The sequence below is a fragment of the Ammospiza caudacuta genome, chromosome 20 (assembly GCF_027887145.1).
Source record: "Ammospiza caudacuta isolate bAmmCau1 chromosome 20, bAmmCau1.pri, whole genome shotgun sequence".
NCBI lineage: Eukaryota > Metazoa > Chordata > Aves > Passeriformes > Passerellidae > Ammospiza > Ammospiza caudacuta.
Window position 1 is genome coordinate 6,432,384 of NC_080612.1, and position 113,447 is coordinate 6,545,830.

Genomic DNA, 113,447 nt, shown 5'->3' on the forward strand with positions numbered 1-113,447 from the left:
CTCAAGGAATGACCCCTTGGAATCGGTGCTGGGCTGCCCGAGCACCCTGGGGTGCTGCCATAGCACCCTGGGGCTGGCTGCAGGTTAACGTGGCTCTGCCCTCTCCCCAGGTATGCTGACCACCTGCACGAGTTCCACAGGAACGGGGACGTGGCTGGCATGTGGCAGTGACAGCTGGACACGGCGCCGGAGCTGTCCCCACTGCTGTGCTGTGCTTTGCTCTCTGCTTTGTAGGATGAAGGCAGTGATCCCCCCACTCCCACCCATGAAATTAAAAACCTCAGCCATAAGAGAGAATCATTTTCCAGCCCTGAGAGCTGCAGCAGTTCCCGTGCTTTCCTCAGAGAGCTCAGTCCTTAGCAGAACACGTGGAAAATGCAAGAGCAGAGGTTCCCCTCCTGCCAGACCCACATCTCTCTCCCTCCTGTCTGAAGCCCAGTGCAGCACTGGGTGGGCTAAATCCAGCCAGAAATGGGGAGGAGAGGCAGCCTCCTGAGCTTGCATTGTCAGGTGTTGTTGTGCTGTTTGAGAATTCCTGCTTTTCTCCAGCCCTGGGCATCTGCTGCCCATCCTGCTGGGCACTCACAGATGCCCTTCTTGACCTGGAGCCCTCAGTTTGGGAATAATTAGGAATATCTAGGACTCAAAGGGCATGAAGGGAGGTGCTGCTGGTCAGGCCTGACCTCACAGGGATGCTCCAGACTCTCCTTGCTGAGAGGTTTCTGCCTCTTAGGAAACCACAAGTCAAATCAAGCAATTGCTGGTGATGGGGTTTGCTGGGTGATGAGCACTGGGCTGCTAATTTGGGTTGATTTGGGGAGACAGAGGTGATAGGAGAAGCTCCAATTAAAAAGAGCAGGTCCCAGCAATCTCTCCTTCCTGCTGCGACCACATGGTGAGGGAAGGTATTGGCTTGTTAACGTGGCCCTCAATTAAAATTCCCCTCTGTAGACAGGAGAGCAGCATTGCTCCCAATTAATATTTCATTGCAGGTTCCCATCCATCCCCGTTCCAGTAGCTGGGAGCCAGGGCCTCTAACAGAGCACGCAGCAGGGAAAGGCCTCACATCTGCCACAGGCAGCCAGGGTTTATTTATAGGAGCTGTGGCCAATGGCAAAATGTAAAATACTCCTAAATTGAAGGGAGGGCTAAACCCTGAGGGACCAACCTGCACCTGTCCTGCTCAGCACAGGGAAAACTGAGCCCAAGTGGAAGGGAAGCAGTGAGGGGGTGATGCTGCCATGGCTGGGGCTCTCTGCACAAACCAATCCACTTCACTGGGGGAGATGAGCTTTAGCTGCCTGAAATCAGTAGATGGGAAACATGATCTCGGGAAGGGTGGGCTGCTTTTTGAGGCTTTGTTGGGAAGGTTAAAATTTGCTTTTTTTAGCAGCTGTATGTGGTGTCTTGGAATTGCAAAACTTCTGCAGCTATTCACACTTGTACTCCTCATAAATGACTTAAAATAGATGTCGAGTTCTGTTGGACAAGTGATAAAATAAACTTAGCCTTGCATTGACTGGGCTGGCTTTTGTGCTCTGTTTCCTTTTTTTTTTTTTTTTTTTTTTTTTTGGACTTTTGATATTAAACAACTGAGAAATGTCCTGCTCCAGTCCAAGGGCAGAGTGTGCAGCTAATTTTAGAAACCCATTACAGCAGCTAAAGGCAGTGATGTCTCGCAGCGCCGCGGAGGGCAGGACCAGGACCTCTGTCCCCATGTGCTGCACCACGTCCCAGCTGCCACCAACACCAGCATCCCTGGGGCCTGAGGAAGCCCCTGGGGATGGAGGCACCACGGGAATTGGGCCCAGGCAGCTCCAAACCCTGAGATATTCTGGATGTCCCCACGTGGCTGCTGGCACAGCCGCCCCAGCTGGACGGTGTCAGCTTGCCTGGCTAATTTTGGTGAGCTGCTCATGATCCCCCTCTTCCTCAGCCTCCTTTCTCCTGGCTTTTCCAGCCCTGGGAGACCCCAGGCTGGCAGAGCTGGGCTGCTTTGGGCTTTAGGCACAGCTTCCTTTGTGCAAGGGGAGAGCCAGGAGCTGTTCCCCCACCACGAGGTTTCTTTACCTGGGTCTTGCCAGTCCCCTGGAGCTGCTGAATCTTGTCCCTCAGGTGCAGCTGTCACCTCCTTCCATCCAAAATAACAATGACAAGCTCACTGATTTGTCCCAAAATCCCTCCTGGGGAGGGCAGGAGGTGGATGTGTGTTGTTGTTTCCTCTCCTGATCTCTCAGTTTTGCAGCTTTCATCAGCTCCCACTGCCATGGCATGGCCCTGCTCCCCTCAGTGGGCTCACCCAGCCCTGGTGACCTTGCAGCAGCCCAGGGATGTCCCCAGAGCCACTCACAGAGCCCAGCTCTGCCAAACCCTGTGTCCTGAGCTGGGCAGGGCTCTCAGGTCACTGCTCAGAGCCCCAGCCAAGTGTTCAGAGCTGCTTCCCAGAGCTGTGCTGGGCTCCAGGGGATGCTGGTGATGCCAGGCAGATGTGCCAGGACAGTGGGATGTTCCTGCTCAGGACAAAACAAAACCCTGCAGTTTTGGTGCCTGGAGAGATGCTCTGCATGTGAGGGGTGTCCTGGGGTGTCCAGGCTCAAGGGGATGGCTCCTCCAGCCCCCAAAACCTCCTGGCGTCTCCAGCCAAGCTTGGCAGTGCTGTATCCAAGCCCCTTTCCTCCATAAAAATGGCATTGTGCATCAATTAAAGCAAGCAGGAGCTCCAGTTTCAGGTAAGAGCCCCAAAGCAGCTCAGCCTGAGCAGGGTTTGCCTGGAGGGAGGGGAGCAGCACTGTCCTTGCTGTCCTGGCACGGGTGGGATTTGGGCACAGCCAGTTCCTCATTCCCTGCCTGATCCAGCCCTGGGGTGTCACTGGGTTTGGGGGACACCCTGAATTCTCCTTACAGCCACCTACAGAACCCCAACACCTCCTCAAACCCCATTTCCAGCCAGGCTCAGGGCAGCCCCAAAGCACCCCACAATCTGTCCCTCTCTTGGAGCCAGGGGGAGAAAATGGGAATTGGTTTTTTTTTACTAATTTGATTTGAAAACCCCTTTTATCCCTGAGTGATTCAAAAGAAAAGGATTTCAGCGACCCCTTGCTCTCCCTTGCTGTTTTAAATTTAATTATGGGAAACAATTTTAATTAGTATCGACAGATATTCAGGAAAATAATTATGGGCAAACCTGTGCTTCTTATACCTCTTTAACCTGCGAATCTCAGCCCATCTCAGGTACCCAGCCTGAATTTCGGGGGTTTATCTGCTGATAAAAGGCTGCTGGGGAAGCTGGGCTGGATAACGAGATAACAGGCTGCTCACATCTGGGTCACAAGTTCAGTTTTTGCCGTGGGCAAAGGAGACGAGAGAGAGAGAGAAATCGGTGCCAGGATGTGGCCAGTGTGTGGTGATGTGGGGCTGGGGGGCTGATCCAGGATGGGTTTCGGGATGCTGAATGCAGAGAGCAGCTCTGTGCGCAGAGCAGGCTGCAGCAGCGATCATTGCAGCGCTATAAAATAGCAATAATGCCATTTCCGAAAGGTTTCCTGGCTGTGGCAGGGCTGGCACCGGGCGGGGGTGGGAGGGAGGGAGGTCGATGGCTCCGAGCGGGGCTGGATGCAGAGAGATCCGGCAGGAAAGGAGGAGAGTCAGACACAAACACGGCAGAGCCAGCCCGGGGAATTCCAGCTCAGGGGGGACCCAGGGAGCCTGGTGGGTAAACAGAGCCTGGTGGGGCAGGGCATGGACACAGCCCGTGCAGGGTGGGATGGAAGGGGTTTGGGTGTCCCATAAAGGCACAGACACAGCTCACACAGCATGGGATAGAGGGGGTTTGGGTATCCCCATAAAGGCATGGACACAGCTCATGCAGGATGGGATAGAGGGGGTTTGGGTATCCCCATAAAGGCTCAGACACAGCCCATGCAGGATGGAATAGAAGGGGTTTGGGTATTTTCATAAAGGCATGGACACAGCTCCTGTGGGATGAGATAGAAGCTGTTTGGGTATCTCCATACAGGCACAGACACAGCTCATGCAGAACGGGATAGAAGCTGTTTGGGTAACTCCATAAAGGCATGGAATAGCCCATGCAGGATGAGATAGAAGCACTTTGGGTATCTCCATAAAGGCACAGACACAGCCCATGCAGGATGAGATAGAAGGGGTTTTAGTATCTCCATAAAGACATGGACACAGCTCACATAGGATGGGATAGAAGGGGTTTGGGTATCTCCATAAAGGCACAGACACAGCCCATGCAGGATGGGATAGAAGGGGTTTGTAGGATGAAGGCAACGATCTTCCCCACTCCTATCCTGAAATTAAAAGCTTGGCACTTTGGGTATCTCCATAAAGGCACAGACACAGCCCATGCAAGATGAGATAGAATAAGTTTGGTTATCTCCATAACGGCATGGACACAGCCCATACAGGATGGGATAGAAGCACAGACACAGCTCACACAGGATGGGATGGAAGGGGTTTGGGTATCTCCATAAAGGTACAGACACAGCCCGCGCAGGATGAGATAGAATAAGTTTGGGTGTCTCCATACAGGCATGGACACAACTCCTGTGGGATTAGACAGAAGCTGTTTGGGTATCCCCTAAAGGCACAGACACAGCCCATGCAGGGTGGGATAGAAACAGTTTGGGTGTCTCCATAAAGGCACAGACTCAGCTCCTGTGGGATTAGATAGAAGCTGGAACACCCAGTCCCGTGGGAGAGGGGACAGCAGCCAGCAGAGGGATGGGGGCAATGTGGGAATCACAGTGGGGTTATCCCAGTGAGGGGCTGGCACCATCCCCTGCTGCAGCAGAGCTGGGCACCCCTGCCACGAGCTCTGATAACACCTGAGCCTCCTAACCCTGTTAATAACCACCCCTAAGTGGGATCCTGGGCAAACCCCACTCTCCAGCAGGGGAAAGAGGCTCCCCCGTGCTGGTAATTTGTGTTTTATTGCTTCCTGTTGTGTGAGACATCTGAGGGCAGGCCGGGGCCGAGAGCTGGTGCAGCAGATGGAGCCCCCCTGCTCCCTCCCCTGCTCCTTGTTTACAGAGTCTCCCTGGAGATGCTCAGGCTTTTCCAGCTCCCAGGGGAAGGGAAGGGAAGGGAGGGATCTTCCCCTCCTGCCCCAAAAGCCTTGTTCCCTTTGAGGCAGGGATTGGGTTTGGGATTGGGGTGGGAGCAGGAAAGGCTTTGCCATTCCCTGCAGAGAAAAAGCCCCTCAGGGATCTCACTGATGGAGGGGACTCCATCACCCCCCGCAGGAGCAGATCCTGAGTGCCTGGGGTGGGATGGCTCCTGTCCTGTCCCCTGGTGTCCCCTCCTCTGGGGTGGCACAATCTGCACCTCCCACTGCCCTGGCACTGAACTGGGATTTTCCAGGGCTTTTTCCCAGTTCCCCTCCACACAGCAGCCCCTGCAGGTTCACAGGGTTATGGAATTTCCCTGGCTGCTGCTTTGGGCCGTGTGGCTTCATTTTGGGAACTTCTTTAGGGGCACTTTGCCTCTCACACCTTGCACAGCTCTCCACAGGCTGCTGCAAAGATGGAAGCTTTCAAAGCCAAGGGAAGGTTGGGATTTTGGAGCTGCTAACATTTTTAAGAGCTGCTCCGAGTCCACACAACGTTGGTTTTTCCTTTAATATTTAATGCTTTTTTTTTTTTTTTTCTCCTTTTTTTATTGAACACACGTGCAAGGGAGCATTCAGAGCTGCTGCAGGGAGCTGGGCACTGCAGGAACACCATGGCCAGCCTGACCCAGCAGCGTGGGGCTGCCTCAAAGCCAAGGTTGCCAGAAGGGCATTTTCCAGCCTGTAGGAAAAGCAAAATCCTGGAAAACTGCAGTGAAAAAGCCACTTGGACCAGCAGAGCAAGAAATGCTGGGGAGAGGACCCTGCAGGAGCAGCACAGCTCTCCCCAAGGATTCCAGGTGCAAGTAGCTGCTGTTGCTGGAATGTTTGCACGTGGGAGAGGTGAAAACCCTTTCTCTGTGCCTGAAATCTCCAGGGGTTTGGCTCCTGCTGGCTGGAGGCTGCAGAGGGACCTCTGGCACAATGAGATCCTGGAGCAGCAGCAGCATCGAGCGAGGGCACAGCTCTGTGACACCCAGAAAGCGCAAAAGGGAAGGATCTGACCTGGCACACAGACCTAGGGCTGTGGTCCTGAGGTGCCCAGCTCCCCCATGCTGGGTCAGGACAGGAGTGCCAGGCTGTCCCCAGGCAGGGGGACACACAGCAGCAGCTGCAGGAGGTGGGTGATGCTCCTGGAACCCCCCTGGCCAGGGCAGCACAGCCACGGAGGGTGTGGGGAGGATTTTGAAGCCTTTCCCTCTGTGCAGGCAGAACAAAGCCTGTGACAGCACTGCCCAGGCACAGCCCCAGCAGAGCAGAGCAGAGCAGCACAAAGAAGAGGGACATTTAAGAGACAACCCACGAGCAGCTGATAACCTGTGACCTCTGCCTGCAGGAACAGGAGGTGGCTGGGAAGAGAAGGTGCACAAGGAGCCTGTTCCTTCCTCTGGGACAGACCCAGCCCTGGTGACCCAGCAGGGCCAGCACGGCCCTGGGGTGAGACAGCAGCAAACACGCTGTGGTTTGGGGCGGTTTTTTTGCTAAAGTTTCAGTTCTGCAGCCGCGGCTCACATCCCCCAGCACAGGGAATGGTGTGGGAGTGCCTGCCCCGACACGGGGCTGTGCTCGCAGCGCTGCGCGCTCGGCAGCTCCGCACCTGAGATCCGCCAGCAGGTGCCGGGAGGGGGCTGGAGCTCAGCCACAGCATCGCCTGGCATTTGCAGCAGGAGGAGGAGGAGGAAAAGCAGCAGCAGCACAGCCAGACCCCGGTGGCTTCCCCCGAGGGAGGGAAGGAGGTGTTCTCAGAGGTGGTGCTGTTTGCACAATCCTCTCTCAGGTACAGGGATGGTACACAGGACTCTTGGGGATGGTCCTGTGCAAGGGTAGGAGTTGGACTAGACAATCCTTGTGGATCCCGCCCAACTCAGCTTTTTCTGGGATTTTTGTAGCAGGAAAAAAGCATAAATAAAATAGAATTACAGGATAACACAGGGTCAGTTGAGAAAGTTGGGATGCACCCATCTGCCTTCAGATGTGCTCACAGGAGACACAGAGAGAGCACAAACAGATCCTGCTGGCGCATTCCGAGGGGCCCAGAGAGCTCCATCCCAGCAGCAGGAGAGACTTGTCCTTCTTGGAGGCACCAGGATCAGGCAGAACAAAGCTCTGTAAGATGGGAAATGCTGAATTGTGTCTGCTGATACAGAGCTGAACACCCCTCTGTGCTCCTGATTCTTCTCCCAGCACCATCAGGGATGCAGAAGGATCAAGCCCTGAACCCTTTTCCACCTGGCAGTGAGACTGCACTCCCTCCCCACTCATCAACCCCAAATATTTCTCCCTCCCCTCTGAGTCAGACACTGAGAGGTCGCTGAGCACAACCCTGGACAGATGTTTGAAGTACAGAATAGCCATCATGTGGTGAGGGACAGGCTGTGTGCACACAGAAGGGATGGGGGCTGAACTGATGCTGGGAGCTGGCTGACCACCTCCTGCCTCAGCTGGTGCTGTCCATCTCCATCCAAACTCCACTGGTTATCCCACAGAAAGATGAGGATGGGTTTTGGTGCTGGTTTTGCAACCCTTTCAGTTTTTACATCTCCCCCAGGGAATTTCAGGCTTTGTTCTGGTCTGTGGTTGGGCTTGTCCATCCCTGAGGTCATCCTGGGAGAGCACCACTCATCCAGGGCTGCACAAACACTCTGGGGAAGAAAAAGCTCAGGTCACAGAGGAAATATTAAACACAGATTTTGTGTCGAAAGGAAAGGGCTTTGCTCCCTCTCGAAGGTAAATCCTGAGTTGCAGGGTGAGGAGGAGCAGGGAATTTGCACATCAAGGTCTTCCCATCAGTGAAGGCTCCTCCAGCCCCGTGGCTGCGCTGTCACTGCCTGTTTGCCTTCTCCAGCACACCAAAGGACATTTTAAAATAATTTCTCCTCCGCAAATAAACACAAACCCAAACCGCTATTTCTCCAGGTTTCCTCTCTTTCCCCCCTTTCATCCCTGTGACATCTCCCTCCAACAAATCCTCCCCTTACATCCCATTAGGGACTGCTCCTGGACAATTTGCAGCTGTGACAGCCCGGGAGGTGCCTGGGGGCTGTCTGCCTGCCTGACAGCTCGCACACACACCCGGCTTTGCCGTGCCCGGCATGGCTTCACGGCCGGGCTGGCACTGCCCTCCAGGCTTTTCCCGGGATGCTCACAAGCCTCCCCTCTCCACCGGGGTGCTGTGGCCTCGCAGCACGAGGGTTTGGTGGATAACCAGGCACAGCACGGCGGTGCCAGCTCCCCGGATTCCCCCCCAGCCCCCCGGGACGTGGTGAGGATGGATGCGGAGCTCCGGGCTGGCTCCACTCGGATGCCGGATGCCTCCGGGCACAGGATTTCAGGATTTCAAGGGCACGCCACGCTCCAGCCGGGATGCTGCCCTGCCAGCAGCCCTCCCCAGCGCTGGCTCAGCCACTCGCTCGATTCCTTCCAGCAATTTTTTTTTTTTTTTTTTTTTTAAGGCAGCTAATCGCTCCGAGGGAGTCCCGGAGTAATGAGAATTGGCAGGAGCAGGCAGATATTCGGTTTATTCGCCACCAGTTTTAAATCATTTAGTATGGCAGAAAGGCTGTGGTTCTACAAGGTTTGCTCCTCTCATGGCTCCTGTTAAAATGGTTTAGGGGTGGGAACAGGGGTGGCCTGGTGGCTCTGCTCTGTGTCTGAGGGGGTGAGCACGGCCAAAAAATGGGGACAAGGATTTGAGCCAAAGCTCATCCCCATCCACAGGAGCTCCCACCAGCTCCAGACCGGGACTCGTGAAGGATTTTTGTCCTGTTGAAGGCAGCCTGTGGGTTTGGCTTTAAAAAAAAAGCCTTAAAAAGGCAATTTGGGGAGCTGGCCTAGGGATGCTCCTTGCACAGCAGAACGCAGTTCCTTGGGGATTGCTGAGAAAAGTCGTGGGAGAAGTTAAACTTTCACCCTGGCAATTATTGTAAATGTCTCTGGTCAAGGCCCAGACCTAAAATTAGCCCACAGAGCCCTTTTAGAGGTTGGGATTTTTCACTTGATTTTCCAAGTGACTGACCGGCAGCGGAACAAAGCGTGCCCTTCCACACTCAGAGCTCTGGGTGTTCTTTACTTGCAGCCCCCGTGTTTGATGGAAGCAAGGCGAAGCATTCCAGCCTGGTTTTACACATCCTGGAAGAAGCAGCATCCCATGGAGGGGAGGCAGGAGAGAGCCTGTTGTGCACCAAAGCCTTTGTTTTGGCTCATGAAAGAAACCCCAGCATCCCAGCCCTTCCCTGGGCTCCTGGTTTTGCTCTGAGTGATGGTAAAATCCAGTAAAATCTGGGATGCTGGGCTTTCTGCTGCCTGCATGGGAGCAGCCAGACCCTCTCTGCACTGCCCTTTCCCTTTAGGATGGTTTGGGAGGTCCCAGAGCAGGCAGGGCTCAGCATCAGCTCCGTGCAGCTCCCGGCCCTGCTGCCAATCGATAGCGAGTGCAATGAAAACCTTAATGAAATTCCAGCCTGAGAGACTATTGATTGTGTGTTTTCTTTAAAAATGGATATGAATGGGAGAGAGGCTTTCCAGAGGAGGCAGCAGGGGAAGGGAGGGGAGTGGAAACGCGTTGTCAGCTGCTGTGGGAGGTGGGTGAAGGTGGGTGGCCCAGGGTCACCTGCACTCAGCAGAGGGATCCAGCCCCTCTGTGAGCATCCATTCACCCCCAGAATGCCCCTGGGAAGGGAATCACAGAATGCCAGAAACGTTTAATGGTTTGGGTTGGGAGGAAACGTAAAGCTCATCTCATTCCAGCCCCTGCCATGGGCAGGGAGCCTTCTGCCAGACCTGGTTGCTCAAGCCCTGGCTTTGAAAATGTGACCAGCCAGAAGCAGGAGGGAGAGAATCCACCCAAAATCATCACAAATGAGCCGTAATGGAGAAGATCAACCATCCCTGTCCCAGCTGTGCTTTTTCACTGTCCACTTTGGCCTCTGCTGCTTTGGGGGAAGAAAAAGCAAATGGTGCATCACTCTGCACCAGCCCTACAACAAATCTCCTTCTTCTCCCCCTAACCAGCCTCTCCCCAAATCTCCCCAGAATATCCCTGTCAGGGTGATGGGACGGTGAGGAAGCATAATAAATAAATATTAATAATAACACTAATGCTGAAATCCACCCTTCTCCACCTCTTATATAACCAGCATTGTCTTAATCCTACAGGTGCTTTACAGAAGTGAAAAGGATTTGTTCCTCCTGCAAATCCTTTTTTTTTTTCCCTTTTTTTTTTTTAATGGTGACTCATCCCTATCCCTGCATGGACATGCCATGGGGAGGCTGGGGGGCTGTGCAGGGTCCCAGAGGCAGTGTGACCCCTAAATCCATCCCTTAAACCCCTCTGGGCTTCAATTCCCCTGTCCTGGGGCTTGGTCCATCCTGACACACCCTGTCCTGGGGTTCAGTCTGTCCTGGCAGGGAAAGTGCTCTGAGATGTGCCCAAAATGCATCATAAGCATGACAAAGGTGGGCAGGGGGTCCAGACCCCAAAACTCCCCCTGGAGCCACTCCATTCACACTAGGAACGTGGGTGTGGGGGGATCACCCCAATTCCCTCCCCTGGGCACTGCAAGGACAAATGCTGGGTGATGGATGGGTGAGGGAAGGCTGCAGCCCCTCCTCAGAGCACGGGGGTGCCCTGCCACGAGTTGTGCATCTCGAGCATCTCGGCGACCTGAGGACTCGGCACCTTGAAAATTTGGGGTGCTGCCCAAAGATTCGCAGAGCTCCCAGGAGGGCTGGCGAGCCTGTCCGAGGATTAAGGGCTTTTCCTGAGGATTTGGGGTGCCCGTGTTATTCGGGGCGTTCTGGCAGGCACAGCCCCAGGCCACCCGTGCCGAGCAGGGGTGTCTCGGTGTCCCCGGTGTCCCCTCACTGGGCGGGGGTGTCTCGGTGTCCTCGGTGTCCCCTCACTGGGCGGGGGTGTCTCGGTGTCCTCGGTGTCCCCTCACTGGGCGGGGGTGTCTCGGTGTCCTCGGTGTCCCCTCACTGGGCGGGGGTGTCTCGGTGTCCCCGGTGTCCCCTCACTGGCCGGGGGTGTCTCGGTGTCCCCGGTGTCCCCTCATTGGCCGGGGGTGTCTCGGTGTCCCCGGGGTCCCCCCGCGGGGCGCCGGGCGGGGGCAGCGGGGCGGGCGGGGCCCTTTAAGGCGGCGAGGGCGGTGCGGGGGGCGGCGCTGCCGGCGGGGCGGGGGGCGGCCGGGCCGGCCGGAGCCGAGCCGAGCCGAGCCGAGCCGAGCCGCGAACCGAGCAGCGAGCGGGGCCGGGTGAGCGCATCCTCCGGTACCGACACCGGTACCGGCACCGCAGCGGCGGGCGGGGATTTAGGCGGGGATTTATTCGCGGTTCTTCCCCCCCACTCCCCCGTTCAGCAGCGGCTCCCCCGGCCGGGGGAGGCTCCCGCCCCCCGCCGCTGCGGCGCGGAGCATTCGGGAGGGTCCCCGAGCCGCCCCCTCCCCTCGCACGGCGGGGCCGGGCCAGCCCCGCTCCCCGGTGAGCATCGGGGCGGCCCCGGGCCCGCGGGGGCGGGGGGCGGTGATGGGGCAGACCCGGCTCGGCCCGGGGGAGCGGGGCTGCAGCCTTGGCTGGGGCTCCGCCGGGGATAGGGGCTGCTCAGAGGGATGGGGGCTGCTCCCGGCCCTGGGGGCTGCTCCAGGGGAGCGGGGCTGCAGCGTTGCTTTGGGCTGCTCCGGCCCTGGGGGCTGCTCAGGGGGAGCGGGGCTGCTCCCGGCCTTGGGGACTGCTCCTGGCCCTGGGGGCAGCTCCGGGGATGGGGGCTGCAGCCTTGGTTTGGGCTCCTCTGGCCGTGGGGGCTGCCCCCAGCCCTGGGGGCTTCTCTGGGGATGGGGGCTGCCCCGTGGGAGAGGGGCTGCAGCCTTGGCTTGGGTTCACCCGGCTCTGAGGGCTGCTCCGGGGATGGGGGCTCCTCCGGCTCTAGGGATGGGGCTGCTGCCTTGGTTTGGGCTCCCCCGGCCCTGGAGGCTGCTCTGGGGATGGAGTTTTCCCCAGGGGCTGCAGCCATGGGTTGTTTTTCCCCAGGGTTTGGGGATAGCAGACCCGAAGGGGGGCACACACAACACGCAGCCCCCCGCACGGATGCTCCCTCATTTTCAGTCGGTCTTGTGTGCCTGGCTTTGCGTGAGGGGTGCGGGGGTTCCGGAGGGGGGCTCAGCCCTGCATCGCCGCGGGGACAGCGAGGGGCGGCTGCTGCCTCCAGCCAGCCCTGCTCTGTGGGCAGCACCGCGGGAAGGCCCCGGGGAGGCTTCAGGGACTTTCTGCCCGGCCCTCCTGCTTGTTTCTGCTTTTGGTGAAGTCAGGCCCGAGCCCTGCTGGACTGTGGCCTGGGGGAGGTGTGAGATGTGCCTGGGGATATTGCTGTGGCTCCAGGCATTGACAGCCTAAACCTTTGCCTTCCAGGTCCCTCCCTCTCTCCCAGTCGCTCTGGTACTTCCTTCCAGTGTGGAAATTGATCGGTTGGAGTTATGCGTTTGACCTGCAAGAGCCACGCTGCCGGTGCTTCGGGGATCTTGTGAACTGGAACGGGAAAGGAGGTAAAACCTCCCTGTCCCCCCCTGCACCCTGCCCAAAACCCCCACAGACCCTGCTCCTGTGGCTTTGAGTGGATGAGGAGCAGCTGGGGGAGCTCAGCCTGGAGGAAAGGAGGCTCAGGGGGGAGCTTCTCTCTTTCTACAACTGCCTGAAAGGAAACTGTAGCCAGGTACAGCTGACTAGACAAGAGGAAATGGCCTCAAGTTATGCCAGGGGAGGTTTAGTTGGATATTAGGAAAAATCTCTGCTGAAAGGGTTGTCAGGCTGCCCAAGGCAGTGGTGTAGTCACCATCCCTGGAGGATTTAGCCGAGGTGTGGATGTGGCACTAGGGGACATGGGGGAATGGTTGGACTGGGTGATCTTGCATGTCTTTTCCAAACTAAACAATTCTATGATTACTCAGAACTGCCCTCCATGAGGATTTTTGGTTTGGTTTGCTGGGAGAGTGGAGAAGGACCATGGATTTCTGGGGATGCCTTTCTAAATAGGAATCATCCTCCTAAAGCACACAGGCTGTTCTGAACTGCTCAGCCCCCTTTCCCTGGGGGAGGGCACATTTGTACAGACAGGTGGGTGTGTGCTGCCAGGAGATCTGCTCAGATGGGATGGCAAGTGCCCTTGGACCTTCTCTCTGTGTCCTTCTGTGGTATTTCCCAGTGTCTCACCATCACTGTAACATAGAGAAGCCCAGGGCTGAGTGTTTCCTTTAAAAGGCTGCACAATCCTCTCTGCTGCAGCTTGGGGAGCACACAGGTTTGCCAGCCCTGCCTGGTGTCTCACCCAGCTCAGTGACCCTGTACCGTCGAGGAGGGTGAGTCAGCCCTGCCTGGTCAAGGCTTTGGGGTTAAAATCCCCTCGTTCCTCAGCTGGTTCAGGGCTGCAGTGGCTGCTTGACTGCAGGGCCACCTCTTCTGGCTGATCTGAGGTCTGTCCCCTCTTCTCCTGGACTGTGACCACCCTCATGGCAGTGTGTTTATGTCCAGCCTCCTCTTGCCCTTCCTCCTTGGAGGCAGAACACCCATCTCTTCAGGATGAGGATGTTGCTGGTTGATGCCTTTCCTCTTCCTCCTCCTCTTCTTCCCAGCAGAAGCAGAGGAACCTGATGATGGTTGCACATCTGCTGGCCCTGCTGACACAGGCTGCCTGGGATGCCCCAGGGCAGTCCTTCCAGCCCTGAGGTTCCTGCATCATTCCCCTCCTGCCTGAGGCTGCCCTCACTTGACCTCAGCTGCTTTCCCTGCCCGTGGATGCCAGTGAGGTGCTGGGATAGGGTTGGGGACTTGCCCCTGGCTCAGTGATCCCCATCCTTGTGCAGGCAGGGGGAACCTGGGTGCTCCCAGAAATTCAGTTCCAGCTGGCTCCATCATGGTGGTGAGGAGGAGAGAACATGCCTAAAACTGCATCCCACAACTGATTTTTGCTAAAGGGAAAACCAGAAGGGCTTTGGAGAATGTGCTTGCTCTTGTGCAGGGTTTGGATTTGAGATGAGCCCCACATCCATCCACACCCACAGGTGGGGGGACAGGAGAGGACAGTGTGCATCCACCCCAGGGTCCCACTGGGCAGATGTTTGTGCCCTGCTTCACTGGCTCCTGGCAGCATTTGGACCCTGGGGCTGCAGTGGCACCCCAGAACCCTGGCAAGAGGGGTGGCAAAGTCAAACACAGCCTGTGGATCCCTCTGGTGTGGTCATGGCCAGGCTGGGTACGAAGCTTTGCCTGCCCAGGAGCATCCCTGCACAGTGAAGAGAAGAAGGATATTTGAGGTTGGCTCTCCAGCCAGGGCTGGCAGCTGTAACAGGGTGTTTTGGCATCATCTGGTTGAGGAGGGGGGGGGGTGGTTCAAAGCCCACTGGAATTTTTATTTTGCTTAATACACCACTTAAGCAATTAGCAGTGATTGTAGCAGTCCTGGGTGAGGCGCTGGGTAGAATTGAATTTCCCCAGCTCAGATAGCATTAGGCAGCAGTTTAAGGCTGTTTGCAGGCGGGTATGAGACAGTGATGCGTGTGGGGAATTGGATCTGCAATGTAAAAAAAAATTAATAAGAAAATTTCCTACAGAACTGTGTAACTTTATCTCATGTTTATTATGTGCAGTAATTGAAAAACAATCTTAGGGGTTTCTATGACTTAATGGTGGGGGATCCCCAGTGATGACAGTGCTGTATCCATCAGGATTTGCTTTAGTTGAGCATCCATTCAGCTCTCTCCCCAAAAACCCCCAAAGAGCTCCTCCATGGCACAGCAATCCCCAGGGAGAGAATAATCTCTTTTAAAGAGTTTGCACTCACTTTGGGAAGTGCAGCTGGGTTGATGTTGCAGGGCTTTTTCTTTAAATCCCCAGAGTTTTGGGGTGCATCCAGGGGAGGGGGCTGAGCAGATGAACCTCCTGCTCCAGTTTGGCATTTCTGAGTGCAGGAAGGGTCTGCCTACAGGTGCCAGGTCAGTGGTTAATGTGTAACAGGTGTGCAGGACATTCTGCACCCACAGCACACCAGCCTGGAGGGGCATGGAGGGATGTGCAAATAGTTTTCTGAGGATGGGAAAGTGGGAGGTGGAGGAGGAGAAGGGTTTTGTTGTGGGCTGAGAGGCGGAAGGAAATCGAGGCTTAGCGAGGGAAATGTGAGATTGCTTGGTTGGGACAGGGCTTGTGCTGCTCCTCGGGGGAGGCTCTGCTATTGTGGTGGTTAAAAATAGACTTTGGACTGGGTGGTTTTCTGTGGGAAGCTCTCTAGCTGGAGACAGGCACGTGAGGTGGCACCTGAGTGAGGGGGAATGGACAACAGCCTCTGACCTCCTTCACCCAAAGCTCTGGGGTTTTCATTTATTTCCTTTTTCCAATAGATTTTCCTTTGGGGCATTGAGGGGGTGTCTCTGCTTTAATCCCAGACACAGCCTCCAAGCTCTAAGCTGCATTCATGATGCACCAAAGCTTTGCTGATCATTGTCACTGCACCCTGGGGACCCTGAGGTGTCCCCCAGGTCCCCCAACACCAGCAGGTTGGGTGGCTTGCATGATGCTCCAGCCCCATGAGTGGGCTGGCAGAGTGGCTCACTGCAAGCTGGATGGAATTACTCAGAGAAAAGATTATCTAAGATCCAGTGGATCTTATCTATGAACTTGTCTTTATTTTCCAGCAGCTGTCAGCACAGGAAGTACAACATCCACTGCGGGGGATTTTGGAGGGGAGGGAGAGGAACAACCCTGTGGTATGGTCAGAGTAGTGGGAGATGGAGAAAATCTCAGATTTTACTGGGGGCTCTCATGGGCCCATCTGCTCAATTTCAGGAGCATTGGTTCCTGTGGGGCTGGAATCAGGATATCACACAGAGCTGTGAGGACACCCTTATGTGCAAGAGGAGGAAAGGTTCTTTTCTTGCCCATTTTCTCTTTTCAAGATGTGTCACATCAGCACCTGCACCCCAAAACCTTGTCCTGGCCACCCAGCACTACTGAGTGCTTTGGGGCATCCTTTTTGAGAGCTGGGCTGGGCAGCAGAAAAAGGCACAAGGAGCCTTTTCATCCCAGAAAAATCTTTTCTAAGCTGCAGGTGACAGGTGGACCCTGAAGTGCATCTGGGCAGGGAGTTAAAGCCTGCTCCTGCTGAGGGATTGGTTCAAGGCAGGTGGTTTGACTATAAAATTTAAGGCCAAAATGCTGTTCAATTAATATTTTAGTGGGATGGCCAGTAAATGAGAGGAACAAGGAATGTTTCCATTTCTGTCTGATTCAGACAGGCAGTCTGATTTAAGATCACAATAGTATAAATAGTGCATGGAGTACTGAGGAGCATGGAGAGAAATCAGCTTCTCCCACGCCAGGGCTGTGGTCAGGGGTCCAGGGGGGTGTGAAAGCAAAAGGTGACTTCTGCTTTTGTCCCCTATGGTTTTCTCTTCCTCAGCTCAGCCTCTGCATGCCATTAAAGCTCTGGTGGGTCTCAAGGGCTGGGAAGGGTCCTCGAGGTGACAAAGGGAGGAGGTCACTTGGTCACAGCCTTCAGGTCTCAGCAGTGGAATGGGGGGAGATCACCTCCTTGCATCCCTCATCCCTCACCCCAGAAAAAAGATTTTTCTGGAGTGAAAAGGCTCCTTGTGCCTTTTTCTGTGAGGGGTCCCACTGGGCAGCCCAGCTCTCAAAAAGGATGCCCCAAAGCACTCAGTAGTGCTGGGTGGCCAGGACAAGGTTTTGGGGTGCAGGTGCTGATGGGACTCATCTTCAAAAGATAAAATGGGCAAGAAAAGAACCCTTCCTCCTCTTGCACATAAGGGTGTTCCCACAGCTCTGTGTGATGCTGTGAAATCTGAGCCTGCCCATTTTGCCCCACTGTCCCCTTCCCCAGGACAAGGTTTTGGGGTGGAGATGCTGATGGGACACATCTTCAAAAGAGAAAATGGACAAGAAATGAACCTTTCCTCCTCTTGGACATAAGGGTATCCCCTTGGTGTGGTGATGTCCTGCCATCAGTCTGAGCCTGCTCATTCTGTCCCCTTCCCCAGGACAAGGTTTTGGGGTGGAGATGCTGATAGGACACATCTTCAAAAGAGAAAACGGGCAAGAAACGACCCTCTTTGTCCCGTGTGCCCAGGGCAGGCAGTGCCTGGGCTTTGTGCAGACGGGCTCCAGGAGCTGCCCGTGTGTCAGAGCCACTGCCAGCAGCATCCCCTGGGGGGGCCGGGGGTATCGCCTTGCTCTGCGCCCTGCTCGTGACTCGGGGATCTCCTCTGGCACGGCACGCTTAGGTCAGGCGCTTTTCTGGGGCAGCAGGTGCCTGGGTTTCCTCATGTCATTCCCGCGGGATCGCCGTGACCAGCTGGGGCTTTGAGTGGCATCGATCTTGCTGGAAACCGAGCAGGAGCGGGACGGCCGAGGCTGGGCTGGCATCTCATTGTCCTGGAGCCAGGTTTTGCCTCCTGAGCTGCCTTTTCTTTTCCCGTTGCTGTCTGGCGGTTTCCCCGCGCGGCTGGAGGTGGAGGGATGGATGGAGGGGCTCAGCTTGGAGGTGGAGGGATGGATGGATTCAGGTCGCTGCTCACGGCAGACCGTGCTTTTCCCCCTCTCAGTTTCGGATCACTTTGTCCCAGCCTGGCTGTGCCGCTCTGGGAGGAAGGGAAACATCTCTTTATTAGGGTTGTTTCCTTAAATAAAGCCATCAGAGCCAGCCGTGCTGGGCAGGCTGTGCTGGCCATCCCATGACCGGTGTTGCGCATTCGGGTTATTAACACCTCATTAGATGCTGGTTCCTCCCCACGCCTCTGGTTCAGCAAATCCCAGTGGCTTTGTTGTTGCTCCCTGACTCCTGCTTCACCGAGGAGTTGTTTTTTTATGGTCTCCTGCGCTTCTGCTGACAGTTTAAATTTCATTTCTTCTTGAGGTCAGTAGCTTTGCTTCCACTTCCAGAGTATTCCATGTGTCCCCCCCACTCCGGAGCAGGGGATGCCTCAGCACACCTTGGTGGGAGAGGTGTCCCAAATCACTGCCAGCAGCTGGCTCTCACCTGTCATCCCAGCCTGGGTTTCCACTTGGCAAACCCCAGAAGTTCTTTATTTTTGTCTTCTTTTCTTAAGTTTTGACTCAGTTTCCCAAATGAGAGAGGCAGCAGGCACAGCTCTGCCCTGGAGGAGTGTGCAGGTGGGTTAGGTGCTTGCCACCAGCCTGATGCCATGATTGCCACTTCATGGCTTCTTTATAACAAACCACCCCGTTTTATGTATTTATTTTTCTGTCCTCTTATGTCACCCAGGCCAGGGACTCAAGGACTCAAGGCTGTGGCCCCTGAGCCACTTCTGGAGTGGGCTGAGGGCACTTCCAGAGGATCTGGCTCTTTAGAAAGGTGCCTGGAGTGTGCTGCAGCCCTCAGGAAGCTGGGCTGGCAGGGGATGGCCCTTTCCAAAAAGCAATTGCAGATTTGCTGCTTATTTTCATCGTGAGCTTATTTTGGTCTCCGCTTCCACCGCTCTGCCCGGGGATGCTGTCTGTGGCATGATAAGTTATTTCAAGAAGTGGGGCAGAGCTGTTGGTATGGAGGGGAGTGCAGGCATCCAGATTAAAGGTAAATCTACACAGATAATTGGGAGCCTGCTTCCTGCAGAAATCAGGTGAATCAGGGGCGGGGATGGCTCTGCAGTCCCAGGAGCTGCCCTTAAACCACCCCACAGAGTCCCAGCCTGTGCTGCTGGATCCTGGCTGTTGGATCCTGGCTGTGCTCCGGGCCGGGGGGTTGGATATCCTGGATATGTGACACAGGGTTAGTAATCCCCGCCGCCGCCTCCTCAGACCTGCCAGATGTCTCTCCTCTAGGCTTCATTTTTATAAATTGGCCTTTTTAAAGTCTGTCATCCCCATGCAGATGAAAGGAAGATGCTGTGATGCCTCTGCGTGCGCGTCTCCGAGCCGGAGCCCGGCTGCCATGCCTGGATCTCCTTGAGGCTTTTTGTTTGGGGCTTTATCTTTTTTGAAGTGCCTTTTTTTTTATTCTTCCTTTTTTTTTTTTTTTTTTTTTCCTTAACCCCTCAGAGTCTGTTAGCTTGCCATCCCTTGGTTGCAAACAGGCAGGCCCTGAGCACCAGTCCCTCCGGGAGAGAGGGATGTGGAGCTGTGTTTTCCCCCAAATTCATGGGAGGGAAACCAGCAGAGCCCCGGGGCAAATGTAAATAAACCCATCATCAAGGGGCTTTCCCTTTCCCCCACAAGCCCCTTCCTGCTCTTTTCCCTTTGCACCCTTTCCCTCTCCCTTGCTCTGGCTGTGACTGCTTGGATTGGCAGCAGGAGAATCCTTTCCATCTCCCTTTTCTCCCTGAGCCCAAATACTCCTGGCCCATGGCTTGGTGCCAGGGCAGCTCCTGGGCCATGGCAGAGCTGGGGTTGTGAATTTTCAATTCAAAGGGCAGAGTCTTTAAATCCTCTGCTTGGTGATGGATGGATAATTAGGAATTTCATTTGCTGGGCGGGTAACAAACAGCTTTGCATTTTCTGCTGCTGTGCTGATGTCTCTCGGGGAAATTCAGAGGCTGCTCCTAAACTGCAGGGATGGGTTTTTTCCCAGTTGGCATGGCTCCCTGCTCAGGTCTCCGGGAAATCCCTGTGATGCTGGGGAGACCTTTGCCAGGGATTTCTGCAGAGCTGGAGCTCTGCTGGTGTTGTGGGATGTGAGGAGCCAGTGCAGGCCCATGTGTAGCCTGTCCTCAGCACCTCCTTGGCACAGCCAGGGCACTGAGCAGCATCCCTGCCTTAACAGTGAGGAAATGCCACATGTGTCATGTTTGTGTTGGGATTTTGTTGCCTGTGTGGGTTTCTCATTGTTTCGGGGGGGGGGGTTTGAGGGCCCTTTTCTGGGATGGAGGTGTTCCCAGAGAACTCATCTCCGTAGGGATGTGCTGGGGATATGGCAACCAGCTCCTGGCCACAGCTGCTGCTCTGAATCCCAGCCTTCAGGGCTCAGCCCTGCCTGGGGTCTGGAGGATAAGGAGTGGGTTATGCCAGTCCCCAGTGCCCGCCCTGATCCGTGGCTGGTGCCGTTCATCAGAGCAGTAATTAATTACTGGCCGTGTAAGCTGTGGCGGGATCCGGCGCGTGATTTATTAGCAGGAGTAATCCCTCGCCAGCAAAAGGGCTGCTGTGTGAATGGAGAACAGCAAAATCCAGGGAAAGGGCTGCTCTGTGAATGGAGAGCAGCAAAATCCAGGGAAAGGGCTGCTCTGTGAATGGAGAGCAGCAAAATCCAGGGAAAGGGCTGCTCTGTGAATGGAGAACAGCAAAATCCAGGGAAAGAGCTGCTCTGTGATGGAGAACAGCAAAACCTGGGGGAACTGTCCTGCCCTTCCAGAACTGGATCCCACAGACACCCAGTGTTTGAGCAGCTGAGATGGATTTGCCAAACTGCTGCCCTTGGAGTGGAGGAAGGAAAATGTCTGGACACAGGGACCAGATGTTTGGGGTCATGGGCTCAGCAGTGCCCCAGCCAAGGCCCACCAGCACCAGCAGCCATGAGCAGTTTTGGCACTGGGAGGTGATTTTTGAGATGCAGTCATTGCTGGGGTCCCCCAGGGGAGGCTCTTCATGCTGCCCATAGTCAGGTAGAGATTTGGGAAGTGCAATATGAGCACCAAGCTGACTGTTCACAGGCCCTGCCAGTCTCACAGCCACTGGGAGAAGGACCAGTGTGGGGTTTGGGCATAGTGATGCTTCTCCCAAGGGCTCTCAGGTCTGCTCTGCAGCTCCTGTCAACTTCTGGTGTGCTCCTGGGTCTGGCTTCTGTTCCTTTTCCCCCTGCACCCCACCTACTCATGGGCCTCTGCTGAGAACCTGTCCTGGCTTCTCTGTCAGCTGATGCTCAGCAGGGAGAGCAAAATCCCAAAATTGATGTGGCAAAGGATGAGGGCAGAAATAGAGACTGGAGAGAAAGAGAAGGACCAGCTGTGGGGTGCAGAGGGGAAGGTGCTGCCCTGGGTGGATGCTTGCAGGACTCCCAGTGCTCCCTGCCCCTGTGGAGAGCTGTGCCATGGCCAGGCAGACACGGAGTGAGAGGAATCCTGCAGGCAAACACTCGGGGACTCCTTAGCGGTTTCATGAGAAATCAATAATGCTTTTGCATGGTCATAATCATGAAATAAGTACAATTTATGGCTGCTGCCAGGGCCAAGATTCTTTCCTAGTGGCTGAGATGGAGAGAGAGCAACACACAGACACTTTCCCACAGCATTTTCCTTTGCACTGGAGCTGCAGACCAGCTCTGGCATCATGGCAAGGGGCGACCTCCATTTTGGGGTCAGGGTTGTTGTCCATGTCCATGCCCTTGTTTGGGGGTGCAGGGTTGGTTGTTTGTGTCCCCATTTGAGGGAAGACAGACTGGGTTGTCCATGTCCCTGGTTGGGAGGGCAGACTGGGTTGTCTGTGTCCCTGTTTTGGGGGGACAGGATGGGTTGTCCATGTCCATGTTCTTGGGAGACAGGATGGGATATCCAGGTCTCTGTTTCTGGGGGACAGGCTGAGTTGTCCATGTCTCTGTTTCTGGGGGACAGGCTGAGTTGTCCATGTCTCTGTTTTTTGGGGAACAGGTTGGGTTGGACATGTCTCTGTTTTTGGGGGACAGGCTGGGTTGTCCATGTCCCCATGTGGGAGGGCAGGCTGGGTTGTCCATGTCCCTGTTTTTGGTGGACAGTCTGTGTCCATGTCCCTGTTTTTGGGACCAGGATGGGATGTTGTGTCCCTGTTTTTAGTGGACAGTCTGTGTCCATGTCCCTGTTTTTGGGGGACAGTCTGTGTCCCCGTCCACGCCACACTCAGCCCGTGTCCTCACCCTGCAGCCCGCCGGCAGGTGGAATGGGGCAGCCATGAACGGCGATGCCCTGTGCCAGGAGCCCTCCTCCCCGCTCCCCGACTGGAGGGAGTTCTGCAAGCTGCACGCCCAGGCAGCCGCCGTGGACTTCGCCCAGAAGTTCTGCCAGTTCCTGAAGGAGAACCCCCACTACGACACCCCCGGGGCAGAGACCTCCTTCTCCCACCACTTCACCGCCAACTTCCTGGACATCTTCAGCCTGGAGGTCAGCAGGGTGTTCGTGTCTGACTCGCCCACCAAGTACAACATCGTGCCCTTCGTGGGGCTGCAGAACTGCCACGTCCCCTACGGGCGGGAGGTCACCCCCAGGAAGGAGGAGACATCCACGGAGTCTCTGGACAGCATGGACGCCCCGCTGGGCGCCAGCCGCTACCTGACCCCGGCCCAGCAGGTGCAGGCTCACAAAGTCTCCTCCTACGGGCAGTCCCGCAGCTCAGAGGACGTCTCCATCCACGCTGCTGCCAAGCCCAAGTTCAAGAAAGGTTTCTCGCTGAGGAACATGAGCCTGTGCGTGGTGGATGGCATGAAGGAGATGTGGCACCGCAAATCCTCTCCGGAGCCGGGCGCCGAGGCCGCTCTGGGCGGGCGCAGAGCCGAGAGGGAGCCGTGGCCGGCCGGGGGCAAGGAGCCTGGGGACCCTCGGGAGAAATGGACACACAAGCTGCGCCTGTCCAAGGTGCCCTCGTCCAAGGTGGAGCTGGTGGACATCCAGAGGGAGGGGACGCTGCGCTACATGGTGGCCGATGACACGAACTGTGTGGGCAGCTCGCAGTGGCAGAAGTGCCGCCTCCTGCTGCGCAAAGCTGTGAAGGTGGAAGGGGAGAGGTTTCTCCTGGAGTTTTATGTCCCTCCAAAGGTAAGCCCTGACTTATGTCCATTGTTGTTTTTATAAGAAATTCAAGCAGCAGTTGGGCTTTGCTTTTGGGTTTGTTTTTTTTTTTTTTTGTTTCCACTGCTGAGCTGGGCTGAAATCCAGCTCTGGTCCAGAGGGAGAGTTGGTGCTGTGTGGCTGAGGTGCAAATGGATTGGAAAATGTGCTTGAAACCCATCCAACCTGCAGGCCAAAATGAACCTTGCACTCTTGGTGTTGGTCTGTGCCTCTCACCTTCTGAGAAAATATAAAACATGAGTTTGAACTCAAATGCATCTCTCTGGAGAGCAGCTCAGCGTGGGTACGGATGGTGGGCATTGCTCTGGGCTGGACTGGGGGCTTCCTCAGCCCAGGAATGGGGTCTGGCTGGAAGGAAACCACCCCAATGTCCATGGTGCCCACTAGGGAGCCTATGGGAGAGCTGGAGAGGGACATCTAACAAAGGCATGGCGTGACAGGACAAGGGGAAATGGCTTTAAACTGAAAGAGAGTAGGGATAGGTGGGATATTGGGGAGAAATTGTTCCCTGTGAGGGTGGGGACGCCCTGGCACAGGGTGCCCAGAGAAGCTGTGGCTGCCCCAGCTATGCCCAAGGCAAGGTTGGATGGGGCTTGGAGCAACCTGGGCTAGTGGAAGGTGTCCTGCCCATAGCAGGGGGTGGAAAAGGATTCCTTCCAACCCATTCTGTGGATAGAGGATCTGATGAAGCCTGGTGTGTCAGCTGCACCAAAGAGAAAATAAACTTGGGTTAAAATGGAACAACTGCTGCTCTTAAAACATTTAAGAGAGAGATCATAGAGGGATTCCTTTTTTAGTGTATCTTGATTTGCCTCTAAAAATCAATTTTGAAATTATTTTATGGCAACTTTTATGAACATTGTCTGCTCTTCTGTTATAATCACACCCCACTTTGGTTTACAGCTTTCTCCTCTCATCCCATCTTGCTTTCCATCTGGCAAATGTAAAAGTGGCACCAGTCTGGCACAGCTGGAAGAAAACTGCTTTTTGCTTCAGCAGCCCACAGCTTTGTTTTTACACAGACCCTACAAAAACTATGGCCATGTCTGTAAACCTTTAAAGGGAAGAACCCTCCTGGAGAGGAGGGGGTTGGAATGAGATGATCTTTAAGGTCCCTTCCAACCCAAACCATCCTGTGATTATAAGACCCTTCTCTGGCTCAGGGGTGAATTATCACCTTGTTTCCTTTCCTTTCAAAGCAGCTGCTGCTTCCTTTCTGACCTTCTGCTGTGCAAACACTGAGATGGAAAAATTCCCCAGGGATGGGCAGAGCCTTGCACGGCTGAGACGTGTCTGCAGGCAGCACTGGGGCTCTGGGGGTGGCAGAAACGAAACATCCTGCAAGGGAAAAAGCAGTTTCTGTTCTGTCTTGGATTTATTTATTTTTATTTCCCAATAAAAATGGGAACTGGGCCCGTTATTGGTAACTTGCAGCCTGAAGCTCCTTGCTGGCTTCGTCCCACCCACTGCATCCACAGCACCAGGCGCAGGTCCTGGTGACTAAATCTCATCTCTGCTTCCTGCAGCTGCAGTGCTCCAAATCCCAGAGCCCTGGAGGGGACCAGCCCTGGAGAGCAGCTCCACGAGCTTCTTTGTGGGGATTTGTTATAATTAAAACAAATATCTGGGGAATTTGTTGCTCAGCAAACACTCGGAGTGGGAGGCACCAGGTCTTGCCTCCCCACCGAGGCTCCAGCGGGTGCCAGGGGCCCTGGGGGAAATTCATTTTTCTTGATTTTAATGTAATTAAAATTCCCTGCATGGCTGAGGCTGCTGGTTGAAATGCTGCTCCTGTGCTGGAGAAACGGGGCTGCTTTCTGCATGGGAAGCATCCCCCATCAGATAGCACAGCTTTCTCCATCGGGAGAGGGTTGAAAATGGAGAGAAATTAAATGGTGTTGGCAGAGCTGGCACATCAGCCTGCGCTGGAGCAAGAAGGGTGGTTTGGCATTTAAAAGCACCTCCCTGTCTTCCACTGGGCCTCCTCTTGGTTTAATTCACAGAGCTCAGAGTTATCAGGCACAGGAGGGAAATCAATGCTGTTTATTCCCCCTCTGTAATAACCACACAGGCTGAGCTGATCTTGCCTCTGAGAGCCCTGCTGCATTGTCCCCAGGGACAGTTTGATTCAATTGAGTGACTTTTTTTTTTTAATTCATTGATTTCATTTATTTTCTTTGCTATTTTTTTTCCTTTTCTCAGGCTTCCAAACCCAAGGTGAGCATCCCGCTGTCAGCCATCATCGAGGTGCGCACCACCATGCCCCTGGAGATGCCTGACAAAGACAACACCTTTGTCCTAAAGGTGAGAGCAGGGTGTGGATCCCTACAGGAGCCCCCTCTGCACCTGCACCCTGCAGTGCAGGAGGCTCAGACCCCAAAGGGATTGTTGCCTTGGCTTTCAGAGCTGAGATGCCAACAGCACAAATGCTCCCCGGAGGATTCCTGCCTGTTCCAGCTGACACCAGGGTGTTTTGGGATCAAGTTTGGCTTTCACCAATGGGGTTTGGCTTCTCTGTGTCACCAGGAGATGGGTTAAATCAGTGATCTGAGACAACCTGCAAGGGAAAATGCTCCTTGCTGCAGCTGCCTGTGGTTTTGTGGCTGCTGCTGTCCCACATCGGTGACATATGGTGGCTGTTTCATTGACACACTGTGATGGCCCTTAGTGCTGTGGTCTGGTTGATGAGGTGGCAGCTGGTCAAAGGTTGGACTTGATGGTTTTGGAGGTCTTTTCCAGCCTTAGTGATTTTATGGGAACAGCTCTGTGGGACCAGTGAGACCCTGGGGATCAACCACACATGAGTCTGGGGGCATGAACAGAGAGTGAAAGTCTCTTACTTCAGAATTTTCCATATCATGCAAATAATTAGCTCAATGCTGTCTCCTGCTCTGCTGGAAGACAACAGCCTGTCATGGCAGATCAGGGCTGAATTTTGCAGGGTCTTGGACACCATGACAGTGATGGACCACTAGATTTTGAGCATTTCTTTGTTCTACCTCTTCTAAACCCCTCTCTTCCTGATGCTTTTCCCCCAGAGTGTGTGGCAATGCAGAACAGAGAGGCCAGACTGAATGAACCTACTTGAAAGCTTAGAAAACTATGAAAAGGGGGGAAATTGAGCCTGGCTTTGTGAAAGCTCCCAAGCCTTGAAATCCACCTGGCCCAAGCACGCATTCCCAGGAGAAATTTCTTTCCATCAAATCCAGCTCCTTGTCAAGGTCACACAACTTCTCCTGGCACCTTCCCTTTCCCCAAGGGCTTCTTGCTGTTCAGCCTCAGCAATGGTCAGTGCCCACCATGGGCACAGAGGCTCATTCAGCTGTTGTTTTCTGTGCCTCAAAGGCCAGCCTCAAGTGTCTCCTATTCTCCAGACTGACCAGCCCAAGCTCCTCCCTGCTTTCCCTGCAGGCTCTGGAGATGGAACGCCCCAAAGTGTACATGAGGCTGTGGCCCAGAGCAGATGGGAAGGATTGCTTCTCCTTTCTTCTTCCTCTCTGTCCAGCCCAAGCTGATGCAGTGCTTTCCTCACGCCATGATGATGATGATGTTGACTCACAGGCAGCCTGTGGGCTGGTGTAACTCTGGGGTGGTTTCTGCAGAACTGCTCCCAAGCCGTGCTTCCCCACTGTGATCACTCTGAGCCCAGGGCTCACCCTGTCCTTGAGCTCAAGGCTGGTTTCAGCTTCTTCTTCCACTTCAGCTTTGACAAGACCCTTTGAATTCTTGCCTGGTCCTCCAACACATTTTCAGTGTGATGTCATCCATGAATTGATCAGATATCCTCACATTCTTTTGTGCTCATCACTGAGGAGCACACACAGAGAGCCTTTGATGGGAAAAGGAGAACATCCCTCAGCTTTGACCACTGGCCATTGACAACCCATCAGCCATCGATCTCTGCTCTTGGAATGTGGTTCTTGTCACGTTTTCTAGATCTCCTTACAAGCCCCACCTCAAATGTGTCACATCAGTGTCCAAAGCTTGATGTCCTCATCCTGGTTCAACACCCAGGAGGTGCCACTGCTTCTCCCTATCCCTGGAGTGTCACGAGCATGAGCAGATGGGCTTGGTCATGACAGATCCCTTCTAGGAGGTTTCAGCTCTGGGATGCCTCCTGGGTGCCTGTGAGAGATGGTTTCTCTGACTCCTGGAGGAAAATTCTGTGCTTGCCCTCTTCCCATCTTCTGAAGCCAGACATGGTCTCCCCTCTCCCACTGCTAACAGCTTGGTGACTGCTCCAGCCATTCCTTTAATGCACTTCTGGAATGCTCCAAACCCTGCCAGCTGGAAAATACCTGCTCTACCAGGTACCTCCTGCTCCTGCCTGTCCTGGCTCTCACCCTGCCCGGGGGAATTGATCACAATTGATCCTTTGAGTGAGCAGAGCCAGCAAGCACAGCGTGGAGCCCCCCAGCCAGGCTTTGCTCTCCCCTCCCAGCTGCTGGCACAGGATGCTGCTCCCCTTTTCTCACATCCATTATTATTTGTGATTCATTTTTTGCCTTGCTCCTTGCTGGGACATCTTTTTACTCTCCCATTCCCCCTTTGCTGGCTGGATTTGCAGAGGGAGTGAAGCACCCTGAGTTTAGCAGGTTAGGTGGGCAAGCTGGGTGCTGTGGTTTCCCTTTCTGTGTGATGTGGAGCCCAGTCTCAACCTTCACACACAACACACAGGTTATGATGGGTGGAAAAGCCCCTGCCTCATTTAGGGAGGTTATGATGGGTGGAAAAGCCCCTGCCTCATTTAGGGATGTTACTATGGCTGGAAAAGCCCCTGCCTTGCCTGGGGAGGCCACACTGAAATAGTTCCTGCCAGATTGCCTAAAAATGAGCAGCCAGTGTGTCCCCAGAGCCCGTCAGACACCCAGCACATGCAGTTTTTTCCATTGCACAAGCAGGTGCTTGCAAAATACCCAAGCCTTGCACGTGCTTTGCTTGCTGTCATGCTCTGCATGAGTGAGCAGCCCCATCTCCCACGTCAGCTTCATGCCTTGCCCTCAAAAAGCCTGAGAAGATCCTTTCTTGAGTTAAACAAACTGGGGAGGGGGATCTTTGCTATTCCCCTCCACCTCTGCTGGGGTCCAGGTCACTGCTCAGCCCCAGCCAGGGCTCTGCTCCCTGCCCTCCCTGCTTATTTTCAGCATGGTGATTCAGTTGTTTGTGATTAATTGAATTTGCTTGGAGGTTGTCTCAGCTGGCAGTGTGACACTCTCCCAGAGTCAGGGCTGCTCTGCCACCTCAGAACATGATGTTTAAGGCTCCATGAGGGATGCAGGGAAAGCTGCCAGAGGCACAGAGCATCCCAGGACATCTGAGTCCACTGATGTGGAGCTTCTGGTTCTGCCCAGCCCCAGAATGGCACAGCCCCTTTGGGCTGGACAGTTTGGAGGCTCTTTTGTGTCCTAATTTTTACTTATTATTTTTTTCCCTGTGAAAGTGGGTTTCTTTCCCACTCTGTTGCAATCAGAAGCCTCATGAACCTGCAGGCAGAAGAGATAATGGAGGAGAGGTTTAAAATTCCTGGGTCTGGCAGGGTTTTGGGGCAGAGAGCAGTGTGGTTTCTGCTACAGCTGTGCAGAGCTAGTTCTGGGGGGACACAGAGGTGCCCCAGGAGTGAGGGATGCTGTCTGTGCTTGGGCACAGTGCCATGTACCCAGTACTGCCAGCCAGGTGTGTTTTTTCCGTGGAGGCTGTAAAAACCTTGTAAAAAACTTGTATTTGCTGATAGTGGTGCAGTGGGGTTTTCCTCTGAGTGCTAGACTTGGTCAGGGCTCATCTTGGATGCATCTTTATGAGTCACCCCTCAGCACTCCTGTGCTGGGATGGGGTGGGACACTGACCCCCTGGGTCACCCTGTGCTGGGATGGGGTGGGACACTGACCCCCTGGGTCACCCTGTGCTGGGATGGGGTGGGACACTGATCCTCTGGGTCACCCTGTGCTGGGATGGGGTGGGACACTGCCCCCCTGGGTCACCCTGTGCTGGGATGGGGTGGGACACTGATCCTCTGGGGTCACCTCTGTGCTGGGATGGGGTGGGACAGTGATCCCCTGGGTCACCCCTGTGCTCGGATGGGGTGGGACACTGATCCTCTGGGTCACCCCTGTGCTGGGATGGGATGGGACACTGATCCTCTGGGTCACCCCTCAGCACTTCTATGCTGGGATGAGGTGGGACACTGGGTCACCCCTTGTCACCCCTATGCTGGGGTAGGGTGGGACACCAATCCTCTCCTGCTGAGCTGAGGTGCTGTTCGTGGGTCTGGCTGGGCTCTGGGCTGTGTTTTCCCTCGGGATGGGGGGCAGCAGCCTGGCACAGCTGACTCCATCCCACCTGGCCTGCAGGTGGAGAATGGGGCCGAGTACATCCTGGAGACCATCGACTCCCTGCAGAAGCACTCGTGGGTGGCTGATATCCAGGACTGCATCGACCCTGGGTAAGGATTGCTGGGGAGGGGCTCTGTGGGGCTGGGCTCTGCTGCCTGAGCATGGGCTGTTACCCAGATGCAATTTTTGCTGCTTGGCTTGTCACAGGAAGTGCCCGGCAGAGGTCTGGAGGCAGAGTTAGCAGCCTGTGTTTGCCAGGGATGCACTGGCCACTTGTTCACCCTCCTCTGCCCCACGTCCCCTCAGCCTGGCAGAGGCAGGTGACCTGGAAACCCAGCGTCAAAGCAGGAAGTTCCTGACACCCACCTTCTGAAGCTTTTATACCATATTTGAGCCATTTCCATGTTTTTTTCCACCTTAGCATCCATGTTATATTTAAGATTTTGCTGGTTGAATTGATTTATTTGTATTTCTATCACAGTGGCATCAGTGTTGTCATTAAAGTCATAACTCAGCCAAAACTTCTCATCTGCTGTTTCGCCAGCACTTGCAGCAAGTTGTGTCAGGGGCTGGTGCTGCTGGCTCAGACAGTCCCAGCCCTGGGGAAACCGTGGCACTGCCTTTCTTGGCACAGTTTTGGAACAACCAAAACTTGTAGTAGTGAAAACATCAGTCAAATGTGGAACAGTCAAATGTGGAGAGGCTCCTGCTCCCTCCAGGCTGCCTTTGCCCCCTCCTGCTAGAGGGAGGCATTTGGTCACCATGGAGGATGCATCTCACAGGAGGATGCATTGGTGCACTCCAGATCTTTGCTCCTTTTGCTGTTTCCTGAAATCTATAATTCATTGGCATGGATTGCCCAGAGCAGCTGAGGCTGCCCCATCCCTGGCAGTGTCCAAGGCCAGGTTGGACAGGTCCTGGAGCAACCTGGGCTAGTGGAAGGTGTCCCTGCCCATGGCAATGGGGTGGAACGAAATGAGCTTTAAATTCCCTTCCACCCCAAACCATTCTGTGATTCTATTACTCTAAAAGCACTGCTGAGGCTGGGCTGCTGATGTGAGGCTGGAAAAAGGCCTTTTTTCCCTCACTCCATGTTTCAGTGCTGGTTTTCCAGCTGGAGCTGAGCACCACGGCCGTGCTGCCCTCGAGCCACCGCAGGAGCTGCTCATGTCCCCGTGCCAGCCCCTGGCTCTGCCCCTGGCTCTGGCCCTGTCTGTGCCCCTGGCAGCCTCCCAGCCCTCTCTGTTTGCTTAGCACCCAGCACCAGCCCACTCTGGCCCCCGGACGTGACTGTAAAGCAAATAATAATGAACTGCAGAGCAAATAATAACGAGCTGTTTAATACACCGCCACGCACGCCGGGCGCCAAGAGCGAATTCTCAATCAGCTCCTGATGCTCCTGCCAAGGGCTGCGTGCTGGAGCTGCCTCCTGAGCGCCCAGCCACTGCTTTTCTGCAGAGCTCTGTTGGTTTTGGTTTCCTTCCTCCCTTCTTGTTTTTAACTGGCTGCAGCTGAATGACTCCCAATGGCTGATTCACTCGCTGGCCACTAAATAATTCAGCAGCTTCCCCTGCTGCCTGTGCCCACGTGGCCCTGTGTGTGAAGCAAGAGCTGCTGAGTGCTGTGGGCAGCTCTGGACTCTTGCTGGTGGCTGGGATAAAAATAGGATGTGGAGCAAGTCGGATGCTTGTGCAAGAAGGGTGCTGAAGTGCACGGGAAGGGCTGGCAACAGGGATGTTCTGAGTGTCTCCTTGGCTCTATTCCCGCTTGCTGTCTTGCTCCAGGCCTCCTGACTTAGTGGTTTGTGTCTTTTAGGGATGGAATTCCTGTGGGTGGGTAATTCCCTTCGCAGAGGGTGAAAGTGAAAGCGCCCTCGGGTGGGAAGGTGTGTGGGTGCAAAGCACTGAGAGTCAAGGTAACAGCTTTCCTTCCAAACCCACAAAATCCTGCAGCAAATCCTGCAGCTGGAACCGACCAGCATGACCAACAGTGTGGGCTCTCAAGGGTTTCATCCTTCCCACATTGGTTTCTCACCCCCAAAAAGTCATGTGAATTCAGGGGCAATAGGATGTGCTCTTGGATCACACTGGAATTTTGTTTGGCCAAATCCCCATTCCGTGCCAGTGAGTGGAGGTGCCACATGTGTGTGTCTCTGTCTGTGCTCTCCTCCAGGGACAGTGGGGACGACATTGAGCTGGTGTCCTGTGCACAGGGACCCTGTCTGCCAGGCAGGACAACCTCGTCCAGCTGCGAGTTCCTGAATGATGGTAAGGAACTACATCTGGGAAGGTCTGGGACTCCCTCAGAGCCATAACCTAGCCCTCAGGTGTCTCTAAGATCCAGGAGAATCCAGCACAGTTGCCTGCAGAGCAGGACAGCCCCCAGCTTTGCACAGTGATGCTGGGCCATGCACTCATCCCATGCAATTTCCCTTCCAGAGGCACCCAGGCCACCAGACAGGTGTGCCCTGCCCAGCTCTCACAACGCTGCCATGGCCACCTCTGTCCCTGTGCCCCCTGGCCGGGGCAGAGACTCCCTGGGGGAGCTCCTCACCCACGTCCCACTGGAAAACTTCCTGCAGACGCTGGAATCCTGCCCCACTGCTGGTGGGCACCTCACAGGTACTGGGATGCAGGATGCAGCACCCATCTCACTCTGGAGGGTGCACAGAGGGAGAGGAGATGGGGGGGTGATGTTCAGGCGCTCCCTAAAAACCTGCTGTCCCTGTGGGCAGGGGAGGACAGCGAGGCCGAGGCTGAGATCAACCTGTCTGACTTCCCCTGGTTCCACGGGACCCTGTCCCGGATCAAGGCAGCCCAGCTGGTGCTGTTTGGGGGCGCCCGCAGCCACGGCCTGTTCGTCATCCGGCAGAGCGAGACACGGCCCGGGGAGTACGTGCTGACCTTCAACTTCCAGGGCAAAGCCAAGGTGGGTGTCCTCTGCTCCTCTCTGTCCTCTGCTCCTCTCTGTCCTCTGCTCCTCTCTCTCTTCTGTTTCTCCCTGTGCTCTGCTTCTCCGTGAATGTCAGTGTAGGAGTGACAGGAGTAGGACGGTCGGGACAGACAGAGAGCAGAGATCTCTGCAGCCAGGTGAGGAACTTGGGGTTTATTGCAAAGGGCCTGGGTGCAGGGCCCTGCTGGGAGCTGCCAGCCACAGCTCAGAGCAGGCCCCAGAGAGGGGTACAGAGGATGAGAGGGTAAGAGAGTAAAAGGGGTAAGAGATCAAAATTCCCATTACAATACCATAAATCTTCTTCTGTGTTGAATATTCTGATTCTCACTAACCAATCCAGTACAATATACAAATCCTACAGCATTTCCATACAGCCTATAAGAATCATTACATGACCATACTGTGTTACATTTTAAACCCTAAAAACTCCTCTTTGGGCCCCTTCTGCCACGCTGTAGGGTCTGCTCTGACCCTTGGAGCTGTCTGCAAGCAGAGGGTGTTGTTCCATCAAAAGGGGATTACCTTCAGCTGGCCACACCATTGTTTTCCAGTTGTTCAGTAACTGAGGTATCTCAAAGCTTGCTTTCATTTCAGTCTCACTTATAGTTTCTATATTCTCAAAATCTTTTGCCAGGCAACCATATTTATAAGGCTTTCCTGTTCCATCTTCCCCAACATGTTAGTGCCAGCCTTGCCCAGCACCTCAGGCTCCTTCTTGCTCTGTGGGTGACCCCAAATGCAGCAGCTCTGCAGGGAGCTGCACCCCTCCCTCAGGGGCACCTGCCCTTGTGCCCCAAGACCCCTCTGCATCCTGCCCAGCCCCTTCTACACTTTCCCAACTGGATCGGTGCCTGTCATGTGAGCATATGGATAAATACACATGGGGGCTCAGTGTAGCCTGGCACACCTTCCCCTGCCCTCTTCTTGTCTGTTCCATGCCCTGAAGTACCCAGATGCACTATGAAAAAAAAAAACACAAGCAGTTTTTTGCTGGGTCCCTTTTCTAGCAGAGATTGCCTGTTCTTGTCACCTTGCAAGAAGTAGTTCAGGTGGGCTAGAGGCTTCTCCAGGCTGTCTGTGACCCCCAGAATCAGAGCTTCAGCTGCTCCTGGTTATACCCAGACACCTTTCTGTGTGTGTTTCTTTGTGGTGTTCATCCAGGAGGGGTCAAACTGCTCCTGGGGCTTTAGTGAGGTAAAAGTGAAGTACACTGGGTGTAAAAGTGAGGTTTTACAGGAAACACCCTGCAGCAGGGTAAACGCAACAATCTGTGATGCTGGTCACAGGGGTTTTCAGGTGAGGGAAGAGACAAGAATGTTGACTCCATGTTCAGAAGGCTTGATTGATTATTTTATTATATATATATATATATATATATATATATATATATATATATTACATTAAAACTATACAAAAAAAGAATAGAAGGAAAAGTTTCATCTCAGAAGGCTAGCTAAGCTAAGAATAGAAAGGAAAGGAATCATAACAAAGGTCTGTGTCTCGGACAGAGAGAGAGAGAGCTGGCTCTGCCGTGAGTGGTCACTAATTCCAAACATCCACATGAGACCAATCACAGATGCACCTGTTCCATCCCACAGCAGCAGATAACCATTGTTTATGTTTTGTTTCTGAGGCCTCTTAGCTTCTCAGAAGGAAAAATCCTAAGAAAGGATTTTTAATAAAAATATGTCTGCGACAACAATCCTGTTAGGAGCACACCTCCCTTGGCTGATGGCGGTGCAGATTGCAAGGGTGAGTGTCACCCTCAGACCCCCATCTCACCCCGTGCCCCCTGCCCTTGCAGCACCTGCGGCTGTCACTGAACGAGAGCGGGCAGTGCCACGTGCAGCACCTCTGGTTCCAGACCATCTTTGACATGCTGCGCCACTTCCACACGCACCCCATCCCGCTGGAGTCGGGCGGCGCCGCCGACATCACCCTGCGCAGCTACGTGGTGGCACAGAGCCCGCAGCCAGGTGGGTGCCAGGCTGCTGGGGGCTGGGGTATTGTCCCTAAAAAAGAGACAGGCCCATGGGATTCCCTCCCTAAAGCAGCGCCCTGCTGATGTGTGTGGCTCCAGAGGTGTGCCAGGGTGGGTGTCACCCAGTGAAGGTGGGCATTGAGGCCAGGCAGCAGCAGGGATGTGTTGGTGTGACCCCTGTGCCAGTGTGGGTGCCAGTGCACCCTGTGACCCCTGGCTGTAGGTGACACTGAGTGCCCTGTGACCCCTGTCCCTGGCTGTGGGTGACACTGAGTGCTCTGGGATCCCTGGCTGTGGGTGTCAGTGCCCTGTGACCCCTGGCCGTGGGTGAGAGTGCCCTGTGATTCCTGGCTGTGGGTGACAGTGCCCTGGCTCTAGCTATGGGTGTCAGTGCCCCATGACCCCTGGCTGTGGGTGACAGTGCCCCGTGATCCCTGGCTATGGGTGACAGTGCCCCGTGATCCCTGTCCCTGGCTGTGGGTGTGAGTGCCCTGTGACCCCTGGCTGTGGGTGTCAGTGCCCTGTGACCCCTGGCCGTGGGTGTCAGTGCCCCGTGACCCCTGGCCGTGGGTGACAGTGCCCTGTGACCCCTGTCCCTGGCTATGGGTGACAGTGCCCCATGACCCCTGGCCGTGGGTGTCAGTGCCCCGTGACCCCTGGCCGTGGGTGTCAGTGCCCCGTGACCCCTGGCTGTGGGTGACAGTGCCCCGTGATCCCTATGGGTGACAGTGCCCTGGCTCGGGCAGGAGAGGAGCAGAGATGTCTGCAGGCTCGGAGCATCCTGCTATGCTGGGAGAGAGCAGGAAGCAGGGTTGGACAAGAGCAGGGTCAGGGATGGAGAGGGGGTGTGGGAAGGTACCAGAGGGAGGGGGCCGAGCCCGCAGGCAGCACAGAAGGAGTCAAGCTCGTGTTTCCCTTGCAGACACCGGTCCCCCGCCACCCCTGGTGTCGCAGCCGCCGGGCTGCCGGGTCGACCTGCCACCTCCACACTACTTCTGCAGCACAGCCCCCCCGGGCCCGCCGGTGCCGCCGCCCGCCGAGGGAGGGGTGCCCGTGGCCCCCGCTGTCCCGGCCCCCGCACCCTACCACCGCCTGGAGGGTGCCCTGGGCCCCCGCAGCGACAGCGCCGAGCGCCGGCCGGAGCCCTCTGCCGCCGGTGCCGAGGACTACCACGAGGCTGACAGCGCCCGGAGCCGCACCCGGGCCGTGGAAAACCAGTACTCCTTCTACTGAGCCCCCCGGGCATGGGGGACAGCGGGGCAGCTGTGCCCCTCACCTGCACCGGCCTCGCCACCTCCTCCTGCCACCACCAGCCACCCAGCCGGGATGGGACGTGCTCCTCGATCCCTGCTGCTCGTGGGAGCTGTGCCAGTGCTGGGCAATGCCCTGTGCCAGTGCTGGGCAATGTCCCTGCTGGATCTGGTGCCAGCCCCGTGGCTGGGGCAGTGCTGGCAGTGTGGGAGGCTGAAATTCAGAGTCAGTGCCATTTTGTAGCTTGCAGCCTCTTCTCCTTCCCTCCGGACCAAGAGCTTTCTTTCCCAGGGCCGAGCTGGGCTCCCTGCAGCTCCTCCTGGCTGTGCCCATTGTGGGATGGCACCCGAAGCTGTGCCAGGCTCCATCCTCCAGCCAAGGCACCTTGGCATGTCCCCTCTGGGGTGAGAGCCCAGCATGGCCAACATCCTTGTGGCACCATCATCCTGCAAACCAGCTGCCAAGGGACTCTGGCATGTTGGGATGAGCATGGAAATGTGTCAGATGTCCATGCAGGAACTCTTCTCACACACATGGAGCACTGAGAGGGCCTGAGGGTTTATCTGCGCTGGCTTTTGGGCTCCCTCTGGGGCACGTGTTTCCTACCCTCTGACAGAAGAAGGTTTTTGCCCAAAGCTTAATGAATTGCATTCAAGGAAGGGTTGTCCTGCTGTCCTGCCTTTTCTGTCCCTTTGTTTCCTTTCTCTCCTTGCTGTACTGACAGAGAATCCCTGGATAACCCTTTCATCCTCCCTTTCTTCCTTGATTTTTCAAAACCTAAGCTCTCCACAAGGGCATCAGCCTTTTGCCTGCTCTCTGCCACAGCTGGGCAATATTTTCCATTGCTCAAGGCAAACCTTGGAAAACATGACACCACCTCCTCTTTACATGAGTTTTTGGTCATTTGGGACGTCTCAGGGGATCAGGCAGAGACCAGGGGCTGTGTCCAGAGCTGAGGGACAGCTTTGCTTTGCAGGTAAAAGCAGATATTCCTGCCTGGCTGGGCTCCCAGGAATAAAAACACTACATTGATTCTTTTCCAACAGGCCAGGGAAGCCCTGAGGATGGTTTTACAGGCCAGGTTTGTGCCTCATGGGGGGTGGGAGACCCTCCAGAAGGGCAGCCTTGCTTGCAAAGTTTTTGTACATCCCGTTGGTTTGGCTGACACAGGTTGTTACCCAGCACCAGGACTCCTGCTGCTCATGTGGCAGTGACAGGAGTGACAGTGCTCACAGGACCTGAGCCAGGTGGCTTTGGAGTGTCTGGACAGGTCTCCAGGTAGAGCAGACCCTACTAGCTGCTAGAAGTTATCACTTAGTTCAAAGAGGTACAAGCCAAGCCACAACCTAAAAAAAAAAAAAAAAAAAAAACCTTTGGATTTGCCTGGAATTGGGTTTGGCCAAATTTTTATTTATTAGGTGCCTTCTTTCCTGAGCTAGCAAAGCATGTCCCCAGTGCTTGACTCACAAAAGGAGAGGGGAGGTGTCTTCAAGGCTCCTCCTATGGTGTGAGACCATCCTGATGGATCCCATTCCTGCAGCAAATGCCATCTTCTCCTCAAACATACCCTTCAGAGGGCAGCAGGAGCAGGTTGCTCTGTTGAGGGCATTTCTCCTTCCTCACACAGCTCAGAGGAGCAGGGAGAGGCTGGATGCTCTTGGTTGATGGTTTAACACACACGGTGGATGAGGGGAGATCTCCAGATCTGACAGAGACATCATCACTCTGGTTCTTCCCAAGGGTGGGATCCAGAAGGCTGGATGGGAGCACTGCCTTACAGACCTTCAGATTTTGGCTTTGTTTCTCACTTTCTGTGGCACAGGATAGGAAAATGAGGGGGAAGCGATGATCTGCAAGCAAAAAATGTTAATTTGTAAATAGGGAAGAGTCTGGAAGAGTTTACTGTTGTGTAGAATAAATTAATTTTATTTAAAAAAAGAAAGGGGATGGGAGGGGGACTTGTTAAACAAATGGAGAACTCGAGTTCCAGTTTTAAAATAAAATCACTTGCAAAAACAACAGCGTGTGAGCAAGAGCTTTGGGCTTTGCTGGATTTGCTACCTAAAAAAAAAAAAAAGGAAAAACAGAGAGAGGATGCTGTCATGTCTCATGTGTGCAGACCCTGCTGGGATCTCTGGGCAGCTGGGGCCAGGCTGGGGTGCACTGAGAAGAGAGGAGTAAGGGAGAGGAGAGTTCTCTGCTGAGCAGAGGGAGGAGGAGGGTGGGTCCAGAGGACAGGGTTTCCTCTCCTTCCAGCCTGGTATTAACTTTGTCTGGTCAGTCAGTAGTGCAGGATAATGGGGAATGAGCAGCCCTGGGCTGTGAAAATGCCCCTCCCTCGCTAAAGGCCTGTGCTAGCATCTCCCATGGCCTGTCATTCCCCCTCCTCTGCCTCCATCTCTCCCGGGAGACTGTGCCTCATGCTCTGACGTTGTGTGTCTTCCTAGTGTGCTCTTTTCTGCTGAGAATCCCCTGGGAAAACTGGAGCATTGTCCCAGACTGTACTGTGACAGCTAAGCAGTGACAGACGCAGCTAACACATGGCTTTTGGGGGGGTGGAGGGAGCTGCTCAGCTCGGTAATCAGGCCATGCTTGTGTCGTGATCCATTCACAAAAACATTCCCTCCCCAAAAGTCACCAGAGCCTTTTCACGGCTCCCGGAGAGCTCATCCATCAGGAGCTGGGCAGCTGGGGAGGTGACACTGAGGGCTGTGCCTGGGGACAGCTGCTCCTCCTGCCTCACACAAAGCCATTCACACCTCAGCTTATTAGCAAATTGACTAATTACAGCATCGGTCTGGCTGGAAAACATCCCTTTCCTTTCACAGGGTGGCTGGAAGGGCAGGGGCAGGACAAAACAGCATCGAATGCAGAGATTTGATGGTGAAACAAGGGGAAAGCAGCCTCAGCAGCGTGTGGGCTGGATTCTGTGCCAGCAGTGCCCTCTGCCCAGGGCTGGAGAAGGACTGGGCTGCAGGGGTGCTGCAATGGCTGCAGGGGTGCTGCAATGGGCTGCAGGGGTGCTGCAATGGGCTGCAGGGGTGCTGCAATGGCTGCAGGGATGCTGCAATGGGCTGCAGGGGTGCTGGAAGGGGCTGCAGGGATGCTGCAATGGCTGCAGGGATGCTGCAATGGGCTGCAGGGATGCTGCAATGGCTGCAGGGATGCTGCATTGGGCTGCAGGGGTGCTGGGCTGGGATGCAGGGATGCTGCAATGGGCTGCAGGGATGCTGCAATGGCTGCAGGGATGCTGCATTGGGCTGCAGGGGTGCTGGGCTGGGATGCAGGGATGCTGCAATGGGCTGCAGGGATGCTGGGCTGGGATGCAGGGATGCTGGAAGGGGCTGCAGGGATGCTGGTGCTGAGCTGTGCCCTGGCACGCACCATGAACAGGACAAAAATGCAAAGGGATTTCAGCAGAGCAGCTGCCCACGTTTCACGTGGGTGTTGGAGCTCCAAGGCTGCTCCTGCCTGACGTGCAGGTTCTGTCTCAGCAAAGGACTGCAGTGCTTCCAGAAGGATCCCTTTGCTAAGAGAACTCCTCAGAAACACAAATGAGCTTCTTGGATAAAGAGCAGAGAGCTGAGTTTTGTTAGCACTGACCTATGAAAACACTGCCCTGTTCTAATGCAAATCCAATGACCCCAGTAAGCCCAGTCCTGCCCAGATTCCAGCCCAGCACTCTGATTTTGTGGGCTTTGTGTTTTGATGAAATACTTTCTATTTTTGTATGACCTAAGAAACTGTCTTTCCCCCCTCCCCAGATTTTTAAAAGTAAATAATGCAGAATGCATCAAGAGTCTGCACCATCTCCCTCAATCACAGTTTGAGTGAGATGTTCCCAGGTCTGTTGCCCCACAGTTTGCAGGGGCTCTGCCTGATGACAGGCAGGTGTCTGTTTCCTGGGGCTGTGAGCTGTGGCTGGAACAAGCCACGTTCTGGGCAAGCGGGTCCAGCTGCTCCCTGCAGTCCTCAGGCTGCCATTCTGCCTTCCTCCCATGGGGACTGGCACGGGAGGGCCAAGTCCTGGCAGCTCATCATTCACAGCCCTGCTGTGGGAAGATGGGTGTTTGCAGAAGTGGCTGTGAGGAAGAGACAGGGTGAAACGTTAGGGGTCAGATGTGCTTAGGACTCAGCAGAGGAAACTCAATTGGTTTGCAGCAATTCTGCTTTGTAAAACAGAATGTGGTGACAGAGAGGGGACAGGGGACCTGCTGTGGCCTCTGGTGTCTCTCTGGCAGGGCTGAGTGCAGCCTGGCATGGATGGTTTCTGTCCTGGTGTGCTGAAGACAACCCAAGGCTGGGAGAGCTGCAGGCACAGGAGCTGGGGAGCTGGCAGACAGCGTGGAGGAAGCTGTTTGCATTGCTCCAGCCAGGGCTGAGACTGCAAGGATGCCTTCCAGGACCAGCGGCCAGCTGGGAACTCAGCCAGCACTAAATTCACACCATTCTTTTACAAATCAGGTTGGTAAGAAAAACACGAGACACAAACTAGTGTGATTTCCATAGCAACCTCAGCGGAGGTTGAAAAGTCTTTTGTAAACACAGGGCTGAACCTGAGGATCAGCTCCGATTTTCTCCACAGAAAGGGGAAGAGAATAGAAGCTTAATAAATTCAGGCCATACAAATGAACTATAAATCTCAGAAGGAGCCATTCCCAACCTCTCTGTTCCCCTTTCTGTCACCCTCTCCACATGCACAGCACGAAGCTGTCTGAAACCCAGAGCCCAACTTCCCGGCTCTGGCTTATCTCCATAAACTGCACAAAGGCTTGTGCCCCTCTTCCATTGCAGCTGACCTTTACTGGCTCATTCTGTGACGCACACACAGCCCCAGCACATGCCATGCCATTTCTGTAGGGCCACAGCGACTTGGAATGAAATTTGGCTTGCAGTGGAGGCCTGTGCTGCAGCCAGCTCTGGCTCCTCTTCCCCACCATGGCTCCCTCCAGCTCCGTCAGGCAAGCTTGGATTTGGGTGTAGCAGCCCTCAGCTCATCCAAGCGCTGTTCCTGCAAACCCCAGGTGTGAATATGGATGAAAATGTTAGGAAAATTAATCCACAAACACCAGAGGTTTATGTCCAAAAAGGGGACAGAGGAGTCCTTTTACTTTATTTGAATAAAGGGAGAGGCCATGGGGCATTCCCCTGGGATCTCTCAAATTTTTGGAGGACGCAGCCTCCTTTTTATCCCAATTTCCTGGCCACATTTCCCTTCTCTCTTTCCCCCTTGGCTGAGGTACTTGAGAGGTTCAGACTTGCCAAAACACCTGATACCGAAGATTTCCCAAAGATTTCCCTCTAATGTATAACCCTTCCTTTTAATTTTTAATTCTTATGGAATTTAGGGCTTTTTCTTCCCCATCGTTTCTTTCATTTTTCAATGTCTAATTTCATTTATCAGCAAACCTAAAGTTTATTTGTAAAAGCAAACATCTTTTCGGAATGGAATCCTTCCCATCGTTCCTTTTCTCTCCCAGAGCTAGTTTTATCTACCAGCAGACCCACAGCTTGTTTGTAATGACAAATCCTCTATTCCTCTCACAAACAGCACAGCATCTTCCCCCCCTGCTACCTGCCCACACGGTGCTGTGGGGAGCAGCGCTGCCGTTCATCACTGTCAGCACACAAAGACCACGGGCCACGCTGGTTAATGACCAAAGTGACACGAACAGATGGCGCAGGCAGCCTGCCACGGGGGCACCAGGAAGTGCTGTATCGCTTACACCCTCACGGGGAAGGGATTTGGCAGGGCTCAGGGCGCCAGTGGAAAACACACACTGAGTTTTCACCCTGGACGGAGCGTGGCAGATGCCGGAGCTGCCTCGCTAATGCGGCCTGCTGGGGACAGCCTGCAGCCCTGAGGAGGTGTGTGAGGGGACAGGGGACAGCAGAGCTCAGCAAACACAGCTTGGGCAGGATGCATGGCCACAGCTGGGACACAGGGAACAAGCTGTGTGTGAGTTTTTGAGTGTCTGAGAGAAGGCTGGAGCCAGGCCCTCCTCAGTGGTGATGGGCCATGGCATGAGTGGATGGAGCAAAGGCAGTTCCACCCAAAAATGAGACAGGGGAGTGTTGGATTGAGCCCAGAGAAGACAAACCAGATGATTGGCAGAATGGAGCACCTCTCCTACAAGGAAAGGTTGAGACAACTGGAATTGTTCAGCCTGGAATGGAGAAGGCTTCAGGGTGATCTAATTATGGCCTTTCAGCACCCAAATGGACAGAAAGACGCAGAAGGACTTTGAACACAAATTTATAGTAACAAATGGGGGACCTGCTTCAAACTGAAAGGATGGGTTTAGATGAGATATTAGGACTAAATTCTTTGCTGTGAAGGTGGTGTTGCTCCGGCACAGACAGCCCAGAAAATCTTTGACTGCTGCATCCCTGGAAATGCCCAAGGCCAGGTAGGAGAGAATTCTGAGCAGCCTGGTCTAGTGGGTGGCATCCCTGCCCACATCAGGGGGCTGGAATAGGAAGGTCTTTAAGACCCCTCCTAACCCAAACCATCCTGTGATTCTATGAGGAAGAACTTCTTCACTGTGTGGGTGACCAAGCACTGGCACAGGCTGCACAGACAGGGTGTGGGGTGTCCCCAAAAGCCCCCTGGACACAGCCCCGAGTGCCACACTCAGGGGATTGTGCTGGATTAGGGAGGGCGGACTGGGTGACCCCAATGGTCCTTTCCAACCTGAACAATAATTCTGTGACTCTGTGCCTTCAAAGAATCCCATTGAGGGTGGCAGAGTGCTGGAACAAGCTGCCCAGGAAGGCGGTGGAGTGTCCCTGTCTGGAGCTATTCCAAGCCTACCTGGACACGTTCCTGTGTCCCCTGCCTTGCCAGGGGGTTTGGGCTGGGTAATCTACAGAGGGCCCTTCCAACTATACAGTTTGGTGACTCTGCCTTCAGCCTCCGTCCAAGCTGCAGGGTATGGACATTAAGAGGGGGAATTTATTCACAGAAATAGTGATTAGATATTGGCACAGGCTGCCCAGTGAGGTGGTGAACTCATTGTCCGTGGAGGCGTTCAAGAAACGACATGTAGCACTCAGTGCTCTGATTGACAGGGTGGTGACAGGGCAGAAGTTGGGTTCGATGACCCCACAAGGATTTCCTCGGTGTCCCTGTCCCCTCACGGACGGGATTCCGTGGCTCCCTCACACCGGGGTCCCTCACAAACCCCCACCCCTGTCCGGCCCTCACCGCACCCGCCATGACGGGGCCGCCCGCGTCGCGCGCCGTGACGTCACGGGGGGGCGGGGCGAGGCCAGGGCCGGAACATGGCGGCGCCCTCGGCCCCGCGGCCGCCCCGGCCCCGCAAGGAGCCGCAGCCGCTCGTCATCCCCAGGAGCGCGGCCGAGGAGCAGCGCCTCCGCCTCGAGCGCCTCATGAGGAACCCGGTGAGGGCACCCGCCGGGGCACGGCCCGGGGCGGCGGGAGAGGAGAGGGACGCCGAAATCCCGGCGGGGTCCGTGAGGGGTAGTGGGAGACCGAGACCCCCACCCCAGCCACCCCTTGGGTCTGTGAGGGCAGAGGGACACCGAGCCCTCCGCCCTCGGTGTCTGTGAGGTGAGAGGGACACTGGGACCCTCTCGGTGTCTGTGAGGGGAGAAGGACGCCGGGACACCCCAGCTCTGGCTCTGTGAGAGAAGAGGGACTCACACCCCCTTTCCCTTCCTCCGGGGTCCGTGAGGGGGAGTGGGACCAGCCTCCCCTCTCTCCTCTCCGTGTCCGTGAGGGAAGAGGAACCGCCACCCCCTCCCGGGGGTCTGTGAGGAGAGAGGGACCAGCCAACCCCCCCTTTTCCTTCCCGGTTCCATGACGGGATCGACACACGCCCCCTGCTCCTTGCCGGGTCCCCAAGGGGAGCGGGACCGACCCCCCCACACTCTGTATTGCTGTAAGGGGGGAAGGACCCGTCTTTTGTGGGATGCTGTGAGGAGAAACACGCTTCTCTGAGAACACAGGGGCCCCTCGGTGCTCTGCCCGCTGGTCTTTCCTCTATCCGCTGCTTTTAATGTGTGGGAGCATGACCCTGGTCCTCCATCTGGGTGTTCTGATCCTTTCCTGAGGAGCTTTTTGCCAGGAGGAGACTCTCACCCCCTGCTCTGCGTGTGCTGGAGCAGGCTGAGACTTCCCTGCAGTACGTTCTTCCTCTGACCTTGCACCATGCGTTCTCCCTCCCCTGCTCTCCCTGTCCTCTAGCTCTGGCATGGAAGGTGCTCAGACACCTTTCATCATTTCCCAGACTGCTGGTAGTGAATGATACCAGTTCCTGTGAGTGCTTGGAGGTGCTGACATGCTTCCTTCTAGCTGCCGTGCTGAAAAGAGGCACAGACACTCCTAATCCTCCTGGGGTTTGTTGACCTGCAGGCCTGAATGTGAGGGACAGAGAGGATCCCTTCTGATTCTCCTCTTCTGCCTGCTCCTGATCCCTGTGCATGAAGAAATTGCTGCAGCTGTGCTCCTCCTGAGATCTGTCAGTTGGTGGAAGAGGCTGTTGTCAGACGTACCCCGCCTTTCAACAAAGTGTTAAAATTGCAGACTTTGCTCCTGGAAGATACTGATGGCTGCTTGGTTTGTTCTTGCAGGAAAAGACTGTACCAATTCCTGAAAAACTGAATGAATGGGCACCTCGACCTCCCCCGGAGTTCGTTAGAGATGTCATGGGTAAAGATTCTGTTCTTCAGATAACTCTGGTGTCAGCCACAATTAACTTAGAAAAATGTTTAGCAGGGAAGGACAGAGGTGGTTTTCTGCTGCTCATTTTGCTGGAGAAAAGAGGTGTGAAATGTGCTTTGAGAGTTGATTTTTCAAGTTTTATTTGGTTCTCTGATTCCACTTTTTTGCTGGCTGTCAGAATGCAGAGAGAACAAAGCCCGTGGCACTGCAGCACGTGGGCTGCCTGCAGTGCAATAAGCTGCTGCTCTTGGTGATGACAAGTAAATGATGATGAGTAAATCTGTCCTCTCCATGGATCGATCTGAGAGTGCTCTGGAAGATTGGCAGTGTGAAGTCCTTCTTTGGACTGCTTTGAGCCTGAATCTCAGGCTGTGAGGAGCAGGCACATGCAGCAGGTGTGAATGTGTGTGCTCAGGTAGGGAGCTGGCAGCTGTGCCAGGACCTGACCCAAGTGCTCTGTGTACACTTTACTTCTGCCTGCAGGGATTAAATGGAGCTGCTGTGGTATAAATTGCCTGCATGTAGAAGTTCTGTCTTTCTTTGAGACCTCCATCCTTTCTAGAGGTTGACCTGTTCTTATTTCAGAATAATTGATCTTGGACTCAAGGTTTTATATGCTTCTGAATAAAATCTGCTTATAGTAATTCTCCCATGGCTTTTTCAAATAGCTCTGCTGTGTGCTTGAGTGAATGGTCTTGTTTTTCTGGGAGTACCTGACATGCTGGGACTCTGTTGGTGTCAAGAGCACCCTTGTTGCAGTCCCAGCTGCTGGGTTTTAATTGGGTGTTTTCTTTGAGGTTTGTATTCCTTTCCCTTGAGAAAGGGCTCAGGAGGATGGGGGAAGAGAGTGGAGCACGATGCTTAAAGGCTTCAGCATGATGAATGCTAGGAAGAGAGAGCTGTAGGAGTTTAATTTATGAAGAAACAGTTGAAAACTGTCAGTGGATGTGTCTTGCATGGGAAAGTACAAGATCACCTTTTACCACCTTTCTGTTGACCTTTATTTTATGTTGAGAAATGCTGAAAATTAGTGGGAAGCAACATCAGCAGGGTATTGTAGCTCACCTCTGCCTGTAAGAGACTGAGGAGTGCATTTCATCTCCAGTTCTTTGCCTGCCTTGATGTGCAGGGTGGGCTCTGCATGGGGGTGATTGTAGGACCTGCAGTGACCCAAAAGTGTGTGGGTTTGCAGCTCACTCTGCTTTTGCTTGTGAGCTGAGTTTTAAATGGTGACACACTCCGTGTGCTGTTGGTAGGTTTTTATCTGACAGTGCCCATTCCTGTGTCCCATCCCTCAGTGTCCAGCTGTGCTGTATTGCACTAGACACCATGTCTTACACAGCTGCAGTGATTTGTGAACATTTATTTACCTCCTTTCCTACAGACTGAGCTCTCCTTGTTGCAGGTTCCAGTGCTGGGGCTGGCAGCGGGGAGTTCCACGTGTACCGGCACCTCCGTCGGCGAGAGTACCAGAGGCAAGATTTCATGGATGCCATGGCTGAGAAGGTCAGCACAGCTCTTTATAACTCCCCCCTCCCCTCAGCTATTTGTTGTTCTTTGCAAATGTGTGTTTTCTTTGAAAGCCATGTACAAATAATGCCCGTGTCAGAGGAGTCTGTAGGAGTGTGTGATCCGTGGTGTCTGTGTCGGTACTGAAACATTTGGTGCTTTGTGTCAGACGTGCTCCATCTCCTGTGTTCCCTGGGGTCCTAGCACGCTGTAAGGCCTCATGGGAATGTGTGTGTTCTCAGGCTGACTTGAAAATGCTTTAAAAGCTAGAAATCCCTGATAACACTGCCTTGCACAGACAGAAACAAAGTGAGTGCCTGTGCATAGAGTTCAGATGTTTCTTTTAAGTCCTGATGGAGTAGAATGCCCCCTGTTTCAGGAAACACTATTGATATACTCTCTCTTGGCCGAGATGAGTCCGTATGTTAATGTTTGTGTCTCCAGTTATTCATTTGTTTTTACTGAAACGTTAATTAGGGCAGAAGCCCAGCCTCCCTCATCTGCTCTGGTGAGGGTTCCTCCCTCAGAAGGTTCCAATGTTTGGCTCAGGTTGCAGGTTAAAAATGCTGTCTGTACAGGAGCCATCCCTAGGAACGTGGCTTTGTATAAAGAAGCCAGGCAAAATCTGGCAGAGCTCCCTTCTGTATTTTGCTAAAAGACTTCTCCCTAAAAGGACATGACTTTTAAAATAAGTATTTTAATTTAGATTGTGACCAAAGTATGACATGTGATCAATTACAGCAAAGACTAGATGAGGAATTCCAGAAGAAACTGGAGAGGAATAAGATGATTGCAGAAGAGCAAACAGCAAAACGCAGAAGGAAGCGGTAAGGGCAGATCTTTCCCAGGAGGCTTGACATGGAAACCCTCACTCCCTGTGCCTCATCTGTAGCTGCATGCTCTGGATAAACACTGTCATTCTGTGTCTGCATCTATCAGCTGGGAAGTCTGGCTGTGGAAATTAAAGTTGTCAATGTCAATGTTTGGTTTCCAAAGGTAGCTGTAAACCTGACAGGCTTTGCTGGGGTGGTTTCTTTTCCGTGCCATTGCTTGCAGGATAACTTTGGACTGGTTGAGCTGCTTTTGCTGACACTGTGGTCTTGACTGCAAAATGCCTTGCTGCATATTTGTTTTAACAGTGTCAGGAAAGGTTTGTGTCTATATCTGGCTTGAGTTTATGTCTGAATCATTTGGTACCAAGCAGTTTCAGTGCAAAATTGGGTGCTGCTTCATGGGTAGGCTGCTTCTGCCAACCCCAATGAAATGTCTGGCAAGCCAAGTCTAATAAGTTAGGTGGAAATACTAAAAAAATATTAAATCCATATTTCCTTTAAATTTTAGACAAAATGAAGCACTTAGAAGATTGATGCTCTCAAGAAATAGACTGACCTTTGTAGTGCAGTGACACAAGAATTTAAATCCCGCTCTCTGTGTCCAGGATAGGTTTCAGAAGAAGCAGGGAATCGTGCCTCTGCTCTTTGCCAGGGTCTGACTCTGAGCAGCCTCTCCCTTGCTGTTTTGCATGCTGTGGCTGAGAGTTGCTGTGGAAAGGCCTGTGCAAAGTGGCTCACTGCCATGTTAACACTAAAGTGCACAACACAAACACTGTTGCCATCTTAGTTTAATTTAATGTGGTCCAACAGATGGCCAGCAAGTCAGATCTGGCCTGCTGCCTCTTCCCTGGCTGAGATGGAGAACAACTGTTCCAACAGCAGATGCTGCCTAAACACCAACACCTCCATGTCCCCCTGCCCTGCTCTAATGGTGTGACTTTGCCCTGCAGGAGCCCCTCTAATTTCCCTCACCACCCTTCTCTGTCCTGACCCAACAGGTTCAGTTCCTGGCTCTCTGTTTCAAGAGAGAGGAGCATGTGAATGTCAGGCTGCTCTGCCTGTATCTGCCATTAAGTTCCCAGGTTGCCTTTGCTGGGCAACGAGAGCTGGGTTGTATGAATTGAAATTCCCTCTTACCCCCAGTGCTACTCCTAGGGCCTGACATCCTGAGAAAGCACAGCCAAAGAGGAAGGTCAGAGCATACTGCACTATTTTGATTTTCTTCAATTGAAGTATGTATTACTGGTGGTTTTTTCCCCCAGTGTTCAGTTTCTGCAGTCTGGGTTTTAACACCATTTTCTTTTTGTGTTTATTAGCCTAGGTAGATAAAATGTGGGGGCAGTTTCATTCTTGTTCCATCTGTGTTCTTGGAGATTCTTGTGTATCATAGTTCTGGTTGCAGTGGAGTCATGAAAGGCTTTAAAAAAAATCCATTAATCTGAAAACAACATAGAAAAGTTTCTCTTGATCACATGCTAAATTTGCTCTTGCTGAATTTTCAATTGAGGCCAAATTTAAATTGAACTTCTCTTCTGAAATCAGCTTTTCCAGGATGTCTGTATTATGTCCTTTATCAGTGCATGAATGTGCAGAAGCTTTACAACATTGGATTTGCCAGAGAGTCTTTTCTCTTTGCTTTATAGCCAGAAGTTAAAAGAGAAGAAACTGCAAGCTAAGAAAAACAAACTTGAACAAAAGAAGCAGGAAAAAGGTCAGTGAAATTTAGTTTACTTTTCTCAGGACTTGGTTCTGTTCCTTCATTGAAGCTTAGAAGGTTTTGTTCCACCCCCCATCCCAGGCATTCTCAATACATGGATTAAAGCCTGAGCCTTAAGCTTGTTATTTTAGCTGATGTTTCAAAATCCTCTTTGAAAGCCATGTATGTTGAGATTTAATCTTACAAATAACTTGGCTGTTTGTGAATATTTTCCATTTATTAGGGGGAATTTTGGACAGCAAACTCTGGAATCTGAGTTTGTGGATATTTTGCCCCAGCTATTCTGATGAACTGCAGATTCAGAACTTCACCTGAGGTTCAGAAAGGCAGGATTGTTCAAGGCTGTGCTTTTTTAAAGTATATTTTGAATGTGTATGGGAAAACAGGTGGAAAAAAGGCAGAACTTGGGCAGCAAAGTTATAATTTTATGTGTAAGAAATTGAGCCACCTTGGTACTATCTGTTCCACAGGACTATTTTATTTCATAGAAATAAAGGTGAAAAACCTAACTGCTTCTGTTCTTCTGCAACATTAATGTTCAGCAATGTCAGTGTAACTGTTTGCTCAAACTTTTGCATATTTGTTGCCTCTTTCCAGTGAGTATATTTTGGCCTACTCTTTCAATGTGAATTAGCACACAAATGGTTAATGTTAAATTTACAGCAGTTTCTGGTAATTCTGCTGGAACAGTGGCTTGCCTGACAGTTCTACCTTATTTGTGCTTTGCTTTTCAGAATTGGATCTGTTTCAGCTGAACCACTGCCAGCCTCTCATGTAAACATGGGAGGAAAAATTGTTAGGTTAATTTTACTTGTGACAGCAAGTGAATGTAGCAGAGTGAATTTTTTTGGTGTTTTGGTCTTGTTATTTTTTTTTTATTTTTTTAAGCTACTCATTTATGAATTGTAACTGGGAGGAGAATTTAAGTATGAGTCAACATTTGTTCATTTTGAGTGAACAAACAGAATACCCATCCCTTAGGGAGTGGCTGGGAGAGAGGAGAGCTGGATCAGGGACTGGCACTGAGGTGTGGGATTGCCCTGTACCCGTTGTGGGGCAGGAGTGGTTTTGTTTGGCACAAGTTCCTGAAAGACAGAATCCAAACTCTTTGGTCTTTGTAATAGTTCTTAACTCTTTACAGTCTGTGTAAAAGAGTTCTATATGTAAAATAATAATATCAAGGGGGAGAGGAGTTCTCTCTTAGCCATTTTTGGTCAACTGAGAACAGCTTTTTTTAGTTTTGTGTGCCCTGGGTTGTGATCTGAGAGTTTTTTCAAATTGATTAAAATGTATTTGTTTGATATAGCAGGAAAACATTTATCTTCCTTTTTGAACGAATAAATTAAACCTCTGAATTGCCATGTTTCATCTTTGTTGTAGTAAAAACATAAAGAATAAGGGTTGGCACTGAATGAGATCAGCTGTTGATGAGCAAACTCCCAGTAAACGCTCAAAGTTCAGCGCTTCACCACGCGGTGGCATCAGACCACTGATCCTGAATCCCGCGTGAACTGGTCAGGACACAGAGTGTGACTGGGCCTGAGGAGGAGGAGAGAGCAGAAAAATGGCCTTTATGCCATTCCTCATTTTTGTTATCGGTTATTTAATTTCTAGTAGATGTGTCCTGGTTTTTTAGCAGACTTCACAAGTTTTCTGTGACCCTTGTTAACCTTAGGCATATCTTAATGAGTTCCTGACTGACAGTATAGCAAACAGTCTGTAAAAGTTTATGTCACCTCGTGGAGTTTCTGTGGACTTGGATAGGTTGTAGGAATACACTGAGTTTTGCCTGTGCCTTCCCAGTGCTGTGTGGGATCCTTCAAATTTCATCCCAGCCTGCAGAGGTGAGATTGGGAATGAAATAATCATCACCTCAGTGTTTGACTGCCTCTGTTAGAAAGAAATAATGTTCCAGAGGAGGTGGAGGTGTTTAATGATGGACTTGGTACTGGAGATAAGGGAATTCCCCAAGGGAGAATTTGACATTCTGAGCTCCTCATCACCTGGTAGAATTAATAGAACCTGATTTGTGTTCCCTGAGTATCTGGGACTGCTTAGTTGTGAGATGCTTAACAAGGGAGACACAGGGGAATATGTTACCCTCTGTGCTAATTAGCCTGACCTAATCCACATTTGCTGAGCACCTGAGAGTGTTTTGCTGTGAAATGCTTGACAAGGAAGCCAGGTGGGAACAGCTCATCCATCCATTCATCCTGTTTGTGTTTGTAGAACCTGGGCAATCCCAAGAGCAAGGCAGCAGCGAGGATGAGGAAGAAGAGGATAGCAAGGAGGAGGAAGAGAAGGAAGATGATGCTGAAGAGCCAAGTTTTGTAATGGGAAGAGGATGAGGCCTTCCAGGGACAGCTGGAAACACTGTTCATTGCTTTATATTCAGGAGCATGAAAATCTTTCATCTCAGCCAAGCAGAACCCATTGGCGTACGTTACATCTGCTTAGCGGGGCATGGCCTTCACGTCACAGGCCTGAGAGAAAATGATAGAGAAATGCCAAATAAGAGATTTTTTCTTAATTGCTTGTATAACTGCTGTGCAGTCTGCTCTAAGTTTGCTCTAAAGAGTCAGCCATAAGTCTCTATGACCCTAGAGTTCTTTCTGAAATGGCCCAGAGTGTTTTTTCTGTCTGAAAGCTAAAACGTAACTATTACCATTTAAGGGAAATATTACTGTGAAGGCTACGTATTCTACTTATCTTGAAGCTGGTAGCAGTGGGATACATGAATCTAGGGGAAGAGTTTAACCTGAAGTAGAAAAGTGGTCTGTAGCCAGACTCTCCTGCACTGTGAGTGTTCTGCATTTGGGGTTTTGTATGGGGTCATCTCTAACCCAAAGAAATCAGTTTATGTTGCTAGACAAGTTCTATAGATTTTTAATCTGGATCCCTTTTTTAATGCTAAAACTTTCCCTATTGCTTTTCTTCCATGTTTTCTAAATTAATAAAAGGGATGTGTTGGATTGTTCTGTCTTCTATTTTTCTTTTTGGAAGAGGATTTCAGTAAAATAAAAGAGATGCTGCAGTGCTGCAGGAAGGGACAAAGAGATCAAGTGATGTGGCACACATGAAAATATGGAAAAAGGTGTAAGCTGCATGTTACTTTTTGCTTTTGAATTAGAACAATACCTTTTCCCAAAGATTGTGTGTAAAGCCTCCGAATCCTGTGGCAGAAAGGCTTGGAATGGAATCATTTTGCTTGTGCTCAGCTTCCTGTGATGACACCTGCCTTTCTCTCTGCTTGAGCGCTCTGCTTTGCACCTTGGATTCCCTGGTAGGAATCTTTATATCTCTCTATATATTTACTTATTGGTGCTTAAAGCATATGCAGTGGTGGTTTTACTTGTAACTCTGGTTTTTGTCTCTTCAGTGTATCTTTAATTAGAAGTGCCTGCTGGCTTTCAGACATGCTCATCCCAGAGCCTTGCATCCAGAATGCGGTGCTACTTCTTCTCAAGCCTTGGTTAATGCCAAATTATTTTAAGCAAAAACAGTAAAAAGGGAGAATCTCTTTTTAGATTTCGCCTTTGTTGGATAGTGCTGCCAGAAATCCTGCATTTTGTCTGAGCTGGCTTTATGTAATGGCTTCTCCATGGTATTACCATGGTGGCTGGGAAGCAGATGTGACCAAGTGCAAGTGATGTTTGTGTTTAGTTCCTCTGTACATATCCAAGGGCTTCAGAGCTGGATAACTTCTGACCTGCCAGGTCCATATCCTCACTGCCTCCCTCAGGATAGAGATCTGCATGGAACTATTTTCTGCTCAGTGCTGCAAGTTGTGGCAGTGTTCCATTCAGATGCAGGATCCATTTTCCCTGTGGAGAGATTAGTTATGAACATTGCTTCACATGAATCCCCCTTAGGGCAGGCAAACCCTGTGGATATTGTAGGATGGGCCACAAAAACATGAGGGGTTTTTGATGGGCAAAGAACTGAGAGTCTCACAAATAAAAATGTTCTGCCTCTGAGCTGAGTGAGTGCTGCTCTGCATTAAGCAGAGTGAGGACACACTTCCCTCAGCCATGAGGAAGGTGAACTCCAGTTTGTCTTGGTGATTGAACAAATTCAGGTTGTGTGGCCTCATCCTGCCTCCCTGAGATGCCCGTGCTGAATAATTCATGCTGTGTTTTCTGGGAATGCTGAGTTTGAAATCCATAAACAGCAAAAGGAGCGTGTTGGTGAAGGTGGCATCTGCCTCACGCTCTGTCTCGCCGGGGTGGCTGAGTGTAGCAGTAGGAGCTGCATTTGGTAGGTGTAGCTGTGAATTCCCATAAACACTCTGTTGTGGTTGTTCGTGGCAGTACGAGCTTGTTTGAGAATACAAAGCACTTCAAAGGGAGGTTTCAAGGGATGTTTCTTCGTTTAGAATAAAAATGCAAATACTATGTGACCTCAAAACGGGGAAAACCTCATCCGTGGAGTAGAAAAGGGGAAGTGCTCCTGTGCATAGTAAAATAGGAGCAGCTCTACAACTGATTGCTATTCCAAATAGGGCACCAAGAAAGCAGTAATAACTTACAGGCTTGAAACTGCCAAGGAGTTTGACCTGCTTACACTAAATTCGTGCTCTGGGTTCTTTTCTAGAGGAGTCCCTCTCCGTTCTCTGGTGGAGATTAACCCTCAAGGGCTAAAGTTGCTCTGTACGTGTGTTTGTGCAAATGTGGGAGCCTGAGAGCAGTGTTTGTGCTGAAACCGAGCAGGGGTGTTCCTGCTCTCAGAGGTGAAAAGCACACTCAGGATAACTTGTATCTGTCTCTGTATTAGGTCTTTAAGAATTGTTATCCTTTGTTCCCTCCCCCAGGCAGAATGGAATTCAGGAAGATGGGATTACCCTGTTATAAAGCTGACCCATTGTGCTGCCTTTCAGCATTTTCTTTATCTCATTTCCAGGGCAGGAACTCCCTCTCTTTCCCATAAGGCTGTCCCTATCCCTTTGATGGGTTTATACAGGATTTCCTGCTGAGTCAATAGCGGAGGAGTGCAGGGAGATAGCAGTCGGGATTCGCAGGGAGCCTGTGCTCAGCCGGAGGAGCCTCAGCCCGGCGGAGGCAGAGCAGCGCTGCCTTTTGACTTATGTAAGTGGCGACTTTTTGCTGTATAATTAATAATTGTAATAAAAGCACATTTGCATCCCATTGCACCAATACCTTCTCTGTGGCAAGATTTAGAGATAACGCAAGGTCCAGACCCACTAACACCTTTACCAGTGGGTGGCTTTCAGCCCGACTGCGACCTTAGGGAACCGCAGACATTTTTTTACCCTTACAGATGCATGCTCACAGCGGGACCCCCGAGCGCCGCGGGCACGGCTCCGTGCCGGAGGGATGTTCTTTCCGTGTAACCGCCGAGTCCATCCCCGTTTCGTGAGACCCCCAAGGGCTCCCCGGTGTGCGCAGGGGGCGAGCGGGGCCCCGGTTCCGCGGGCGGGGCGGGGGGCGCCGGCTGCGGCAGGGCGGGGGTCGCGTCCCCAGGCCCCGCCTCATTCGCTGAGGGGGCGTGGCCATCCCCACCGCGGGCCAATGAGCGATCGGTCACGTGCGGGGGCGTGGCGGCGCTGCCCCCCGTTTCCTGCGGGTCACGTGGCCGGTGCCCGGCGTTGCCGTGGCAGCGGCGGAGGCGGCTCCGGCTCCGATCCCGCTCCCGACCTGATCCCGATCCTGCCCCGGCTCCGCTCCCGGTCCCTCTGCCGGGGCTCCCGGCACGGCCCCCGGACAGCACCGCGGTGAGACACGGCCCGCCCCCGCCGCCCCCGGGGCCGCATCCCGCCCGCAGGGAGCTCATTCCCAGCGGGGCCCGCGCTCTGGGGCAGCGGGCGGCTTCCCCTCAGGCGTGTTCGGGAGGTGGCGGGCTCGTCCTGCAGAGGTGGGATCCGGGAGGAGGGGTCTCGTCCAGCCCGGGCTGCTGGGGGGAGTTGGTTTGATCCTGCTCGAACGGGGATTCCCCTGCCCGGGGCGGTGTGGGGGGGGACGCGCCCCGTCCTGCCCGGACGTGCTGGTGCTGGGATGGTGGTGCTGGGATGGTGGTGCTGGGATGGTGGTGCTGGGATGGGCGCCTCGTCCCGCCTGGCTGGGGACAATCCCCTGCACCTGCAGGGACGGGGTGACCGGGAATGGTCCGTCCTGTCCGGCCGTGCTTCGGAGGTGCCGAGGGATGCAGAAGGCTCCTGTGGGATATACCCGGACAGGGATGCTCTCGCTGGAGCGCTGTGAGGGGACATCTCCAGCACAAGACCCTGAGCCAGGCTGATTTTGGAGAACGGGATTGAAGTGTTGGGTCCCATCTTGGCTGAGGAGTTGTGGAGGATCCTTGGGATGCTGGATCAGGATGCAGTGGTAGGAGGTTGTGTCCTGTCTAGGAAAGATCCTCTGTCCAGGTTGCCTTTGGAGGGAAAGGTCCTCGCTGGGAGTGAGTCTCATCCTGTATTGAGGGGTGCCCTGTCTGAGGCTGCTTTGGAGGGGAGATCCTGGCAGTGTGGGGTCGCCTCCTGCCCAGCGTGTGCCGAGGGTGGCGGGGAAGGAGGTGCCCTGTGAGGAGGAGCCCAGCTGTGGCCGTGGGACCGGGGGCTCCCATCCTACCTGGGAAGTGATGCCCTGCTGCCACAGGGGTGGTGTTCACACCCTGCCTGGCTGCTCTGCACCCCAGCAGGGCTGCTTGGAGGAGTCCCAAGCCAGAAGAGAACATATGAAGAGATTTCCCATGGCAAAGATGGCTGGAACTCATCCGAGTCAAGTAACAGGGCTCGGGATTTAGCTTAGCCATGGCCTGTAGGGGCTTGAACAATGGGAGGGAAGGGACTGGCACAAACCCACAGATCAGTCTGGGAGTGTGGGGCAGAAACCTGGGACTGAGCAGGGACCTGGCATCTGAAACCAGGCCGAGAAGCTGCCAGTGCTGCAGAGAGAGCGCTCTGTGGTGCCTGAGCACGGCAGTGGTGGGAGGGGGACCCACTCTGTCGCCTTCATTCCCAGCTGTGGAGAAATCCCCACACAGGCATTGAGATGGGAGGAGGCAAAGGCTTTCCCTTTTCCAAAGGACAGCACTTGGCAGGTTAAGAAAATCCACATAAGGGAGCAATCACAGAGAGCTTTCTGTCCTCCCATTGCGAGATAAAGTGGGGTCAGATGCGTCGGTGGTGCAGTGAAGACACAGCTGAGATGGACTTTACCAGGGCTGCCTGAGGAAAAGGTCTGGAGAATTCCTCATTCCCCATTCAGAGCTCAACAGCCCTGTGCAGTAAAACCCTGTAGGATAGTTATTTCTGTAAGAAAAAGTGTCCTAAACCTTTAACTTTGCAAGGCAGGAAGGTGAAATCTCCAGAATAAGCCTCCCCTGATGCAGATGACAGGCTGCAAAGTATTTCCAGAGTAAAACTACTGGAAACAGCACATGTAAAATTCTTCTTTGGTCTTGTGTTTCAGCCCTTGGAGCCCTCCACCCCGTCCCTCCATGTCCATAGCCAGCAAGGTGAGTTTGACTTCCTGGCACTGCTTGTTTGGGTTACATTTGTGTTTATGGATTTCGTTCTGAAGCTGTTTACTTATTTGAGAACATCTCTTGAGCTGCTCCAGAGAGAAAATTCAGCCTTGTGGTATTTTTAGCTTATTTTTCTAAGGGAAAAAGCAGATGTGATTGGGTTCTCTTGCCCTCTCTCTGTAACCTCTGAATTCATTTGTCTTTTTAATGGAATTTGTCTCAGGGGTCAAGTTTCCTACATAGAAAGTTCCTAAGTATTTTATGAAATTAAATGGCAGAGCAGAGGCCATCACTGTCTCAGCTGGCGACAAAGGGATGAATTCACTCCCTGCTATACATTGCAGGCCCCGCACAGGATGTTGTCACAGGAAACAGCTTTACAGTTTTGCTGCTCACAGATTGTTTCTTCCTCCAATCCTCCCAGGAGGCTTTTTTTAATTCTGTAAAATAGGTGATTCTTGCCTTTTCTGGAAACACAGATCAAGCAGGAAGGTTTGTCCCTGTTATTGTTTCTCTTCTTGTTTTTATTATGGCATGTATATTCTAGTGGGCCTTTCTTTTTTGTTTGTTTGTTTGGGGAATTTTTTTTTTTTTTTTTTTTTTTTTGCTACTTTTAAATATTTTGAAAATTCCTGAGCAGGTCAGGAGCCTTCCTGGAGTGTTGCAGGGGCTGAAATAACGGCCTTGTCAAAACCTGCCCAGGAATCATCCTGTGCTGCCATCCTTGTTATGTCTGAGGGGACTGGAACCTAAAAGCCCCCCCACGTTCAGGAGGAACAATCTTAGACCTGCAGTGCTTTATTTGCTATTCTTTGTTATTGTGCCTGAAACAGCTTCCTTCCCTTTTAGTAACAGCATTCAGAGTTGTGGGCAGTTGATGTCTTTTGATCTTTGCCACTTCTGCAATCTCCCAGCAGCCATGGCTTTATTAGCTGTCCCCACATGGCCCCTGTACATGGGGGGATGCAGGCAGAGCTGAAAGGTGCCTGTGACCTTGAGAGATGGTGCTGGGACTAATTAGTGCCACACCAGGTGTGATTCTGGGCAGCATCTCCTCCTGGGAGCTGGTGAGTGTTTCATGGCCAGAAGGTGCAGCTCTGCTTTGTCTGCCACCTCCTCAGTGCTCAGTGACAGAGTTGTGAGTGAGGGGATTAAACAAGGAATTGTGGTTTCCATTTTTTTTGGAAGGCTGAGTTAGTTTCAGATGTGTGTCAGAGTTGAGAAATTTTTGCACAAAACATTCCATGGATGTTGTTCTGTGTCTGGGGATCACCAGAGCCATTTGGCAGCAGCCTGGGGACGTGGTGCTGAAAGCTTCCACCACCTGAAGTACTCTTGCTGTTTTCATGCATCTCTCAGTGTAATCCCTTCCATCTGAAGATGATGGAATTTCCTGGAAGCAGCTTGCTTTCCCCTTTGGAATTGCCTTTTCCTTGCCCTCTGCTCAGAACCACCGGTGGAAGTAAGAGAACAGGATTCTCGGTCAGATGTGCCTGATAAATGGAGTGTGAGCAGCTCAGGAAATTTAACTTCCACTGCTTTGAAGTTCATTTTAACCCTGCACAGCTCTGTGATTACTGAGGGAGCACTGTGCCCATCTAAACTGACCTTTGATAACCAATGGTTGAGAAAAATTGATGTGCTGGTTTGAAATAAACCAGGGGGAGACATTATCACCCACAAAAATACCTTGAGACGGGCTTCAGGTCGGAGTTACAGTTTAATAGGAAAATTACAGTAGATTAATTACATAGAATTATAATTATACTGAAAAACTGGCTTAAACCCACAAAGAGTACAGCCTGGCCAGTGAGGGTCAGGGTGGTGGCTGCAGTCTGATCAAGGAGTGGTTGCAGTGCTCTTGAAGTGATGGTTGTAGTCCTCTCACAAGCAGTGTTCCTGTGGATGATCTGGTTTTCTGTGGAAGTTCAGATCGTCCCCTGCATGTCCAGTGGAGGTGGTGCTCATATCCCCATAGATAACACACGGTCAGATGGGCAGGAAGGTTCAGCACCTCCCCCGGAGCCAGGAATTTCACAATGGAATGATGTGATCCTCTGAGTCACGGGATATTCTGGGGAGTCCTTTATGGCCTCGGTCCTTCCAGCTGCCCATCGGTGCCTTTGTGGCCCATTGGCAGGGATGATCCCTGGGCTGGGTGTAGCTGTCACGGCTGAGTGAAGCAATTTGTGAACACAATAAAACACCGCCCTGCAATGCAGGGTTTGCCTCCTTCCCTTATCTAACAGCCAGCTCGCAGCCTGGGGGGTTGGGTGTGCACCCTGCAGCTCCTGCAAGTGGCCATTAACAGTTCATCAGGAATAACGTGGATGGGAATAGAGCACTCAGTTTGGTTACACCCCACATTGTAACCCAAAGAAAGAGCAAAAAGTGACTCCCTCAAGTGGTGTTTGATACTCTAAGGAGGTGCATTTGGTGCACTGGGACATGAACAGTCAAATCAAAACAAAGATAAGATGGGGGTGAAGTGTATTTATATAAAACAAATTTTTATGAGTGAGAAGGAATTAAAGGGCAAAGTAGAGGTGCCTGCTCTGAAATGAAAATCCAGATGGTGTGCAGCCTTCCTGAATTCCTGCTGAAATAGTTGCCCAGTGTACCTTTGTAATCCTTCCTAGTTCTCATGGTCATTTTTGACAGTTATGGATGGTTCTTTCTCTGTTCTGAATTCCAAGTGTGATGCTATTTGATCCATCATTTTCCACTGACCAAGGGGAACTTTGTTCAACTGCAGCTTTTCCAGTAGTTAATGCTCATCCTGTCCACCCCCCTTCCTGAACATGACTGTTTTGTTCCCTCAGCACTTCTCCCATCATGAGCACTGAATTAAACGTTCCGGTGGATCCTTCCACTCCTGCCTGCTGCTCTGAGCCTGGCACCAAGGGCATGGATTATCGGGACTGGGTCCGAAGGAGCTACCTGGAGCTGGTCACCTCCAACCACCACTCTGTGCAAGCCCTGTCCTGGAGAAAACTGTACCTGAGCCGAGCCAAACTGAAAGCCTCCAGCAGAACCTCTGCTCTGCTCTCTGGATTTGCAATGGTAATGTGAAAAACGCCAATCACTTGGTTTTAAACTTTTAAAAGTTGAATAGTAATAAAATGGTTATAAAAATAGTAATACAATTAGAGTAATTGTCTCATATTGTCCTAATATATTGTCCTAATATATTGTCCTAATTTGAATTAGGACAATATGAGACAATAGAAACAAAGAATTATGGACGTCCAGGTACCTTTTTCTGGCCAGCATAAGCCTGAAAAAGGACACCCTTAACAGAGGATTAACCCTTAAAAGCAACAGCCTGTTGCATATTCATGCATCTCATACATTATGCATAAATTCCATTCAAACACAGGATTCTGTCTGGTCAACTTCTTTCTCTGAATCCTAAACGGTGCCTTCAAGCCTGAATGAGGCAGGAAGAAGCCCATTTCTTCTGATAATGGGGCAGTCCTTTCTCTGAAGGATTTATATGTCCTGTGACAGGTATCTCCCTTTCTTTAGAAAAAAAAGTATCCTACATAGCATAGTTTCTATTTTAACATTATATTATAACCTAAAACTATATTTAACACACTACTTAAGAGAATTAATACAGCATAACTTTCTAACACAACACATATAATATTCATCTTAATATTTGCAAAAAGCCAATCATAAAATATGCATTTTTCACAGGTAATGTGTGTTTCATAGGTTTTTGGATGGTGAAGGTTTTTGGGTTGCCTCAAATCAACTATTAATCAGTGTTTTCTTCCTGGGAAGGAGCAGGGAGTTGTTTCCTGAAGAAACAGGAGGCATCTGCCTGGGGGCTTCTGTTTGGCTGCTGCTGCTGCAAAGTTTGAGGCTGGCTCTCTCACTGCAGCAGGGATACATGAGCTGTCTAACAGCCAACCCACACACTCCCGAGTCAGCCCTTTAAAAATACTGATCCCCTACTGCAAGTGATCCTAAGGGCTCCAGCAGCCTTGCTAAACAATCCAGGACCTCCTCTGGCCCCGAGGCTGGCTGCCCTCATGCATGCAAGGCTGCTCTTGGGTGTGGAGCACTTTCAGGCCCCTGTGGCTGCTGTGGTCCTGAACGTTATTTTAATTTCTCTGCGTGTTTTCTCAGGTCACAGTGTCTAAAATAAGGTGGAGGTTGGTCACAGTCTGCCAAAGTGAAGTTTGCATAGTGTGATCAGGGAGATCGTGTTCTGCCACTGAGGTGTGAGAAGAGGCCCTGAGCCTCAGACCCGGTGTCAGAGGGCTCTGCAGCCTGCAGGGAGCCAAACCTGGTGTATTTTTGTCAGTGCTGCCTATTGGAAGTGATCCCTGGAGCTGGCTTTCCCCTGTGCAGCATTGGGTGTTATTTGGAAGTGATTTGCATAGGTCAGAACCATGTCAGGGGTGAGCAAATAAACAAGACTGAGACAGTCAGTGGTCCAGTGCTCAGGCCTGTCTGAGCTGTGTATCAAAACACCACCGTGCTGTGTGAGCCCCTTTATCTCCCCTCACCTTTTGCTCCCTGTGAGTGAGAGTTGGAACCAGTTTGGGGGAGGTTTCCTGCTCAGGAAGTGGGCAGGTCTGGCTGTTGCCGAGGTCTGGCAGCACAGGGGCAGAGGGCAGTGCCTGGTGGTGTGGGACATGATGTGGAGATGTTTCATCCTGCAGCTCAGAAGCTGGGGGGGAAAAACAGATTTCAGGAACTTCCCAGATCGCCTTTCTTGCTTTATTTTAGCTTCTTCCCTTGATTTTTCCTCCCTCAGCCCCCCAGACCACGAATCATCCATAACATTACAAGTTGGTCACCCAAAGTGAAGCTGGAAAGCTGCAGGCGGGGGTTTCAGTGGGAGCAGGCTGGAGTGGAGACAGGGTGCTCAGTGGCTTTGTCATTGCTCTCCACTCAGTGGCTGGGTGCAAAAGATGCTCTTAGCAGCTTTTCACAAAGTCTGTGTTGGTTTGTCACCAAACTTGTGTGCTGCAGGGGTAGAAAGTCCCTTTTCTTTTGGAGAAAGCTGGGTGCTCTCCTGTAGACTTCTCTCAGGCAGGAGTTTTCTTACTCTAAAAAACCTCTCACCTGCATGCCCTGTGCGCCTCTGGTTACTGGAGTTCTAATAATAAGTTCTAATAATTGTGTTGTCTTTAACCCAATTATTAAATTAACATTTGGTGTTGTTGGGGACTGATCTATCAGCATGGTCCCACAAAGTGTCCCTGCTGGGGTGTGCTGTCACCGGCACCACTGGGACTCAGGGCTTGCAGCCCACCCACGCTGCAGGGCTGAACCACATCTCTGAAAACAGATCATGCTTTCTCAGCTCTTACAGCAGAAAGTTACTGAAAGTCTTTGGCAAACACACAAAATTAACCACTGGTTTTACATTCTCTTTGAACTCTTTTAAAGTGCAGTTGAATATACACAGGTGTAAGTAGTGTTGATTATGCTCAGCAGCCTAATGTAAGAAATAGAAATCAGTAACTAGGAAATAAAATATCTTGCAATAAGGAATTCTCTTTATTAGCTTTTTCCCATCTGATTGAAAAGCTGAGGTGTTTGTTCCTCCTGGGTTATTTCTCCACGGGTATGCAGGAGTTTTGTACACGGATGTTTACTCTCTAATAAGAACACCTCTGGCTATTGATGAAAGAAGAGAAGTTATTTAGAGATAAATATGTGTAGACGTGGCACTTAGGGCCATGGTTTGGTGGTGGACTTGGCACTGTTGGATTCTGTGATCTTTAAAAAGTGTTTTCCAGTCTGAACAATTCCGTGATTCTATTAAACAGCTTCTCCAAAGCCTCGAGTGCATTTGACTACGTAAACAAATGTCATCCAGGGCTTGGCTATTGCTTTATTTACTTCCCTGTCGGTGTGTTTGATGCAAGCTAGCTTCATATTGGCTGAAATTATTTTGAGCTGATGGATATTTGATCAACAGGCCATGGCTCTGATCCAGCTCCTTCTGGACAGGCTGCAGAATAATGCAAACCTTCCTCGTTACCATCTCTGGTATTCCTGGCAGAGCACTGGGGCAGGTCAGGAGGCTGTGGGTCATTCCAGTGCCAGGGCTGCTTGGAGGTGGGCTGTGGGGCAGCTGCATCTGCCCCAAGGAGGCTGCAAATAAAGGAAATTCAGTGGGAACTTAGGAAACCTGCTTAATAATTTTCCTGATGGAAATAAGAGCTATTACTGCTAATCCATTTTCTCAATACTTATCCAATTGCTACAGGATATGTGTTTGATTAAAAAAAAAAATAATAAAACAAAACAAAAACCCCGACAGATCTACTGGAGTGGTTGTTTTTGCAGTCTGCCAAACCATCTGTGTGAGTGTGTCATGGTTTATGTTAAGCCATTTGTCATCCTTTTGCTTGATATTATCTGTCTTGGTCTAACTTTCTCAAAATGAATAACATCCTTGTTGTGGACAGTCTCAGCTATACTGGTCTAAACCTCACCATCATTGCATGTAATTTAACTGCAGTTTAATTCTAAAATGTTGTGAGCCCCTGATCCTGTAATTCTGGAGTTCAGCTGGGTTATTCTCAAGCTTAAAATCAAGTCTTTGCTGAAATATTCCGTGGCTTGGCAGAGAGCTCAGCCTTGCAAAGTTGCTTCTGGGAAGAGATTAAAATGAAGGGGGCTATTACATGGAAGAGTATAATTGTATCAAACATGACATATTAATAGTTTTACAGGTTAGACAGCTTGTTTAATGATTTTTTAAATGGGTTATGTCAGCTTGTCCTCTTTCTCTTATCCTGGTCAGGAAATGACATGACAGCCTGTGCTGGATGAAGCAATAAGAGCTCACTCACCTTTTCAGTACTTGTTTGGGTTAAATGAACTGCTTTTCTGCCTTGCTGCCCTATCTGGATTGTTGGTGTTTTTCACTAAAATACCTCTTACTGAGCCATCAGTCAGTGTTAAAAATTCATCACATTGCACAGCTGAAGCTCGCCCTGGGGAATAGGTTAGTCTGGGAGGAAACATCCAATTAGCTGAAAAGTGCTGCTCATGTGAAGGATAACAAGCAGAAATTGATATGTTGACATCAGCCAGGCTTTCAGCTTTAATATAAAGCTATAAATTGGACATGCAGGTACAATTCCCATTCAGCTGTGTCTCTGGGTGTTACAGCACCCCATAATGAACAATGTACCTGCAGCTTTTCCTGGCTGATGGGGCATGACTGGCAACCCCAGTGCTGCACAAATTCACTGTACAGTGAAGCAGAGAATGAGCCTGATCTCCTCCCTCTCAGATCAATATAAGGGGAACTGCAAAGGGAACGTACACAAGGCAATGTGAAATCTGTTCTGTTTCAATTGACCTTGCAATTGATAGTGAAGGATTCCTGTGAAGGATTTTCTCTGCTATACAACATGAACTTCTGTACTGTTTACTACACTAAACTGCAACTAGGAGCTGATAAAAACAAAGGTAAAACCCCAACATGCTCATGGTAAGAACAAGGCTGGGAATGCCCAAGGACTGTCACAGTATTTTTGCTGGTTTTGATGTCTTAAATAATTGATGGAGCTATAAAATCCAGACTTATAGAGATTGACCATTTTCCACACATGTTGTATCTTGCTCGCTGGTAAATGTGTTCAGACTTGACTGTGATCTGATGGGTTTCAGAGCAAATGTAGGTAAGGCAGCAGTCATGCCAGCTGGTTTCCATTCCCTTTAATCCTTTTCAGGGCTTCCAGCAGGGACAACATGAGCATACCCCTAATCTTCAAGTGCTTAAATAATATTATGAACAAGTAATGCCAGAGCAAGTGGTGCAGGTGATTATACAGAGCCTGAAATGGCTGCTCAGGGGAGTCTCATGTGAAGTCTGGATAACATAATTGTGAGTCAGTTCTGCAAAATCCTTCTGTGTCCCAGAATCAAGTGCATATTTGAAACTTTGCCTTCTCATGATGTTCTTTAGAGGGGCTTCTTTCCAGCAAGCTGTGCTGTGCTGGAGCAGCAGGTCAGCTGGGATCACCAGAGGTTTTCCTTGCTGCCAAGAAAGTTAAATTCTGTAATCATGAAGTGCAGCTACAGATGCAAGCCAGCTACTAAAGAGAAATGTTTGATAATCTTGTCCACTGCTTTTGTGTCTTTTTTTAGCAGAGAGTTTGTGCTTCTTTTCAGGGATGCCACCACACAGAAGTATTGGTTTGCTTCACAGGTAGCTTAATTGTAAAAATTCTTAAGCTAAACCAGTTAACAGGACTCCAGTTCTGATCTCAAAAGAGCCTCCTGCTCTCTTGCACATATTCTGCTTCTTAAGCTTTATTTGATTAAAGTAAAAATAGCTTTAGAGACCTGCTGTGGGATAGCTCTTGTTTTGGGAAGGAGACTCCTGAGTTGCTGAGCACACCCATAAGCCAGTAGCTGACCACTTCTGCTGGGTGTATCACCAAGTTATTACCTCTCAAGGGAGAAATTTGAGGATATAAATAACTTACAAGTTATTTATCTAGGCATATTTGTAATAAAAACAAATGCAAACTGTCCTGAGAATAGAAGGCAGTTATTTTAACTATGAGCTAACTTAAGCTGTAGTTTGTGTGCTTCCCATGGTGGGCAGTGAAACCTGGCTGGCCACTGGCCAGAGGAGCTGCTTGGTTTTGCTTTTCTTTACACGCCTGAAGTTGAAACTTCCTGTGCTGCAGCCGCAAGGGAGGAGTGGCCTGGAGGCTGTGATGGTGCCTCTCAGCCCCACGTGGCATCTAATGAGATCCTTCTCTTGTGTGCTGGGTTTGGGGCAGTTCCTGTGGCTGTGGTGGCAAGGAGAGACGTGTTTGAGAAAACCACGTTCTCAGAAGGGCCACAGCACAGGCGTCCTCATGGGTGACAGCAGTGATCCATCTGGGCTGCCATTCCAAAAAAACTCTGGAGTGTTTACTTGACCTTAGTTGTTCTTCCTGAATCGAGATGCTTTTCTGGCTGAAAGCCTTGAAAAGAGGAAAGCCAGCAGGTGCTGACAAGCTCTCTGTTCCTTCCCCAGGTGGCCATGGTGGAGGTGCAGCTGGAGGTGCAGTACAAGTACCCCCAGATGCTGCTGATCGCCTTCAGCGCCTGCACCACGGTGCTGGTGGCCGTTCACCTCTTCGCCCTCCTCATCAGCACCTGCATCCTGCCCAACGTGGAGGCTGTGAGCAACATCCACAACCTGAACTCCATCAGTGAGTCCCCCCACGAGCGCATGCACCCCTACATCGAGCTGGCCTGGGGCTTCTCCACCGTCCTGGGCATCCTCCTGTTCCTCGCTGAAGTCGTGCTCCTGTGCTGGATAAAATTCCTGCCAGTGGGCTCCATCCTGAAAAACGAGACCACCAACGTGGAGAAGCCCAGCAGCCACGCAGGGTGGCAGTCAGCACTGGTGTCCACCATCATCATGGTCCCTGTGGGTCTGATTTTTGTCGTCTTCACCATCCACTTCTACCGCTCCTTGGTGCGGCACAAAACGGAGCGGCACAACCGGGAGATCGAGGAGCTCCACAAACTGAAAGTGCAGCTGGATGGGCATGACAGAGGCATGCAGGTGGTGTGACAGAGCCTGCACACAGCTCAGCCAGGGCTGAGAGCAAAATAACCTGGTCTGCTGCTTGGTGAGACGCACCAGGGATGGATTTTCTTGAGGCTTAAATCTGTAAATGCTACTTGCCTGCCATTTCTAGCTGTGGGTTCTTGTGCTGTTCCACGTGCTGGGGGCTCTGCCCTGGTTCTGGTCCCACACACTTGGTACTTAAGTCGACACTGCCATGGTGTTCAAGGTCAAAACTTTATCTACCTTAATATTGGTAGCCAAAAATCTGTATTTTTTACAAATGCAATATTCCATTGCCAAAAGTGAAACTGCATCGGCTGTCCCAAAGGTCTCTCTGTGTGTATGTGTGTGTGTAGGACCTGTCTTACCTGTCAGAACTCCCTGGCTGTCCGTGCATCCACAATTAACTGGCAGCTCATTCCTAGAGCAGAGCTGATTAATGTGGGTACCTGCAGCTGACTCAAGGACATCCAGGAAAGCACAACAGAAACTGAGAATGTTGATCACCGTTGTTCCAAAGCAAGTATTCTATAAATACATAACCAGAAAGAAAACAGCCTTAGCTTTTATGTTCTTTTTTTTTTTTTTTTTTTTTTTTTTTTTTTTTTTGCTGTTCTTTACTGTATTTTTACAGCTTGGGATGTAGAAATTGGAATTGCAGGAGGCTGGGAAGTTCTCTCATACTTTCTTCAGTGGCATCTGTCACCTTAGCTTGAGTAAGTGCCAAGATCGTGTTTTTCCCAATAACAGGCAGGAGTGCCCAGGGAAGGCTTACAGGTGTTTTAGATTTAACAAGGACATTCCTAAAACAGAACAGTGACAGGGAATTTAATGAGACAAGACTTTGAAGGACTAACAAAGCAAGTTTCAAGGAGGTAAAGGAGTGACAGCAAGTACTGTAGAAATCTGCCACTGTGTCTTCTTCATTTGTGCATTGCTGCAATGCCTTTTGCCTGGTTTGCTGGGGAGAACAAGCCCAGTCCTGTACTATTTCATCATTTGGGTGTTTGGTTTTTTTCTTTTTTTTAATTGGCTGTAGCATTTTTCTGTCAGAAATGAATGCTTCCTTCTCCCTTCACCAAAGCAGACGAGTCCTCTGGTGGAACCTGGAGCTGTCCTGGCGAGCCTGATGGAGCTGGATCTGGCAGGAATGCTGTGTGCCATTAAAGAGCTATCCCTTTCCTTTGAGCTCATTTCTTTTTTCAGCAGCTGAGACAATGACACTTGCATGTCTGTGTTGCTTTGCAAGGGAAGCTTGTAAATTCCACAGCATCCTCGTGGGTGAAAACTTCTGTAAAAAAGAAAACCGATTTTATTATTTTGGGTAACTTTGGAGAGAAAAGAGTGTTTTGCAATCATCAGCTCTTTTAAGGGAAAGTCAGGCTTTCTGACACACAGGGCTGCAAGAAGTATAAGCACATTTTCTTGGCCCTGATCCTGTGCTAGTTTCCTCCTCTGCACTCCAAAACTGCAGTTACAGAGTCTCTGAGGCCTTATAGGTTTCTGAAATCATTAAGGATGTTTATAATGTTCTATTTAACCCTGGGCCCTTATTCCACTGGGATTTGAGGCAGTGTAATGCATGTCAGCTTCCCAGAAGGGACAGCACATGCAGACCCCAGGGGAGCAGGGTGAGCCTATCCCAATATTCCCCTCTGTCAAGGGCCTTGGGAAACCACCTCTCATCTCTCTTGTTACATGGGAATGTGAGCATTGCTGAACAAGTTGCTTAGCACTGTGTCTGTGGCTTTCATCTGCTGTTCTTGCTGCAGTTGGCATGTACCATATTGGCTGATGTGCAGCAAAGAAAATAGTCTTTGTGTGCTAAATGACTAATCTGTACTCATGTGCATATGCAAAAAACAAGGAGTGTCCTCCAGGAAGTGGGGTGGTCATGAAATTCATATGAACTCCCCAGGACTCTCCCCTTTCTCCCTCCTCTTTTTACCATAATAAAAATTTAAAGGTTTATACAACAGAATCAGAGTTGGGTTCTCTGCCAAGTGCTACACGTGTCAGCTCCTCTACCAACAGAATTTCTGTTGAGGGGCCAGAGCCAGACCAGATGGGCTGAATCTCTCATCTGTACTTTGCACTCTCATTTAATATCAGTAATTGTAGGACCTTGTGTGCTGATAGGCTCAGAAAGCTCTCAAGGAAAGTATTGCACCATTTTTGCAATATCTTTTTAAACAGCGCTTCCCCCTGTGCATACAGTGCTGCAAAAGCAATTCAGCTTGTCTGGAAACAGCCAGATCATTCATTTAATTTTTTGCAACAGCAAATTGAGAAAAGCAGCAGAAACTGTTTTGATTTTGTAGAATAACTCATTCAGGCTTGGGTGGGATTGCATTCAAGATCAGTCTCAAGTCAGTGCACCTGTGACTAGAGTGGGACCACCTTGCTCCAGGGGTGAGTCTGAGGTGCAGTTTGGGATGGTGTCCCAAGGGCAAATGCTCCTAAAACAGAGCAATAACTTGCTTCCCTGTCTTTGCTTGCAGCTCTATTTCTTGTGTCTCTCTGGGCACTGAGTTCTCCCTTCCATGAGGAGTTAATGGGGGTGGTTTTGCTCTTTGATTCTCAAGGTTACCCATCCACCTTCATGCTGTAACTCCTCTCCCTTCCCAACAACAGCACTTGCTTTTCCTGCTCCTGCCTCTCTTCCTGCAGTTTATTTACATTTTCAGCACTGTTGGGTCCAGGTTTGTGTTGCAGAAATGTTACCTGTGGTTCCAGGCACAGGAGTTCATCCATAAAGGAAGGAGTGGGGATGTTGCACTTGTCCAGCTGGGTGTTTCTGTGCTCCAGCACCACAAAATCCTCCTTGCTCCTGTGGCTGTCAGCAGGATTCCCATCAGCCAAGCCAGCCTTTCCACACTGTCACTGCTGTCCCAACAGGGCTGCCAGCTCTCTGTGGCACGTCTGGGTTTGTGTGGCTGTGCCTGGCCATGTCTGTCCTGTGCTGTCACCTCTCTGTCGTTCCTGGGGTGTGTGTCATTCCTGGAGTGCCCCAGGTTTTGTGTGGCTGCAATCCTGCCATGCCAGCATGGAGATGCTTCTCCCAAGGGTTCCACCCTCAGCTGGGGACGAGTGCTGAGGATCTCCTGTGGTGTTTGTTGGCTTTCTGTGCCAGCTTTGGGCTCTGGGCTGCTGCACTCTGGGGTGGCTGCTGCCCTAGTTCTCAGCCCCCTTGGGCTGTGGCTCTCTGGACCAGCTATTGCCTTGTCTGAGCTATTTCTCCAATTTTTGCACTGGAGCTTAGCACAGGGACAGCCATGATCTAGGCACAGCCATGATCTTGCTTCAGATTTTTTTTTTTTGTTTTTGCCCAGCAAGAAAATGCCGCTGCAGGGACCCTGCTGCCCACCCTGGAGCAGGGAAGGAGCTCTCAAGGACAGGGGAACAACAATTCTTTGTGTCATTCCCGTGCACCAGCCTTGGTTGGGAGGCAATTCCTCTCTCCCTTTCCATCTTGGCAGGAGTAAAGAAGGGGCACGACCGTGAGCTGGAGGGAGCAGGATCGGGTTCTCCCTTTGCAGGATTCAGTGGCAGCTCTCACTCTGTGGTCTCCCTATTTTTAACATCGCCCCGGGGCCGGGCTGGCTCCCTGTTGCAATGGAGAGGAGGCTCTCGGGGAAACTGTGACCGTGAGAGGTGGAGTCGTGTTGGATTTGAGCATATGAGGGATGAAAGTGACACCGTGCGAGAGCCCCGGGCCGAGGGAGGGCTGGAAATGTTTCTGGACAGCACCGGGCTGGGTGCAGCTGCAGAGAGAACATCCCTCCACATCCTTCCCTCCCACATCCTTCCTCTGGGATGTGGGGATGAGCAATCCCAAATGGCCTCGAGGTTACCTGGGCTGGGCTGGGGGTGGAGGTGCTCCTCCTGCCTTTCACAATGTCCTTTCCCTTTCCTTTCCTTTCCTTTCCTTTCCTTTCCTTTCCTTTCCTTTCCTTTCCTTTCCTTTCCTTTCCTTTCCTTTCCTTTCCTTTCCCCTTTCCCCTTTCCCCTTTCCCCTTTCCCCTTTCCCCTTTCCCCTTTCCCCTTTCCCCTTTCCTTTCCCCTTTTCTTTCCCCTTTTCTTTCCCCTTTTCTTCTTGCCTTCTAACAAACAAAAAGCCCTTGGAATTTCCCTGCTGCTGTAGATTCCTTATCTTTTAAATCTCATTGCATCAACTTCCTCAACGCCCCCTCAAGCTGCAATCAAATTCAGCTGGGCCAGAGGGGATATTTTCTGGTTAACTCACAGGTTCTTTCCCCTGCAGCCATTTCAAAGCAGTTTCAGTAATTAAAATTGACTGGCTGGATTTGGACAGTATTTCCCTGAATCCCTCTGTATCCAGCTGGGAGCTTGCTTTCTGCCCAGAGGTGTGACAGCCATGAGTGCTAAGAGAAAAAGAAAAAAACACCTGTATTTTAGCTTTGCCTATTCTTGTTTTACCTCTGCATGAACAATATTTAATGTAGAAAAATGAATGTATCTCAGTTATTGTCCAGCTGTGTGAGAGAAACTGGATAAACTTGTTCAGTTTTATGCTTCTTGGTGATTTCAGACTGATTTCTTGAAAGGCAGCTCAAGTCCTCCAGCATCTTCTTATGGGTTAACTTGGGTTCTGCTTTTTTGAAGCAAGTTTGGTCAGATATTATCATTCTCCCTTTGCAGTGCACAAGGAGATAACAATTAGATGTAATTCCTTTTAATGAGGGTCTGGGTCTTGGCACGGCATTTACAAGGAGGTTAAGGAGACAAGAAACTCCTGTAACAGAGAGACCATTAAAGTTTGCCTTCTGTTAATAATAATACCAGCTTAGTGGACAAAATTACTTTAAAGAGCTCATTAAGATTAGAACATCTTCATACCTTTCTCAAATTTCTGTGGTACTTGACAGTAAATTGTTAATGTTTATTTTCTGGCTTTTTTTTTTCTGGCTTTTTAGGAGAGAATGTACATGAAGTTTTAAGGAGTAATACTGACCAGATGGGTGTGCATTTTTTTTTTAAGGATGATGCCCAAGAGGCTGTTTAACAGGTGAAAAATGTCAAAAGAGTGGCGCAGCAATGCCTGTGTAGTGACTAGATTAAGTTTTGGAATTCAAAAACACCAAGAAAAAGCCCTCACTTTTTGGCTCAGTATTTAATTATTTGCATTTTTTCACATCTAAGATATCAGCTAGGAAGAGCTGAAATCTTCTGGCAAGAACAGCAGCTTTCTGTATAGTTCAATCAAGGCAGAAAAATCCAGCCAGCAATGCAGAGCACAAGATGAACTGACACTGTGTAAGTTATTGTGGCAATCTGATTCATCAGAATCCATCATCTGCTTTCACTGTGGAGAGAATGGAGCAGCAGGGATGCACACAGAAAGTGTTTTAGCAGCCTGAGAGCACAATATAAATGTAGGATTGGAGCATTGGAAATTTGGGCCAAGCATTAATGGCAACACTTTGCTGCAGTGTGCTGAGCAGAGAGCAGATCCATGGAGAGGTTTGGAACTGCAGGGTGAGGAGTATCCAGGTGCAGTGTTTGCTGTCTCTGTGACAGCCTGGGCTGGGTTTCCTCCCTGGGTGTCTGTGCCAGGCTCCTCCTCCTGCTTGGACAAAGCCCCTCTGCTCCAGGTGCTGTCCTGGGGATATTCCACTCCCAGAGCTGCTGAGCCCTGTGGGTGCCAGGCTGCAGAAGAAGGGAGGAACTGCTGCTCTCAGCACACTCCTGCTTTTGGGAGAGAGCTGGACATCAACAACATGGGTTGGCTTGGAAGGGACTTTAATGATCATGCAGTTCCCACCCCCAGTTCCCTGCCGTGGGCAGGGACACCTTCCGCTAGTCCAGGTTGCTCCAAGATGCCCTTGGACATTCCCAGGGATCCAGGGGCACCCTCAGCTTCTCTGGGCACCCTGTGCCAGGACCTCTCCACTCCCACAGGGAAGAATTTCTTCCAAACACCTAATCTAGATCTACCCTCTTCCAGCTGCAGCTTATGAGGAATTTCCTGGGACAGAGCTCACTATGAGCAGGTGTGGCCCGCCTGTTGTGTGTCTGTGTTTGCAGTGAAGAGGTTCCATCAGAGGGGATGTGCTGTGACAGCTGGAACTGCTGCTGGAGCTGCTTGAGGACACTGACCAGCCCACCTGGATGGAGGTTTGGAGTTTGGGACTGCCCATGGGAGCCCTGCTGGAATCAGCACTAAACTGAACCTGGCTCGTTGCAGCCCACAAAGCGCTCTGCTTGAAAAGCATCCTGAGTGACCCATCTGATTCCTGGTAGCTGTGCTGGGTGTAGAGCTCCCTCCCCTGCAGAAAAGCAGAGGAGTGCTTTGCTGTGCAGCAAATCCTGTGCAGTCAGTGCCAAGGAAGCACTTTGGGGCAGAGCCCAGCAGTGCAGGGACACCGAGATCTGCCTGTCCCTTCCCTTGCCAACCAAAGCCAGGCAGCACTGCCTGCTGGTGGCAAGGTGGTGTTTTCCTGCTGCAGGTGACACTGTGCTGAAGGAAGCACCATGTTTATCAAAGGATCACACACTTCTTCCACAGCACAACTTCATTTTCAAGAGCACAGAAGTTTGTTCAGAGCAGACAGATGGCCTCAGATCAGCTTCTGCTGCAAATGACTGCTTGAATCTTAGGTACGAGGCATGATTCAAACCTGACTGCTGGGGGTGCCAGGAAAATAAATGATAGCTGCCAGGGTTGCAGTCTGTTGCCCAGCTAATTCCCAAAATCTCACTCCTGCTACTGAGAGCTGACAGCAGGGTTCAGAGATGACAAATGATCAGAAAATAACACAGTCTGTGCAGGCCTTTGGTCTGATCTCTGTCCAAGCCTGAAGAGTCAGCACTGGTCCTCTGCAAATGCTGCTCTTTGGTCCCAGAAGATACAGGTCACACATGGAATTTATGATTAATCCTCATTGTTAGAGCATGAATCTTCAGCAAAGGACAATTACCTTAATTAATTCTCAGTGTTTTGTACTGTGGAAAGATCCCTGCTTACCTTCCGCCCCTGAGGCCTGGTCTCTACAGGACCTGTCTGAGGGGGGTGAGGGGATATTTGTACCCCCAGGGCTGGATGCAACATTCAAACCAGTCTGACAGTATCAAGTTTGGGCCAGGAAAGCTTAAAATCTGTGCCAGGGCTTGGGCTGAAACTGTGTCAATGGCTGTTTGATACTCTGTTTAGTGTTTCTAACTTTCTTGGGTTCATTTAAGTGTTTAGGAACTGGTTGTTTGCTTTTTTGTTACAACACAGACAATGGATGCAACTTAAAATTTTTGGCTTTGGCCTAAAAGCTGTCATTGCCCAGGAGGTTTCAGAGCTCACCCCCTTTTATTTGTTTATTAAATCTTGATTTTATTGAGCTTATCTATGCACACACGTGAAATAAACCTCATCACACAAATTCCATACCTCATTTTACACCTCTCCCTACAAAACGCAACCCCTTGGTCACACGGGCCTCCCCTGGAAGGAAAGAGCAATTTGTAGCAGTTCTTTGCCCAGCTCCTCGTGCCTGCCCCCGGCGCAGAACTCGGCCGAGAGCTCCCTGAAGGTGATGCAGACGCGGCGGTGCTGGATGTGCCTGCGGCGGATGCCGTGTTTCCATTTGTACCGCGCATCCCCGTGCAGCACCACCAGCGACCTCTGGGGCAAGAGGATGGCCACGCTCACCTCCTTCCCTGGAACCAGCCTCGGTGACAAAAAGCACTCGGTTCCCTCTTCTCCTGGATTTCTGCACGCTGATGTCTGCGTGGAAGGTGCAGGGGGGGTTAATTCTTCCTTATTTGAAATAGGAAGTAATTGGATGGTGTCCTGTGAGTCGCAGGACATGGAGAGCACAGTTTGTGAGAGCAGGTTCAGGCTGACCAGGCGCTCCCCCCAGAGCCACCAGTCATCAAAGTGGGGGTCGATGGCAGAGCCCCTCTCTGGTCTGTAGTCCAGGTTACACTGTTCCACAGGTAAGAAACCACTGAGCACAGCACAGGCCTTCATCTGTGCCACAATCTTCCTGCTGAAACTTGGCAAGCCAGTAAAGCTGCCAGCTTTCAGCCTTTGTTTCTTGAAGTTCACTTTGGGTCCGTAGTCCTGTTGGAAAAGAAGAGGGAGGGGAAAGCTGGTGTAAAGGAAAAATCTAGGACAAGTCTTTTTGGAGAGGCTGTTCCTGCAGAGTTCTGTTCTCATCTCTTCCACTGACCTGGTTGCCAGGTTGCAAAAGGACTCAGTGAATCTACATTAATCTCTCTGGATTTGTAAAGTAAAACCAAATCTGAACACCTACTTCTTTCCCTTGGAGATTGTGTGAACTTTAATGCTGGAACATACACGATCAAATACTGTTTATTGTAACTATCATGTATTTTTGCAAGAAGCTGATTTTAATTACAGATAATTCTTGCCATTGATTTCAGGAAAAGCTTTCAAAGGAAAACACTTAATGAAACATCTCAATATTGTGGGTTTTAATTGAAAACAGCTTTCCTTTTCCAGAGGGATCTAAGATCAGATGTGCTTCCAAAGTCCAACCTGTTTCTTTCGGCCAGACTGTGATGGTTTCCAGTCATCTCGATCCATCAGTTCCACTATCTCACACTCTTCATCTTCACTAATGAACTCCTCCACCAGGAACACCCCTGGAAAGGGAAATGCCCAGCCAGCAAATTCCGAGTGCTCATTTCCTTTAGCTAGGCCTGTTGCTGGACAGTAAGTGAAATTATCTTCTCCCTGTGGAAATATCAACGGAAAAGGGAAAAAAAATAATAAGATATTTCCATTATTTACCCCTGCAACCTTGCTATTGCAGCATGAAAACTGCTCAGAGTTCTTGCAGACAGAAAAATTTACAGCTGCTTTTGGGGAACTATTCCCTGCTCTTTTTTTTCAGCTGCAGCATCAATGTGCTGCTTGTTTGAAGCCAATTTTTTTTCCCCTTGTGATGTCTTTATCCTGGAAGGGCAGGGAAGAACCAATGACCCTCAGGGCCACAGGTATAAGGAGATTAATGGTGGGTATTGCTGCAGAGACACGGTTTGTCATGGCAATAAATGCTGAACGAGGAAAGTTGATGAAAACCGCGCAGGCCACAAGGCTGAGCTGTAACAAATGAATGTGAACGTAACACGTGAGGCTCAGGTGAGCTCCGGCTCTGAGAGTTGAACAATTCACAATACCCTGTGTGGGGGGCGGCCGCCGCGGGGGCTCTGCTCGGGCCCGTGCTGTGGCCCTGCGGCCCCGGGGTCCCCGCTCCGGCCACGGGGGTCCCGCCATCCCCCGGCCCCGGTCCCCGCCGCCCCCCGGCTCCTCCCGCCCTCCTGCCCGCCCCTCCCCGCCCCGCCGCCCGCCCCCTCCCCGGTACCTGCGGGGGCGGAGCGGCCGGCGCGGGCCCCTCGCAGAGCAGGCAGGAGCGGATCCCCTTGCAGCCGCAGCCCGGCCCTCCGCCGCCGCCCGCCGCCTGCATCCCGCCGGCTCCCGCCTGCATCCCCCTCCCCGCTCCTCCTCCCGCCCTTCCTTCCTCCCCGGCTCCTCTTGCTCCTCCCCGGCCGCTTCCAGGTGAGGCCAGCGGGGCTGGGCGCAGGCCGCGCGGTCGGGCAGCGGGGGTGGAAAGGGGGGTGCGGGCGGACTCGCGCTCCCAGCAGCCCCCGCGGCGCGCCCGGGCTCCCCGCCGCTGTTCGGCGCCGCGGGGGACGCTGGGAGTTGTAGGCGCGGCGCGCGCCCCGCGGGGGCGCCTCAGGCCGCGGCCGGCGCCGGCCCCTCGCGGTGCTCGGTGTCCGGAGGCGGCGGTGACGGGCGAGGCCTCGGCCGGGGCCGCACCTGCCCCGCCCGGCCCGGTCCAGCCCTGCCCACGGGCGGAGCCGCGGCCTGCGGCCGGTGCTACCCCGCGGCCCGGAGGCCGCCCGGCGTGCGCGGACAGCCCGGCATCCGTGGCCTTGTCACCGCCGCGGCATCGCGTCCCGGGGCAGCTGCACGGAACGCGTTCAGGTCAGGGGATGCCCGGCCCTGGGGCTCCATCCCGAGAGCTGCGGGGGGCAGGAGGGGCCCGTTCCCTGTGCAATAACCCCGGCGTTCGGCACCCCCGGTTACCGAATGTGCCTCTGCAGCATCCCCGGGGCTGTGGGATGGGACCGGCCGTGTCTGGCCTTCCCTGCGGCTCCTGCCCTGTCACGGCTGTGCCGGTGTGCCAAAGAGAGGCCATGGCACGTCCAGTCACTGGTGTCACATTTTTATTGTAGACACAGAATCTGAGGGAGCTTTGGTTGAACAAGCCTGACCCTGTGCTTGGACTGTCAGGGAGAGCTCTGTCCTTTGAACAATCAAATCCCACAGAGCTGCTGTTTGAGCTGGCTTTCAGATCAGCTCTTTGTGCTTGTATTCAATATTTCAGTGTATACAATATTTCAGGGTATACGATATTTCAGTGCATACGATATTTCAGTGTGTGCAATATTTCAGTGTATGCAATATTTCAGTGTATGCAATATTTCAGTGCATACAATATTTCAGTGTATACAGTATTTCAGTGTATACGATATTTCAGTGTATACAATATTTCAGTGTACACCATATTTCAGTGTATACGATATTTCACTGTATACGATATTTCAGTGCATACAATATTTCAGTATATATGATATTGTGCCTCTTGCTCATCACACAATGTTGCAGGTGTTGTAGATGTTTGCTGCTGCTCAAACCAAGCCCAAGCACAGCTCAGTGCCCCGTATCCCCTCACGATGTGCTGGAATGTCATTTGGGCAGCACTGATCTAACACAGAAAGACAGGAGCAAGCCTGGCCTTGGAGCTCTGTTCTCTTTTATTTCCCTCTCTTGGAATCTGTGTCAGGAAGAATGGGAAGCCCTGGACCAGTCATTTCATGGAGCCCTTTTGGTCCTGTCAGCACTGTTATTCCAAATATCAGCATATCCCTCTGTTTGTGTCTACTGAAACATCAGTTAATCACCAACAAGACAGAGAATTCTGTTGATTTTTATTTTTTATTCCTTGATGAGGAAATGATGTCCTTGACTGGTATGTGCTTGAATTTCTGCTGGTTAATTCAGTTTTCCAAAAATTTTGGGGAATTTGGAAGTCATCAGGCAAGAGTCTGTCCAGCTGGCCAGGCCAGTGAGTTCAGTGTCACTTTTTTGGGAGAAAACCATTCACAGCAGGTGTGTTGACTCTTACTGCTGCTTTTTGTTTGAAAGAATGTTGGAATTCCTGGAGCAGAGCCCGGGAGAGGCACAAGCAGGTCCCTGTGATGCTGTCCTGGTGCTGAGTGCCATCACTCATGGACAGCTTTCACCTGCAGCAAGTCTGTCACTCCAACAGCCACAGGAGGTATCCCTGTTGTTCTGGAGATGGATTGGATCAGCGTGCTGAGAACCTGTGCCCAATCCAATAAAAATCTCTGCCATGTTCATTTCAACCAAGTAAAAAAGGTGGCTTCCAACACAGCAGCAAAACCAGTAGATAACCTCATAATTTTTTTTTTTTTTCCCCTCTCTTGGAGCTGTTGAAAGATTTCCTCTTATTCCCATTTGTTTTATCAAGGTAACCAGAAGACATCCTCCAGCTGACTGACTGGTGGTTCCAGCAGAGAGGTGGAGGTTAAAAATGTCCAAAATCACCACAGAACTTCTTTTGGAAAGAGCAGTTCCAAGATCCACGAGGCTCCGAAAGATCGAGACGCTCAAGTAAGTGCAGACAGGCCCATGGAAAATTCCAGATTAATTCAACCTGGCAATGGCTTTTTATCTGTGTGTCTGTCTTCCTCTAAACATTTTTTTACTTAAATGAAGAGAGTATCAAAGCACAGAGCTGAGAAGGCATTCCCAGTGCAGGATCAGTGAGCAATGGTGGCACTGCATTCTCTAATTGGTTATTGGCAGATGTCACCTTTTTTTGCCATTTCTATTGTATATTTGCTGCCATTTTTTCAAGGCTGGATCCCAATTTCCTAAGCCCAAGGTATCATCCCTACCCCCAAAGCCCTTGCATTTTTTCTAGCAATTTCTTAATGTGAATAAAAGAATCTTCCAGCATAGATTTCAGAGGGTTTTAAAAGTATTTTTGGCATTATTTCCCTTCCATTTTCCTCTCCCTCCATCAAGTTCCATCTCTCCTAAACCCTGTTATCCCACTACCTCAAACATTGCAGAGGGAGAGAATAAACTCTGAATCACTTAAAAACCACCAAAAACAGTTTTGTCACTCAGGTCCTTGACAGAGGTCATTGCAAAAATGTGTCCTTCCAAATATTTAACACAGAGCTGGCCAATCCAAGTGGCTCAGCTGGCCAATTTCTGGCTGGCACCTTTGTTGTTTTTGTTGCTGAAGCCAGGAGGTTTGGGTTTCACATGTACTCCTTAAAGTTATTTCTTTCAGTTTGCCTTGTGCTAAAGTAATTATTTTTAGTAAGAAACATCAGTTAATCACCAACAAGACAGAGAACTCTGTTGATTTTTTTTTTTCTTGATGAGGAAATGATGTCCTTGATTGGTGTATGCTTGAATTTCTGCAGTTCCTCTGAGTATCAGCTGCAATAATCTCAATAACAGAGTGGTGGGGATATGTTTGAATTCTGGATTTTTGGACTGTGGCTTTCTCCATGCAGCTTTGTACTGTGATGTGTTTCAGAAAGTCTATTTGGGGAACACCACTGAGTTTTTTTCCCCAAAAGGACACCACAGTCACAGCTCTGCAGCCAGCTGGATTGTCCTCAACCTGTCTTAGCAGCTCTGACTGGCTGGCTACACTTCTGAGATGGCAAGTGAAGGAGAAAGGATCTTGCTTTCTGGATTTATTTGTCTCATTCACACTTCACTAATATCTAGAAGCTTATTTTTTTAACTGGTCATTAGAGAAAGAGATTCTGTTTGTTAAAGGAACCCAAACTTGTGCCCTCAAGAGATGTTGGCTGGAAGCTCCCTTTGGAGCTCACCTGAATGATCTAAACAAATATAAATGACCCAGCTTATATTATGCAATTTTCACTTTCTTACAGAGAAGGGATATTTCTTTTCCCCTCACCAATATTGTACCACTTCCCCTTTCAGGACAAAGTTCTGTTTTGGTGGCAGTTTTGGGATTTTGTTAGGTGAATTTCTACATTTACCATTGGAAGTTTTTGCAACAAATCTCACTATAAAAGAAATGGAAAAATGCTTTTTTGTGAAGTTAGTTCTTTGAAAACAGCCAGATTATCTGGGGACACACTCTGCACTTGGCATGAACTGTGAAATAATGAATGCAGTGCATTCTATGGACTGGGTACACTGAGGGTCCTGTGTCTTGAATTGCCACAGGTCTCTTGTTGGATTAACATTGCACAGGAATAAAATACCAAACCTTTGAGAGGTGTAGTAATTTTTTTATATATAAAATAAGAACTTTTCTGGTGATTTACTGCTCCCAGCCACCTCAGTAACCCCTAGGAGATGATCTGAGTTGCAGGTTAATTGTAATTGGGCAGACCTGAGTCTCTGATGGTGGTTGTTAGCTCAGACACATCACCTGTCCCACACTGTGCTCACAATCCAGAATGCTGCCACCAGTGTAGGAAATGGATTTGTAAAGAATTCTTAGAACTTGATAGAAAGTTGATAGATTGAAAAATGTTTATAAAGCATTGCGACTAAGAAATAAATTAGCTTTTGGTAGAACTAAACACTTTTTAGTTATTTAATCTTTATAAAAATTTTAAAAACTTACAAAATGGTGCTTCTATTGTGAGGAGGTGATAACTCAAGAGATAGTTGAGTTAACCCTAAAAAAACCAATGGTCAGTTGTACCCAGGGAGTTGTACTGGACTGAGGTGCCACCAGGTGGGACTATCTATGCTATGAAATCAGCATTTGTTTCTCCAGTGAGCTACAGATAGTTCATGGTTGGTTTTTTGTTTTTTATTTTGTTTTCAGCCTGTCCAAGCTGCAGTTGAAGACTGGAGATTTAGACCCGCGCTTGTTTTCCCGCCTGAGGCACCTGCAGAAACTTGATCTCTCTGATAATTTACTGGACAAATTTCCCAACAGCCTCACCCTGCCTGATCTGCGTGTCCTGAACTGCAACAATAACAAGCTGGAAGATGTGACTGCTCTGAAACAGTTCCCTCTGCTCGAGGAGCTGACCTATGAGAACAATGTGTACTTGACAGTGAGTTACCCCCCTCCTTCCATTAAACAGAGACAAAAACAAACAGCACTTGTGCAAAGTTCTTATACATTGTTCTTGGGTGGCAAGGGCGAGGGCATTTAGAGAGCAGCCAGCCTTTGTGTGACTTTTAACCACTTTGTGCTGCTGCTTCTCAATCTGCAGAAGTGACTTGCTTAAAACAGCTCAGATATTAAAATCTGTGTCTTGATTCTCTAGGCCAAAGTGCTGTCTTAGGTGCCTTATCAGGTACAGTACCTCATGCTCATACTAAACATTTTACTAGTGTAAAATACAGGAATGACTGTGTAGAGAGGTTCTTAGAGAAATACAGAATCACAGAATGATTTGGATTGGAAGGGACCTTAATGCTCATCTTGTTCCACCCCCTGCCATGGGCAGGAACACCTTCCATAACACCAGGTTGCTCAGAACCCCATCCAGTCTGGTCTTAAACACTCCCAGGGATGGGGCAGCCACAGCTTCTCTAGACAACATTTGCCAGTGCATCACCACCCCCACAGTAAATTTTTTTCCTAATATCTAATGCTAGTTTTATATTCTAATATCTGTATTAGTTTTAGTGCCCTCTGTGCTCTGGAAAAGAGCACAGACTGGGTCCTCAGATGAGGGTTTAAACTTGGTGATTAGTCTGGTTTAGGTTTTGACTTCTCCCAAGAGGATCTGGTGACAAGTCAAACATCCAATGATCTATACAAGTCAAACATCCAAAACTGATTTTATTTGTGCTGCTAACAGGCATCACCTACTCACCATCCCCACATATTTATTTGTTGTTGCACACTGTTAGTATGTGTGTGGCTGTATGGTGAACTATCTGACCCAAGGAATTCCTGCTGGAATTCCTTGACTGGAGGCAGGACAGGCCTTCCCCTGTGTTAGAGGTCAGGGATATGAGCAGAGCTCCCAGTCTTGCACTCAGGCCCAGCAGATGAGCAGTTACACAGCCCCCACCTTGTGCTAGATGTTAGCACTGCCTGGGGGCTGGGCAGCTCTGTCTGCAGTTTAAGATCCCAACTCATAAAGAACATTAATTCACACCTAAAATGTGAAATACAGGTTGAAAATCTTGAGGAGATTGTACGACATCGCTTTCCCTTACTAAATATATCATTCTCATATAGGCTGTATTTTAATCAAGGACTAAAGGTAAAGCATGTACCACATATGCAAATTTTGTAACTCCAGTGTTTTTTCTCCTTCTAGCTCAATGATGACTATAAAGTAATGTTTCTTTTGCAAAATCTTCGTCTGCTCAATGGCAAGGACATAACCAAACTGGCCAACCACGTGAGGCGTGTCAACAGCCAAAAGCTCACCAGCAAGGTAAGGTGTGGGATATTTCCTTAACCTCTAAACACCCCAAAAATAACTAAATCCTGTGCTCAGTGTAGTGACAGAGCTGCAAACAAGCTTCAAGGGGTTTGCAATACCTGTGGTATGATCTGAGCCCAGCCTGCAGAATGGGCCACCCAGGAAATGTCTTACAGCTGCTTTCTCTGCTCACTGTTGGCATCTGCTCTACCTGCTCTATGCAAGCAATTTGCCTTTGGTTTAAGTGACAGGAGCAGGGCCAACCAGGCCTGTGTCTGATCCTGTAGTTTTTCAGGTCACTCTGATCATCATTCAGGAATGGGAGAAGCCTGGTGCTGCCAGAACAGCTGCAAACACCTCCCCATCTAATTTAAGTTACTGTCCAGGCCCCAGGAGCAGGGAGAACAAAATCAAGCTCTGGATAATCCTGCTTTTTCCACCATTCACCAGGAATAAGGATTTGTTCTTTCTTCTTCAGTTGTGGATGTGTAGAACTCTATTTTCATTTGTCTACACAATTTAGCTCCTGACAGATTGTCTCCACAAGGCATCGTTGTGATCTTGAGCAAAATTATTGTTCAATTATGAAAAAGGTTTGGTTGGCTGTTTTTTGTCATGTATTACTACTCTTACCATTTGTATTCTAGTTAATTATCTTCTTAATTCCTTCTGTGTAACAGTGGAGGAAAACTCAGATCCTGAAAACTGGGATGAGTTGTGCTGAGTGTTGTCTGCATAAAACCTGTGAACTTCAAAGGGTCTCTGAGAGCTGCTCAGCCTCTTGTCCTAGACAACTGATCATGGCTGGCTGTTTAATGAGACACCAAACACTCCCCTGTGCTGTTCTTTTTGTGGTGTCTCTGCCCTGGTGTTATTTGTACCTGCCTGCCCAGTTCTTAGTCCTGTGTTTCAGTGTAAAAATATCTGTTGGGTCCAAATGCTGATGGATGTGAAACTGCCCACCAGAAACTCCAATGGGAAACTGTGCTGGCAGGTGAACATCCTGTATGAGCAGCCTTTTGGAGTCCAGCTATCTCTCTAACTGGGTCCATGCTGACAGTGTCTGCTTAGCCACACTCACTCCAGCTTGCTACAGAGGAACTGAACCACTTCTCCTTAGCTGAAGTGGTCATTTGAACATGAATAAATAAATTAAAGTGGTTCCATCACGTAGGGTTGGCCACTTCTTAAATGCTTTCATGAGTTCTCTCGTGCTTTTCTGTTGAATAAACTCAGTCTTTCTGCCTAGGTTACTGCTCACTGGAAAAAATTCTTCAGTGACCAACTCCCTGAGAAATACACAGCTGAGCAGGTGAAGTCCATCAAGAAGAAGTTCCTGAAGTCAGTGCAGACCAACGTGGTGTATGGGCCCAGCTCACTGAGCGAGTTCACCCGCTGGCGGGTAGGTGACATCCCAGGCAAGGACCCTGCTCCTGCTCCTGCATGGGCTGCAGTGAAACACTCCATGGATTTGGGTGCTCTTGATGACAAGTGGTATCATTTTTCTCTTTCTTCACTGCTTTGTTAAGCAGTTATCAGGTGTAAACGTGCACCAAGTTGAAATGGCTGTCATTAAATATTATTTTTTAATTCATAAGCAATAATGATACTTGTACTCATTAATCAGACTGCAGTATCCTTAATACTGAACTATTTGCAAATTAGTTTAATAGTAACTTTTATTCTTGATGAAAGAGTAAAGATAATGACAGAAGTGTAGTTACCATTTAGTTGATAACATTTGTTTTGTTTGTTCACACAATTGAGATACATCTCAATACAATTGAGACTTCTGTCTCTCCTTTGTCTTGTTGTATTGCTGTGCTGTTTTTTCCACAGCTGTGTACTCTGAATGCCCATGACAAAGCGAAGTTCTTGGGTCATGTAATGTCAGCTGGGGACTCCTCCACCACTGTGAACTTCACACAGAATAGTGGGAGCTGATATTAAAACCTCAGCAAAGAAGCTCTTTGTGCCATGACACATCAGAGCTTGATATGCTGTGGCCCTTTCGTCATCATCTTTTTCTTTTTTAACATATCCACATATTTGCTTCTCAGGTGAAAATGATTGCAGAAGAGTTTCTGGCAAACTCACTAGGTCTGGAGTTAAACTCTGATACTGAACCAGAGGAAAAGACAGATGAGGATGAGGAAGAAAGCACGGAAAGCCCCAGGGAAGCTGCAGAAGAGGTGGCTCCGGTAGGTGATGTTTCCAGTTACATTAGCAATGTTCTGTTTCCTGGGAATTCAGCAGCTCTTGTCAGTTCACATTTATGACCCTTTGGTAACCACAGGGGCAGTCTCAGGCTCCAGCCTGTATCCCACAGCTCAGGTTCTTTTTTACAGCCAGATTGAAGCTTTCCCAGAAATGTGAAGGTCGAGTTGCTCCCTGAGAGAGCTTCCATTCTCATAGGGGACCAAAAACATTTCATGAGTGCAGTGCTACTCACTCCACCTCTCCTCTAGGAAGAGATATTTTAATTAGAGACCTGGGCTGATGCCTGGCCAGGCTCTGCTGGTGTTTTCCTGCTTGGAAATCACTGCAGTCTGAACCCCTGTGGTCCATAGATGAGATTTATTTTTCCACATTGAATGTAAATTGCAAATAACTGAGACAGGGGAAGGGAGCTGAAAAGGAGGCTGGATGTGTAGTTTCAATTAGCTTCTGCCTCTAGGAACCCTGCAGCTCTGGGCTGTCTGATTCCTGGAACCCAGTCTGTAACTGTGGGAGGATACTTGCATTTGAATAATTAATGTCCTTGACTTACAAATTGTCTGCACATCTCGGGGAAGCTAAAAACCTTCTGTAGAACCTGACAACATGACAACATGCTTTACAGGTCACAGTAACACCCAGCAAGAGGAAAAGAAATCATTCAAAATCAAGCCCTGGAAAAAAGAGGTCCAAGACCCAGGCAAACACCAAGGAGGAAGCTGAAGTCAATCCCAGAAAATCCAGTCATGTGGAGGATGACCCAGCTCCTGACAAACCAAGAACATCAAACCAACCAGCCAAGGAGGCAACCCCTGAGCAAGGAGCTGAAGGGACACAGAAGAATGGAGAGCAGTTTCCCAAGGGGCAAAGCAACAGAAGATCCAGTCAGATGACAGGGGAACAGAAAAGCCAGGAGCAGGACAGCAGTGTGGTTACCTTGACCCCTGTGAAGAACTCCAAGCGCAAGGTACATCCAACAGCCCCCTGGGACTGGCCTGGGGCCTCTTGGTTTAGAGTGGGAGGAGCTGCCTTCAGGTTTCTTCAGAGCTCTGCACAGCTTGGAGCTCATAGTTGGCCAAATATATTGTGAGTTTTGGTCTGGATTTTTTTTTTTTTTTGTCATTGTTTTAAATCTCTCAGAGGCATCAAGGGAGAGGAGGAACCCCCCCAGGAGAGCCCAGTGGATCCCCTCTGGGGGATGGATGGACCAGCGCTCCGAGGTGGTGCACTGCAAACCTGTGCTTAGAAATGGGACTGGCAAGCCTTGCTCTCAACTCAGGGGCTGCATGGGGAAAGGTGTTTCCCCCTCAGCTCAGGCCAGTGGGGATCTAAAGGGTTTTCCATGTTTCTCTGCTGTAGGAAATGGGGTTCTCTGCTGGGGTCTGCTGGGCACATCTTTGCTAAACAGTTCCCTGCTGCTTTAGGAGTCTTGAGCATTGTGGCACCTCGGTCTCTCCTGTTCTCCATAGCACAGACAGGCTGAAAAATACTTGAGTTTAACTCAGATTGCTGTGTTCAGCAGAGGGTTCTGTCAAGGCAATCACAGGCCAACCGTGTCAGGGGAATGAATTTTCTAAATGTGGATGATTTATTGTAGGAGGATGTCAGTGCAGAGCCATTGCATTTTCTTCAGTGTCACAGTAAAGGCAACAGCCGTGAGGATTTTAAAACACAGCTCTGGTCCTGTGTCTTCGAGCCAGTGATAGACTCTGGAGCCAGGAAAGGTGAGCTCTTAAAGAGGTTTGCAGGATTCCCAGAACCACCTGGCTCTGGAATCCCAGCAGACTCCATGCCTCAGACCCCTGCTCCTTCAAGCTGTAGTCTCCGTTGTCAGGAAGAGACTTGCTTACGTAAATTCTCCTTTGACTTTGAAAACAGGAGACTGGGAGAGCACCAGGCAGTGATAAGCTGCAGTCTTCGTGTGTTATCCCTGAACCTGGGAACTTCCCACCCATTATTTTCCTCTTTCAGATCCCATTGTGAGCTCCTCCAGAACCGTGGCAACCTGTGGAGGGGAATCTGTGTGTCTGATTGATTGTGAGACAGGGACAGTGCTGAAAAAGTATAAAGTGGCTACAGAGGTGGGTTGCAAGTGGGAAGGGTGAGCACTGAATGGGAATACCAGAACCTGTAATAATTACAACACCAGAACCTGTAATAATTACAACACCAGAACCTGTAACAATTACAATTACAGGTGTTAAGATAAAGATAGATGATAAATATTGCTTGTTATCCTTTTAGCCTGGTTTGGGTTTATGTTTTTATTAGTTTAGGAGATTAGCCTGCCAGTCCTCACACAGATGTGTCTGGCTGCTGAGCCTGCTTGACAGCACAGAGGTATAAAATCCTCTTTCTGTAGTTTATGTTCTTCTGAGAGCTGTTTTGAGTTTTGATGCTCCATCTTAAATAGTTGTGCCATTCCACCTGAGTAGCACTTGTGACAGTTGTCTTTTCTCTGAGCTAACAGCCACCACCCTGCTGGCTGTTCTCTGTTGTCTGTCACCCCAGCCTTGTTTTCCTTGTGCCCCAGGAGTTCTTCAGCGTTGCATGGACAACCCTCACGATGGTGCTCAGCGACAGCCGCAAGAAAGCTCACAACATCCTGGCAGCTGCAGGGAGGAGAGGCATTGTCAAACTCATCCACGTGGCAGCTGACTTCTGCTATGGAGAGATAAAGGCTCACAAAAAGCCCATTGCCACTGTCTGCTTCAGCCCAACCCAGGAGACCCACCTCTTCAGTAAGTCTGCCTCAGAATCCCTGGGTTTAGTTGTGATGTGGAAAAGTCAGGGCTTCCTTAACAAGGGGAATTGTCACCAGGGCAGGCAGGGACACAGGAACAAAAGACATGGACAGGCATTAGGGAGAGAACATTGTGACTCTCCTGTGACAGCAGGAACAGCTTGTTTCAGCCAGAGCCTGCCTCTTTAGCTGAGGTGCAGCAGCTCCTGTTTGTCCCTTGGTGGCTCTCAGGGTGGCTGTCACACACACATTAGCCACAAACAAGCCCAGTAGTGGATCTGTTCCACAGGGATGAGTAAGAAGAATGGCAGAGCAGGCAGCTGGGAGCCAGGCAGTGGCAGGGCTCTCCTGCAGCACAGCAGCTTATTATGGGCTGTGGGGTTTCATTTTATCCAACAATGTGCTTAATTTACTTTGATTTTTTTTAATGTGAACTCTGTGCCTCAACAGAGATTTCTATTCAGGTCCTGATGTCAAGGAGAGCTTTGCCACACACAGAGGCTGTGGCTCATGGACTGGTAATGAACCATCATGTTACAAATTGTAACTGCATTGTCAGGCTGTACAGTGAGCTGGGACAGAGCCATTCAGGCCGCACCTGCACCCCAGAGCACATTGTTTCTCTTGCCTACAATTACCCACATCCTGGAGTGGTTAAAGTGCTACATGAACCATTAAAAGTGGATATTTTTTTTAGAATAGGGGATACTTTTCAAGAAGAAGCTCAGGAATGCCAAAAGCAGAAGCAGAGGAAAGGATTAGGAGGGTGGTGGAAGGGATAAGAAGGTTGGTAGCACAGCCATTTAATGGTGTGGACAGCAAGACTCGTTATATTTCATAGAAAAATTTAGAGTAATTAAGGGAGATTCTTTGCATCATTTTGGGGGAGGGGACACCAACAAACTCTGAATTTGAGGGCTGCTATCTGATGAGGGTCCAGGTTACTCAGAGTAATCTGTTAGAACTGTTTCTGCTTCCAGTGTATCAGCTTGGTGACATGTTTCTCACCCTCTGTGGGTGCCTGACTTTCCCACTGGGAGCTGCTGTGGATGTGAACACAGTAAGCCATGGATACATGAAATAAAGTGATGTCTACCTGAGAGTAGAGGTTGGAGCTCATATTTTAGATTCCACTAGAAGCCCTGACCAGAAACAGGCTCAGAGGGCCACTAACTAAAGACCTTGTGAAGCCACAACTCAGCGATGGACACGAGGAAACAAACTGCTTTATCTGCCCCTCTTAGAGCACAGGATAAGAACACTAAACACTGACTGTGCATGTGTGACAGTGTTGGGAAATGCTGGGCCAGGAGCCTCAGGGAGTGCTGCTGTGCTTTAATGAGCTCTCTGGAGCCTTAGAGGGTGACTGTGACCCAGGCAGAAGTGCCAGCTAGCAGAGAAGAGCCAGATGAGCAGCAGTGTCACTACCTGCTTCTCTTCTGTGTCCCACAGCTGCATCCTATGACAAGCGAATTGCACTCTGGGATATTGGGATTCCAGACTGTGACTACAATTTCAAAGCAAGGTAAAAGTTCAAAAACCAGATGTGGCCAGTCCAAGAGCCTGTAACTATCACAGCACCACTTAACTGCTTGTTCTCTGCTTTTTTTTTAGCCAGCTGCTGGTGCTGGAAACAGCCTCAATCCCCCTCCGGATTGCCCTGGTCCCCACCTGCCCAGAGCAGTACCTGCTGGCAGGCTGTGAAGATGGCTGTTTTGCCTGGAACATAAAACTGGATAAGGGACAAAAAAGCAGGTGAGAACCACAAGCTGGGAATGTGCATTTGCTTTCCAGAACAAAAAGTAGTCCTAGCAAAGGTTTGATTTCTAACTGAGGAGGTCTGAGCAAAAGCAGCACATCCTATCAAACTTAGAACATCCTCCCCTTCCCAGAGTGGCCAGAAAAATAGGAGCATGATACTCAAGGAGTGTTCACAGCTTGTGTTAAAGCTGCAGGTGTTGCAGGCTGCTGTGCAGGAAGGCTGGCAGGAGTGTAATCCAATACCCCAAAAGTTAAGGGTGTGTCATCTCCAGGCAGTGTAACGGAGTGTAAACTTTTGGATCCATTTCCAGTCTCACAGTGTGGCCTCCCCTGCTCCTGGTACGTGAGGTAACCCAGGAAACTGGGACCCTGTGGGAGCTCAGGACAAAATTATGAGGAAGAAGCAAGCAAAGTCATGCCCTGGTGACAAATATCCTGATGCTGATGGAGTGCAGCAATCTCTTGAGCAAACAGACTTCTGCTGTATAAGTAAACCCAAGTGACCAAAAGTGTAAACTCAACTGGGAATTCACCTGAGCTTGGCAAGAGACTCACAAACACACACAGATTTCCTTCTGGGCTCTGCAGCCAGGTGCCCTTTCACTGCTGGCTGTTCAGGATTTGGCTGATTTCACCCTTTCCCCCTGCTCTAGGCCTTTTGAAGCCATATTCCAGTTTCCTAGTGAGGAGAGCTTGACAACATCTCACAGGGTTGACGGTTTGGCTTTTCTCAATGATGATGTGGTTGGTGAGTATAAACACAACAGCACAATCCCAAAAACAGTGGGGCACTTCAGCATGTGCAGGGTGAAGCCAGCATGACAAGCAGAGGGGCTGAAAGGAGTGTGACAGCCTCTTTACCTTCTGGGGGGCTGCACAGGATGGAGTTGTCTCCCAGAGTCACTTGTCTTTCCCAAAAATGTGCTTAGAGTGCAAACCCATGCTTGGACAGGACCAGAAATCAGCTGGACACATCCCTGAGTGCACACATGGCCAAGCAGTGCCAATGTGGAAGGGGGGAAGAGTCTCTTTCTGCTCAAGGGCTGGTGGCAACAGGGTATTTTTTAGGGGAACTGTGGGTTTCACATCATGGGCTGGCTCCTTCTGAACAGCTTATGCTTGTTCTGCAGCTCAGGAACATAAACATAGCACTGAAAATCTCTCTGCAACCTCCAGTTATTCTGAAATAAGGTAAAGCACATGCAAACAGTTGCTGCTGGATCAGATCCCATGGCTTGAAATCCATATTCTGGATGGACCACCTCTGTCTCATTGCAGCTGCCACAGCCTCTCCCTTCCTTTCTTCCCTAGTTTCCAAGAGCTCCAAACCTGGATGCATATACTTGTGGAGCTGGAGCAAGTCTTTTGATGCCAAGGGAAAAGGATGCCAGAGGACAATGTCTGCAGTTATCCTGGCTGAGCTGGAGTGGTCCACAACAGACATGTCCTACCTGACACTCAGCACCTGCCCAGGTAGGAGCACTCATTTCCTGGGGCCATGGCTCTCCTTTGATCCATGGGAGTAGCCTGGAGCTGGAGGCAGAGGCCTGGAATTTCAGAGCTCTGCTCTCCCCTCTGCAGCTCTGCAGTGCAGCTCCAGCAGCAGCTGGGTGGAAATAACAGTAATAAATAATTACAGCTGCACCTTCTGCCTGATAAGGGGGGGCAGTTGAGGCTAGGGGGGTCTTTCTTGCACAGGTTTTCAAAGCACAGAGCTCAGGAGTCACTGGGATGCTGGGTGCATCTGTGGGATGCATCAGGGATGTCACACACTGGGCAGTTGGGTTTGGAGTCTGACAAGGAACAAACAAACCTGATCCAGTTAGCACTTCCCAAAATGAAGTCAGGAGAATCCCAAAGCATTTAGCACTAGCTTTTCTACACTAAAGAGAGCTGGTTTATGTTCAAATGAATTTTTTCAGAGTAAGGTAGATTCATGTTTTTGTGCCCGTAAGGGAAATTTGCTGAAATATGGGATCCTGCAGCTGTCCTTTACAGCAGAACAGACTCCCAGCTCCACACCTGTTTCCCAGCTTTTTCTTCTGCTCTCACAGCAAAAGAATACGTGTTCTGTGGGGATGAGAAGGGCAGTGTGTGGATGTACAACCTCTCCACCTACACCTCGGGCTGGGGCTCTCCGAAGGGAAAGCGCTCGGAGCGGAGGATCTCCCCCACTCAGGTAGGGCTGAGCTGCTCTCTGTGCCTCCCTTCAGCTGATCCCATTCTCCTGAGCAGGCCTGTCCCAGAACATGCCTTGTGTTTCCACAGATGAGCCTCACAAACAATTAAAGTAATCTCCAGTGCGTGGCCAAGGCCATTCACTGGGGACAGGAAGGAGGAGCTGCAAAGCAAATCTGTCCCCTCCTGCAGCTCCTCCTAAAACAGCCCTAAAAAAGTGGTGAGGAGCACAAATCACAGGTGTGCAGGCACCACATCCTCCAGGGAGGAGAGGGAAGCCAGAGTGAACATTCCCTGGCAGGAAAGGCCTCACTGCTTCCCTATGCTCACTCACCCTTTTCCTGCCCAGTATTCCCTCTGGAGACAGTTCTCTTTTGGGCAGTCACTGTCCCCTTGCCTGTCCCTCTGAAAGGACAATCAAACACTCCAAAGGCTCTCAGCCACTGCTCTGCAGCTACATTCCACAGAGTGTTCCGTTATTTCTTCCCTGAAAGGGTTATTCAGGTGTGGGAAGGAAGTACCATCCCTGGAGGTGGCACCCTGAGTGACAAGATGCTGCTCAGTCACAGGCTGGCCTCAATGCTCTGGGAGCTCTTTTCCAACCTCAACAATTCTGTAATTCCTCAGGTTTTTTGGAAATACATTGCCCAGCCACCAGTAATTCCTCTGGGGCTGAAGTGCAGCTGATTTCACTTGTGAAACCCTGTCCCTTTAGGAATAGCCTACAGCTCCAGCACCCTCAGGAGAAGGAAAAGCCTGTGCCCCAGGTCCCCATGTCCCCCTCAGCTACATCCCCACCCCTGTGCTCTCCCACAGATCCTCTGGGGCTGAGGTGATTTCCCTTGTGCACCAAACCCTGCTCCTTTAGGAACATCCCAGAGCAGGATGAGCCTCTGCCCCAGGTCCCCTCCCTGTGCTCTCCCACAGATCCTCTGGGGCTGAGGTGATTTCATTTGTGCACTAAACCCTGCCCCTTTAGGAATATCCCACAGATCCTATGGGGCTGAACTGATTTCCCTCGTGCACCAAACCCTGGCCCTTTAGGAACATCCCACAGATCCTATGGGGCTGAATTGATTTCCCTCGTGCACCAAACCCTGGCCCTTTAGGAACATCCCAGAGCTCCTCAGGAGCAGGAGGAGCCTGTGCCCCAGGGCCCCATGTCCCCCTCAGCCATGTCCTCACCCCTGTGCTCTCCCACAGATCCTCTGGGGCTGAGGTGATTTCCCTTGTGCACCAAACCCTGCTCCTTTAGGAATATCCCACAGATCCTATGGGGCTGAATTGATTTCCCTCGTGCACCAAACCCTGGCCCTTTAGGAACATCCCAGAGCTCCTCAGGAGCAGGAGGAGCCTGTGCCCCAGGTCCCCATGTCCCCTCCCTGTGCTCTCCCACAGATCCTGACGTGGCCGGAGCTGCGCGTGAACGGGGAGCAGCCCCCTGAGATCCTGGTGAACAACGTGGTGGCAGACCCTGCCTTCACCTACCTTGTTGTGCTGACCAGTGTGAACATTACAGCCATCTGGAAGAAATCCTAGTCCCCTGTGCCACTGCTCCACCCCCGTGCTTTGACCTAGTGCAGTATTAGTGACTGTTCCCCATGTGCCCATCAACGTTTTCTAGAGCAGCTTTATGTGCCAGATGGAGAAAAAAAAAAAAAAAACAAACAAAAAAAACAAAAAACAAACAAGGTAAGAGTTTGTTAAACTCATCAGTTCATTGTAAACATCCGGTTCCTTTTACTGTAAGTTTTCACAATTTGTGCATTTGTTTTATAGAAATGACACTTAATAAAACAAAATACCAGTTCAGCTGGCAGTGCCTGGAATTTTTGGCAGGAAAAAGCAGAGAGTTCATCTCCAGCTGTCACTGAGCAGCTTCTCATGCTGGAATCCTACCCACAGCAACCTCCCCAGCAGCCCAGGACAAATATTTGCCTTAAAGCTCCAATTAGAAAACTAAAAATCACTTTAATGACTTATCCACCAAATCCAACATGACATTTATCCTCTTGGCAAAGTGCCTGTTGGCTATGAAAAAAAAAATTAAAATATTGCTGTCAAAAATTAAACATAAGTGGGACAAGGGGGGAAAATTTTTGCCATGAGTGGAGGTTTAAATATCTCATCCAGTAACAGACACATCATTCTGCCTCAGAAGCAACAGTCTGCTCCATTTTACTCAATTCCTTCTTGTTTGTCCTTAATTGCAACCTGGAAAGCAAAAGGAAAAATGCACATGCTTAGAGAGGAGTTGTTACTGGGCTGGATGTTGGTGTTTAATCATTCCAGTGAATCTTCTGTGAATCACAACCACCCACAATGGAAATCTCTACAGCAACCAGAAAAATAATACTGGAATTAAAATCAACACTTATTTACAAATTGGTGCCTTTTCCCAGCACATCAGAGGTACTATCTCAGTCTGAGTAAGATTAAATCTTAGGATTCAGGGGCTGAATCAATAAATAAACTGAGCAGAAATTATGAGAAGTAAAAATACAGGCCCAGAGTTTTGTCAGGAGAAGTAAAAAAAAAGAAAATAAAAATGCACTTAAGAGCAGCCAGGCTTTGACAGCAGCTGAACAACACAAGGAGAGTGGCTTGGATTAATTCATAAACCTAAACCCAGCAGCTTTGAGACACACACCAACATTACAACAAGGCCAAAGAGTTTTGCAAAAGGAAAAGAATCCCCTTACCCTGAACCTCTCCTCCAGGAGGGAGAGCTCACTGATCAGGTCTGTGATGGCATTGGTGAAAGCTTCCTGGGGGCTGTAATCTGGCGTGGTTTGGACACGGATGATGATTTTATGTTCCAGAGGGTGTGGGACCTTGTACCCTGCAAACAGCACCTGGGGGTCTTTGAGCAGCTGCCTGGAAGGGGAATAAAAACCCCAAAGAGTGAAATGAAAGGCAGGAAAACCCCAAACCTCCCCCGAAATCTCCTCCCCGCCTCAACTTACGACTTGATGATGTTGCCGAGCGTGTGGTCCTCCTTGTTGATGGTGAACAGGCAGGCGTTGGGCACCTTGGTGTCCTTGTTGATGGTGATCCTGGGGATTTTGGGATACAGGGATGTCAGCGAGCCGTGCGCGCCAGGGAACTGCGGGGAAAGGCCGGGGCTCCCCCCTCCCGGCTCTGATTAGGGTTTAATTACTCGCCCCCCGGGTTTAAGGAGCCGCCCCCGGGTACCCCCTCACTTTTTCTCGCCCTCGAAGAGCAGGAAGGACTCGAAGGCCGGAGGCGCGTTCATCCCGCCGTTGCTATGGCGGCCGCTTCGCTTCCGCTACGTCACTTCCGCCAGCTCCGTGCTCCTGGCGGCCCCACAGCGCCCCCAGGCGGACGGGAGGACTCGCTGAGGGCAATGGCGACAGCGGGAGCGGGGACAGCGGGGCCGGGGACACCGGCACAAACACGGGCGGCTCCCGCCTCAGAGCCACCGCTGCGGCCAGCGGCGGGGCCGGGAGGAGAACACACACCAGCGACACCATCAGCGGTGTCCCCGCTGGAGACAGCACCGCTCTGACCAGCTGGCACCGTGGGCAGAGTCCAAGGATGCCACCACTGCCAGCAAGCCACCAGCCGAGCCACCAGTGATGGCACCAACAGAGCCAGCAGCAGCAGGGCCATCAGAAATGGCACAGCAGGGACATCAAGCAATGGCAGCATTGCCACCATTAGTAGCACCACCACTAGAATCCCCAGTGCTGCCATCAGTGCTGGCCGCCAGTGATGGCACCAGCAATGGCACCAGCAGGCCCCTGAGAGCTGTCCCCAGTGTAACGTCACCAGTGCCACCAGCAGGGCTCTGGGCAGTGCCCGGCCCGTCCCCACGCCCCGCAGACACACGGACAGGCTGAGGGTGGGTACAAAGTGCCTTTATTGCAGGGCCGCCCTCCCCGGCCGGGCCCTCACGTCTGCAGCCGCAGCAGCGCCGGCGCCGCGGGCGGCGGAGGCAGCGCCCGCCCGTGGCAGCGCTCCAGCTCCGCCAGCACCGCCAGCAACCGGCTCAGCCCCTCGGGCAGGGCAGCGTCTGCGGGACACGGAGCGACAGTGACAGCCCGCAGCTCCCCTGGGGTCACCCCAACCACCACAGCGCCCCTGGGGTCACCTCAAACCACCACAGGCCCCGGGGTCACCCCAGCCACCACAGCTCCCATCCCCAGCAGGACCCCAAACCCGCACCCACCTTCCCCCCGGGCTCCGTTCTGGGCGTGCTCCGGCTCCAGCAGCTCCCAGTACTTGTCCCTGCGGAGAGGAGAGGGCCGGGCCCGTGGCAGGAGGGGAAGGGGCGGCCGGGGCCGTGCGGGGTTCCGGGGCAGGGCTCACCTGAGCGTGTCCCGCAGGCCCTGCAGGTGCTGGAAGAGGCGCTGAGCCTCCACCGCGGGCTCCAGCGGGTCACTCCAGTCCTGCAGGGTGACGCCGTGCCGGGTCCGGTCGCATCCCAGCCCTGCGGGACAACAGTGTCACCTCACTTGGGGACACCCCAGCACCCCCCCGGGGCCACCTCACCGTACCTGTCCTGTCGCGCTGGTGGCAGCAGCTCCACTTGTCGCCGCGGAACACGCCGGGGTGGTAGGAGCGGAGCAGCCGGGGGTTGTTGCCGCACACCTTGCGCAGGGCCGACAGCCACTGGTTCAGCTCGTTGACACACTGCGGGGTTGGGGACACTCAGAGGGACCCCGGGCAGTGCCACCACACAGGCAGTGCCACCCCCCGGGCTGTGCCGCTGCTGGGGCTGTCCCCGCCGCACCTTGCACTGCAGGTAGGCCGTCTCCTGCTGCCCGCCCGTGGCCAGGTAGACCACCTGCATGACGTGCGAGCTGCCGAAGCTCTTCTCCTCCACCTTCTCGGCCGCCAGGATGTCGCCCAGGGCGATGGCACCGATGCGCTGATGGAGGGGACACACACACAGGGGACATAGGGGGCTGTTTTTCCCTTTGGAAGCGCTAACTCTATGGTCAGCAGTTAATGTTTCCAGGGCTGAGGGCTTGGGGATTGACCAAAGAGCGAGAGTTCATGGGATGCTGCATGCAGCTGCCCAGGGATGACCTGTGGCTGTCCCCCAGGCCATGGCCCCGCTGCCGCCCCCCTGTCCCCCCAGCACGGCCGTACCTCCGCTCCGGGGCTCTTGCCGAAGCCCAGGGACTCCCCGGTGAGGCAGAAATGCAGTTTCTTGCCGGCGGCAGCAGCGAGCAGCGGCCCCTCGCCCCGTGTCTTGTGCACAAGGAGCAGCCCCTCCTTCAGCACGGCGGGCGGGGGCCGCCCCTCACCCTGCTCCTGGCCCTGCTCCTCCTCGGTGCCCACTAGGCGGGTGATGAAGTCCCTCATGCGGGCGGTGCCCTGCTGCAGGGCGGGCAGCAGCGGCGACAGCCACGTCTCCTTGGCGCGCCCGGCCGCCGGCTCCATGTTCCCCACCAGCTGGATGGCCTGGGGACCCCGGCAGCGGCAGTGTCACCCCCGGCTGGCCCCAAGGAGAACCGGCCGGGCGCCCCAAAGGCCAGCCCCGGTGTCGCACCTTGGCCAGCAGCAGCAGCGTGCGGCTGGTCCGCGCGTCCGCGTGTGTGGCCCGCAGCTGGAACAGCTTGGGCGTCATCACGGCCGGCGAGAAGAAGCGCAGGCACAGGAAGCTGGTGACAGCCACAAATTTGGCGTGCTGTGACCGCCGAGGGGTGGGGAACACACGTGAGGGTCTCTCCCAGCGTGGGACAGCCCCACAAACAGCGATGCCCCGGTGGCCGGGGCTGCTGCTTGCCCGAGAGGAGCACCGCACCCAGAGAGCGCCGTCCCCTGGGGATGTCCCTGTCTGACCCCGCTCCATCCCCACCTGGTGCTGCGGGAAGCGCTCCCCGACGCGCTGGAAGAGCTGGCGGAACGCGGCGCGGATCAGGGGCGGACACGCCGGGGCCGACCTGACGATGGCGTCCAGGAGCTCGCCCAGGTAGGACTGGAGGTGCTGCCGGCCCTGCTCGATCACCTCGCCCTCCGTCTGCACCCGGTGCAGCCCCGAGCACCTGCGGGCACCGCCACTGTCACCCCCAGCGCTGGGGACAGCCCTGCCCTGCCGCCCCACGAGCCCCTTACCCGACGTCTTTGATCTCCACCTTGCCGGGGTCCAGCTCCACGTACTTCTTCTCCTCGAACACGCGGGTGATGGTGGGGCCCAGGACAAAGTGCAGGTATGGCATCCCTGTCACCTGTCAGGGACCACAAAGGGGACAGGAATGGGCTGCAGATTTGGCACCCGACACCCCCAGGGTCACCCAGTGGGTTTTGTCCAGCCTCCCACCCCCAGGGGAAGGCACAAGCACAGCAGCTCTCCCATTCCTTCTCCTGGGAACAGCCCAGGGTCAGAATGATCGGGGAAGAGCAGGTTTTGGGTGGTGTGGCACCTTGAGGAAGGACTCCATGGACTTCGAGGCCAGAGAGTTGCTCCGGAACAGAGTGTTGGGCTCACCTGCAAAACAGGAGAGGGGCCATGGCCTGGGGGACAGCCACAGGTCACCCCTGGGCAGCTGCATGTAGCATCCCATGGACTCTCTTTGGTCAATCCCCAAGCCCTCAGCCCTGGAAACAGTAACTGCTGACCATAGAGTTACCCCTCCCAAAGGGAAAATCAGACTCCCCCACGGACTTGGTGTCACAACTTCCTCTGGTTTCTCCTTCCCCTGTCACTGGCTTGGCACCCCATGGAGGCAGCGCCCGCAGCTGCAGTCATGGGCTCATTCCCAGAGCCTGTGCCCCGCCCCCCTGGCCACTTCCATGGGGGTCATGGGGATTTCCTAACCTCAGCCCACCTGCTCCTCCACCAACCCCAGCCCATGAACTGCTGGGATGAGCCCAACAGATTCCACAGTGTGATGGCTGAGCCTCAACCATCACTCCCAAAAAATCCCCTCAAAAAGCCCTGGAGGTTTTGCAGCCCCAGGAGACGATAAAGAAGCCTCCGGGTCCACTCCCCATTCCAGCCTTACAGGGCTTGGCCAGCTCCAGCTCAAAGAGCAGGTCCAGAAACTCCTTGACCAGCCCCTGGCCCAGGAAGAGTTTGACCAAGTTGATGGCGACCTCCTGGCGGCACTCGGCCGTGGCGGTTTCGTCCAGGAGGGTGACCAGGTGCACTTGGCCATCCTGGAGGGAAGAGGCACCATAACGTGGCAGCCCGAGGCAGGCACAGAGCTGGGAAATGTGGGTGCCCCAGCAGGGATGGGCATGCACCCCTCACCTGGCACCCCGACTTCACCTCCTGGCACAGGAGCTGCACCAGGGGCTGGTAGCACTGGGAGGGAAGAACTGTCTCGTCCCGAAGCTTCACCTGCAGCTGCAGCGAGCCCAGGCTGCCCCGGCGCCTGCAGGAGCACAGGGAGGGTGGGTGGGTGGGTGGATGGAGGGATGGAGGGATGGATGGAGGGATGGATGGAGGGATAATGGATGGATGTACAATGGATGGATGTATAGGTGAACGGAAGGATGGAAGGATGGATGGGTGGATGGATGAATACTTCACCAAGCAGGAGGTAGCCTGAGGCCAGGCTACCCCTCCAAAGTGATGATGCTTCCCAGGAAAACCCCCCTCCCTAATGCCCCTGAGGGCACTGGGACCACCCCAGCACACCCCAACACCCTGTGCCACCACTCACCCATCCTCTGTCGGTTTGGACTTGTCTGGCCACAGCCTGAACCACCCCTCCTCCTGCTCGGCCGCCTCCAGCCCCTGCACGCTGAACACCACCTGGGAGAGGAAGGCAGGAGAGGGCTGGGTGTGCAGCTGGGCAGGATCCTGGCAGCACAGGAATGGTTTGGGGCTCACCTTGCCCAGGAAGTCGTTCCTGCCGACGAGGTCCCAGTCCCACACCTCCACACAGAGCTTCTCCCCAGCAGGCTCAGCCAGCTCGAACTCAAAGGTCTCGTTCCAGCGAGGGTAACAGGATTTCTTGACCACCTGCAAAGGCAACAGCTTTGTCCCTTTTGCTGGGTGGGTCTGTCCCTCAGGGACACCAGGCTGGGGATGCTGGGGGACAGGGATGGCTCTGGGTTTCCCCATGGATGGAGTCCCCCTGCAGCCCTGGCATGGCTGCAGCCGCACTCACGGTGCTCTCCTGTGTCTTCCCATTGTAGCGCAGGCGGACAAAGGGGTCAGAGGCACCATTCCGGTCCTTCCTGGCCAAATCCCTGCCGAGAAGGGGGGGAACTTACCAGCAACCTCCCAAAATACCCACAGGCACCCGTGACACCCCTCCCCTCTCAGGGAATCTCAAGATTATGTCCCAAAGACCTGCAGATGAGGTAGAGCCTGCCCCAGCACCCCCAGCACCTGCTGGGTGATGAAAGGACCGGATACACCAGGGAAACTGAGTCATGGAGCAGCACCCATGTCCCAGCTGCACACACAGCCCTGTCACCCCCGTGTCCCCTCTCACCTGGCCTCCAGCACGGAGCAGCGCAGCCGCCGGCTGCCCTGGCTGCCCAGCACCTCCACCCGCAGGTGGATCTCCCCCTGCACCTCCTCATCAGGGTCCACCTCGCTGAGGCTCATCCAGCCGCTGTATCCTGTGGGAAAAGGGGGGATCCCCACAAAGGGGTTGTTGGGGAACCCCTCAGGACCAGCTTGTCCAAGGGGTGGGTCCCTCCTGGGACCTCCCAGCCACCTTTCCCCTACCCTTGGGGTGCTCTGCCAGCATGTCCCGGGTGATGCAGACCTTGCCAATGATGTCATCACGGCTGGAAAACAAAAGTGGGAAGCAGGACACGGCATGGGATTGGTACTCAGGTAGGACAGCACCCACTTTGGGGGGACAGGGGCCACCTTGGTGTGTCTGTCCCCATGGAGCAATCAACCACCCTCTGCTGCCAGCTGGACAATATCCTTGGGAGAAAACTTCCCCCATCTGTGTCCCAAAGCCAGGGCAGCACGGCCAGGTGGGGATTCTCGGGTGTCAGCACCAGGCTGAGCATGCAGGGAGCCAAAGCCACCAAGAGAGTCCCCAGGCTGAGCCCCCAGCACACCTGAGGGCATCCTCGTCCATGACGTAGATGGAGATGCTGTGGAAGCCAGGCTGGAGCTGCACCTCGTATTCCTCCCCCCAGAATGGGGACAGCGTCTTCCACACCGTGGCAGTCCTGTGGGGCAGGTGGCACTGGTGACACAGGGCACAGGGCTCCCTCCCAGGTGTGCTCCCCAGCTGGGGGCAGCACCCAGAGTTTGGAACCCTCAGCTGGGGCAGGGATGAGTCTCTGTCCCTGTTCTTGTCCTGTCACACAGGGGTGGGGTAGAGGGGAGGGGGCCATGAGATGTTGACACTGTCTGCAGGAGCACCTCAGCCCAAAGCAGGGAATAATAATGAATGATAAATAACAATAAATAATTATATTAACAATAATGTGCCTGCAGCAGATGGAGACACCTGCCAGGAGCGAGGTTTGGGGCTCAGCAGTTTTAGGGACAGCCAGGGAGCAGGGCCACCCACCTGATGATGGCCTCATCATCGATCTTCACGATGCAGTAGGGGTCACTGCTCCCCGTGCTGGAAGGACAAGGGACAGCCCTGTCAGTGCCACAGCCACAGCCTGGCCACCACCCAGCCCACAGGACACTCCTGGCCATAGTGACCAAAGCCTCCAGCCCGGACAGCCCCCACAGAACAGAGCCCAAGCCCTGAGGGTGAGGCTGAGGCTGCCAGAGGCTTCCATGGGGACACTTGGCCACAGCTGCCAGCACAGGGTGACCCTGGCCTGGCTCCAGACCGGGGACACTCCTCCGTGACCGTGTCCGGCCGCTGTGTCCCGCTGCTGCCAGAAGTGGCTTTTCCTCTTCCACACAGGAAGGCAAGGAGCAAACAAACCCCACCCTGTCCCCAAAACAGCTTCAGGCTACACTTCCAGCCCAATATCACACAGCAGGAGTGAGGCCACAGCAGCCTCCTCCAGCCCCAGGGCGTCCCCAGACCCCCAGCACTCCCACAGGGATGGGGACAGCCCCAGGGACACTCCCAGGGATGCAGAAGGTGTGAAGGGCAGCCACCAGCAGGCTTTGACCACTCTTCCTCCCTGGCGACAACATGAATCACCTTTGCCAAAAAATAATCAGTTTTACAGCTTATTGCCCTGCTCCATCAGAAACAGGGTCAGGGGTGGGCACTCCAGCCAGGGACAGAGGAGCCAGGGACCTGGGGGGTGGCCAAGGTCATGGAAAGGTTGTGGCTCCCATCCCAGTGACACACAGCAGCTCGGAGCATGGAGAACTCATCAACACCGACCCCAGAGGTGCTGTCAGGCAGTGTCCTGGGGAAAGGGAGGGTGCACAGCTGGGGGGACCCCAGGCACTGAGGGATTTCCACATCCCAAATCTAGAGAGGCTGAGAGGCAGCTGCTGGGAAGATTGAAAGGGTTTTGGGGACAACTGAAAGAATTTGGGGGAATCCAAAGGGGTTTTGGGGGGACTGAAGGAGTTGGAGAGGACTGAAAGGGGTTTTGGGGGAATCAAAAGGAATTGAAAGGGTTTTGGGGGATTCAAAAGGAGTTGGAGAGGACAAAAATGGTTTTGAGGAGGATTGAAAGGGTTCTTGGGGGGAGTCAGAAGGTGGTTTGGGGGAATCAAAAGAGGTGGGAGGGACTGAAAGGGTTTTGAAGGGGACCAAAAGGGGTTTTGGGGGGGACTGAAAGGGGTTTTGGGAGATTCCAAGGGGGTTGGAGGGGATTTAAAGGGTTTTGAGGGGGACTGAAAGGGGTTTTGGGGGAATCAAAAGAGGCTGGAGGGGACTGAAAGGAATTTTGGGGGAATCAAAAAGGGGTGGAGGGGATTTAAAGGGTTTTGAGGGGGGCTGAAAAGGGTTTGGGGGGATTCAAAAGAGGTTTTGAGGGGGACTGAAAGGGTTTTAGGGGATTCAAAGGAGTTGGAAGGAACTGAAAGGCTTTGTGGAGCTCCACTAACACAGCAGCAGGGATTTCTCTGGGCTGTGCATCCCGGGTACCACGACAACATCCCCGCTCGCAGGCGCTTCCACCCGTGCGGCCCCGCGGGGCTGGAATGCAGCAGGATGCCAAGAGCCGCTCCCGCTCCGTGCCTGCCCGGCCGAGAGGGCCTTTAAAGAGAGGGCCTTTAAAGAGAGGGCCTTTAAAGAGAGGGCTTTTAAAGAAGAGGGCTTTTAAAGAGAGGGCTTTTAAAGAAGAGGGCTTTTAAAGAAGAGGGCTTTTAAAGAAGAGGGCTTTTAAAGAAGAGGGCTTTTAAAGAAGAGGGTTTCTAAGGAGAGCCGCTAGTGAAATGCCATCCAGCAGAGCCCCTCGCTGACATTTCCTGCCTTGTACAAACCACGGGCGCTGCCGGGAGCGGGCAGGCGGAACGGGAGCAGCTGCTGCCCGCTCCAGCTGCGCCCGGCAACGCGCGGGGACAGCGGCGACAGCGGCAAACCCTTGTCCCCAGCGTGGCGACAGCCAGAGCGCCGGGAGACACCCGGGCACCGGCATCCAAACACAAGATGGGCTGCGGGAGGAGCCCGGGTGAGGAGAAATCCCCGCTCCAAAGGCTCCGCCCGCGCAGCATCCCTGTCCCGGGATGTCACCAGGGATGTCACCAAGGATTGGTGGCGCGGGGCTGGCTGGGGCACCCGCGCTGCGTGCGCGGAACGAGCTGGAAAGGGGAAGAGCTTTGGAAAGAGGAAATGAGCCCAGCACTGGGGGAAGGGGGAAGGAACCCGCAGCCACCCCTCGGGCGGCAGAGCCGCGGAGGGATGGAATTAAAAATTAACTGGTGGAGGCAGCGGAGCGGGTGTGCCCGGGGGGGTGGTGAGAATAAGTAAATATTTAAATTAAAAATGGAACTGAAAGGGAAAGAAAAAATAGAATGGTAAATTGAAGGGAAATAGAATAAAAAAAAAAAAAAAAGGAAAATAGAATTAAAAAATCAAAGAAAATTGAAGTAGAACAAAAAATAAATTAAAACAAAAGAAAAATAAAAGAAAAATGGTGTAATTTTTTTTAAATAATGAAAAGTAAAAGAAAAAAAGAAAATCTAAGAAAAATAAAAGAAAAAATAAAAGAAAAAACTAAAGGAAAAAGAAAATAAGAAAATAAAATAAATTAATAAAATAAAAAATAAAAAATAAAGGAAAAAATTAAAAATAAAGTAAAAAAATAATAAAATAGAATAGATTAAAAGAAAAATAAAATAATAAAATAATAAAATAAAATAATAAAATAATAAAATAAAATAATAAAATAAAATAATAAAATAAAATAATAAAATAAAATAATAAAATAAAACAGAATAGTAAGTGAAGAAATCAATAACAACTAAGTGAAAAAAATGAAAAAGGGCAAAAATGAAGCAAAAAATAATTTAAAAAATAATGAAGTAAAAAGTTAAGTGAAAACACTGAAATAAAAATAGATTTGAAGAAATTAAAGATGAAAAATTATTTGCGTTATTTATTATCCTAACATTAAAAGAATCCAATAAAATAAAGAAATAATAAAACAGAAATGAAAATAAAATAAATTCATATAAATAATAATAATAAAAACAATTAAAAATAATACTAAATAAAGCAAATTTAAACATTAAAAGCCATTGAAAACAATCAGGCAGCCCACTTCCCTTGCTTTCCTGGGATAAAGACGAGGGGAACATTTGGCAGCCTCAGCTGGGGGGAGCTCCCGTAACTCCCTGAGCCAAATCCTGTGGGATCTGAGGGTTCCCCCCGGGGATTTGGGGGCGCTCCCATCACCCCCGGCTGCTGCCGGCAGGGGCTGAGCTGGGGACACCCCGCGGAGGGAACTCCCGGAGGAAAGCAGCGATCCCAGAGCGGTGCCAGGGCAGGGAACCGGATCCCGGGGCAGCGGGGAGGGGGCCGGGGCAGCCTCGGCCAAGGTCGCGCTCGGGTTTCCCTCCCCGCTGTCCCAGCCCAGCGCCACGTCCCAAAGGCACCGGTCCGGAAAGCTCCCAAAACCTCCCAGAACCTCCCAAAAGCCAGAGCTGGGTCAAGCTCCGGCGGGGAGTTGTGCCAAGGGATTTAAAAATCAGGCCCTGACACACGGGATTTAAAAAAAGAAAAAAAAAGAAAAAAGAAAAAAAAAAAAAAGTCATGTTTCTTTCCTTGTTTATCCTCTTTTTCCATGACGGCTGCAGGGATTTTTGCTGGTTTTCCGGCTGCTCCTCAGCAGCTTCCCGCTGCCTTGGTGGCGGCTGGGGCCACCCCGGTGTTGTCCCCATATCCCGCCCCACAGGGATCAGAGCGATGAGGAGAGAGAGCGCCGGGAATTTCTGGGAGGGAAATCCCGAGCCGAGGGCGGCCCCCGGTTCTCAGCCAGGTGCGATGGAGCCGGGGATGGACACAGCCCTGGGGCAGCCCCTGCTCCTTTGGGGACCGATGTACCGGGTCCTGCTGCCCGCCCGGGGGTCCCTGCGAGGGTCCCTCCATGGTGGGGACAGCCCTGCCCCGTGGCACCCCCGGGGGAGCCCCCAAAGTGGGAGCGCTGCTTGGGGTACCCCAAACACGGCTGGGGGCATCGCACAGCACGGGGGGAAACCTCAACCCCATCCCGGGGGGTGTCCCCAAATCACAGCCCTGCTGAGGGAGCCCCCAAAGCGCCAAGAACTGCTGGGGGCGCACAAAAATGTCCTGAAGGGAACCCCAAAGCCGCACTGGGGGAACCCCCAAAGCGAGGGGGATTCCAAAGCCACCCTATGGGGAACCTCCAAAGCAGGTGCACTGCTGGAGGGGTACCCCAGATCCACCCTGAAGGGAACCCCCAAAGTAAGCACACTGCTGGGGGGGGACCCTAAAGCCACCCTGGGGGGAATCCTCAATGCGGGGCGATTCCAAAGCCACCCGGGAGGGAGCACCCCGAGGGGTGACACCCCAAGAGGGGATCCTAAACCCACCTGGGGCTGAGCCCCTAAACCACATGCATGGCCAGGGGGCCCCCAAACCATTCTGGGCAAGCCCCCAAGGCAGGGAGGAGGCTCTAAGGCCACCCCCAGGGTGGGGTCCCCATCAGGGACCTGTTGGGGGGACACCCCGCAGCCCCCCTGGGAAAGCGGCGACTCCCTGGGGATGCCCCCGCCCCGAAGCTCCCCCGACCGCCGCGGGGACACTCACATGTCCTTGGCGGGCAGGTTCCTGCCCTCCACGATGCGGATGGAGAGGGCGCTGCGCCGGGCCATGGCGAGCGGGCAGCGGAGCCGAGCGGAGCCGAGCGGAGCCAAACGGAGCCGAGCGCGGCCTCGAACCCGCGGCCCCGAGCACAGCGCCCATGTGCGGGCCGGCGCCGGCGGCCGCCAATCAGCGTGCGGGGGCGGGGAAAGGGGCGTGGTCTAGAGCGAATCCGAGGTGCCCATTGGGTGATGCTATCGGCTGTCGGCCAGGGGGTGTGGCCTGCGCGGGTGGGCGGGGCCGGGCTGCCCGCGCTGCCGGGGTCCCGCGGGGTCCCCCCGGTCTGTCCCCGATTCCCCCTCGGTGCCCTCGGTCCTTCTGTGTCCCCGCTGTGTCCCCACTGTGTCCCCTCAGTCCCCGCTCTGTCCCCGCTCTGTCTCCGCTGGGTCCCCTCGGTCACCCCGCTCTGTGCCCTGGGTCCCCCCGCTGTGTCCCCTCTGTGTCCCCTCTGTGTCCCCGCAGGGTCCCCGGCGTGTCCCGGCTGTCCCCTCGGTCCCCCTCAGCCCCCGGTATCTCCCGCAGCCCCAGGGCATTTCAGCCCCCGCCTGCCCAGCCCAGCGCCCGCCTGTGTTGGACCAAACCCACACCGAACCCCTCCGTACCCCGCGAACCTGGGGGGTGCAGCATCGGGCGTGCTGCTCTGCACCCCAAACTTCCAGCGTTTTAGTGACTTTTAACTATTTTGTTTGTTTTTAAAGTACTGCAGCGCGCCCGAGGACAGGCGGCATTTCTGGGTGCCCTAAATACCAGCGGGGAGCCCCCCATGGCCAGACCCCCCCGGGCCCGGGGCTCGGCCGCACCCACAGCTGGGGCTCAGGGCTGTGCCCGCCGAGAGGGTCCTTGGCATTTCCGCCGCGGGGACACTGCGGGGACACGCTGGGAACACGCTGTGAGCACAGCGCTCTGTCCCTGCCGCGCTGCCCCTCTGCCTCCCCCGCACAGGGGACAGCGAGGGGACAAGGTGCTGTCCCCGCCACCACCCCACGAGCCTCACCATGTGCCATCCCCAGCCCCACAGGCGGTCAGGGCCACATGTGCCACCTGCAGCGACACACGGGTGGCAGGTGACACAGGTGACACCCCCACAGCCCTTTGCAGGTGAAGCATTGTTTTATTTACGGGGTGTGGGGCGGAGAGGACCCGCGATTGCCGGATGGAGCCATCGCTCCGCTGCTCCCACGCTGCTCCGGCAGGAGTTAATCGCTGGATTTGCTCCATTTCCCTCGGCCGGGCTCCACGGAGGCAGCGGGGGGGGCAGGTTGCTAACACCCCCCTGGGTGGCACAAGGACAGCCCGGGAGGGCGCTGTGACCGGCCGGGGGTGCCAGGGTGACGCTGCCCTTGGCGTGGCGCCTGCGGGGACAAACGGGGCTGGTAATGCTTGTGCGTGATGTGTACAGGTGTATTTACACACACCTGCCCCGTGTATGATGTGTACAAGTGCATTCACACACCCCTGCCCGGTGTATGATGTGTACAGGTGTATTCACACACCCCTGCCCGGTGTGTGATGTGTACAGGTGTAATCACACACACGTGCCCCGTGTATGATGTGTACAGGTGTATTCACACACCCCTGCCCTGGTGTATGATGTGTACAGGTGTATTCACACACCCCTGCCCTGGTGTATGATGTGTTCAGGTGTATTCACACACCCCTGCCCAGGTGTGTGATGTGTACAGGTGTATTCACACACACCTGCCCTGGTGTATGATGTGTACAGGTGTAATCACACACACGTGCCCCGTGTAAGATGTGTACAGGTGTATTCACACACCCCTGCCCAGGTGTATGATGTGTTCAGGTGTATTCACACACCCCTGCCTGGTGTATGATGTGTACAGGTGTATTCACACACACGTGCCCCGTGTAAGATGTGTACAGGTGTATTCACACACACGTGCCCGGTGTATGATGTGTACAGGTGTATTCACACACACGTGCCCGGTGTATGATGTGTACAGGTGTATTCACACACCCCTGCCCCGGTGTATGATGTGTACAGGTGTAATCACATACCCCTGCCCCGTGTAAGATGTGTACAGGTGTATTCACACACACCTGCCCGGTGTATGATGTGTTCAGGTGTATTCACACACACCTGCCCGGTGTATGATGTGTTCAGGTGTATTCACACACACCTGCCCGGTGTATGATGTGTACAGGTGTAATCACACACCCCTGCCCAGGTGTATGATGTGTACAGGTGTATTCACACACACCTGCCCGGTGTATGATGTGTACAGGTGTATTCACACACACCTGCCCGGTGTATGATGTGTACAGGTGTATTCACACACACCTGCCCGGTGTATGATGTGTTCAGGTGTATTCACACACACCTGCCCGGTGTATGATGTGTTCAGGTGTATTCACACACCTGCCCCGGCCCCACCCACACCGGGGTCGTCTCCAGCCCCACAGCGGGGTCTCATCCTGCCCGGGCTGCAGGATCAGGGCACCCCCAGCGCTGAGATCAGCCCCGGAGATCCACACCCCACTGTAGGATCAGCCGTGATGGATCCGGTCCCTTCCAGCCCGGGATCAGCATCAGCTTCCCCTCCCCAGCCCAGCCCGCCCCTCACCAGTGCAGGATCAGCCCCACATCCTCAGATCGGGCTCAGGGACACCCCCGGTGCAGGATCAGACACCCCGGGGTTCCCTTTTGGGGTCTCATGGCTCTCAGAGGAGCCCGAGCTGCCCCCAGGACAGATTGAGTCATTTTGGGGTGTGGGAGCCCCTCCTCTGGGCTGGGTCAGGGAGGATCATTGTGGGATATCCATCCTTTATGTAGGATAAAAGGGGTTGGAGGAACCCCCCCACATCCACCACCCCCTCCTGGGGCATTTCCGCGCCTCTCACCCCAGCACCAGGGCTGGGCTCGGGCTCCCCTCGCTGCCCTGCACCCAGGGGACATTCCCCATCCGAAGGTGGCACCGATGGCCCAGCTGGGTGTGACAGCGTCCCCAGTGCAGAGCACCCCGTGCAGCAGCTCCCTCCCTCCAGCGCTGGGCTCACAGTGGGGCACGGGGACCCTGGGGCTTCCCGGGGGTCACAAACAGGCGGCACAGCCGGGCACAAGCACGGGAAAAGCCTTTAATGTCGCGCTCCGGGTGGCGGCTCCGGCCGTGTCCCCAGGGCGGCGGGCCGGTGTCACCATGGGAGGGAGCACTGCGGGCCGGTGTCACCATGGGGAGGGAGAGCTGCGGGCCGGTGTCACCATGGGGAGGGAGCACTGCGGGCCGGTGTCACCAGGGCTGCGGGCCGGTGTCACCATGGGCAGGGAGCACTGCGGGCCGGTGTCACCATGGGAAGGAGCACTGCGGGTCGGTGTCACCATGGGGAGGGAGCACTGCGGGTCGGTGTCACCATGGGAGGGAGCACTGCGGGTCGGTGTCACCATGGGCAGGGAGCACTGCGGGCCGGTGTCACCATGGGAGGGAGCACTGCGGGTCGGTGTCACCAGGGCTGCGGGCCGGTGTCACCATGGGCAGGGAGCACTGCGGGTCGGTGTCACCATGGGAGGGAGCACTGCGGGTCGGTGTCACCATGGGCAGGGAGAGCTGCGGGCCGGTGTCACCATGGGCAGGGAGCACTGCGGGTGACATTTACCCCGCACGGGGACACGCGGGAGGGGCGGCGGCGCTCAGAGCCGGGCGGCCGCCTGGTCATAGACGTGGTGGGTGTTGTAGCGCTGCACCGACACCGACTCGGGCTTGCTGAAGGTGCTGCTGCCGCACGAGTCCGAGCTGGGGAGGGAAGGCGGGGTGAGGGTGGTGAGTGGGGGAGGGCGGTGTCACCCTGTGGCGGTGTCACCCTGTGGCGGTGTCACCCTCTGGCCGTGTCACCCTCTGGCCGTGTCACCCTGCCCCGGTGGTGGCACTCACCCGCAGGAGAAGAGCATGGCCACCAGCGCGGCCAGCAGGATGGCGAGGAGGATGGAGAGGATGGCGGTGATGGCGATCATGCCGGCGCTGTGCCCGCTGCCCGCCGTGGAGATGCTGCTGAGTGGTTTGGCTGGGGAGAGAGCAAGAGAGAGAGCAGGATGGCGGGATGGAGGGACACACACGCCGGAGAGGCTCAGGGGTCCAGCCGGGCGATGGTGTGCTCGTGTGTGCCATCACACGGTGCCACCGTGCACGCGTGACACCCGCGGCAGAGCCCTGCCTCAGTTTCCCCTCACCCCAAACCGCTGTTGCTCAGCATTCAGCCCCCTGGGAGCGCCCCACAGGCCCAGGACCGCCCCATATCCCGGCTGTGGGCTGGGTATGGGGGCAGGACGAGCTCCAGTACCTGTCCTCAGCGCGATGGGCTCCGACCAGGCTGTCTCGGCCACGGGCACAGAGCCCTCCAGGGCCAGGAACTTCACCCTGAGATGGAAAGGGAGGTTGGCCGCGGTGCCTTGGGGTGGCGGCAGCCCCGGAGAGGGGCAGGTCCAGGGCAGGCTCACCGGTAGGGCCCGGGGCCGGGCAGGGGGCCATTGCACGTGGGTCGCGACACATCGGTGGCACAGCTCGTCTCGCTGCCCACCCGCAGCACCGTGATGTCCCCGGCGGGTTTGGGGCAGGGGTAGCTGGCCAGGGTGGCGTTCAGGGTCATGTAGGCACTGACGGCGTTAGGGAAGCTCTGGAACGCGGTCTCGGGAGTCCCCGGCTCCGCGCTGTTGTTGAAGGCGGATGCATCTGCAGGGATGGGGATGGGGATGGGGGTGAGGAGGGACTTGCTGGGGGTACAGGGACCCCCGCACGCCCCCTGCCCCGGGCTGCTCCCACCTACCCTTGTCCAGGGCCACCACCAGCCAGATGACGGCGTTGCTGAAGTTTCCGAAGATGCAGCGGGGCTGCTCCAGCACGAAGGTGGTGGCAGTTGTCACCCCCTCCAGATCCTGGGTCAGGGCTGGCTTGGTCCCCAGCTCGACTGCGGGGAGAAGCCGAGGGGGCGGTGGAGGGCGCGGATCCCCCGCTGCATCCCGGCACCGAGGCTCTGACCGGGGCGCCAGGGCTCGGGGACAGGGACAGGGGGACAGGGGGACAGGGGCAGGGGGACAGGGGGACAGGGACAGGAGGCAGCCAAGCCCCGGGATCTCGGCAGTGGCCCCCCCTCGCCTCCCACTCCCAGTGTGGGCTCAGTCAGACACGCGCTGCATTAAAAGAGGAAGCAAAACCGCTCCGTGCTCCCGGCCGCGGGGGGACACCCGGGGGACCAGGGTGGGTGACACCAGGGACATTTGGTGTCCCTGACACTTGGACACCTGACCAGAATGGGGGGGAATCAGCTGCCTCACGCCTCTAAGTTCAGGGGAGCCCTGGTGGACTCCAGAGAAACCCGCACTGTGCCAGCCAGCCAACACCAGCCGCACCAGAGACCGGCACCCAGAACAGGACCCAGCAAAGGGGGCACCAGCTGCCCCACACCTCCCGGCCCAGCGGGGTCCGGTGTGAGCCCGGGGCATCCCCGCGGTGCCAGGGCAGTCCCGGTGGCGTTCGGGACTCACCGATGCCGTGGGCGGCGGGCAGGAGCAGCAGCAGCAGCGGGATCATGGTGCGGGCTCCGCGGTGCCGAGGGCGGGAGTGCGGGAGCTGCTCCGCGTCCCCGGGGAGCCGCCTGTGGGCACCGTCCGCCCACATTCCTGCAGCAGCCCCGCGCCAAACTGGTTGGGCTCGTTCCCCCGGGAGCTTTTGTTGTGTTTGAGCGCCCGCCGGCGAGGCGTGATGAGAACCGCTGGGTTTGGGGCATGGGTGGGTGACAGGAGGGGATGTCCGTGGGGATGCGCCCGACAGACCCCACCCGTGGCAGCAAATGTCCCCCACACGCACAACCAAGTGCCACCAAGCCAGAGCCCCAAGTGGCTTTTTAGGTCTCCCACCTTCACAGTCCCACCCTGCGTGGCCAAAGACCAGGAGGAGACAGCTGCAGATGGAAAATCAGATTTTACTTGTCAGGACAGCTCATGTCTAGTGGAAGCTGTCCCCGCCTGTGGCAGGGGGGTTGGAACGAGGTGGTCCCTTCACGGTCCCGTCCAACCCAAACAGCTCCAGGGTTCTCTGGCACGGAGCAGGTTGGGGGGCAGAGGGGCCCAGCCCCGGGGGGCTCCGCCCGCAGCCGGGGCCCGGGGGGATGTGGTGGGTCCGGTAGGATCTGCGCGTGGAGGCGCCGGTCCCCAAGCCCCGGTGGCGCAGGGAGCCCCACACCGTGGCACTGCGGGGACACAGAAACAGAGGCATCAAACGGGGTCTGTGGGGCTCTGCACCAGCCACCCCCAAGGAGCCTTTTCTCCTGCAAACTACGGCAAACCCCCAATTCAGGAATAAAAAGGCTTTTTCAATGTTAGGAAGATCTCCATTCCTTTGCTGATGGGGTTGCCGAGTTGGGGTGCTCTCCTGAGGCCCCTGCGGACACTGCCCCCCCCTGTACCCCCCATGGCCCCCCTGCACCCCCCGTACCCCAGGGCTCCGAGCACGGCGGCGGCCAGCGCGGCCCCCAGGCTGGCCAGGATGGAGGCGATCACCACCAGGGCGCTGCCAGGGCGGGCGGGAGCGGCCTCGATGGTGCTCGGGCTGAGCGCTGGGAGGGAGCGGGATGAGCGATGTGGGGTCGGGGATGTGGGGTGGATGTGGGGCGGATGTAGAGTCGGGGATCGCCTCTCCCCGCAGCTTTCGGGGTGATGGCACCGCGCTGATGCTTATGCCACCACCCCAGCCAGGGAAGTGCGGGGGGAAGGGGTGGCAGTGCCACCAGTACCTGTGCGCAGGAGGATGGGCTCGGACCAGCGCGTCTCCGCTTTGGGGCCGCGGCAGCCCATCAGCAGGAACTTCACCCTGCCGGGGGGACGGGGCTGACACCGGGACGGGGTGGGGGGGGACAATCCCTGGGTCCAGGCGGGTCTCCCCAGCCGGGATTTGGGGCTCTGGCCTTACCTGTAGGGTCCCGGGGAGGGCAGGGGCCCATTGCAGGGGTCCTGTCTGCCCTGGTCCCTGCAGGCCGTGTCAGCCCCGACCCGCAGCACGGCCGGGCCCGGTGCCGAGCAGGAAAACGCGGCCGCCGCCGTCTCCAGGGTCATGTAGGAGCGGGCAGAGAGCAGCTCCTTGTACGGGGGCACCTCGGCCCGGCACTGCGGGTTCCTGAAGGCGGCCGAGGCTGCACGGCACAGGGGGTGGGTGAGCGGCTGCGGGAGGGTCCCCGTGTCCCCTGCCGCAGGAACAGCCAGGGCTCACCGTTGGCAAAGGCCACCGCCAGCCAAACGGCGTCGGAGGCATCGGCGTGGCCGTCGAAGACGCAGCGGGGCCGCTCCAGAGCGAAGGTGGTGGCGGTGACCCTGCCCAGCAGGGCCATGGGGGGCACCTGGGGCACGTAGGGCAGCCGGGCTGGGGAGTGGGCAGTGAAAGAGGGGAGCACCCCAAGGGGTGACACCCCAAAAGGGGATCCTAAATCCCCGTTCTGCACCCTCCTGTTCTGCACTGCTCAAGTGCCTGACCCCGCATCCACAGCGGTGCTGGCACACGGCAATGTCACAAGGCGCCAGCACTGATGGGGACCCCCCAGCCATGCCCAGCCCTCCCTGGCACAAACCCCTCGCAGCCCCCCCCGGCCCCGGTCCCCTCTGCCCTGTCCCCAGGAGTCACCCAGGTCCGCGGCCGCCGTCCCAGCCAGCGCCAGCAGCACCCACGGCAGCTCCATGGCGTCCTCCCGGTGCTGCTGGATGCGCTGTCCTGTCTGCTCTCCACTGCCGAGGGGACGAGGTGTCCCCGGTGCCCCCGCAGCAGGGACCGCCTGTCCCGGAGCCGGAGCCTCCCAGCCCCGCATTCCTGCACCGGCTCTGCCGGCCCGGCCAGGCCCCGCGGGCCCAGGGGACACCTGAGCACCCCGAGCCACCCGCTGGTCCCAAACCCGCTGGGAACCCTGCGGGACCCCCGGGGCACCTGCGGGGAGTCAGGGCACAGGGCAGTCATGTGAGAGGGGAAACTGAGGCAGAGGAGGCGCTGGGGCGATGTTCCAGATGGACTGGCAGGGCTCACAGACTTTGTTGGCGCTATGGGGGCAACCAGGCAAATCACCCTGGACCCTCACTCGCCCCACCAACACCCAGCTCCCTGCGGATGCCACCAGGGCCCGGAGCCAGGCTGAGCCCGTGCCCGACTGGTTCGGGTGCCCCAGCCCTGCCCCGCGGGCAGGGAAGCGCTGCGGAGCATCACACCCGAACGAACCCAAACCCAGCGCTCAGGTGAGCGGTCCCACCCAGCAGCCGGGGCGCGGAAACCTCTTCAGCTCCGGGCCCACCCCACGCTGACATTTCCCCGTCTCTCGGGGCCCTTCCAAGCCCTCGGGATGGGAGCGGGAGCCCCTCAGGGCCGCTCCCTCTGCCGTGTTTGCCAAGGGGAGCGGCTGCGTGGGAGGAGATTCCCCCCCTTCCCGAGGGGCCGGGACCGCGCCTTCAGATTAAGTGGAAATGGGGCATTCAAAGATTATTGCATGGCGCAGCTGCAGAGGGGAAAAACAGGCGCAACTGCAGCCTCTGTTCCTCCTCCCTCTCATCCCCCCCTATCCCCCACACCTGACCAGCAATGCCTCCCCGGGACCCCCCAAATTCCCCCCGAGCCCTCCCCGGTGCTGCCCGGCCGGCAGGGTGCCAGCAGCAAGGTGAGGGCAGGGTGGGTGACGCGGGGGTGACGCAGGGGGACAGTGAGTCACAGTTTCACAGCTGCCGGTACCCAGCATAGCTGCGGGGTCACGGCTGGGCTAAGAATAACCAGCCTGAGGCAGATGAGCCATCCCTGCAGGGCTGGGACAGACCCCCCTCTCCTCTGCTGGGGCTCCAGCTGGGGATGGGGGGCACAAAGCCCTTGGTCAGATGTGCCTGGGAGCACCATAAACATTGATCTGGGGCTCTGTCCCCTCCTGGCTCTGAGAGGAACCGTGGTTATGGTTTCTCCTCACTTTTCAAAGCATCTCCCTGAGCCTCCCACCATGCCTGAGCACCTGGCTCTGCCCCCTCCCACCCCTTGGATTCCCCTGCCACAGGGGTGAGGCCATCTTGGTCCCAGCACAGAGACAACAGGGATTTTAGGGGATGTGTCCAAATCCAGGGCAGTCAGGGATGAGCTGCTGAGCTGGGCTGGCTCAGCACAGCCCGGCCCCTGCCCTGGACCAGCCCAGATGCAGGGAGGGAGGCTCCAGCTGATTCACACCCAGCAGCAGCTGCTGGAGATGCCTTAGACCAGGCTCAGCAGGAAATTCTTGCTTTGTACAGGGCTGAATGAACCCTGCTTCCATTTTTGCTTCAATTCACTGCTTTGATTGCTGGCATAAGATGATCCAGGGATACAAAGCTGAGGTTTGAACTCAAGACCTCTCCCTTTTGCAACCAGGGTGGGAGAGGAGCAGACAGAGCCCATTTGTGCAGAGCTTAGCAACACAGACACGTCACTGCAGCTCCCCAGGAGCTGCCATTCCTGCAGCATGCCCAGGTTTCCCTGGATGGTTGAGGGGTTTTTCCTTAGAGCTGCAGGCACAAGATGGACGCTGGGAAAAGCTCCACTGGCTGAGAAAAACCTTTAATCTTGATATTGGCATGACAGGAAGCAAAAAATGTTCCTCATCTGGAGAGCTGCCACAAAGCCCAGCCCCATCCCAGATTTCCCAGCAAGGAGGTGAAGTGGCAGATGGATTGGATGGATTTAATGTGCAGCTGGGTCTGGTGGCTACAGGGAGAGGGAGAGCCAGAAACAGCTCTTCAAAAGATAT

The 113,447-nt window shown here is 53.0% G+C and overlaps 10 protein-coding genes across 14 annotated transcripts in view; 5 read left to right on the forward strand and 5 right to left on the reverse strand.

Annotated features, from left to right (window-relative positions):
- Positions 1 to 1,470, forward strand: part of CUX1 (cut like homeobox 1) — a 273,252-nt gene extending 271,782 nt beyond the window's left edge. The window contains exon 23 of the mRNA XM_058817804.1: positions 111 to 1,470. Within this exon, the coding sequence (XP_058673787.1) occupies positions 111 to 171 (61 nt within the window). The 3' untranslated portion in view covers positions 172 to 1,470. The remainder of the gene's footprint in view (positions 1 to 110) is intronic.
- Positions 1,471 to 12,584: 11,114 nt separating this feature from the next.
- SH2B2 (SH2B adaptor protein 2) lies at positions 12,585 to 35,385 on the forward strand. The gene is made up of 9 exons (XM_058818032.1): positions 12,585 to 12,666; positions 21,970 to 22,857; positions 25,093 to 25,194; positions 29,238 to 29,329; positions 31,392 to 31,486; positions 31,658 to 31,840; positions 31,954 to 32,147; positions 33,976 to 34,147; positions 35,075 to 35,385. Exons 2-9 carry the CDS (start codon positions 21,997 to 21,999, stop codon positions 35,383 to 35,385), a joined length of 2,010 nt encoding a protein of 669 aa, XP_058674015.1. The 5' UTR covers positions 12,585 to 12,666; positions 21,970 to 21,996.
- Positions 35,386 to 42,671: 7,286 nt separating this feature from the next.
- PRKRIP1 (PRKR interacting protein 1) lies at positions 42,672 to 51,120 on the forward strand. The gene is made up of 6 exons (XM_058817827.1): positions 42,672 to 42,807; positions 43,999 to 44,077; positions 45,495 to 45,595; positions 46,340 to 46,425; positions 48,075 to 48,142; positions 50,378 to 51,120. Exons 1-6 carry the CDS (start codon positions 42,688 to 42,690, stop codon positions 50,494 to 50,496), a joined length of 573 nt encoding a protein of 190 aa, XP_058673810.1. The 5' UTR covers positions 42,672 to 42,687; the 3' UTR covers positions 50,497 to 51,120.
- Positions 51,121 to 53,750: 2,630 nt separating this feature from the next.
- ORAI2 (ORAI calcium release-activated calcium modulator 2) lies at positions 53,751 to 65,704 on the forward strand. Of its 3 annotated transcripts, none has more exons than XM_058817904.1 (4): positions 53,751 to 53,879; positions 55,576 to 55,621; positions 58,453 to 58,693; positions 64,644 to 65,704. In XM_058817904.1, exons 3-4 carry the CDS (start codon positions 58,466 to 58,468, stop codon positions 65,187 to 65,189), a joined length of 774 nt encoding a protein of 257 aa, XP_058673887.1. In that variant the 5' UTR covers positions 53,751 to 53,879; positions 55,576 to 55,621; positions 58,453 to 58,465; the 3' UTR covers positions 65,190 to 65,704. The 3 variants fall into 3 exon arrangements, with proteins under 3 accessions (XP_058673887.1, XP_058673888.1, XP_058673889.1); XM_058817905.1 differs by having other exon boundaries at positions 53,769 to 54,019; XM_058817906.1 differs by lacking the exons at positions 53,751 to 53,879; positions 55,576 to 55,621; positions 58,453 to 58,693 and adding an exon at positions 59,048 to 59,140.
- Positions 65,705 to 72,555: 6,851 nt separating this feature from the next.
- ALKBH4 (alkB homolog 4, lysine demethylase) lies at positions 72,556 to 74,653 on the reverse strand. Its single transcript, XM_058817699.1, has 3 exons — positions 74,531 to 74,653; positions 73,702 to 73,899; positions 72,556 to 73,263 (listed from the first exon to the last, which is right to left on the reverse strand). The coding sequence occupies exons 1-3, from the start codon at positions 74,651 to 74,653 to the stop codon at positions 72,628 to 72,630; spliced, it is 957 nt and encodes a 318-aa protein (XP_058673682.1). The 3' UTR covers positions 72,556 to 72,627.
- LRWD1 (leucine rich repeats and WD repeat domain containing 1) lies at positions 74,526 to 91,247 on the forward strand. 2 transcript variants are annotated; one of them, XM_058817697.1, is made up of 16 exons: positions 74,526 to 74,724; positions 76,724 to 76,866; positions 79,091 to 79,325; positions 80,550 to 80,669; positions 81,907 to 82,059; positions 82,718 to 82,858; positions 83,500 to 83,841; positions 84,472 to 84,598; positions 84,846 to 84,955; positions 85,408 to 85,615; positions 87,070 to 87,142; positions 87,232 to 87,372; positions 88,032 to 88,126; positions 88,690 to 88,851; positions 89,433 to 89,557; positions 90,955 to 91,247. In XM_058817697.1, the coding sequence occupies exons 2-16, from the start codon at positions 76,787 to 76,789 to the stop codon at positions 91,093 to 91,095; spliced, it is 2,253 nt and encodes a 750-aa protein (XP_058673680.1). In that variant the 5' UTR covers positions 74,526 to 74,724; positions 76,724 to 76,786; the 3' UTR covers positions 91,096 to 91,247. The 2 variants fall into 2 exon arrangements, with proteins under 2 accessions (XP_058673680.1, XP_058673681.1); XM_058817698.1 differs by lacking the exon at positions 74,526 to 74,724 and adding an exon at positions 75,001 to 75,153.
- Positions 91,248 to 91,249: 2 nt separating this feature from the next.
- On the reverse strand, positions 91,250 to 92,908 carry LOC131566410 (DNA-directed RNA polymerase II subunit RPB11-a). Its single transcript, XM_058817700.1, has 4 exons — positions 92,760 to 92,908; positions 92,523 to 92,612; positions 92,259 to 92,433; positions 91,250 to 91,770 (listed from the first exon to the last, which is right to left on the reverse strand). The coding sequence occupies exons 1-4, from the start codon at positions 92,810 to 92,812 to the stop codon at positions 91,735 to 91,737; spliced, it is 354 nt and encodes a 117-aa protein (XP_058673683.1). The 5' UTR covers positions 92,813 to 92,908; the 3' UTR covers positions 91,250 to 91,734.
- A 517-nt stretch (positions 92,909 to 93,425) lies between these two features.
- Positions 93,426 to 103,717, reverse strand: LOC131566471 (ras GTPase-activating protein 4-like). Its single transcript, XM_058817787.1, has 20 exons — positions 103,653 to 103,717; positions 99,024 to 99,080; positions 98,563 to 98,676; positions 98,216 to 98,277; positions 97,977 to 98,106; positions 97,647 to 97,728; positions 97,367 to 97,498; positions 97,197 to 97,288; positions 96,782 to 96,905; positions 96,534 to 96,687; positions 95,952 to 96,016; positions 95,644 to 95,756; positions 95,387 to 95,573; positions 95,078 to 95,215; positions 94,675 to 94,989; positions 94,313 to 94,450; positions 94,077 to 94,212; positions 93,889 to 94,009; positions 93,749 to 93,807; positions 93,426 to 93,592 (listed from the first exon to the last, which is right to left on the reverse strand). Exons 1-20 carry the CDS (start codon positions 103,715 to 103,717, stop codon positions 93,471 to 93,473), a joined length of 2,406 nt encoding a protein of 801 aa, XP_058673770.1. The 3' UTR covers positions 93,426 to 93,470.
- Positions 103,718 to 106,795: 3,078 nt separating this feature from the next.
- Positions 106,796 to 109,367, reverse strand: LOC131566614 (uroplakin-3b-like protein 1). 2 transcript variants are annotated; one of them, XR_009275562.1, is made up of 7 exons: positions 109,201 to 109,367; positions 108,483 to 108,623; positions 108,157 to 108,388; positions 108,000 to 108,076; positions 107,594 to 107,723; positions 107,278 to 107,455; positions 106,796 to 107,245 (listed from the first exon to the last, which is right to left on the reverse strand). XR_009275562.1 is itself a non-coding variant. In XM_058817958.1 (6 exons), exons 1-6 carry the CDS (start codon positions 109,331 to 109,333, stop codon positions 107,353 to 107,355), a joined length of 816 nt encoding a protein of 271 aa, XP_058673941.1. In that variant the 5' UTR covers positions 109,334 to 109,367; the 3' UTR covers positions 106,796 to 107,352. The 2 variants fall into 2 exon arrangements, 1 of the variants encoding a protein (XP_058673941.1); XM_058817958.1 differs by having other exon boundaries at positions 106,796 to 107,455.
- A 293-nt stretch (positions 109,368 to 109,660) lies between these two features.
- On the reverse strand, positions 109,661 to 111,383 carry LOC131566678 (uroplakin-3b-like). Its single transcript, XM_058818034.1, has 6 exons — positions 111,329 to 111,383; positions 110,921 to 111,070; positions 110,624 to 110,843; positions 110,448 to 110,524; positions 110,150 to 110,270; positions 109,661 to 109,904 (listed from the first exon to the last, which is right to left on the reverse strand). The coding sequence occupies exons 1-6, from the start codon at positions 111,381 to 111,383 to the stop codon at positions 109,661 to 109,663; spliced, it is 867 nt and encodes a 288-aa protein (XP_058674017.1).
- Positions 111,384 to 113,447: the final 2,064 nt, after the last annotated feature.

Bases quoted from the DNA above. Each gene is read 5' to 3' on its own strand.
- SH2B2 (XM_058818032.1), top strand. From the start codon at position 21,997: ATGAACGGCGATGCCCTGTGCCAGGAGCCCTCCTCCCCGCTCCCCGAC. The intron at 31,487-31,657 runs GTAAGGAACTAC...TTTCCCTTCCAG, and splicing joins CTGCGAGTTCCTGAATGATG to AGGCACCCAGGCCACCAGAC. The intron at 34,148-35,074 runs GTGGGTGCCAGG...TTTCCCTTGCAG, and splicing joins GGCACAGAGCCCGCAGCCAG to ACACCGGTCCCCCGCCACCC.
- PRKRIP1 (XM_058817827.1), top strand. From the start codon at position 42,688: ATGGCGGCGCCCTCGGCCCCGCGGCCGCCCCGGCCCCGCAAGGAGCCG. The intron at 44,078-45,494 runs GTAAAGATTCTG...TCCTTGTTGCAG, and splicing joins GTTCGTTAGAGATGTCATGG to GTTCCAGTGCTGGGGCTGGC. The intron at 45,596-46,339 runs GTCAGCACAGCT...GATCAATTACAG, and splicing joins TGGATGCCATGGCTGAGAAG to CAAAGACTAGATGAGGAATT.
- ORAI2 (XM_058817904.1), top strand. From the start codon at position 58,466: ATGAGCACTGAATTAAACGTTCCGGTGGATCCTTCCACTCCTGCCTGC. The intron at 58,694-64,643 runs GTAATGTGAAAA...TTCCTTCCCCAG, and splicing joins TGCTCTCTGGATTTGCAATG to GTGGCCATGGTGGAGGTGCA.
- ALKBH4 (XM_058817699.1), bottom strand. From the start codon at position 74,653: ATGCAGGCGGGAGCCGGCGGGATGCAGGCGGCGGGCGGCGGCGGAGGG. The intron at 73,900-74,530 runs GTACCGGGGAGG...ATATTTCCACAG, and splicing joins CGGCCGCTCCGCCCCCGCAG to GGAGAAGATAATTTCACTTA. The intron at 73,264-73,701 runs GTTGGACTTTGG...CTTTTCCAACAG, and splicing joins AGTCTGGCCGAAAGAAACAG to GACTACGGACCCAAAGTGAA.
- LRWD1 (XM_058817697.1), top strand. From the start codon at position 76,787: ATGTCCAAAATCACCACAGAACTTCTTTTGGAAAGAGCAGTTCCAAGA. The intron at 79,326-80,549 runs GTGAGTTACCCC...TTCTCCTTCTAG, and splicing joins AGAACAATGTGTACTTGACA to CTCAATGATGACTATAAAGT. The intron at 83,842-84,471 runs GTACATCCAACA...GATTTATTGTAG, and splicing joins TGAAGAACTCCAAGCGCAAG to GAGGATGTCAGTGCAGAGCC.
- LOC131566410 (XM_058817700.1), bottom strand. From the start codon at position 92,812: ATGAACGCGCCTCCGGCCTTCGAGTCCTTCCTGCTCTTCGAGGGCGAG. The intron at 92,434-92,522 runs GTAAGTTGAGGC...TTCCCCTTCCAG, and splicing joins CTCGGCAACATCATCAAGTC to GCAGCTGCTCAAAGACCCCC. The intron at 91,771-92,258 runs GTAAGGGGATTC...TTTGCTTTCCAG, and splicing joins TCCTGGAGGAGAGGTTCAGG to GTTGCAATTAAGGACAAACA.
- LOC131566471 (XM_058817787.1), bottom strand. From the start codon at position 103,717: ATGGCCCGGCGCAGCGCCCTCTCCATCCGCATCGTGGAGGGCAGGAAC. The intron at 96,688-96,781 runs GTGAGGGGTGCA...TCTTCCCTCCAG, and splicing joins AGGTGAAGTCGGGGTGCCAG to GATGGCCAAGTGCACCTGGT. The intron at 94,451-94,674 runs GTACGGCCGTGC...CCCCTCCATCAG, and splicing joins GCAAGAGCCCCGGAGCGGAG to CGCATCGGTGCCATCGCCCT.
- LOC131566614 (XM_058817958.1), bottom strand. From the start codon at position 109,333: ATGTGGGCGGACGGTGCCCACAGGCGGCTCCCCGGGGACGCGGAGCAG. The intron at 107,724-107,999 runs GTACTGGAGCTC...CTCTCTCCCCAG, and splicing joins GCCCATCGCGCTGAGGACAG to CCAAACCACTCAGCAGCATC. The intron at 107,456-107,593 runs GTGAGTGCCACC...TTCCCTCCCCAG, and splicing joins GCCATGCTCTTCTCCTGCGG to CTCGGACTCGTGCGGCAGCA.
- LOC131566678 (XM_058818034.1), bottom strand. From the start codon at position 111,383: ATGGAGCTGCCGTGGGTGCTGCTGGCGCTGGCTGGGACGGCGGCCGCG. The intron at 110,844-110,920 runs GTGAGCCCTGGC...TGTGCCGTGCAG, and splicing joins GGCGGTGGCCTTTGCCAACG to CCTCGGCCGCCTTCAGGAAC. The intron at 110,525-110,623 runs GTAAGGCCAGAG...TCCCCCCGGCAG, and splicing joins CCCTCCCCGGGACCCTACAG to GGTGAAGTTCCTGCTGATGG.